Source organism: Choristoneura fumiferana, chromosome 25, assembly GCF_025370935.1.
Source record: "Choristoneura fumiferana chromosome 25, NRCan_CFum_1, whole genome shotgun sequence".
Classification (NCBI taxonomy): Eukaryota; Metazoa; Arthropoda; class Insecta; order Lepidoptera; family Tortricidae; genus Choristoneura; species Choristoneura fumiferana.
In genome coordinates, this window is record NC_133496.1 from 1848954 (window position 1) to 1969049 (window position 120096).

At 42.9% G+C, this 120096-nt stretch overlaps 3 protein-coding genes and 1 long non-coding RNA gene across 6 annotated transcripts; 1 reads left to right on the forward strand and 3 right to left on the reverse strand.

Moving 5' to 3' along the window:
* Positions 1–9767: 9767 nt before the first annotated feature.
* LOC141442294 (uncharacterized) lies at positions 9768–10680 on the reverse strand (the record flags this gene model as incomplete). Its single annotated transcript, XM_074107251.1, is given in 3 exon segments — positions 9768–9825; positions 10282–10479; positions 10627–10680. Coding segments are annotated over 2 exon segments (253 nt in total), but the record flags the coding sequence as incomplete, so codon positions are not given.
* Positions 10681–12923: 2243 nt separating this feature from the next.
* Positions 12924–13528, reverse strand: LOC141442303 (uncharacterized). The gene is made up of 2 exons (XR_012452917.1): positions 13357–13528; positions 12924–13073 (listed from the first exon to the last, which is right to left on the reverse strand). It is a non-coding gene; the product is annotated as an uncharacterized lncRNA (long non-coding RNA).
* Positions 13529–21177: 7649 nt separating this feature from the next.
* Positions 21178–65491, forward strand: LOC141442469 (aminopeptidase N-like). Of its 3 annotated transcripts, none has more exons than XM_074107478.1 (19): positions 21178–21282; positions 36543–36706; positions 40105–40379; positions 41437–41595; positions 42226–42273; positions 42882–43044; positions 44305–44517; positions 45033–45242; positions 46733–46866; positions 47681–47879; positions 48324–48531; positions 49919–50081; positions 51257–51473; positions 53029–53138; positions 55117–55284; positions 57356–57499; positions 59521–59602; positions 60197–60342; positions 63863–65491. In XM_074107478.1, exons 2-19 carry the CDS (start codon positions 36548–36550, stop codon positions 63951–63953), a joined length of 2889 nt encoding a protein of 962 aa, XP_073963579.1. In that variant the 5' UTR covers positions 21178–21282; positions 36543–36547; the 3' UTR covers positions 63954–65491. The 3 variants fall into 3 exon arrangements, with proteins under 3 accessions (XP_073963579.1, XP_073963580.1, XP_073963577.1); XM_074107479.1 differs by lacking the exon at positions 21178–21282 and adding an exon at positions 28582–28661; XM_074107476.1 differs by lacking the exon at positions 21178–21282 and adding an exon at positions 28585–28665.
* Positions 65492–67037: 1546 nt separating this feature from the next.
* LOC141442475 (uncharacterized) lies at positions 67038–94210 on the reverse strand. Its single transcript, XM_074107489.1, has 11 exons — positions 93759–94210; positions 92565–92975; positions 88821–89007; positions 84748–84869; positions 83401–83549; positions 82290–82447; positions 81284–81467; positions 74119–74338; positions 70506–70757; positions 69511–69707; positions 67038–69093 (listed from the first exon to the last, which is right to left on the reverse strand). The coding sequence occupies exons 2-10, from the start codon at positions 92821–92823 to the stop codon at positions 69520–69522; spliced, it is 1719 nt and encodes a 572-aa protein (XP_073963590.1). The 5' UTR covers positions 92824–92975; positions 93759–94210; the 3' UTR covers positions 67038–69093; positions 69511–69519.
* Positions 94211–120096: the final 25886 nt, after the last annotated feature.

Here is a 120096-nt window from a genome sequence, read left to right on the forward strand (position 1 = left end):
CTTCCGCAGGGAGGACCAAGCGGCCCTCCTGGCCATGCTTGAAGGGAATTGCCCCGTGGCCAAGACATTGGTTCCATTTGGGCCACGAGGCGGTCCCCCAGGTGCTTGGGTGGCTACAAGCACCACTTTCCCCGGCACTGCCGTCCTCCGGCCTTTAGACGGCCCGCCGCCCTGATTATTTCCTCACCTGTTATCGGGGGGATGTCAGGGGGCGTCTCGGGCTCCACAGTGGGCGATGCCATCCGCGGTGGCTCGAAGGGCTGGCTAGGGGGAAAGAGGCGCCTTCCACCCACCTCTGGCAGCCAGAAGCCCTGGCTCAAAGTCCTCCGTGGGGGAGACACCTTGAGGGTTGGCCCGTACCGTTGGGTACCGGACGCCCCCACAGGGGTCGTTGTCGAGCGAAGCCAAAAATTCGGATGTGACCGAATCCTTAGCCGCGCGAATGGCCGTCTGGAAGGCGGCTTTCGCCGCCTGAAGCTCAGTGAGGAGCCTCTCTTCTCACCTGCACCGGGCACTTGGTGCGCCGTCTCCAGGCAACCGGGTGAAAGCACGGCGGGCCGGCATCACTGGCGGCGGAAGGCCTAGACGAGGTCCTGTGACCACCAAGTAGAGTACCGCCGGATTGCATCAGTTGTGCGTCGACCGAACTCAGCCTCCGCCAACTCATCCGCCCATTTCACCAAGTAGCCGCCCTTTGCAGCTCTCGGGCGTGGGCAGTTCTTGCGGGGCAAGAGTATCGCCCCGGGCCCTCCTCTCTATCCGGTCCCGGTATGCATCGGCCAGCACCACTGCCTCGATCTCCCAGGGAGGGGTGCCAGCCAAGGTGCCTGCCGCTGCCCAGCCCACCGTGCGGTAGGCGCGGCACATTCTCACCGCCATTACCCTCTGGGGCTTTCGTAGGAGGGCTTTATTGGGCGGCGGTGAGGGCATCTGCCCATATGGGGCCCCATATAGGGCCATGCTTCGGATGCCCCCTGCAAACAGTCGTCTGCAGGGGACATCGGGTCCGCCTATATTTGGCAGGAGCCGGCCCAAGGCTCCCGCCGCACCCACTAGTCGGGGAGCCATCTGTCGGAAGTGCTCCCCGAATTCCCACTTCCCGTCGAGGTGGAGGCCCGGTACTTGATGTGGGCCTTCACCTCGACGGTCTCATTTCCGACACGCAGGTGCGCGTCGCGCGGAACCCTCCATCTCGGCCCTCGGAAGCAGAGGCCTCAGTTTTAGGCAGAGAAACCTTAAGGCCGAGGGCTTCAATGCGACCACTACGAGTTCCGCCCCCACCTCAGCCCTCCGCTTCACCTCCGCATAAGTGGCGCCCCGGACAGCAACCAGCGTATCATCTGCGTAGCAGATGACTGCCATCCGAGGCAGCACCTCTCCACGGATGGCCCAGTCGAATCCTATGTTCCACAGCAGGGGCCCTAGTACAGACCCCTGAGGGACTCCACAGGCCATCCGTCTGCTCAGCATCGCATCCCCCTCCCGGTGTAGAGCACTACCCGATCTATGAGGTAGTGCCCCACAATCCTCCGGAGGTAGAGGGGCACGCCGTGATATCGGAGCGCCTCCTCCAACACTCCGAAGGGAAGGGACCCGAAGGCGTTTGCGATGTCAAGCGACACCCCGCCATGGCCCCTGCCCCCTCCTTGCCGCTTCCTCCGAGAACCCCTTCAGGGTGGATAAGGCATCCAGTGTGGATCGCCCTACCCGAAACCCGAATTGGTTCTCCGAAAGGCCCGGGCCCACCTCCGAAAGATGCTGGGCGATACGGCCAGCAATTACTCGTTCGAGAAGCTTGCCATCTCGTCCAGCATCACCAGCGGCCGATGTCCAGAAGGGGAGTCCACCGGGCGGCCCTCTTTCCGCAATAGGACGAGGCGCCCCTCCTTCCAGCACCTAGGGAAGCTCCCTGCGGCTAGACAATCGTCGAAAAGCGCGCAGAGCCGGTCCCCCAGGTGCTTCAGGGCGATCGGCAGGATCTTGCCGGGAACCCCGTCCGGTCCTGGTGCCTTGCGGTAACCCTTGAGCCGGCTGACCGCCCTGTACAATTCTCCCCCGTTACTGGGGGGCTTCAGGGGGTCCTCTGGCTCCTGCATTGGTGCCGCCATGCGCGGGGGGTCAAAAGGAAGGCTTTCTGGAAACAAGCCTGAAACCACACCGCGCTCAGGACTGCCGGCTCGAAGTCCTCCGTGGCGGGGGCCACTTCAGTTTTGCCCGCACCATTCGGTACGGGCGTCCCAGGGGTAGGCATCCAGAGTACTCAAAAACTCCGTGTACGCGGCGTCCTTGGCCCGAGAGATGGCCGCCGAGAACGCTTTTTTAGCCGCTCGGAGAGCCTCTAGCAGGCGCTCCTCCTCCCCAGGCAGGCGGATCCGCCGTCTGCGGCATCTGGTGAACGCGCGTCGGGCAGCGTCACTGGCGATTCTCAGGTCCGCAAGGTCCTGAGACCACCAGTACACTCCCTCTCTGGGGGCGAACTTTTTCGCCCGGGGCATTCCGGCGTTACAGATTGCCGTCAAGTCTCGGCGGAACTTGACGGCTCTTTCCTCGACTCCCAGAGACTGGGGAGGGTCAGCGGCCCATGCCTGCACCACCGCAGCCTCCTCCGCCCGATCCCGGTCGAGGCGGGACAGCACCCATCTCGGAAATGCCCCGCCTCTTCCATCTGCCACCCGAGCTCGCGACCCAAGGGGCGCTTTGGAGATCCTGCACCTTATGTAGAGGTGATCAGACAGGGTCTCCATTTCCTCCAGAACGCGCCACTGACTGACACGTGCGCCGATAGCAGGGGTTGTGAACGTTAAGTCCACAATCGACCCCCCCTGCTGCCGGACGCAGGTGTCAGCGCGTCCTATATTCTGCAGAACTAGGCCGACCGAAGCGGCCCAGTCCCGCAGAAGTGCCCCTCTCGTGTCTGTGACAGGGGAACCCCAAGCCGCACATTTGGCATTGAAGTCCCCCATCAAGACCACCTGAGACGGTGATGCTCTCCTCACTACCGGCTCCAAGGCCCCCAGGAAACGCTCAAATTCCCTGAAGGGCCTGTTAGGGGAGAAGTAGACACCAATGATGACTACCTCTCCCCAGTTGGCTGCCGTATATCCGGCGCCTCTTTCTCTCAAGGAGAGGCGGTGCAGTCCTGCAGTCGGCACCACCACACCCACAGAGCCCTCCGTGTCCCCGACCCAGTTTGGATGGGAGGGAACGAGGTAGGTCAAGTCGTAGGTCTGCTGAGCACGAGCACGAGTGGTTTGGCATTCGTCTGCAAGAGTTCGTAATGCAGGTGTGCTGGCATTAAGACACCTGCATTACGTTCTCCTCACCGGCCAGCTGGCTGCCACGGTTGGGTAGGGCCCGGGTCGAGGGGGCCTTACTTTTGATCGAGGGGGGCAGCACTTTGGTCCCCCCATCACGTGTGCGTGCGAGCGGCCTGCTTGCGCGCAGACTGCGCATTTCGGCGTGGCTTCGCAGGCCGCCGCCAGATGGCCCTCCTTGCCGCAGCGGAAGCATTTGGCCCCGTGATCCGCTTCTGAGGGGCACAGGGCCCTGGTGTGGCCCAGCGCCATGCACTTGTAACAGCGCATGGGCAGGGCCTCCACCGGCTTTATGGTGGCTGTGGACCACCCCAAGACCACTTTGCCCTCCTTGGCAATGGCCTTGGCGGCCACGGCAGGGCACCGAATGAGGGCAGAGGCTTGCCCCCAGGGGCCTGCCCTTATCGTCCCCACCTTCACCACTTCGGGAGTGCAACGGCCGATTGCCGCCAAGACTCCGGCAATCTCCTCCCGACTCACCGTCTCGTCCATGCCGGAGATTTTTAATTCAGCAAGTTTGGTGGGCCGGGTGACGTCCACAGAGTCGCCCACGGCTGCCTGAAGCTTTTCTGCTAGGCGGTCGGCGCTCGCTTCGGGGTTTTCTCCCCCCACCTCCAGCATTTTGGAGCCAGTCATGGTTGTCCTGACCTTGACCGACTCCAGCCCCACATCAGCTAGTTTGATAGAGGTTCTGGCCTTCACCAGAACCTCAGAATAGCTAATTGTGGCTCCCTCCTTGATCGTGAGCACCACCGCAGCAGTGCGGGGTGTCACAATTTTCAGCGCCTTCGTTGGTGGCGTTTTAAGTGGGGCAGGAGTCTGGGCTTTTCCCTTCACCGCCTTTGCCTTTCGGCCTACCACCTTTGTCCAGGGCGCTTCCGCCCGAAGGTGGTGTTGGGAATCGGCTCTTCCTGTCGGCTTATACCGGCCACCGGCTGACTCTGAGTTTGTGGGCCCCGGATAGGCCCATTTTTAACCCCCATCAGTGTGCCCGCGACTTCCTTTCCTGGCTGGGGCTGGGAGTTGGGGGTAGTTGCCGCGTTTTTGAGCTGATGCCCTGCCTTAGCCCCTGCCGTTGCCTTTTTAGGCATAGGTGAGGTTGCGGCTCCCGCATGGCGCCAGCAGCCAGGTTTGGCTGTGCTCTCGGACGAGCAGGTGGTTCCTGACGCCTGTCAGCTGCGAGCGGAGGTCTCAGGACCGGCTCCGGCGGGAGGCGCGCCTCTAGCTCACCCAGGCGGGCATTGATCATCCCGCCAAGAGAGACCCGAAGATCGCGCCTCAGCTCGTCTATGACCTCTTTGAGGTCAGCACCGCCGTCTCCTTGGCCACCTTAGCAGTACCTGCTCGCGACTTTTCAAAGGCCATTTTAAAGGCCCTTAGTTCCGCGCGGACAATGTCCAGCTCTCTAGCAAGCCGGTCATTATCCGCGCGGAGACGGCGGTGCTCTTCGGCCGGAGTGATCGTGCGCAGCGCCTCGACTGCGTCAATAACTCCGGCGCGCGGCATTGTTAATGGCGCCCCAAGTGGTGCCCTTTATATGACCACTCTTTTTGATTTCGGCCTGGATAGTGGCCACATTCAGGAGTGCCTTTGCTGCCAGGGTCTCCTTAGTTTGCGCCTGGGGTGTGTGTGGCACCTCGTCTCTATTGCTCTCATGAGCCCCTCCTAGGTCGCGGTAGCTCGGGCGGTAGCCCGGCCCTTCGTCCAAGTCCTCGTTGGCAGCGTCAGCGCTTCGCTCCTCGAAAGTGCTTTCAGCTGCAGCCAGAAAGTGGCTGTTCGTTACAGGGCGCTTGTCGCCCTTACGCGAGGTTCCAACTTTGGGCGCGACAGGCCCCACAGACACCGGGCTTGTTGGCCGTTTCCTCGAAAGACTGCCACTTGGGGAGTCCCCGAGGAACACCTCTGGACGGTCCGTCCCAGGCACCGTTCGAGAAGACGATGCTGCGCCCTCCCCCTCCGAGTCGGACGCATCCGACATATGGACAGGCATGGCGGGGCTCTGCTTGTTGCTGTCCTCCCCTCCCAGCCCTTTCGCAGTCCTTGCATTTCCTTTCGAGTGGGAACGAAGAACTGGGAAGTCCAGCCGATAAGTGCCGGCATCTACTGCAAAATTCCCCTTGCGGGAACTACCGCTGGGGGCAGCGCGCTCACCACGCGCAGGGTTAACCAGTGAGCTGGTCTTCCTCCCCCCTTACTCACCCCCCCAAAGACAGGTCCTTCTGGGGGTTGGAGCCAACCCCCTTCCCAGAACTGTCTTTCTCCATAACTACCCCCCCTTTATGGGATTCCAAAAATTGGAACACCCACGGAGCCCTCCCCGGGCTCTTTACCCTCCCCGCCTATAAAAACCCCCCCTTACCAAGTTGGTTTTGCCAGAAGGGCAAAACCTAACTCAAAATGGTCAAGTGCGAACCAGCCAAAATTACCAACTTATCAAAAAGTTGGTACTTTTGGCCAATTTCCCACGAGACTAAGATAGCTAGGAGTTGGTGCGAGGTGCCGTTAGGCGGCGCAAACTACCTCCTATCCAACCCACTAACTATCAAATCCCGGACCGTTGTGGTTTAGACACAATAATTTTTCAAAGTCCCGACAAAACTTATGAAAAATTGTTATTGCGCCTATGGGAAAATAATAGCAATCCACGTTTCACCGAATAACTTCCGAATGGTAAGTTCGAAAATTATTTGGTAAACAACAGTGGATAGTGCTACTATTTTTAAGTATTCCCCAATAAAAAGAATTTACAAAAACTACACCAAAAATTTATTATAGAATTTTGAAAGAAAAATGGCAACTTGTGTTTTCAAAATTACAACCGCAAAACGTGAAGCGTTTTGGGCCCCAATTTCAAAAATTAATTTTGAGTGTTCTAGAGAAGCTAGAGACACGGGAAAAGAACCAAAATGTCGAGTAACTCAAGCAGAAGGCGATGAGCATAAAAGAAGCAGCGAAAACGCACCGGCAAGGACAAAATTCGAGCAAAACCAAGAAGCAAGCCAAAAAGTCAGGTCGAATTTTCCCTCAGTCAGGTCGAATTTTCCCTCAGTCAGGTCGAATTTTCCCTCAGTCAGGTCGAATTTTCCCTCTATTGAGGCCAACCTAACCTAACCTAACCTAACCTAACCTAACCTAACCTAACCTAAAACTTGCTGGCATGACGTGGTTCCCAGAAGTCTTTATTCGCAATAATTGTTCCATATCTTTTAAATATTGCAGAGTCGTCCCGTACAGTGGCTACCATCATTATTATAATATATTATGTCTATGCACTACCAACGTATATATCGAACCCTTTAGTTTAAGAATTTCAAGTCGGACCCTGAAACACGGGTTCCGCATACAGTTAAGAAAACATTCATGTTTGAAAAATTTATTTTAAGGTTTTCGTATCATAAATCATCATCGCCGACAGGCACATCATGGTTGTTCTTTTGTTTACCTATTTATCACCTAATTGTTTTACCTATCTTGACGAAATAAATGAATTTGAATTTTGTTTTTGAATTTTGATAAATAAAAAATCCACACGGTACCCTAATGCTAGCTCATTAGCCGCAAAAACGTGCACAGCATATAAAGCTATAGTTTCCATAAATAACCTGCTGACCTGACCCGCCGAAGGTCGCCCAGGCAGCGCCTGCCGCGCCCGCACCTGCTGACCTGACCCGCCGAAGGTCGCCCAGGCAGCGCCTGCCGCGCCCGCACCTGCTGACCTGACCCCCCGAAGGTCGCCCAGGCAGCGCCTGCCGCGCCCGCACCTGCTGACCTGACCCCCCGAAGGTCGCCCAGGCAGCGCCTGCCGCGCCCGCACCTGCTGACCTGACCCCTGAAGGTCGCCCAGGCAGCGCCTGCCGCGCCCGCACCTGCTGACCTGACCCGCGAAGGTCGCCCAGGCAGCGCCTGCCGCGCCCGCACCTGCTGACCTGACCCCCCGAAGGTCGCCCAGGCAGCGCCTGCCGCGCCCGCACCTGCTGACCTGACCCGCCGAAGGTCGCCCAGGCAGCGCCTGCCGCGCCCGCACCTGCTGACCTGACCCCTGAAGGTCGCCCAGGCAGCGCCTGCCGCGCCCGCACCTGCTGACCTGACCCGCCGAAGGTCGCCCAGGCAGCGCCTGCCGCGCCCCGCACCTGCTGACCTGACCCGCCGAAGGTCGCCCAGGCAGCGCGCCTGCCGCGCCCGCACCTGCTGACCTGACCCGCCGAAGGTCGCCCAGGCAGCGCCTGCCGCGCCCGCACCTGCTGACCTGACCCGCCGAAGGTCGCCCAGGCAGCGCCTGCCGCGCCCGCACCTGCTGACCTGACCCGCCGAAGGTCGCCCAGGCAGCGCCTGCCGCGCCCGCACCTGCTGACCTGACCCGCCGAAGGTCGCCCAGGCAGCGCCTGCCGCGCCCGCACCTGCTGACCTGACCCGCCGAAGGTCGCCCAGGCAGCGCCTGCCGCGCCCGCACCTGCTGACCTGACCCGCCGAAGGTCGCCCAGGCAGCGCCTGCCGCGCCCGCACCTGCTGACTGACCCGCCGAAGGTCGCCCAGGCAGCGCCTGCCGCGCCCGCACCTGCTGACCTGACCCGCCGAAGGTCGCCCAGGCAGCGCCTGCCGCGCCCGCACCTGCTGACCTGACCCCCGAAGGTCGCCCAGGCAGCGCCTGCCGCGCCCGCACCTGCTGACCTGACCCGCCGAAGGTCGCCCAGGCAGCGCCTGCCGCGCCCGCACCTGCTGACCTGACCCCCCGAAGGTCGCCCAGGCAGCGCCTGCCGCGCCCGCACCTGCTGACCTGACCCGCCGAAGGCGAGCCTTTAATTAAAGTGTCGAAAGCACGACGTGGCTCGTGGGCGGCTCTAGCTCTACGCTAAGGCAGTGTTTACTGGTTACAAGCGTGCTCTAAGAAATCAACACGAGAACACAGCATTGTCGAAGATTGAAGGCTTTGAACAAGGCTTCCCTCTCTGCTTGTTTTTATTTGAATTTGCTTATCATGGTGAAAATAATCTGTGGCACACCACTTTTGATTGTTTCACCCATGTTTCAGCAGTAAATTTCCAAAAAACTCTGTTTTAACACACGAAGGTCTAAACTAAACAAGTTGCAGAGTAGATAATAGTACAAGCTCGAGCGAGGTCTGTTTTCTTATACTGTTGGTCTGTTTGCCCATGACATTTGAATAATGTTGCCACTCAAATAATAGCTGGGTTCAACTTTCATTGGCCAAACTATAGGAACGTAACATATCAATACAAGTTGTCGACTCGGATTGTGCATTTCGTTCGAGTCTACCGCAGACCGGTACGAAATTATTAATATAGACTATGAAATATCATTGGTAGTGGTTATATTCTCTTTGCCCACCTGTTAAGAAATGTCTTCGATCCATTCTCCATACAAACGTAGTCCCGGTCTCATTTGAAAAATAGGCAACAGAAGTAGATGAAGTTTTGTAAATATGGACTGTATGGACTAGACGTAATTAACTATGCCTGTGGTTTGTCACTGGTGCGGCTGGACCCGCGTGACCCAAAACCCTACCCCACCCCTGACCCCGTGCGACCCCCCCACCGGGCCACACGAGTGGACTGACGATCCGTGGTGATATACAGAAGTTATATAATTCATGCGTCTTATAATCAGTAAATAGGTAATAATAAGTATACAAGAAATCTCGAATCAAATAATTTTATTACTAGCAAGATTTAAGTAGGTATAGACATAGTTAACTATTGTGAAGGTGCATTTTATGCACCCGCGTTTTGGTATTATTATTATTATTATTACTTACAAAAATATATTTTTTATTAAAAGTAATAAAATCATCATTGTATTAAGTATCACATTTGTTTCTCTTTCACTTCTTTGTCTGAACTCATCGACAGCGACGCGGCGCCAAATTTTCCAAACGGAAGTACACAGTTGGCTGGCAAAATCGAAAATAGAAGTTTGAATCGTACCGTCGCGTCCCTCTCACTCTCGTATTAAATAACATAACCGTAAACGGGACGGCAAGATACGAAGTACGGTGGTCCATTACGCTGCGCGTGCGCGTCCACTGCATCGGAATCGGAGCGGGCGGATTTGTTGCTTTGTATTGCTTTCTATGGTACTGCGTGCACTGGATCGGCATTTCTGCGCCACAAATCTATACAAAGAAAAAAATGCGTCCGCTCCGTACTCTGGTTCCGATGCAGTGGACGCAGCGCGGTGGAGCCGTCAGTCGGCGGCGGCGCGCGCGCGCGGCGAGCGGCGCAGGCGCTTGGGCTCCGGCTCCGGCTCCGGCTCCGGCTCCGGCTCCGGCGCGCCCCCCTCCGTCCCGCTCTCCGCGCTCTCCACCATAAGCTCGTCCCGCAGCCCCGCCCCCGCCGGCGCGCCGCCCTCCGCGCTGATGGCCGTAGCGTCGTCCTTGTCTAGCTCGTCCCGCAGCCCCGCCGCCGCCGGCTCCGGCGGGTCCCCGCGTCCCCCGCGCCCCCGCGCCCGCGCGCTCGCGGAACAGCAGTTGCAGCTTGGAGACGTTGCTTAGTACCTAGATGTGTACAATAATTAATTAATTACACTAAATAGAAATAAATAATTAATAAATATCATGGGACACTTGACACCAATCGACCAAGTCCCAAACTAAGCAAAGTTGTACTATGGATACTAGGCAACGATAAACATATTTAGGTATTTATAGATAAAAACATACTTAAATACATATTAAACACCCAAGACCCGAGAACAAACATTCGTATTATTCATACAAATAGTACCTGCCCCGGCCGGGAATCGAACCCGAGACCTCAAGCTTCGTAGTCAGGTTCTCTAACCACTTGGGCATCCGGACGTCAAAGAAATAATAGTAGATTACTATGGTGGCATAGAAGTAGGCAATTGCTGACCGAGTATGAATATCCGTTTAACTAATAGGTATGTACGAAGCCAGCGAATTTTCAAGTTTTGTTTATTCGTAAAAATAAAACATGAAAAATGTGCTAGCCTGCTGCCTGCCGAGTGGGTCCTGTGAGCGCGGCAGCGGCTGCCCCAGCGCGCGCAGCAGCCCCGCGTCGGGCTCCGCGGACAGCGCCAGCGCGCGCGCCGCCCCCCGCAGCACCAGCAGCTGCGCACGCGCCGGCAGCCCGCGCCACGCGCCGCGCACCAGGGATGCCACCCCCGCCGCCTCCCAACACGCCATCTCCTGCAGATACGCACTCCGTATTTAGACACGTAGTAAATACAGCTCTATCACTCTTTTGAAGACTTATAGCGGCCCTCTGATTCTCGCAGTGCGGCCCCAGCAGCGCGGCGGCGAGGCGGTCCGCCCCCGCGCCCCCCTCCCCCTCACCTCCCCGCGCGGCGGCAGCGCGGCTGTGAGCGCGGCCCCCAGCAGCGCGGCGGCGAGGCGGTCCGCCCCCCGCGCCCCCTCCCCCTCACCTGCCCGCGCGCGGCAGCGCGGCTGTGAGCGCGGCCCCCAGCAGCGCGGCGGCGAGGCGGTCCGCCCCCCGCGCCCCCTCCCCCCTCACCTGCCCGCGCGGCGGCAGCGCGGCTGTGAGCGCGGCCCCCAGCAGCGCGGCGGCGAGGCGGTCCGCCCCCGCGCCCCCTCCCCCCTCACCTGCCCGCGCGGCGGCAGCGCGGCTGTGAGCGCGGCCCCCAGCAGCGCGGCGGCGAGGCGGTCCGCCCCCCGCGCCCCCCTCCCCCCTCACCTGCCCGCGCGGCGGCAGCGCGGCTGTGAGCGCGGCCCCCAGCAGCGCGGCGGCGAGGCGGTCCGCCCCCCGCGCCCCCCTCCCCCTCACCTGCCCGCGCGGCGGCAGCGCGGCTGTGAGCGCGGCCCCCAGCAGCGCGGCGGCGAGGCGGTCCGCCCCCCGCGCCCCTCCCCCCTCACCTGCCCGCGCGGCGGCAGCGCGGCTGTGAGCGCGGCCCCCAGCAGCGCGGCGGCGAGGCGGTCCGCCCCCGCGCCCCCTCCCCCCTCACCTCCCCGCGCGGCGGCAGCGCGGCTGTGAGCGCGGCCCCCAGCAGCGCGGCGGCGAGGCGGTCCGCCCCCCGCGCCCCCCTCCCCCTCACCTGCCCGCGCGGCGGCAGCGCGGCTGTGAGCGCGGCCCCCAGCAGCGCGGCGGCGAGGCGGTCCGCCCCCCGCGCCCCCCTCCCCCTCACCTCCCCGCGCGGCGGCAGCGCGGCTGTGAGCGCGGCCCCCAGCAGCGCGGCGGCGAGGCGGTCCGCCCCCGCGCCCCCCACTGCGCGCCGCGTCGTGCGCCGCCAGTAGCAGCGCCGCGCCCCCCGCCTCCAACAGCGCCGGCGCCGCCACCGACGCCAGTTCGTCTATCTGTAACATTGATATAATCCGCTATAAGGCACATAGTTCTGGATTTATCAATAGGCCGTATAGACCGCGCATTGGCAGTAGAGTGTACTGTCGCGCCACATTGCTTACTGTTTGACTTATTGTTTGTTCGTAGAATTGGCAACCCTCAACGTTATCAGAGCCAACAATAATATATTATATCGTCACTGACCTGGTCGCAAGTCGCGTGCGCGTCTAGCAGCTCGTGCAGCGCGCGTCGCGCGCCCCGCCCCCGCCCGCCCCCGCCGCCGCCCGCGCCCCCCCCCCGCCCCGCCCGCGCCCCCCCCGGTGCAGGCCACGGCCAGCAGCCAGGCGGCCGCCGCCACCGTCCCTTTGGCGTCTCCCGCGCTTTCCAGTCCCAAAATGATGCCCGACAACATCTGCCGATGAAAAATAAACTAGCGTGGATTTCAAACGCTTCTTTAATAAAGCTGTGCAAACACTGATAGCAAATAGTACATTGTGTCTTAAGGGCGATAAACAAGGAATTAAGAACAAGAGTCTATTAGAAGCCCGAAGTCGAAGACTAAAAGCTTTAAGGAGTCCATGTCCGTAATTCTAGTGCCGCCCGTGCGACATATAATGTTTTTCATCACATTTGCGAGTAAATTTTTATATTTGTAAAAGAAAAAATATATATTGGCGATACCTTAGCGCGGCGCGGGTCCGCGGGCCTGCTGCAGCCCGCAGGCCGCAGCGCGCCCCGCACTATCACTATCAGTACGGGCACAGGCAATGACTCATGCGACCGAGTACCGACCAAGGGCTTCATGACAAGCACATTAAGGTCGAGGGTTTTATTTGGGGGGTTGCAACCTAGGTGGCCTGCATGTTACGACACTGTTTACGACCAAGTGTGATGAAAAAAGTTTTACTGTTTATCGTTTAACAACACGTGCTCAAAGACGAAAACACCAAACCACCGTGTTTTACGCTGATAGCGTAAAGTAAAGAGTAGGGGAGGGGGGCCCAAAGTGAGCACCATTAGAGGAACTGAGAAAAAAGTATGAAGAAAATATCAGTATCACTTAACTTTAAATGCTATTTAAAGCTGAATTTATCGTAGTTTAATTATACACACTTCAATATTCTACAAAGTTTAGAAAAACTAATAAAAATACAAATTACGAAAACTTTATTTTTGCTCGCTTTGCCCGAGGCGGAGCCTAAAGCGAGCACTGCTTTTGGGCAAAGCGAGCACAAAGGGGGCAAAATGAGCACCCTTCATTCATGCAATAACTATAAAATATTTATTTGGAGATAAGGACAAAAAATACGTCGATCACGTCAATAAAACTCCAGTGATTTGATGTAGACTTTAATCAGAGTCAAAACATAACTAATTTAACAAAAAATGGTACTTCTTCCAAAACATTGCTTTCCGCCATTGCTTTTGACATTGACTCTTCACCCCAAGCACCTTATTCAGTTTTTCTTTTGTAATTATTGACCATCTAAAACAATTAAGCAATGAAAACAAGCAAGTTAAGCGTTTAAATAACACAAAAACAAATAAATCGCTTTAATATGCCTAACGGTATGTGGGCATATGCTCACTTTGCCCTGCCCGCTTTGCCTTTTCGACCAAATCCACATTGTACTCGAACCTAAACTTCAAATATTTCGCGCACATTCAAGAACATTTTACCAAAACAAAGCTAAATAACTGTCAATACATATTACAATTAACGTTTTTCAACAACGTCCTCACAAATCCGCAAAACACTCGATACATACCTCGTATTTTTCATATCTGGACTGATCAAATCGTAATTTTTGACACTACACGCGCACGGTCGCTAACAGGCGGTGGTGGGCGACTGCGGCAGGTGGATCGGGGCAGGGCGGATATCGCCACGCAGTCACACCGCCATTGTCCTTATATTTTCAAGATGAGCGCCAGTGCTCGCTTTGGGCCCCCTCCCCTAACCTTTGATCAATGGACGTCTACCAGATGAAGTTTTAGGGTTGGTCATTTGCTGATTTTTTAGGGTAGGTAGGTATGTATTTCCAAATCTTCCAAATGAAATATAGGCTTGCAATTTCACTTCATTTATTACTAACAGATTACGAGTACATGTTAGTTTGCGTTGGCGGGTGAGAGACCACTGCGGCCGCATAGCTAGCGGGGGTTAGCCATATCGCAAGCTAAGCAATCCTGTGTCCCGTGTGCAATTTTGACAAGTTTGTGCGACCATTCCTGCTGCAGCACTTGCTGCCCTTATCAAAAACAATCTCGCAGGGTTCTATCGAGTGTTACATACGAACTTGTCAAGGTATAGTTACCCCATCAGTTGTAGAGTGCGCCGTGCGGTGTATAGTTATATATAGTTAAGTTACTATCGTACTCGTAGTACCTGATATAGCAAAGATCATGCAGTGTACCTGTTCGGTGACGGCGGCTGCCACGTCGGGCCCGCGCTGGCAGGCGCGCAGCCAGGCGTCCAGCAGCGCGCCCCCGGCCCGCCCCCGGCCCCGGCCCCGCCCCGGGCGCCGCCCCCAGCCGCGCGCGCAGCTCCCGCAGCAGCCGCGCGCGCGCGCCGCCCCCGCGCCCCCCCCACCCCCCTCGGGGTCCACGCGCAGCTCTAGCCACGCCTTCACAAGCTCTGCCTGCAGCCAACATAACAGTTGCTTAACTTCACACTGTCCCATTGCTGTTGAAATATGTTCCAAACTCAAACTTGTACTGAACTGAAGGGTCCCAAAAATAAGAATGCACTTCTCGTTGCACTGGTCTTTATTAGCAAGGCCTACTTGCTTGCTACTGGATTACTATTGGTTTGCTACGATGGAACATCATCAATCTTAACACTATATACAATCTAAATAAGCGTATCGTTAGCTTGTTGTAGGTGCGGTATAACGACATCTATGGATAACTTTACAAATCAAATAATTTTAGAAAAACATGTATGAATTGGTATTTGAACTATGACACAACATTAAGTTTATTTTAAATAACATAACAAACCTTTTAAACATTAAACAACTCCAAAATTACCTACAAAATATGGTGAAACTAGCCCCATCTGTTATTAGATAGTTGAACCGTAATACTTTGATATGAAAACAATATTATTTTAAAATGTAGGTTTTAGACAATAATTGTTGAGACGTGAACAAGAAGAATTGGGTGTTTGGGTTCCACGCCAATGGCCAGGTCAATTGTTGGCTCTCAGAGCTGCTTCCTTGATCTGGCCCTTGTGTTGTGTAATTATTAAATTACTATGTTACAAGTAAATACAAAAGAATTTCAATATCAGATTTTAATAAAAAATATCTATTTACTATCATACCATTAAACAAACATGAATAATCGAAGCCAAAAGAAGAGAAATAAATAAAACTATTTGTCATGGTTCATTTAGGACCCTAAGCCATGCTTGTATTATTGTCAAATTGTAATGCCACAGATTATGTTATGTACAACCTGAATTTTTCTAGGCAATGGAATGTGGCTGTTTCACTGTGACATCATCCAGCGTATTTTGAAAGAAAGAAAGAAAGTAAATATTTTATTGCCAACAGTACAAACAATACAAGACAACAATATAAACAATACAAGATAGTAGTCTGTCCTGCGGCAAAAGGAGCAAAAAAATATTAAAAATATTAAAAATTCAACTCACCCAAATTCAAAATCAATGAAAATGGTATCTTAAAATATCCTATTCTTTCCAAAAATAAAATAAAAACTATATTTTGTTAGTTCGAGGTGAAATTAATCACTACAAGGAATTTATGCTTTTGGGGTAAAGAAGTAACAAATGCTTCTGATCGTTGATTTAATACCACGCACCAGTATGCTAAACTTTACAATAATGATGTCCAACTGTAGTACTGGTGTAGTCTAGTATGGTACCTATATTAGGCTGCTTTTCCACAGGAGATGTACGAGGATGTGTTGCAAGAAATGTGTTTTTCATGAAACGCTATTTACCTATCCTCGCACAGGAGGAGTTATTATTGGTTAATGAAAAACACATGACGAAACAATCTAAGACGAGGGTATAAAGAGAAGGCGAATGCGATTGGGTGCGCCCGCGTGTTAGGCAATACTGTCTCAGATTGTAACGTGTGTAGTTGAGTGAGGAGTTCAAAAACCTCAGGGCGGTGGTTTGAGCCCGGTACCTCGCCGTCGTCGGCGACCTTGGCGGCGGCGGCGGCGGCGGGGGCCGGGGCGGGGGCGGGGCGGGGGCGGCCGCAGGGGGGGCTCGCGCAGCTCCCGCAGCGCCTGCTCGGCCGCCGCGCGGCGCGCGCGCTCCGACGCGACCTCGGCCGCCGGCGGCATCTCCGTCACGCTCTGGAAAGCGATCAAAACGGATCTCGTTATCCCACTTCCGACGTTACCCGGAAGAAAATCCAGCGGTTTAATCCTAGCTGCAGGCTGCAGCTGTCTTACTTTTTCTCCGGTCGACTGGCTCAACGATATCGACGGCAAGTCTTCGCCTATGTCATCTTCGAAATCGCTCAACATGATGGCTTTGTAATATAACTGTAGAACGAGAAGCCCAAATTTTGATTTCTTATAATAGTTATAATATTTGCATCAGGTAAATGTTTCGTCACGTTCACAAATTTCATCTTTTGTTATGATAAGAATCACAACAAATAAACGGCTGGATCAGCACAATGAACAGACGGAACAGAAAGAAATGTCAATCAAGCGGGTGTAGTATTGTACGACCTGGACAATGCTCGACCGATTTTGTACGACCTGATAATTCAATCACATGTCACTTGAAACACGGGTCGAGCTTTATCACCCTGTACCGATAATGTTCAAGGTGCTATTGGACAACCTGATTTTGTACGACCTAATAATCGGAGCACACTTTTGACAGCAAGCAATCGATTCGCACGATTGATCATGTTTTTCGTGTACACCGAATATTAATAATTTAGTAGAAAATAACTTAATTTAGTCCTGGCGCTTCGCCGGCCGCTGCCGCGGCACGCTCGCTACGCTCGCTCGGCTCGCGCATTGTGGTCACAATTCGACCTAACACAACCTAACACAAATCTATGGTCATTCGATTCGATTGGATTCCGATTATAACGACGTACAATAACAGGTCGAGTATTAACAGGCCGAGCAAAAATTTGGACACCCTAATAATGCACGACCTAATATTGTACGACTTGATAATTCTAATCCAAAATGAGTTCGTATTATCAGGTCGTACAGTGATGGCTGAGCAGTATAGGGTCGAGCATTACTGGTCCCCAATCCAGCTGTCATCTGTCATCTGTCTGTGTGTGTTTTCTTTTTCGGAATTTTTGAGGAAGGCCAATGTAGCTAAGTCCACGCATTTTTTATAAGAATGTTGTTATTAAGATTCTGATGTATGCATGGACTTTTTATTTATCTACATTATAAAGCGAAGATGGTACACAAAAATAATACTTCTAATGTGACTTTTCGGATTTTTCAAATATTCTAAATAAACTTACTTACCTGCGTCGTTAATGTCTCCTTTATCTTTCTTAAAAAATATAATTATATCTATATATAATAATAAATATATATTTATTTCGGGCAACTTGGCCCATACAATAAATACCTTACAGGCCTTATCTATAATCTATGATCTATATCTTCGGGTGACAGTTGGGTGACAGTCTTTACCGGCCCGAACAATACCGATATGGAAATACCGACCCTGTTTTTCGGGTACACGCCATGTATACACGCACATTGGATGCCATGTCACTAAATATCAGCCCGGTATGCATAATACATACCGCGGTGATCATTCTTGACCCGATAAATACCGACCAGATAATTACCGGCATGTCAATACCGACCCTGTTTTTTGTGTACATCGAATATTAATAAATTTTGTAGAAAATAACTTAATTTGGTCCTGGCGCTTCGACGGCCGCTGCCGCTGCCGCTGCCGCGTCGTTCGGCTCGCGCGCATTGTGGTCACAATGGCACCTGACACAAACGGGACGGGAAAAACATCTGTAATTATTGTGGAAGCCAATCATCATGCTGGTATTTCGATTATCAGGTCGGGAATGTTAAAGCGGTATTTAGTCATACCGGGTAGGTAGACATTGCGTGACCGGAATTTTCCGCGCTGTTTTTTCGAAACCATTTTGGGCTACCAAATATCAGGTCGGTATTGCTCGGCCGGTAAAGTCATGCCGGTTTTGAGTGCTCCCCTATATCCTCCACGAGTGACAGTCTTTACCGGCCCGGCCCACAATATAAGCCAAAGAGTATATAATCACTACGTTTTAATAAGCGTCAGCAGCGGGACACGAAGTTCGCATTTTGCACTTCGTAGTATCAGGGCCTGGCCCCTTCGATCAACAATACCCTTTGGTATACCGTGTTCCGGATCAGTACCCGGCTCCGCCTCCAATGTAATGTGTATCTTATAATTTCCTAATTAGAGTCCAATTTTCTTCGGATCCGTCACGGGCCCCCCTAATGTAATTTGAGCCTAAATATTCCTAATTAGAATCCAACTTTCTTCTTTCTTTTTGAATACCTAAAACATACCTACTGCAGCAAAACTAAGAGCCCATGAACACAGAAGGTGCCCGTAGACCCTAGTCAGACCGGCATAAATTAAACAACGTAGAATTTAGTATCACAAAATATTGTTTATTAAACGTTTAAGCCGCACAAAAGGAAAAAAGTATGCAACACGCAACTCACATGTAGCATTGTAATGCTGCACTACCTACTGGATTATTGACATGAATAAATTAAGAAAATAACTGTATAAAAACGTTGCATCTACGTCTAAAAAAAACGAGCCTAACATGGCGAAAAAATGGCCGAATTAAAACCAGTTTGGGAGCGAACCGTCTTGGTATACATTACATCATCGCTGAGATAACCTACGAAAGCACGGATATGGATGAAATCATAGTTATAATGAATTAACCTTTATGGGGTCGATATTGACAGGGCTAGGTGACCAATTGACCACGCAATCAAATAATGAGCGCAGTATTGGCATTTCTTGATCAATAAAGAGATGAGGAGTCTTTCAGAAAGACCACAGCTCTTTCTCTCCTAAGGCTGCGTTTCAACCAGAGCAGAGATGTGCGAGGAAATGTGTTTTTCATGAACCAATAGAAACGCTTCTTACCTACCTCGCCTCGCTCCGCTCAGTTGTTACCACTAGAGATGTGCTGAGCGAGGATAGGTAAATGACGCGTTCCTATTGGTTCACGAAAAACACATCCTCGCACACCTCTGGTGGAAATGGAGCCTTAGTGTTCCATTTTTGCCGACTGAAGTACGGAACATGAAAAGAATCCCTTATGACTTATGAATCGCAAAATAACATAATAGTTGGAGGAAGTAAAAAGTTCGAAACGTTTTTTATTTTATTTGAAGTACTTAGTTAATTGTTTTCCTGCATGGTAGATATGGGAAACAAGATGTATATACTTACCTACTTATCTCGAAAGGAATCGATTTATTCGGTTCAAGTTTTTTTTTCGACGTATTTTGAAATTCAACACGCGCTTTACGGTGAAGGAAAACATCGCGAGGAAACCTGCACAAATCTGCGAAGCAATTCAGTGATGTGTGTGAAATTCCCAATCCGCACTGGGCCCGCGTATGAACTTCCAAGCCCACTCCTTTTGGGAGGAGTGGGACGTATAGGCTGATGATGATGAGTAGGTAAGTCTTCGTTTTACGGTTGTCTATGGGCGGGGAATGATTGCTGAAAATGAAGTTCGTGTCGTTCTGCCTTATGACGCTTATACTGTTTAATATGAGAGTGAGAGGGACAGTACGATACGAACTTCGAATTTCGGAGTAGGCCGTCAGTAGTGTAAGTTTTCGGTTACAAAATACGTCTCGATCGCGTTCGCGTTAAAATCTCAATTTGTATGGAAACACGAAAATCGCAAACGTTTGCGATGCGAGACGTATTTTGTAACCGAAAACTTACACTAAGGGTACAGGAACGAAATGTCAAGCGCAGCATACCTACCTACACACGCGCCAACGACGACGGGTTTAGGAAACGTGCTAGTGGACTTGGTCTCATACTTTTCGATACAAATAATATACACGGTGATTTTTAATCGGTGATCAGAAATAACAATAAGCGATGAGAACGATCATACTGAACAACTTTTCCTATGGGACCAGTACGACAATCGGGGTAAAATAATCAGCTATTTCATAGAAACCTCACCTCACCAGCCTCAATAATAATAAAAAATAAATAATAAAATTCGTTTATTAACTCCACCACAGGATATACAGTTCTTACAGTAACAAGTAATGATAATAATATGCATAGGTACAAAATTGTGCGGTGGAGACTGGTGCCCGAACTAGGGGAGACCTGTATGTCAGGTCACCAGGTCTCCAACCCTCAAACAACTGTAACAACAGATTAGGAGAGCAAAGACAAAATTATAGAAACAACAGTATCCCTACATATCCCATTAAGACTAGCAATACAAAAAAGATATAATCAACTACAGATGTTTATGTACCACGAACATATGTGTGGGCATAGGTGTGTGTGTGTGTGTGTGTGTGTGTGTGTGTGTGTGTGCGTGTGCACTACTAATATATTAAATCAATGATGAAACCAGGGATTTTTTTCCCGGTCTTCGTATTGGTCCCATGGGAAAAGTTATTCAGTATGACCGTCTTTTTGTTATTCCTGATCTCCGATTAAACATCGCCGTATATTTTTGGCTGACACGTTGCTATTACGGTCATGGTATGATACGGAGTAATTAACCCCCGACGCAAAAAAGGGGTGTTATAAGTTTGACCGCTATGTGTGTCTGTCTGTGGCATCGTAGCTCTTAAACGAGTGGACCAATTTGAATGCGGTTTTTTTTATTTGGAAGCAGGTTTTCTAGCGATGGTTCCTAGACATGTTTTATAAAAATCGGTTCAGCCGTTTCAAGATCATCAGTTCTTTTGTTCGCTGCGGTAGGAATCTTAGACGCATAATGGGTATTTACGGGGGACCGCTAAGGTTAATACTTTAAAAAATACAACATATGTACTTTAGTTTCCTGTTTACCTCCTGTTTACCTTATCGGTCCCCCAACACCGACGACGCTTACAAAAAAAAATACTAGGTACTTATACTAAATTAACTTGGCTAAATTTGCGAGAAATCAGCATAGTCCCCGCGGGATAGGGATAAACGAATTCTTCGCAGATAAAGTCGCGGGCAACAGGTAGGTACTTACTGAATAATTATTTTTAGTTGGAGTTTTTAGTGTTTTTGGCGGCGTTTTTTTTTGGCGTTTTTTTTCATGAGTTTTTTTTGTGTGCCAGGGGTTTTTTAATGGGTAGAGAGACCTTAAAAGCCAGTGGTCGTGTCGTCTTCACGTCGTGTCGCGTCGGCGTCGTGTCGCCGTCGTGATATATTAACTGAATACCGCGGACAGTACCCTTAGTGTAAGTTTTCGGTTACAAAATACGTCTCGATCGCGTTCGCGTTAAAATCTCAATTTATATGGAAACACGAACAGCGCCTCTAGCGGATCGTTTGCGATGTTCGTGTTTCCATACAAATTGAGATTTTAACGCGAATGCGATCGAGACGTATTTTGTAACCGAAAACGAACACTAGGGGCACTGCACGAGCGAGACCAAGCCAGTCGGCCAAAGCAGTCGGCGGCCGGTCGTCGCACGAGCAATACTCGCATGTAAGTATTTCACTTTTTACTCGATGTTATGCGATGGATACGAAACGATTTGGATGACGTTTTTAAACGACCTAAAAGGACGGTTCAGTTTTGTACAAGTTTTTATTTTTTGTTTTTGACGATATGTTTGACAGTCGTAAAATATTTTTTTTTCTGTACTTCTTAACTTACTATTTGGTGTTTAATAAAGAGTCATTGTATTGTATTGTACAGTTAGACAAATATCTAAGTAAATTTTTGAACAAATTTCTACTAAATGAACATGTCGCTAAAGTCCAACTTTCAAGTTGTAAAGAAAGAAAGAAAAAAAATATTTAATCAGGCGTTACTTTTTTGCGGAGGTCCATATTAATGAATGAACTAAAACAATTACTTTGCTCACCCGCGACCTTATGATAGCTACGCTTATGCAAGATATCCGTGTTCATGCAGTTCCTCCACCTCCACACTGTATCTATCACCACTGTTTTGAACTCAACCAGAACTCGTCTTCAGAGCAACAGATGATCTATATAGTAGCACGTTGTACGGTTGTGTTGCTCTGAAGATAAGCTCTGGTTGAGTTCGAAACGCGTCAGTTTAGTGCAGTGGTAGCGGTGATAGATGGGTTTGTGAAATTTATGTGTGTTCTTACAGTGAGGAGGTGGAGGAACTGCATGAACACGCATATTTTGCATAAACTTAGCTATCATAAGGTCGCGGTGAGCAAAGTAATTGTTTTAGTTAATTCACACGTTTATTTGCTGATATAGTACTAAGTTAACAACCTATTTTTTGAGGTGGTCCTAATTGTACATTTAAAAAAAAACCACCTTCCAACGGTCTGTGTTTCTGTTTTAAAAGATAAAAGTACCTAATGAAAACTCAGGTTTTATACTTACATAATATTTATTTAGGTTTAAGTCGTATTAAGTAAATTACATTAAATGAAAAAAAATTATAACAAATAATTGAACCTGCTACAAAAAGCCATGAAAATAATTTTCTTCCAGTCTGAAGTCGGTGCCTCAGCACAGCACGAGCACCTACGAGTATAGTCGTCTATCTCACCTACGAGTATATTATTATATTTACTATATATTGGGCTTCTGGCTCGTGCTGAGGTACCGACTTCAGACTGGTAGAAAATTATTTTCATGGTTTTTTTGTAGTCGGTTATTATTTATTTAGCGATAGCTGGGGTGGCCACTGGCCAACTTGATTAGACCAAAGATATAGGTACTGATTACTGACGAAACCCTGCGCGATCTACCAATTGACAATACTTCATTTTTAATTAACACCTGTTACTACAGGAATCGAAAGAGTTTTCCCTCCTGAACATGGGAAAATATTTATTATAATTTATTTCTGCATATTTAAAAAAATACAAAAAAAATAAAAAGTATATCTGAATTTGCCAATACGACCACAGAAAAGATGTTTCCTCTGCCTTTTTCACCAGAAAAAGGAGCCGTCAACATTTTGACAACGTCTACGTCAGATTTACGATTTACGAAATGGCAAAAACGGAACCCTTATAGTTTCACCATGTCTGTCTGTCTTTCTGTCCGTCCGTCCGCGGCTTTAATCAGGGACTATCAATGCTAGAAAGCTGTAATTTTGAACGGATGTATATGTAAACTATGCCGACAAAATGGTACATTAAAAAATTAAAAACAAATTTTTTTTAGGGTACCTCCCATAGACGTAAAGTGGGGGTGTTTTTTTTCATATCCAACTCTATAGTGTGGGGTATCGTTGGCTAGGTCTTTTAAAAACATTAGGGGTTTGCTAAGACGATTTATCGATTCATTAATTTTTTTGCGAAACATTCAACCTTAAAGTGCAAATATTCATTAAAATCGAGCGTCCCCCCCTCTAAAATCTAAACCGGTGGGTGGAAAAATTTGACTTTTTATTTCAGCCTAAGGTATAAATTATACCTAAACTTGGAAGATTCCGTATAAAATACGAAATCCTTAGAAAAATTTTACTTAGTTTTTTTGTAATGGCTACGGAACCCAACTTCGAGCGTGTCCGACACGCTCTTGGCCGGTTTTTTTAAATTGAAACTAGACAAACAAAAGTAATGTATCTATTGTGTGGTAGTTTTGTAGTTATGCCCTTTTAGAATAAGAACATCTTAAAAAAATTTAATAAATAGATTAATAATCGTAGCGAATTTTTTTAAATATCAGCGTCTTTCTCTTTCCAAACAGAATACAGAGAACGAATCAAATTATAGTCTTAGAAATTTATTATTTATTTATTTATTTATTATTTATTTATTTACATTAAATCTAAAATCTAAAAAAAATTAAAAAAAAAAAAAAAAAAAAAAAAAAAATTTAAAATCTTTAATATGAAATCTTGTCAATTACATACTTCTTGAAATCTTAAATGAAACAGCATAGTTGTGTATTTATATTTTTTGCTTTGCCACGATCGACTGGACTACGTAACAGTCGCAATCAACCGATTGCCCCCCACCCCCCTCCACCCCAGGGTCCCCAGGGTCCCCAGGGTGTCCCTAAAATGTAAGTGACAAAAAAAATGCTTTCGATCGATGTTAGCAAAAAAGTAGAGTTACTAATATTAAATTATCAATTTATAAAATACACAAACATATTGCACTACCAAATTGGAACTTATTTTGCGTTATAATGACACTCGATGTTAAATATTCAATATAATTACGAAAACAGTGTTGTTTACATAAAATTAGAGTAGGTATCTAAAGTAGGTTTAACCCTTTTCCAGGCCCCACGAATTTAGACACGCTAGCACAAAATTAATCACAGTTTTAAGTTGTTTGCCTTTGAAGGTTAAATTTAAAAACGTATAATATTTTTAACGACTTCAAGTGATTTTGTACCATATTGTGAATTTAGTAAGGTCGAATATTTGTGCACGTTTATGTGGTCGATATATGCACTATACCTGGAAAAGGGTTAACTTGTGTGATTTATAGCTTATAAACTTACCTCTTAGTCATATAATATAGGTAATCATACGTAATTAAAACCTTTATAAGCAACTTTACGGACAGTCGAAATTATTGTGGCAGTACCGACGATGCGGGTTGGTTTAATTTGTAATTGGTTTTTGGAACTTTTTAATGGTGGTTTACAAATGTTTCCATACATTGATCGATGTTCATAGTGCACCGCGTCAAAGTCGTGACTACGGTTTGCGTCAAAAAATCCGATAAAAAAACCTTTACCCAATAATCTCCTTCAAATAATTTGAAGACACCCTGTATAGTGTGCCTAAAGCTCCCAATCCGCGTTATCCAAACCCTCTGAGGCCCTGGTTTCTCTGACTACCCGCCATCGGCGACCGGCGACGTTCGAATGTTTTGTTCGGGAATGTTTGACGGTATGGTTTCTCTAAAGTCGACGTCGACGTCGTCGGTCGCGGACACGCGTCGGTCACCGGTCGCCCGGGATATTATTTAAAACGAGAGTGAGACGGCACGATACGAACTTCGATTTTCGAATTTCCTCACCCTGTTTTCCTTCTTCAAGAGAGATACGAGCTCTAGGGGGCTATTTCACAATTCGAAAATCGAAGTTCATATCGTATCGTCCCTCTCGTCGTATTAAGAGAATGACAAGATCTCGAAAGCTAAAAGATTTTTACTAAAACTGAAATGTAAAATATACCACATTTTAGTTTTACTGGTTTACTGGTAGGTAATTAGTAGGGCCCGCACCTCTGAGTTTCTCGAAACTCATGTACGAAATTACATTTGAAATTTACCACGAGCTTAAACCTGCACACACCTGTGAAGTAATTCAATGGTATGTGTGAAGTTCCTAATCCGCACTGGGCCCGCGTGGGAACTACGGCCCAAGCCCTCTCATTCTGAGAGGAGGCCTGTGCCCAGCAGTGGGACGTAATAGGCTGGGATGATGATGATGATGATGATGATGAATTAGTAGGTCCATCAGCCCGTGTTATCGTCGGTTTCTGGGACACTGTCTATACATAATAATGTTATGGAGCCCTTAGTGTTTGGACATCGTTACTAAACAAGATACAAGTTGCATGAGGATAAACTCACAATGTCTCCGACACAAAAAAGGTGCGGCAGCGGCAGTGTTATTGACCAGAATATGTTTTGCATATATTATATGTTCGACCAACCGAAGTAACCGAACCCAAATGACCGGTTTGCGTCCAACTGTTTGACGAAATAAATAGCTTACGTGATTCATGCAAACATTATACTAACAATAGCTTACTCTTTTTTACCTAAATCTGTTATATGTTTCACAGTTTTTTAGGTCATAAAATGTCATCTTCAGTTTATTGTTCTTCAGCTACATCTGTTTCTGACTGTTATCCGTTTTTACGGAAACCAAAAAAACGGAACCATTATAGGATCGCTTTGTTGTCCGTCCGTCTGTCTGTCAAGACCCTTTATCTCAGGAACGTGTGAGGTATCGAGTTGAAATGAAAACCATGTGCTAAAATCTACTAATCAAAGCTCACCGACATAGCCAAGCAAATTAGCTCGTTGAAGTGGCAATGGGCAGGCCATATAGCACGGAGAACTGATGGTTAATGGGGCCGAAATGTTCTCGAGTGGAGACCGCGGATCGGTAAGAGCAGCGTAGGACGTCCACCAACAAGATGGACGAATGACCTGGTTAAAGTCGCGGGTTCACGGTGGATGCAGGCCGCTTCCAACTGAGGCACCTGGAGGTCTATGGCCCATAGACTATGCTGGGGAGGCCTATGTCCGACAGTGGACGTCCTATGGCTGATATTATGACTCAAACTCAAATCTACAGTCCCTTGGAGCTGTGAAAAAATCAAACTTCTAAGTCAACGCAATCAAAATATATGTAGTCATTAAAAGAAGGATTTCCTTTCCATACAATTTAACCGAAAAATTTACTGCACAATCAATATTTTTTTTAAATCATAATGTTTTATGTTTGTCTGTTTATGACAATAAACTACCCCAAAAATTACCCTACACCATGTACGTACATTTTGCTTACGAGAGGGGCTCTGCTAACACGGGATATTCATAAATACCAACAAATTTTGTACGGAACCTTCGATGCGCGATTCCGACTCGCACTTGGCCGGTTTTTTATATTTACTTCGCGTCCGAGCGTCTAATAGCGTCAGACATGCATCATTACAAAAACTGGCGACACATTCTTGCTAAAAACCATACCTAATCATTATGTTTTGGTAGGTGTATTACATATTTTATTATCCATTAAGTTGATATTAAAATTGAAAAGGCATATAATAATTCGTCGCACACCTACACACCTTTGCATGCGATAGTTTAGTTTGAAGGCCCGTACCTACCGACTTTACATTATTGTCTTTGAGAAACATTCACAGCCGCCTTAGAGCCGATGGCGATTGACGGATGAGTTAAAAGCGAGGCGAGCGCGCAACGAGTTCGCCGCGAATGCGTAACGATATAGTTCGTCGCGCCTAGGGCTGGCTGGGACGCCATGCCACAGTATAACAAGTTTCCCTACAGTAGTTAATCCGACGGAGACGTCTAGACTAGACAGAGCAATCGTGCGGGGCGTGAGGGGTGAGACGCGGGTGGGAGGAGCCCCAGCTGCATACTTCGCCGTTCTTAGTAGCTTGGGTGGGACAAGTCTTCTAGGGCTATCGCGTTTTTATAACATTTAAATTTATAATTAAATTTATTATGGTGTATACGACATGTACTGTGAGTGCGTGCAAATCTTCATCTCGCATATATAATATTTCATCTTTTTTTTTATTCGATTGGATGGAAAACGAGCAAGTGGGTCTCCTGATGGTTGAACGGTGAACTGTTTAATGTGGATTTTGAGGCACTGGAGTCGGTGAAGCAGTTTAAATTAATTAAAAACTGACCTCTGTCTTGTCTTCGTTTTCTGCTTGTGGATTCGCACCAACTCTGTGATGTAATTCTGAACTGTAGGCGATTCTTGATGATTGTAGACTCGAAGGACCAATGAACGGTGAACTGTTTAATGTGGATTTTGAGGCACTGGAGTCGGTGAAGCAGTTTAAATTAATTAAAAAGGCAGAGATTGATTGCAGCCGTGTATTTCTCCATAGCACGCACGGAAGAAGGGGCGATATTGCCAACAATTTTTAGCTTGTGTTGCTAGCTATAGTTATATCGATAGAATCGATTTAGTACGCAACATTGGTAAGAGATCACCACTGCCCATAAACAACTGCAACACCGGGGGTATTGCAGATGCGTTGCCAACCTAGACGCCTAAGATGGGATACCTCAAGTGCCTTACTTTGACTTTGACATCAGGAGAGAGGAGACTCACATGCTCGTTTGCCATCCAGTCGAATAAAAAATAAAAAAGTCGCTACACGTTACTTGACAGAGTGGTCGTAGTCGGTTGTGCTTCAGTCACTATTGATCCTGAACCTTCAACCTTCATGGCGATTTTCTTAGTAACATAGGGAGATGATTTCCCTTTTCCTTCTACCCCGCAGTGCTGGAGTCCGGACTAGTCCCGCCGGAGTTCGTATCTGGCAATATCTCTATTATTATTCTGCTCTCGCACTGGCTGCCCACTCGCACTTCAGTTCCCTTAGTCGTCTTGTACGACACGACACCCACGGGAAGATATAGTTCCGTCCTATTTCTACGGCACGGACTAAAATAACATAATAATGGGTTAAAAATAAACTAGTTCTAGCTTTTGCCAGTGGCTTCGTCCGCCTAGTATTCGGTTATCGCGCGCTGTTCCCTCGGGAACTGTGCATTTTTCCGGGATAAAAAGTAGCCTATGTCACTCTCTGGCACATAAACTATCTTTATGTCAAAAATCACGTCGATCCGTCGCTCCATTACGGCGTGAAAGACGGACAAACATACACGCAAACACACACACTTTCGCATTTATAATATTAGTATGGATGGATTAGTATGGATTACGTATCTGACCTGTGCAAAGAGTATAAGTACCTATGTAGGACCTGTGACTGACAACAACAGTATACAATTTTGTATGAAAAAATGGGAAAATCTAAAGACTCCATTATTTTTAAAAGTCGCTGAACTAATGTTGTTCAGTTTGACGAGTACCTACGATCTATGTTTTAATTATTGGGTCGTGTTACAGGCCACACCCTTACGTATAAAACTTAGGTATAAAACCTACGTTCATTTCATACCCTACGTAAATGGTAAATCCTTTTCTAAAATAGTGTTGCCGGTTGAAAAATTTTTAGGTACCTATGACAGTTTGACTGTTGATATATTTTGACTGCGATGTTTGTTTTGAAAAATATCAGCCTACCTGATTCATTTGATGATATATTTCTTACGTATTTACGTACAGTTCGTAATTTATATCAATTATAATGTTTTTACGCCTTTCCAATACTTCCATTTGAGGGTAGGTGAGTCCTTTGACCTGCAATAAGTTTGTGTATTAATTGGAGAATCTAATTGGTGTGAGAATTTCTTGTGTAATATAAGGTGAATGGGACATGTATGTACAATTTATACAAACTTAATTTAATAGCCAACTAAAGCAAAGCTTGTTTGTATAACAGGTTCACACATAATGGGGTCATTTTTTTTCGGTTCACTCCACTTCTTTGTTTTCTTCGGGAAATTGGTCGTTAATTAATGATTTTTAGATTATATAGCACCTAGTATGCTCGTGTCTTCGCCCCGTTGATGCATCAAAAATATGCGTCCCCTGTTCCGTGGGAATTTGGAAAATCTCTCTTAGTGTAACTCGTGATACTCAAGGTATGTTTGTCAAATTTCGAGTTTTAAGCGTCACTGGTGTAGGTTCTGCGTTTGTTAGACACGGATCTATTTTATAGGTATCTAAGTAGGTATAGATCATCAAACGAGTCCTCATTCACTGCCATTAGGATTTTCTTTTCTGGTTTTTCCAATTTACCAAGACAAAGTGCTTTTAAAAGGCGAGGTGTACCTACCTACTGTCCCTTTGGTGCTGTAGGTACCTATCCATGTGCGCGATCACTTACCGCCAGATGAATCGCATGCTCGTTTGACGGCTTTGATATAAAAAAACTGGCCAAGAGCGTGTCGGACACGCCCAGGATAGGGTTTCGTAGCCGTTACGAAGAAATCCTTGCATACTTTTTATTACTTATGTTTACCTACTCATCATGATTTTTTTCGCAAACGCATTTTATTTTACCATTTTCTAAGCTAAACCGCGGCCGGACGGACAGACAGTCCATGATGAAACTATAAGGGCGGAACCCTTACATATTTTTGCCATTTTGCCTACGGAATCCTAAAAAACGCTAAAAATCTCCATTGATAATACCATAACAAAACAGTTTTTGATCTCCTGATTATTTTAATAACTTCGATTCAAGTGTCCGGTTAAAACAGTTTAAGATCATACCTATTGTCGGAAACCGAAGAGAAAGCGAATAAGTGAACGTAACGTAATATTAAAGTGAATGCAGCATGTCGCTCGGGCATAATCGTTCAGTATTATATCTTATACAATTACTTGGCAATCGGAGTAATTACCTAGACAAACTGGTCTTCTGAACATATGGCGAGTAATCTTGAGTCATAGAGGAATATTTAACCAATAGAATAGAATAGAATTATAAAACTTGAGAAACCTCTGACATTATCTTTTCAAAGTTCAATATCTCAAAAACGAATTAACCAATTTTAATAAAACATAACTCAAAATCATTGAGAAACTCTCTTTCACGAAAAAAACCGCATAAAACCAGTCCATCCGTTTGAGAGCTACGGTGCCGTAGGCAGATAGACGGACATACATTGGGAAAATGTCCACTGTTGGACAAAGGATTCCCACTTATAGTACGTCACAATGCACGACAACATGCCACTTGCAACTCTTGCGATGTCGTCAGTCATCTAGTCTGGCCTAGGTGTCTTTGCTTTAATATTTTGTAAAGGTCCTATCTAAAAATTATGTTCAGTAAATTTCACGAGTATCTGTTGAGAAATGCGGTGTGTACTGTGGGGAATGTAACTTGGTAAGAGCTTCTATAGGTACATTGGATCTACGCGCGTGACTTTAAACTGTTGAATAAATAACATTGTTTTTCAATTATTTAGATTTATTGTGGAACTTATAAATACATTTACATAGGATGGCACCAGCCGCTTAGGCTATCGGGAGCAATCTGCGCTCCCCGGCATGTATATCGCTGTCAATCTTTTTTAAAGATAAATTCTAGAAACATACAATATAAAAAATCCTATCCTTAAACAAAACAACGTCAATCTAACCTGCCAGGTGGTCAGTTTTACCACCTGCCAGCGGTATACAGCCTAGTTCCTACAGTACCTAGAATAGAATAGAATAGATTGATTTATTTGGTGTTAAAAAAGTTTGTACATAAAATCTTAATCTAAATATAACAGTAGTTAACAAAGCACCAAAATGGATGCCACTCAGCAAATGCCGATGTCTGAATTTATTCAGTCATGGCGCTGGTTTTCAGGGCAACCAAGGATACAACAGAATAATTATAAAGCTAGGCTAGACTAAACATGTGGAGAGAGATGTCGCAGGTAAATTAAAAGCGCAACAAAATAGTAGCAACTAGATATTATCAATTCAGTCAAATCAATAAGGGCTCCAACGTCACGCAACGTCATGCAAAGTGCATACCTACAGGAGAACAATCGGATATCCAGACAAACATAAGTAATTTAGATAGTTTAAATAATTTATTGAATCAGGCGTTACTTTGCGGAGGTCCATATCAATGAACTAAAACCATTATTTTGCTCACCCGCGACTTTATGAAGCTACGTTTATGCAATATATACGTGTTCAAGCAGTTCCTCCGCCTCCACACTGTAAGAACACACACAAATCACAAAAACCCATCTATTACCACCACACTACACTGAAGCGTTTCGAAATCAACCAGCGCTCAACAGTACACCATGCTACATACCAGTGTTAGATGTTGAGTCTAAGGTAGCATGGTTTAGTTTATTAGATAGTTTATGTCACAACTCTAACGGTTGATGCCTCTATGGCTTGAGTTAATTGATCTGTCATCAACTGATGTGCTTGAGTGTGTGTTGTTGTTGCTTGTTGTTTTTTTTAGAAAAATATGGCTCTGTCCATTGGAGGACAATTTTGCCAGTGTCTAGTAAGTTTTGCCGTTGTACGGTAAAAAAAAACTAGAAAACAAAATATGAGAGGTAATAGTGGATGAACGTTGACAGCGTGAATCTGTGTGTGTGTTATTTGTGTACTTGTTGACATCACATCAGTGACAGTGACCATACCGACACCTCCTAAGTATACTGGTACAAGTGCATAATCATAAATTTACAGGAGAGCTGTTCAAAGGTTCCAAAACCTGTAACTTTCTCATTTGATGACATAACTTTTCAAAATTTTGCATTGGTTCCAAAGAAAATATTTGCTTTCTACCTGTATTCATGGAATTTTGAATTTTTTTATAGTTTTTGAGAAAATTGCAGATACACTACTATACGCGTATTTTACATCTTGTAGTTGTGCGGTATACTGAGCTAATTACCACTTGCTCCAGTATACGGCGTAATGCGTAGATTACTGATCTAACGATATTTTTATATTGTATATGAATTTTTAGATGAAATACTTATATGGCTTGCAATGAACAATAAAACAGATGCTCTTTTACCTTCATCTATTGATTTATAAACGTTTTTATCACTTGCATCAATATACGCTAACATTAGCATGCCACTTGTACCAATATACCGCTAGTAATGTTTTAAACGTGCTATACAAAATACCGAAATATACCTTTATAAAAAACCTCACTTGAAATATAAATGGTTTTATTAAGAAAAGTAATTGTATTAAGTGCTTTAAATTAATGGAAGCACATTCAATGGATTCGTATTCCTGTTCAAATGTGTACTCGTATTTTATTGTGAAGGGTTCCTCATGTGATACATATATCGCATCGCACCCATTTGTATCCACATAACGGTTTAGCTTTTTGTGCCTCTTCAGGGTTCCGTACCCAAAGGGTATAAACGGAAACCCTACTACTTTATACTACTTCGCTGTCCATCCGTCTGTCACCAGGCTGTATCTCATGAACCATGATAGTTAGACAGTTGAAATTTTCACAGATTATGTATAACTGTAGTCGATATAATATATATAACAAAAAATAGATCTGAATAAATAGTTAAGGGGGCCACCATACAACAAATGTATTTTTATGCCATTTTTTTGCTAATCCTAATGAAGTTGTATAGATGGTACGGAATAATTCGTGCGCGAGTCTGATTGGCACTTTGCTTAAGACAAGCTTTGACATGAAATATTGAGTCAAAGTCAAAATATCTTTATTCAATTTAGATTGTAACAAGCACTTATGAATGTCAAAAATTTACCACCGGTTCGTAAAAACCTCTGTTGAGAAGAGTCTGGCAATAAACCTAGGTATATTTTGTAAACAGATTAACAGTCATATTTTAGTGATATCTATACATCACAAGTATTTAACACAAGTATTTACAGGTGGTAGGACCTTGTGCAAGGTCCGCCCGGATTGCTACCACCATCTTGCTCGCTAATCCTGCCGTGAAGCAGCAGTGCTTGCACTGTTGTGTTTCGGCGTGGAGAGTAAGACAGCCGGCGAAATAACTGGCACTTGAGGTATTCCATCTTAGGCCTCTAGGTTGGCAACACATCTGCAATACCCTGGTGTTGCAGTTGTCTATGGGCGGTGGTGATCTCTTACCATCAGGAGATCCACTTGCTCGTTTGCCATCCCGTCGAATAAACAAAAAAAAAAAAAAAAACAACTACATATTTAAAAGTTCTTAATTCGCTATTTGGAGTAAGCACTCGCCAATGCGGATCGGAATTATTTCCAAATTTCCCTATCCATGATATAATCATTAATTTTAATAATACGCCTTATATATTAATGTCTTCTTGACAATAGATTTAAATTTTGTGTCTGTTTCTGAGTCTTGGGAAACTTCTATAACTTCATACGGTTTACCCGTTTTCGCCATATACATAGCCAGGTACCATTTCTTAGGTGTGTATAAAAAAATGTGTATAGGGTGTTATTAAAAACCTGTACTATACTTTAAACCACATTAGGGCTACTAATTACTAATATGATACAAGTAGAAAAATACTGTGAGTCGAAAAAAAAAAGTTTTGTATGGAAGTGGAGTCGCAAGAAGACTTTCTAATTTCGATGTTTTCCCACTTATATCGTATTAGTAATCAGTAGCCCTAATATGGGTTACAGTATAGTACAGGATTTTTTTATCAACCTGTAGGTATATTGAAATTTACTGTTCTCATTTTAATTAAAGCATGCATGCCTTCGCCTTCTTTTTGGGGATGCTCAACTACCAGAATGCAATGTAATACTGCAATGTTATATTTCTAGCACGCGTACATGTAGGTATAGCGAGGAAACTGAATCACGTACTGGTACTGGGGTGGAACCGTTGTACTACCAATATTATGTTGACATCCCATACATTTGCCAAAGAAATCATAGCGAAATAGATCACGAAAAGGTTTCACATTGGATTTAGTTTCCATGACTGTCTATGAGAAATACGGCTATTGTGGTCTTGCCAAACCAAAACATGTTTTTTTTAATATATACTATCAAATTATGTGCTCGTAGAACAGTTTAAACGGTCCGCACGCAGCGACGGCTAGCGCGTACACTGAGGCAACTGCCAGTTACACTCGACTTCCCCGGCCCGCGACAATATCGGTGCCGCGTATAGTGGTGCATGTCGGTTGCCTCAGTATACGTTGTACCGATTAGCAAAACGGTGTTAGATGCATTCATATAAGTCACTTTATTTCCAAAACTAATAGGAATATCCGTCCAAATTTTTTGTGGTAGGTAAATAAGGAAACATTAATCACAAAATTGCAAAAAACTAAAAATCAGAAATTTGTCACTTGTACCAGTATACGTAGGAGGTATCGATACAGGCATACCTACAGACAGACACAGACAGAGCTGGTTACCAGATTGGGTCAAAGTAAAGGTGAAATATTTAGGTGCGATATTTTAAGTGTTGAACTTAAGGAAAACAGTATCTGGCCGACTTTTTTGTTAGATCGTATTTTTGGAGAAGGTACGTATTTAAATAAGCTTAAAAGTAAAAGGTAAATTAAAAAAAATATATATAAAAAAAACTTTTAAAAACTAAGTCGCGTTCGATGTAGATTCAAACTCCATAACTCCAGTTTACAAGTTCAACACTATGAATAACACTATGCATAGTAGAGTATTTAATATCATCAAATAATAAAATATTTTCCAATCATAATTTCAATAATTCGGCAATTCGCCTATCAATATAGATAGGTAAGAGCACTACAACCTTTCCTTTAAGACACTGAAGGTAAAGCACACAGTTTTACCTCAATTCATCTTGGTTCCTGTTGACCTTAACACATATACACTACACATACTTAAATGTTAAACATACCACATCTTTGTAAATAAATGCAAAAGGCATCTAGAAACTCAAATCATTATGTATAGCGTCCATTTACCCGTATGGCATGGCTTATATATCGCTTATTTACATACAATGTTTATTTACTTGTTATTTAAGACAAGTGACCGTGACCTGGCTGCGCTCGGCCGAGGCTGACAATGCCGGTGGCCTTTGACGCGAAATAATGACACTGTTTGTTAACCGACTTCAAAAAAGGAGGAGGTTCTACATAGAACCAATGTTTTTGTTTTTTTTTATGTATGTTCACCGATTATTCAGTCAATTGTGGGCCGATTTTCAAAATTCTTTTTTTGTTCGAAAGAGTACCTACTCTTCTGAGTTGGTCCCATTGTCACCAAGTCAAAATCTGTTGATGGGATCCTAGGGAAATCGAGGGCAAACCTCAAATTTCATAGGCACACCTATGGTGATTTTGGCATTTTTAGCATTAAGATAAGTATTTGCATTCAGAAAGTATCATTTGGTAAACTGGATCTGATGAAGATGACCGTAGATTACCAATAGAACTCGTCAAAGGTAAGTAATACTCGCTCGTCTATAAACGATCATGATTAATATATCTAGATAAGCACTAAGCAGAAGCTTTAAGTTAATGATTTTTTCGAACTGATCTGATGCTGAAGCCGGAATGTAGGCAACGGAACTTTGTTATAAAACAACGTAGGTAACTAAGCCAAAACGGCCTAATGGAATCGTTGTGAGACGTGCTTTGGCTACGAATCACTAAAAAGTGACTCAGCATGATCCAGCAGGAGGGATTGAAATCCATAGTACCTATGTACTTAGGTGAGGTAGACGACTATTGTTCCACTCCTGCTGGCTCGTGCTGAGTCACTGACTTTGAGCTAGTAGATATTTAACACCCAGGCCTAGAACACCATAGAAAAATATTTTCAATGGTTTTGTAGTCGGTTCCATTTTTTGTTATTTTTATGTTTTTTAAAGTCGTTTTTTTTGTCATTACGTGGAGATATCGAACAAGATCATCATCATTATATCAGCCATAGGACGTCTACTGTTTGACATAGGCCTCCCTTATACATCTCCAGTTGCTTTGGTTGGAAGCGGCTTGCATCCACCGTGAACCCGCGACTTTAACCAAGTCATCCGTCCATTCGTTGGTGGAGGTCCTACGCTGGGTTTTTGTCGCAAGGACTTTTCAGCTCCAACGGCCACCTGTTCTCCATGCTCTAAGTATGGCCTGTGGGCCTGCCCAGTGCCACTTAGGGCTCAATCTTTTCCTAAAATAATATAACTACAGCTAGTTTACAATAATTTTGGTCTTATCAATTAGAGTTCTGAAATTAACGTGCTCTAAATGGAATCAGGCATTTGACGTTATAACAATACATCGATCGACGCATGGTACCATTGTCGATTAAAACCGCTGAATAGAATTGATATGACAGTAGGTACCTAAATTACCATCCAACTTATAAAGTTGAAAAACCTCTAACATTGTCATCTCAAAAAACGCTGAACTGATTTTTATCAAACGTAGCTAAAAACCACTGCAAGAAAACTCGGTTTTACGTAAAAAAAACGTGCACTCATCAATCATGCACTCGTTTGAAAGCTAGATGTCACAGACGGACAGACAGTGGCGTCAAATTATAACACCCCTTTTTTGCGTGTCGTAAAAAACAATACTTTTTTTACATAAAACTGACCGTGAGTGACCCCTACCTATCTACCTGATGTTAAGTGCAGAAGAAGCCAAAGGTGTATCTCACTGGTTCAGTAACATTGTATGTATGTCTTCCAGCCACAATGCTCCGGCTATCCTGCCTGCTGGTGGCGTTGCAGCTCGCGTGCTGCGCCGAGTACCTCCTGCCGGGAGACGTGGTGCCGCACCACTATGACCTGAGTCTGCTCTATGATGTCGACCCAGCCACCAACTACAGCTTCTTCGCTAGCGTTGACATACTGGTGAGTTTTATAGTTTTGATAAGGCGTTCGGCTTGCCCATTGCTTTCGGGGTGTACCGGTAACCATCATCCATGGCATATCACCTGATACTTAAAGTAGTGTCGCCATTACTACCTCTCCCTGCTCTATGATATCAATCCAGCCACCAACTACAGCTTCTTCCCTAGCGTTGACATACTGGTGAGTTTCACTGTTTTAATAAGGCATTCGGCTTGCCCATTGTTTTTGGGGCTAGCCGTAGAACTATATATAACACATCACCTAGAGGATGTAGTGTCGCCCCACTATGACCTGTCCCTGCTGTATGATATAGACCCAGCCTATAACTACAGCTTCTTCGCTAGCGTCGACATACTGGTGAGTTTCATAGTTTTGATAAGGTTTGCTCATTGTTTTCCTGCCTGGGCTTGCCGGAAAACCACCACAATACTAAAGGGTTTACCTGTGTCGCTCCACTATAACCCAGGGTTTCCCAAACTGTGCGTCGCGACGCCCTCGAGCGTCGTGACATTGTCCCAGGGACGTCGCATTGATTTCGTTCTTATTTTCTAATAAAAATTATAATTGTCCAAATAGTGTTTTTCTGATAACCTGTTACTAAGCTAGTACTAAAATTGTTAAATATTCTTGGGGGATAGGTTGACGGGTGTCCTAAAAAATAAAAAAGTCCCAACTACGTCACAGTACAAATACGTTTGGGAAGCCCTGATGTACTGTAACCTATCCCTGCTCTATGATGTCAATCCAGCCGCCAACTACAGCTTCTTCCCTAGCGTCGATATACTGGTGAGTTTCAATTGTTTTAATAGGGCGTTCTGCTTACCCATTGAATTCGGGGCTTGCTGGCGAACTATGGCACATCATCTGATAGTAAAGTATGTAGGTGTCGCTCCACTATGACCTATCACTGCTCTACTATGCGCATAAAATTGTCTGTCAGTTAGTCAAGTGACTCTTTCTAACAATACGTTATATAATATCTGAAATCAAATTCGTTTATCGCTATCCCGCAGGAACTATGTAATTTTCTGGGATAAAAACTATCATATGTGCTTCTCAGGGTCTTAAACTATCCTCATACCAGATTTCATCCAAATAGGCTCGGTGGTTTCAGTGTAAGGAGGTGAAAGACAGACAGAGGTACTTATAAGGATGTTAACCAGGACCATGATTATTTTCTTGTATGGATTACATTGGCATTGTATGTGACCGTCACTTAGTGATTGCAAAGTTGAAGCAAAAGGAAAACCGTGCGCTTGTCAGCAAGTCGATGGTGACTAGCATACGTAAATAGACCGGCGAGGACGCCATGTTTGGTATGGGAGCTATGTTTATGTCTATAATGCCGGTCCTGTCGACCTATCCTGCCTGGTTCACTAATATCTAACCAAAACATGTTTTACAAATGTTTCGTTTCACAGTTTCATTTGGCCAAAAGTATTTTCACTGAAGCTTTTGCATTTGGGAGTTTTATAAAAGTAACCCAACCTTTAGGGCTCTTCACAATGGTCTTGTAATATATCCTGATATGAATAATTCATAGTTTCGGAATAAAATGTTTTAGGCCAAATGAAACGTTAAGTAGTCTTTGGCGAAATGAAAAGATTTTGGAGGAGAATTTTATCAAATTTGAGTTTTGTTCAACAAAAACCTACCAAGAGTGTGTCGGACACGCCCGAAATAAGGTTCCGTAGGAATTACGAAAAAATTAAGTAATATTTTTCTAAGGATTTCGTATTTTATACGGAATCTTCCATAGCTTAGGTATATTTTATACCTTAGGCTGCTATTTACTGTTAGGGACTGTTTCACCATCCATTGATTAGTGTTAACTGGCGGTTAGGTGTGATGCCGTATTTGTTTCGTTTCACAGTTTCATTTGGCCAGAAGCATTTTATTCTGAAGCTGCAAATATTTTGGGAGTTTTATAAAAGTAACCTAACCTTTAGGGCTCTTCACAGTGGTCTTATCATCCCCACTTTATGTCTATGGGAGGTAACTAAAAAAATTTTTTTTTAATTTTTTTATTGTACCATTTTGTCGGCATAATTTACATATATATCCGTGCAAAATTACAGCTTTCTAGCATTGATAGTCCCTGAGCAAAGCCGCGGACGGACAGACAGACAGACATGGCGAAACTATAAGGGTTCCGTTTTTGCCATTTTGGCTGCGGAACCCTAAAAACGATGTTGTGGAGTTTGCGTGATTGACAGAGTGGTCGTGTTCGTCCGTTGAAGATCAGAGGGGCTACTACGAAACTCAAAAATCCAAGTTCGTATCGCACCGTCCCTTTCAGTCGCGTACGCGTATTCAAGGACATAAGCGTCAGCGGGACGGCAACATACGAAGTTCTTTTATTGCATGCCCTCCACATCGCAGCTTGAAATACGCAAACGAACCGCAAACGGTGCGGACTTTACCGCTTGCTCTCCACCAAACGTCGTGAGGTTTACGGCACGTCACTGGGATTCCACACCGCTGCTCAAAATACGCAGACGGTAAAAACGGTGCGCATACGATGCGTCACTGCGATTCCGTACCGTCACCATTTTCAGGGCTCCGTACGGGACCCTATTACTAGATTCCATCTGTCTGTCCATCAGTCACCAGGCTGTATCTCATAAACCGTGATAGTTGATATTTTCACAGAATATGTATTTCTTGTTTTTTTGCAGTTTTTTGCTAATATCTATGAATGTGTATGGTACGGACGGAACCCTTTGTGCGCGAGTCCGACTCGCACTTGGCTGGTTTTTTTATTATTATTATTATAAAGCCACACTCCGACCTCGTTATGGTTTAACGACAAAGGACCAAAATCAATTGGAAAGCAACCTACATACGCGACACCAGACACTACATTGTGTTGAAGTGAAACGATCGATACGGCGGTACAAAAACACTGGCATTGTGCGAGAGATCTAGCCAAGGTTGTATAAATGCAATAGTTAGTACCTAAAAAATGTGATGATTGCTTTTCCAACTGTGAGCAACTTAGCACCTTGCTGTTTAAACAGCGAGTAATGCCAGTATTCAAGCCGATAATAAGTGAGATAGAAATGATAATCGTATGTTCCTTCAAGAATCGAAGTCTTTCTCGCTTTCTGCGTTTTAAAAAACTCACGGGAATTAAAATCCCCGACGCTTAAAGGGGGATATTATAATATAAGATTGACGCCAATGTCTGTCAGTCTATCTGTCTGTGGTATCGTAGGTAGCTCTCAAACGGATGGACCGATTTCGATGCGGTTTTTTATGTGAAAACAATTTCTCTCCTTTCAAAATCGGTTCAGCCGAGACTTTTGATCTTTGAAATGACAATATAGGGAGTATTTCAAGTTTTCCAAGATGGTAGGAACCTTTTCACATAATTAACCTCCTCAATGTTTCCGCAGCTAACAGCAAAGAAGGCAACATCCAAAATAGTCCTCCACGCGCAAGACTTCAGCATTGCGAGCGATAAGGTCCTACTGACCAGCGATGCCAACACCTACAGCGTACCAGATGTTCGAATCAACGATACATACAACTTTCTCACTCTTACACTCTCGCAGCCTCTGGAAGAGGGGGAGAACTACACGCTGACCATCCCGTTCTATGGGAATCTGAAGCCTGGGTTGGATGGGGTGTATATCAGCAACTATGTTAATAAGAAGACCAAGGAGAAAGAGTAAGTTATACATATTTGACATAGATCGAGGAATTACCGGCCTTTAGTGGCTAGGCAGGGCACATTGCTCGAAGATCCATTGCCCGTTGAATCTAATTTACCTATTCCACGTACACCAGCACCAATATCTGACACAACAAGCGTGCATAAATATCTGATACGACTTTATTTCTAGGGCCGGTAAGACATGTTGGATATTTTTGCATGCTCCGCTGTGGTAGATATTAATGCAGATGACTGTACCGCAAGATGTCCCGCCACAAGGTGAACTGATGGCATGTTAAAGGTCACAAAAGTCTGTTGGATGTGGTCAGCGCAAGACCGGCCCTTGTGACGATCAAAAATATAATATATTTTTGGTAAAATTTCATTTTTATTAAAGCTTTTTTTTGCTGAATGTACTTTTTGTTGACTGTACTTGCATTGTCACCCGAACTACATTTGCGTACCAAATTTCAAGTCGATGCAATTAACCGTTGAAGTTCCGTCCTGTGGGGACGATTCTGGCCGGATGTCACTACCAGATTATTGTATTGTCACGCAATTTACATAAGTATTGCTTGCATTGTGTTACTTACCTTAGAAAATCTCTATGTAACAGTGGCGTGGCGTCAGATATTTCCGTGATAAAGCCGAAACAAAGATCACTTCCATCTTTCACAAATCGTGTACTTATGTCATGTTGTCCTATTTTGTAAATATTGGGCAAGCCGATGGGAATAGGGTTCTATGAACGCTTCGCCACCGCTATGTACTTATATACCTGTGTTTTCTGTACTGCTTACTGTGTTGGTGTGCAATAAAGAGTTGTTATTGTATCGTATTGTATTGTATGCCAAATTTCGAGAAAATCCGAAACTACGGCACAAAGCAATGCTCGTAACATCTTGCTCGTCGAAGTTAAACAACTGAAGTTTCGACATAAACATGTTCATGGACAAATATGCTCCACAATCAGCACGTGCACTATTTGAACTCCGCACAAAATGTTCAAGAACAGTGTGCAGGAAACTTTAGTGAAATCCCACCTAAACCTTAACAATATTATGGCTTGCAGACATCTGGTGACGACCCAGTTCGAAGCCATCTCCGCCCGAAAAGGCTTCCCGTGCTTCGACGAGCCCATGTACAAAGCGACCTTCCGCATCTCCATCGGGCACCACCGCGCTTTCACCGCCATCGCCAACATGCCTGTTCAGAACTCCTCGGAAGTCAAGTAATAAAACCAATTAACCTGTCCTTTGTAACGACGACAATGATTCCTTTACTTATGAATCTTAGATCCCACTACTATCTTTAGTTTTAGTTAAAGCTTCCAATCGCCACTGTCTTATCACACTAATATGCTGTTGGGAGATGAGGGGTTACAATTTGTTGATTCTAACTATTACCACAGCCGGGTCTTAACACGCTAACAAAGAGTAATAATTACCTCGACGTTTCAGCCACATTGCGGTGGCCGTTGTCACAAGTACCTACTTAGACTGACTCTTCTACTCGTGACCATGACTACTGCAATGTGACTGAAACGTCGAGATACCTAATTATTACACGTTGTTAGTGTGATAAGTCTAGACGTCTCGTGTGTGATATAGTTATGGGTGAAAAATCACGATAATTTGTTGATTGATTTCCAATTTCTAATGTACTCGTAATGAAGCAGCAATCGATCGTCGTGGAACTCTTTGGGTGAGGCCTTTGTTCAGCAGTGGACGTTTTACGGCTGATATATATAACACACAAAGAACAATAATTTTGGTGATAGAAACCCTCCAAAAGTTAGAATTGATGATTTACTTTTAAAAAAATGTAACCGCAGTTACTTTTAATGTACCTTTTCTTTCAGCGCCTTGGAAAGCTTATGGCCATGGACAACAATTACTAAAAAAATAAAGTAAGTAAAGCAAAAACACCCTCAACCTAACCTAAAAATATAAATGTGAAATAGATTTTGTTTCTCAATGCGTATTGTTACAACCAAATCGTTAATTAATCTTGATACACTTACCTAATTTGATACAAATATGGTATAATATGTACCTCTTATTATTTAGGTCACCTAAGACATGTAAGTGGAATGAGCTTTTCTTGTCTACGAACATAGTAATATCGTTGGATATTTCAAAAACATTATAGGTTCGCTCAGACTTTTTTTTAAAGTAAGTAATGCAATTTTTTAGAATCTAGTGTCCCCTCCTCCCTATCAAGCTAACTATTGGCTACAAAAATCTGAAAAAAAAAACCGTAGACGTGGTGCAGTCAACGTATAAATAAGTCATCACTTTTGTACCTTGTCGCTTTTAGTTGGTACGTCGGTATAAAATTTCGTATGCCTTTTCAAACATGACTTTAAAATGACAAGGCACAAAGGAGATCACTTATTTATGACGTGGACTGTACTTATCTCTTTACTTTATGTCGATCAAAATTTAATATTGAATATTTACGGTAGCGATATGTTTGCCTATTCGCTACTTCCTCTAACTTCACCTGTTCCTCCAGGAAGCCGCAGCAGGACTTCGTCTGGGACCACTACAGTAACTCTGTGCCGATGTCCACGTACCTGGTGGCGTGGGTGGTCTCCAAATTCGCGGCCCTCGAGAGTCCCCCGGCACTCTCTGACACCAAGTTCAAGATCTGGGCGAGAGCTGATGCCATCGATCAGGTGAGCGTTTGGATAAACTATTTCATAGAGTTCTGTAGCTAATAGTACCTAATAATAATATGTAGTAGTTTACGTGAGTGTTACATAATAAGACACATTAGAGACGAGTATGTGTATCTAGTTAGTGGCATAATGCTGAGTCAGCGCCTTATCTTCATTACATAACATGGCTCCCTGTATTACAATGTGGTTTCTCTATATCTGTTTTGTGTTCTCTGTATGATTGTTAACCTGGTTTTGTCTTCTTAATGTTTATTCCTTTGTTTTTATCAAAAACGTGTATAGAGCCATGTTATTTTGTTATGACGATTAAAGTTTCTATCTATCTATCTATCTATCTATCATAATGTATGTCATACACTACGGTCATACTTATTGTAACGTTTGTCAGAATTTTTGTTAGACATAATTTTTTTCCCGCCTTAACCGTATTTATAAAAATACGGTTAAGGCGGCACGTTTTAAATGGTCATCCTATGGAAAACTGTAGGTTAGGTTAGTTTTGTCTTATAACGATTCTGAACAATTAATGGATTCAGAGAAAAAAGAGTTATGACAAACAACATTTATGATTATGGCAAACATTTTGTTACGCTTCAAAATTCAAATTCAAAAATTCAAATGATTTATTCAGTAAATAGGCCGCAATGGGCACTTTTACACGTCATTTTTTAAACTCCCAGCGCTTTCGGAAAGACCATCATTGCCAAGAAGAATTCGCCGCAAGAAGCTTTCGCTTTCAATGGACACCTGTCTGAATCGAAAATACAAACTGAGACATGGATGCACAGAAAAATCAGAAAAAGAGACAAGCGCTGGGAATCGAACCCATGCAGGTCCTCAGCATTTCATGCTGCGTGCCATACCCTCACACTACCACTGGACAGGAGTACAGACACGAATTTCTCCTTTGCACACATATCTCAGGTTGCTTATTATCTATCTGAATATCGAAAATTGAAATATCGACGGTCAAAATATTGAACCTAACCTAACCTACTTTCGATATTTTGACCGTCGATATTTTAACTGTAGATATATTAATTTTCAATATTCAGATACGTCCCCCTTTCAACAATTTATGCGAGCCGATATGGAACCCTTATAGTTTAGGTATTATTTATTGCTTTCTTTTTTTAGTTTTTTTAAGGCGCACACACTTAAGTCGGTTTACATCAACGTACTATTTAAATAACTATCAAAAACTGGCTGAAACCACCATTTTTAAGACACTACTAATTTACTTAATCACTTTTCCAGGCTGAATACGCTTCGACCACCGGTCCGAAAGTACTCTCGTACTTCGAAAAATGGTTCGGCGTGAAGTTCCCCCTGCCGAAACAGGACATGGTTGCCATTCCCGACTTCGGCGCTGGCGCCATGGAGAACTGGGGTCTCATCACTTACAGGGAGACAGCTCTGCTCTATGACAAGGAACAGTCTTCGTTCTTGAACAAGGAGCGAGTTGCTGAGGTAAGGACAAAGTGGACTGAGTGCGTTGAAGCAACGGTCAGCAGATATGACAGTATCATTGGTGTTTATGTCGAAGCCATTATCTTCTAACGTGGAGGTGCTCGCATTCGCATACATCATCTCTTTCTACCTTCATCTTATACGGATTGTCGTACTGTTTAATGTCAGGCGTGCTTGTCATTCCAATAAAGCTGCAGGTATTGCAGGTGGTAGGACCTTGTGCAAGGTCCGCCCGGATTGCTACCACCATCTTGCTCGCTAATCCTGCCGTGAAGCAGCAGTGCTTGCGCTGTTGTGTTTCGGCGTGGAGAGTAAGACAGCCGGTGAAATTACTGGCACTTGAGGTATCCCATCTTAGGCCTCTAGGTTGGCAACGCATCTGCAATACCCCTGGTGTTGCAGATGTTTATGGGCGGTGGTGATCTCTTACCATCAGGAGACCCACTTGCTCTTAAGCTGTTCGTCGGACCGAATGTGAACCAGCTCTTGATCCGTACCTCACTCTTCCTCTCCAGGTGATAGCCCACGAGCTAGCCCACCAGTGGTTCGGCAACCTGGTGACGATGAAGTGGTGGTCCGATCTGTGGCTGAACGAAGGGTTCGCCACGTTCGCGGCGTCCGTGGGCGTCGCCGCCGTGGAGCCCGACTGGCGCGCCGAGGAGGGCTCTGCCGTCGACAATATACTGTCCGTGCTGAGTTTGGACGCGCTGGAGTCTTCGCATCCGGTGAGTGCTTTACACACACACACACACAAACATCACGCCTGTATTCCCAAATGGGGTAGGCAGAGTACACGAGACGTTACCGCTTCGGAGCCACTTTTAGCAATTTTAGGTTTAGAGTAGCTATGATAACAAAAAAAAACCGGCCAAGAGCGTGTCGGATAGTTTCGCAGCCATTACGAAAAAATCAAGTAATATTTTTTGAAGAATTTTGTATGGAATTTTTCAAGTAGGTTTATTTTGCTAGGCTAACTATTTACACGTAAACTAGGATAAGAACTAGAATTAGCATAGACAGACAGACATAGCGAAACTACATAATAAGCGTTCCGTTATCGCCGTATTGGATACGGAACCCTAAAAACAGTTTTAGCCCTCAAAACCATATAAAGCAAGGTTTATTCATTTATTTATTCATTGTAATGTCATGTTACATATATAAGGTGTTACAATGTTATTATAAGTCAATCCATGACGCCCTGTTAGGGCATACAATAATTCAAGTAGAACGCATAACTACCCACACCCAAAATCAAAACAATTACTAAAACTAATAAAAACAATAAAACAATGTCAATGAACATGTCAATCTAGGATTCGAACAAATAAATTAAGTATAGAATAGAGCATTAGACATTATGGTGCTACACTTATTCAAACATTGTAATTTATAATAGTCTCGTCATTTAAAAAATTATCCACCGAGTAGTAACACTTTTCTATTAGTAAGGCCTTTAATTTATAGTTTAGTTTAGATGATGCTAATATTGCTGGCGCCAGTCAGCAGACAAGCCAGTGCTGTCCTGGTCCGTTCTGTTTCGATGAGGCCATCTGGATTCATGTACCTATAATTCCTGATTATGGCTTGAGGGTCACTGGCTTGAAAATTTGGTCGGCGCTCTGTTCCCACCAGTGCTGGCTTGTCTTGAAAAACTGATTATATGATTGGTTTTTTGGAGTCTTTTTGTATTTTTTATTTCAACTCCAAATTTGTTACTTTTACGGGTATCCCGTGAAACCATATCGAAAATACAAACTGAGACATGGATGCACAGAAAAACCAGAAAAAGAGACCAGCGCTGGGAATCGAACCCAGGTCCTCAGCAATCCGTGCTGCGTGCTATAACCCACACACCACCGCTGGTCAGGAATCTAGACAAGAATTTTTCCTATGCATACATATCTCAGGTTGCTTATTTCTACTACGCTACTTATGCAGCAGCACTAGCGACATCTATGTTCCGCTCTCATCGAGAGACGTCACACTCTTTCGGAACCAACCGCTCACCCAGACAAGAGATGTCGCTACTAAGCAATCAAATAATATGATTATATGAGGCCAATAACAAGCCAGTGACTTCGTCTGAACCTAGCTTTAGGTAATTTTCGACAGGGTAGTTGAAACTATAAAATATAACTCGCGACTCTAATAAAAAAAAGTTGTTTAGCATTATTTCGATGGTCTTTTTTTCACCCGTCTCCCTCTTTCCCAGGTGTCCGTCCCTATCGACGACCCGAAGCGCATCTCTGAGATCTTCGACGAGATCTCGTACCGCAAGGGTTCCGCGCTCATCCGCATGATGACCATGTTCCTGGGCGAAGACGTCTTCAGAAAGGCCATAAACAAGTAAGTTAACTAACTCACTTATCCTTACTTCCTTATTACTCGTACAAGTACAACTAGTAAGTTAGGCTGCGTTTTCACCAGAGATGTGCGAGTGAGGAATGTGTTCGCTACATTTACCTATTCTCGCACAGCACCGCTCTGGTGGAAACAGCTGAACGGAGCGAGACGAGGTAAATGAAGCGTTCCTATTGGTTCATGAAATACACATTCCTCGCGACACATCCTCGCACATCTCTGGTGGAAACGGTGCCTTAATGAGGTTCGGGACTCGTCGGTTTTCTTCGTTTACCTAAAGACTCAAATGAAAATAAGTTTTTGGTAATAATTTCATTTTTAATACAAGCTTTTTTTGATGACTATACTTTTGTCGACTTTACTTCCTCAAACTACGTTTGCATACCAAATTTTAAGTCGATGCCATTAACCGTTGAAGAGTTCCATCCTGCGGAGACGATCCTGGCCGGAATACCAGGATGTCACTACCAGATTTTATTGTATTTTCACGCAATTTACATAGTATGCCTAATTTTGTATTTTCACGCAATTTACATAGTATGCCTAATTTTAAGTCAATCCGACTACCTACTGGAATTTGGTCTAATTTACAAGATTTGACTACAGACAGGCAGACAACCGGGACAGGTGAAACTAAATAAAAATTTTGTTTAAAAACCGATCATTTATTTCGAGCTCTGAAAAATTAGCAAATTAACTAAGTGTGTGACAATGCTCTTGTACTCTTCTATCGTTAGCTCTTTTCGTTTAATTGATGAATTCCTGTCTCAACTAGAACTCATTCCTATATTTTTTCCAGTTACCTTATAAAGCACTCCTACCACAACGCAGAGCAAGACGACTTGTGGCACGAACTGACTCTGGTCAACCAGCAGCACGGCGGCTTGACCAGGAACGTCACTGTCAAGACTGTCATGGACACCTGGACTAAACAGACGGGGTACCCGCTGCTCACTGTGACGAGGGACTACAGTGGGAAGACGCTCACTATTACTCAGGTGAGTTGAACGTGGTGTTGATAGTCAACCAGCAGTAAAGTGGCTTGACCAGAAACGTCACTGTCAAGACTCGTGGATTTCACATTTATAATATACTTAAGTCACGATAAGGAATATATAGCCGTGGTTGACTAGTGGTTTGACCTATGGCTTCTAAAGCAGAGGATCGTGGGTACAAAACCGGGGGTGCACCTCTGACTTTTTCAAAATTGATGTGCAAATTACATTTAAAATTTACCAGGAGCTTTTGCAGTATAGAAAAATCGAGGGAACTTGCACATACCTGCATAGCAATTCAATGGTGCGTGTGAAGTTCCCAATCAGCACTGGGCTTGCGTGGGAACTACGGCTCAAATCCTCTTATTTTGAGAGGCCTGTGCCCAGCAGTGGGACGTATATTGGCTGGGACGATGATGATGATTAATTTTCGAGTGTTCCCTCCAGAAACGGTACCTCAACGAGGGCGCCCAGGCCACGTCCTCCCCGTCGTGGTGGGTGCCTCTGAACGTGCTGTGCGCGAACGAGGCCGAAACCGGCCGGCAGCCCGAGCCGGTGCAGTGGCTCGCGGCCGACGAAGGCGTCCTCACCGAACATAAGTACGCGCACGGCTCCGGTCCTGATGAGTGGGTGCTGTTCAACGGAGACATGATCGGTGAGTGATTTTACGTTTAATTTAAATATCATAAATAATAAATATCATGGGACAGACCTAGACCCAAACTAAGCAAAGCCTGTACTGTAGGTATAGGTAGTGCCACGAGAGTTGAAGTGAATGATCACAGACACCTTTCAAATTGGTGTACCTAATGCGTAAAGGGACATTGTCGCGTTATGTGACTAGTTATAGTGGGAAGTAGAAATATAGATATGTAGTTAGACCTATATAACCTGTGTGGTGTCGGGTTAGAATTACACCTCTCCATTTCTTCCGTGGATGTCGTAAGAGGCGACTGAGGATATAGGTTAAGGTATACCGTAGGCGACAGGCTAGCAACGTCACTATTGTACCGTTTTTGTCAAACTTTAAACCTAAAATTGCTAAAAGTGGCTCCGAAGCGGTAACGTTTCGTGTGCTCTACCTACCCCATTTGGGAATACAGGCGTGATGTTTATGTGTATGTATGATAGACCTACATGCGGGCAAAGCCGTGGGTTAACGCATTCACTGCCACCGACGCATATATGCGTCACCGTGACTTTCACCCAGTGCCGCTGTCATAATTATTCATACATTTTGAACGCCCAGTTGCGTCGGTGGCACCTGTGGTCAGTCAAGTCAAGTCGGCAGTGAATGCGTTAAAGCTAGTCAATAAGAAATATCATGGGCTGTGTGAGCTGGATCTTTCGAAGAACCAATAACCGCTGGATTAAACGAGTTCTTGAGTACCTAGAGACCGCGTCTCGGTAAACTTAATGTAGGACGTCCTCCGTCCAGGTGGAGTGGCGATCTGCGAAAAGCTGGTGGTTGAAGATGGATGCGTTGAGCCGAGGACAGGGCAGCGCTCAATGGGGGATGATAGGCTGATGATGATGATGAAATATCATGGGACAAAGCAAAGCTTACTGTATATAGATTACCTAATGCATACTCAAATGCATATCAAACGTCCAAGACCCGAGTACAAAGATTCGTATTATTCGTACAAATAGCTGCACCACTCCTATCTGCATCTGTTTAATTTCTGCCATTGGCTAGGTTTACATGCTTTTAAGTATTTAGTTTCACCCGTCCCGTTGTCTGTCTGTAGTCAAATCTTGCAAGTTAAATTCGACCAACTTCCAGTAGTCGGATTGACTTGATATTTGGTATACTTATGTAAATTGCGTGACAATACAATAATCTGGTAGTGACACCCTGGTAGTCCGGCCAGGATCGTCTCCGCAGGACGGAACTAACGCATCGACTTAAAATTTGGTATGCAAATGTAGTTTGGATGACAATGCAAATAATATTATCACAAAAGTACAGTCAGCAAAAAAAGCTTGCATTAAAAATGAATATGTAATCAAGTTACGTACTATGTGTTTGCCTTGGCCAGCGCCGTACCGCGTGAACTACGACGCGCGCAACTGGCGCCTCCTGGCGGAGACTGTGAACAGCGCGCGCTACACGCGCATCCCCCCCCTCAGCCGCGTGCAGCTGCTCAGCGATGCGCTCGCGCTCGCCTGGACCAACAAGCTGGATTACGGACACGCGCTGCAGTCAGTACCACGTACAGTTACAGACCACTACAAACAGAAACAAACAACACTCACTAACACAGAAGACACACATATACAACTAAATTTACACAAATAAGCAAAAAGAATTACAGAAAAACACACACATGAAAATAGTATCTAAATATCTAAATACATATATACCCAATTTCCTGTGTCACCGCGAAGGTGAAACGGCCGCTGACTCAGCAGAAGCGTTAGACGCCTGCAGCGCTGATATTCTGCCAGAACCGTCTGTGACTCACGGAACAATAGGTATACAAATATACTAAATAAACCACTTCACTATACATACGTAAATAAAATAAGAAATAAAAAATTGAACTATAAGAAACCAAGAAATAAATAAATTACAACACACAATAAGTAAAAAGAAAGGAAAAACAGACTAAGCCAGGGCTTCCCAAACTTATTTGTACTGTGACGCCCTCGGGACATTGCCATTTTTTTACGACGCCCCTCAACCCAACCCAAAAAGCCAGCAGCAGCGGCCGCCGTATTCGAGCTTCCCGCGACGGTCTGTCTCGACGCAGTCATATCGACGCACAGTTTGGAAAGCCCTGGCTAACCCCCTGCTTCACTACTTACAGATAAATTTTACATAACACATACATTTAAATTTGTGATGCCATCTCTGTTTGTATTGTCCGAATAAACAGAGACAGCCGTTATATTGGCCATAGATCCAGTGGCAGACTAACAGTGGGTCGGAATAAGTAGCGCGCTCCAAGCCTCCCAGTTCCAGACTCCTCTAATTTGCTTTGATTTTACCACGGGGTTTACGGTAAAGGAAAACATCGTGTTAAAAGTCAACGCACGCAAAAAGACCTCTGGGTGGCTAGTGGAGGGGATACGTTTGCGCATCTGTCAACTAACAAGCCAATGGCGTGACGGCCGCGCGCGCTCCTACGCCCGCTCCCGCGTCCCCCTCCCCCGCTGCTCCGCCGCCAATTTGGTCCGTATTTCGCTCACTGCGCAGGTATAGCGCCAGGAACTCTGTTTACGTGCGTTGATTTGTACAACTTGCACACACCGGCGAAGTTTTTTCTTAGCCTTTGGTGTCCCTCTGTTTGGCAAAGGGTCCCCTCCCCTCTTGACCTCCACATCACCCTATCCAGAGCTACAAGCAAGGCCATTAGTCTTTCTTCTTATTTCAGGATCGTGAACTACCTGAGCCGCGAAACAGAGCACCTGCCTCTGTCCACGGGGCTCTCGGGCCTCGCCAGGATAGAGACCGTCCTCAAGCGCAGCCCTGAGTACGGCGCGTTCCAGAAATTCGTACGGAACCTCATAGCTGACACCTATCAGCGCGTGGGGGGGCTGGCGCAGAAGAGGATCATCAATGGGGAGGATCTGAACAGCGTTAAGATGCAGGTGGGTTTTGATTGATGACAACTAGACAGTGGCGTGGAGTAAATAATTTCGTTAGGCAACCCGGGAAGTGAGAGAAGTATGAGTAAAGGCCGCCTTACGCATGCTTGTTACTAGCATGCTAAATGGCAATTGGGATGTCCGGATTTTTGACAACGTATAATAAATCGAAAACCGTTTGGAGAAATAGGCTTTGTGAAGCGTTTTCAGAAATCAGATTCCAAAAATATGATAAACTGAATTAAGTAAAAAAAAATAAGTAATGACCTTCATTTGACCCCTGCAGTGTCCCGTCACAAAGGCAGTTCTAAAGCAGGTCTACACTCTAAAGCAAATTGACAGTTTGAAATGCTGTCCTGCTTATAATAGCAAAGAGTGACAGAGACAACTCGAATCACATGATGCGCACCCGGCTTTAAACAGTTGTCATTTATCTTAATTATCATAAAGTCCGAAATGTATACGAGTATTTCCTATGTATTTTTACAAATTAAAATATTAAATTACTACGTTACAAGTAAATATAAAAGAATTTAAATATCAGATTTTAATAAAAAAATATCTATTTACTATCACACCATTAAACAAACGTGAATAATCGAAGCCAAAAGAAGAGAAATAAATAAAACTATTTGTCATGGTTCATTTAGGACCCTAAGCCGTGCTTGTATTATTGTCAAATTGTAATGCCACAGATTATGTTACGTACGACCTGGAACGTTGCTGTCTCACCGTGACGTCATCCAGCATATTTCGTAAAAAAATATAAAAAGTTAAACACTCATCCAAATTCAAAATCGATGAAAATGGTATCTTAAAATATCCTATTCTTCCCAAAAATAAAATAAAAGCTATAGGTATTTTTTTTTGGTGCATCCCAATTCTTATTTAGCATCCTAGTACCTGAAGTATCAGTATGCCACTGAACAGCATGCTTAATAGTAGCACGAGTCCTATACACACATGCTAGTAGGTAGTATTTGCTCAATAGTAGCATGCTTTCGTGCTAGCAACTAGCAGTATAACAGTAGCTTTTGATTTGTCTTTGCAATTCTTCGGAGTTCGTATACCCACACGTAAGCTGTCATTCGTGTCATGCCTCATGAATTAAATTTAGGCAAGCCGGTGGGAATCGAGTTGTTGCTACGCCATTGATCTACATGGTGCCTCTGACCAGTTAAGGCAACGTTGCATTTTTGTTAGTTTTTCTCGATTATTCCATAAAAATTGATTGATAGACTTTTATTTTCTTTAAAAACTTATATATAAGAAATGTTCTATCGGATCACATTTTTAATTTTCATTCAATTTTTATGGAATGATCGAGAAAAACTAACAAAAGCGCAAAGTTGCCAGCTCAACAGGTATAAACGCTCTTAATTAGTAAAAATCCACACTGTTGAATTAGGATAGGATACAATAGACCTGTAATGACAGTTGTTTGTATGTAATAAATAAAAATGACCGCCATGCGAGCCCTGACATTCCGGAACTCCCTAAGTTCATGTCTCAGGGCTAAGTCCGCTCAAGCCGCAGTGTAAGCCCCCCCCCCCTCCAGGTGCTGACGAGCAGCTGGGCGTGCCGCATGAAGGTGCCGGGCTGCGAGGAGAACGCCATCGAGCTGTTCCAGCGCTGGATGGACTCCGACTCGCCGGATGAGGACAACCCGTGAGTTATTTACATTTCTTTACGAAACAGCTTAGAAAACGTGCATCTGGTGACCCTAGTGTTCAAAGATAAAATACTTGAGTCTTTTAACTCTTTTTTTGTGGGACTCGCCTCGGTTCTTGACGCCTAGAGCACTAAAAGCTCTCAAACCTAGTTCTATTATATACACTTCGAGCTAGTAGTATTATTATAAGTCTACCTATAAATTTACTTTTAAATAACTTTAGGGGGCTGTTTCACCATCCATTGATTAGTGTTAACCGATAGTTAAATGTGAAATTCTGAAGCCTAGTTCTGTTCGAGAGCCTAGACTTTCCAAGCTAGTATTCTTATTAAAAGCCTACCAATATAATATATTGGTATAGGTAATATAGTGGGCTGTTTCACCATCCATTGATTAGTGTTAACTGGCGGTTAGGTGTGATGCCGTCTCTATTTGTTTTGTTGGAATAGACGGAGACGGCATCACATTTAACCGTCGGTTAACGCTAATCAATGGATGTTGAAACAGCCCCTTAGTCTTTTAGGCGGCAAGAATCGGGACGAGCCCAAAACAAAGCTAAAAGACTGGAGTCTTTTGGAACACCGGGTGACTCAGTTGGTACGGCTCTTCACATCGACATCACAGCGCACGCCAATCAGGGTTTCTTGTCAGGCGAAATAATCGCTAGATGGCGTTAGTATCGAAAGGACGTTAGTCTTGCTTGCGATTGGCTCATTTAGTTACCTATTTAACCAATCACAAGCTTGACGCACATGTCTGTTGTCACGGAAACCCGTTTTTATTTTACTTTCTTTTTTTGTATGCTGGCCAACGCCAAACCGCCCCCCCTGCCGCCGCCCCCCCCTCCCTTAGTCCGCCACTGCTTATCATTTAATTTACTAGCTATTAGCGACTTCACGTACTATATTTACTACACGTAATATTATATTATTATGTCGGCATTGTCCGTGCCGGTAAATAGTGTCACCCCTCTTTACTACCTTCGTGGTAAAGTCGTGTGTAGATAATTTCGCACGGTAACCGCTAATCCACTTCTGCTGTTGACTGTACAAATTAGTATAGAGTTAAAAATTAAGTAAAATTACGGCTTTCTAGCTCTGATAGTCTCTGAGCAAGACCGCGGACGAACGGACAGACATGGCGAATCTATATGGGTTCAGTTTTTTCTATATTTTTTTAATATAAGAGGGAGAAAACGAGCATGAGGGTCATCTGATGGGAAGCAATCACCGCCGCCCATGGACATCTATTAAACACGAGGGGTATCACAGGTGCGTTGCCGGCCCTTTGAGAGACTGATAGGCTCGTTTTTTAAGGATTCCTAAGTTGTTCGCTCCGGAAAATCTGTTCCAGGAAACATTTTCGCTGCGGAACCCTGAAAAAGGCTGTTTAGGTGTCTTGGATGAACGGCAGGGCTACTAAGAAACTCGAAACTCGAAGTTCGTATCGTACCGTCCCTATCGCTCTCGTATTAAATAGTATAAGGGGCTGTTTCGCCATCCATTGATTAGTATAAACTGACGGTTAAGTGTGGTGCCGTCTCCGTCTCTTCGAACAAAACGGTTTGCTAATGTATCGGCGAATAACGTTTGGCAACCTGTTTCATTTCGAAACTTTTCATTTCCCAACTGTTTAATATTTCTGAAACTGTAAATATTTCAGGATTTTTATAATACTAACCTAACCTAACCTAAAGGGTTCTACACGATGGCTAAATCCTGAAATTTTTAGAGTTTGCGAAATGAAAAGTTGCGAAATGAAACAGGTTGCCAAACGTTACGTTGCGAAAAGGCAGTACTCGAAACAAAACAAATAGACAGCATTACATTTAACCCTCAGTTAACACTAATCAATGGATGCTGAAACAGCCCCTAAGTGTCAGAGGACCGCACGACACGATCTTCGTGTTTCGAGTGTGGTAGTACCTAGCCCTGCGGAGTTGTTTTATTATCGTGATGGCGATGGCGCCCCCAGCATCCCGCTGGACCTGCGGCGCACGGTGTACTGCGTGGCGGTGTCCCGCGGCAGCGTGGCCGAGTGGCGCTTCCTGCTGTCGCGCAAGCAGCGCGCCAACGTGGCCGCCGCCTCCGACACCATCCTTCGCGCGCTCGCCTGCACCCGCGAGGTCTGGATACTCAACCAGTGAGTGCCGACTAAACTTCGTTTTTTTTAGCATTAGAAAGAAGGTAAGCGATCTTGAAAGAAAAAAAAAGAAAGAAAATACATTTTCACACCTCTCCTTCAGAAAAATAACTTTTCTTCCCTGACGAGAGGGGGCAAAGTGCAACTTTTCTGTTCAAGGCTTTTCTAAGTGTTTTATTGCAAATGCCATTTTTGAAGTTGATAATTGTAAAGCCACGCCATTTTCTATGCTGGTTGTTCTTTAATAATATTTAGAATTTGTTTTTTTCTAGTTTCACCATGCTCGGTGTGAAAAGTTGTATATACACTTGAATCCCTCATTACGCTCAGAATTCTACTTTAGAATCCCTCGCTACGTTCAAGGATTCTATTGTAGAATCCTTCGCTACATTCTGGATTCAATGTACGCCCTCGCCGTAAATACACCATTTTGCTCCCTTGTGACACAAATAACTATTATTCACAGCACAAGACAACGATATTATTAGGTACAAAAAAAACAACACAAAGGTATGTGTCATTGCGGTTGTGAATCGGACACTGGCTCAGCATAATGCTGAAGCGTTAAAAACACCCCAGCGAGTAGGTAGGTAGGTGGGTAGGTAGCTATTTTTATTGAAAAACACTTTTGAAACGAAAATACAAACTGAAACATGGATGCACAGAAAAAACTTGAAAAAAGAGACCAGCGCTGGGAATCGAACCCGGGTCCTCAGCATTCCGTGCTGAGTGCTAAACCCCTGCAGCGTCAGTGGACAGGAGTCTAGACACAAATTTCTCCCATGCACCACACATTTCAGCCTGCTTTTTTTCCCTTTCTTAGCCACTTAAGCAGCGACACTAGCGACATCTATGTTTTAGCTCTCATCGAGAAACATCAACACTCCTTCGGAATTAACCGCTCACCCGGACAAGAAACAAAGAGGAAACAAAAGAAAACAAAAACAAAAGTAACAAATTTGGAGTTGAAATAAAAAATACAAAAAGACTCCCAAAAACCAATCTTACTTTTGTGAAATAAGTCACAGCAAATCTGTAACTAGCAATTAGCAAGAACACAATTTAGCAATTAGAGAAGAAGAGATTTGAAATAAAGACTTGTCAAGATTGTTTACCCTTTTTCTAATAAAGTATACACATTAACAATGACACATTCAAAAATGCACATTTTAAGGCTATGTTTCCACCAAAAATGTACGAGAATGTGTTGCGAGAAATGTGTTTTGCATAAACCAATAGAAACGTTTCATATACCCATCCTTGCAAGCACATCTCTAGTGGAAATAGCTGAGAGGAGCGAGACGAGGTAAATGAAGCGTTCCTATTGGTTGATGAATAGTAGATTGATAACCAAGGTTGGAAAGTGACCCATTTCACCAGAGATATTTCTGGCGCTCGAACGAAGTGATAGCGCCAATAGTTCGAGGGGAAATGGGTAATTTCACCCGATTTAGACACTACTTTTCTGTGAGGAAAGTAAAATACTACAAAAAATGAGAATAATAATAAATTGAATTAACTTTTATCCAACCTCCAACGGTACCTTTTTGAATGGCCACTTGCCACGGCCGACTATAAAAAAAAATCGAGTTGGTCACGACCAAGGAGCTTATATACAAAACTGGAGGTTGAACGCCGAACGAAGAAGTTTGACCTTTATTACTTATTTATATATTCCATCTCTTTCTTAACATAACTAAAGATAGAGATGGAATATGTTCGTGATGTAATAAAGATCAAATTTCTTGTTTCAAACGGATGTTCGGCATTCAACCTCCACTGTTGTATATAAGCTCCTTGGTCACGACGTGCATCTAGATGGCCATGCCGAAACGTGAAAAAACGGTGTCATTGACGTAACTCAATTATCGTCGACTCCGTGGCTAATCGAAAAATTAAAAAAAAAATACTTTCCACCCTAGAGATGAAAACGCAATTTTCCACCCGGCTATCTACCCACGAAAATTAAACTTTCCGAACAGGAGAGATTGAAAAACACATTCCTCGCAGCACATCCGTGGTGAAAACGGCCAGACTATATATCTGTCTGTCCTTACTCCTTACTCCGCAGATACCTGGAGTGGTCCATCACGGAGGGCTCTGAGGTGCGGCTGCAGGACGCGGCGGCGGTGGTCGGCGCCGTCACGCGCTCCACCGTCGGCTTCTACGTGGCCCGGGACTTCATCTACAACCGCATCGATGACATAAACACCGCGTGAGTTTCTGATGGACACAGCCCGAAATATTAGCGGCATTTTCGATCTGTCATAGTGATTTCTCACTTATCGACTCTACCTAAAGAAATGATATCGATAATGACATTATCGTAAAATAATAATCGTAATCCATACTATATTTTAATATTATAAATGCGAAAGTAGCTCTGTCTGTCTGTCTGTTACGCTTTCACGTCGAAACCGCTGAACCGATTTTGATGAAATTTGGTTTTATTCCAGTAGAGGGCGCCACTGCGCGATAACCTAGGGCCGCGCAGACGAAGTCGCGGGCATAAGCTAGTATCTTTCATAAAGACACTCAGTAATGGAACACTTGTTTGCACTAAAACAGACTTTGAATATGAAATTGAATTATTAAATTAAAAATTGTTAACTATACATATTTGTCTATTTCACAATTTCGGCTGTTCAGAACTTAATTGAAAGAGATCGATAAAGCCGTCTATTGTTGATCTCTACTTTTAATCTTTTTAACATGCTGCGTATCGATATTATCGATATTGAATATCGGAAGTCGATAAGCGAGAAGTCACTATGACAGATCAAAAATGCAGTGAAAATTCCTCTGCTGATGGTTCATCACCTTGGCCCATATGTATACACCCCACTGCAGGGTTTGCAGGGCACATGCCTCCTAACAGATTGGGAGGACTCGAGCCGTGGCTACCAACTCTCGGCGGCACCTACTGCTACGACACGCTAGCCTATAAAATTAAAGCAGGGGCCAAGGAGCGCCCCCCCCCCCCCTTAGAGATTCGAAACAGTAGCCAAATGTATAGTAACCAAACCCATGTTATTACAATCGCCGTAGATGTAAGGCTCGTACGACAAGAGAAAAGCTTCATGTTTACCTACAATTTATACTTTTCTCATTCTCCATATTAACTTACCCCCTCATGGGCCACCGACTGGCGACGCCCTTGAATTAAACTGAGTTTGTTGGGCTTGGTCCTTAGGCTGCGTTTCCACCAGAGATGTGTCATTTGTTGCGAGAAATGTGCTTCTCATGAACCAATAGAAACGCTTCATTTACCTATCCTCGCTCAGCGCAGCTCTAGTGGAACAGCTGAGCGGAGCGAGATCAGGTAAATGAAGCCTATTCATAACAAACGCACCGCATCCTTGCATATCTCTGGTGGGAACGCAGCCTTATTCATCATCATATCAGCTGTAGGAGGTCCACGTTACATAGTCCTCGCCAATAGACCTTTAGTTGATCATGATCGAGAGGCAGGGGTTGCCAATACTTGCCAAGAAGACGCTGCTGCCCATCCTACTTCCTACTTATATTATAAATGCGAAATTTTGTGTGTATGTGTGTGTGTGTGTGTGTGTGTGTGTGTGTGTGTGTGTGTGTGTATATGTATGTTTGTTACTCCTTCACGCTAAAACGCTAATTTGGATGAAATTTGATATGTAGATAGCTGAACGTCAGGAATAACACATAGGCTACTTTTTATCCTGATATTCCCAAGGGATAGGGATAAAATCTCGAAATAATAACCGCTGGGTTTAGAATCATGAAATTTGGTATGTAGGTAGCTGGACGTCTGGAATAATACATAAGCTACTTTTTATCCCGATATTCCCCCGGTATAGGGATAAAATCTTGAAATATCAACCGCTGGGTTTAGAGTAATGAAATTTTAGGTACTTAGTTGTTCTAAACTCTAACACCCTCTTAACTCTTAACTTAACAACCTCAATGAATACCACGATTTAAATTTTGGTAATTCCCGAAATTTCAATTGGAACTATCAGATCGAATAGCTTAAGCATGCGAAGCCGCGGGCAAACTGTAGTACTAAATTAATTTGGAAAACTCAGCCCAGGGCCTCCCAGCAGGGGGGGGGTCATATTTATTCCGTCTCGTGAATTGCTCTTGATACGTTGCACTGCTGGATAAAGAGAGACACTTAGAGGGCTGGCGCTGTGGTTTCCATTCCCACGCGAGCCTAGTGTGGTTTGGGAACTTCACAAACAATCGACGATGTTGCAGATTCCAAGGCCAGACTCGCCGTATCGGGCATATCGTGAAGAGTCTGCTGGACCAGTTCACCACGCAGCAGGAGCTCGATGAGGTAAAGAACAAATAGCTATTTGGGTCTATCAACTTTTTCTTGTACCTCGTTGCCATGGTTACGCCCCCTGGACAACTCTTTAAAACCACGAGTTTCTATATGTTTTCTGTGGTTAACATTCATTGAGTATAAATTAATGTCATGGTTACAAGCTCATTATTTTATAGACTATCTCCAAAGCATATTAGTCGCATTTATCAAAGCAGTTTTTTTAAGAAACTCTGTCACTGTTGTCTCTTGGTCAACGCGACAGAATAACAAACAAGAAAAAATTTATTGCCCCTTTTGCACTTTTTATTTAGTTTTCTGCCCCGGTATCTTAGTGTCTAATCAAATATTCTACATCGTCATCGCCGATATGTGCCACTGCTGGGCACAGGTCTCCTGTCAGAATGAAAGGGCTTAAGCCGTAGTTCCCACGCGGGCCCAGTGCGGATTGAGAACTTCACACACCATTGAATTGCGTCGCAGGTTGTGCAGGTTTCCCCACGATGTTTTCCTTCGCCGTAAAGCTCATGGTAATCAAAAAAGGTTTTATTTTTTATTCTGTAGCCGTGTACCTACTATCCTACTCACTTACATTACGTTTTACAGTTCAAAAGATGGCGGGAGAGTAACAACAAGTACTTAGAGGAGTCGCAATTGGCGGTGAACCAAGCCATAGAGAAGGCGCAGTACAATATCGACTGGTTAAAGAAGAATAAGAAGGTCGTCGTGGCCAAAATGAGGGAGTTCTCCACGTAAGAACTGGCCAAATACTCGGAAGCTTGACACGCTCAAATTAAAAAATAAACATTTTTAATTTGGGCTTGTAATTGTAATTGTAACCATTGCAGTAGAGGATCGAACGCTAGCACGCTGTCAAAAGTTTTTTTTTAATTCGTTTAACCTACACGCAGTGATGTTGAGCCATAATCTCCAAAAAAGGTAAATGTCGCATTTGAAAGCTGTCATTTCGGAATTTCACTTTTTTAGGTTAGAACCAAGATTACAAATTAGTACAAAACCTGAATCAAATGCATGTCAAAAAGGTCATAAACGAAGTAAAATGAGTTTCGCGAAACTCTACCAATCACATACCAGTAGGGTATTTGTACACAACTGGTCAGATGATGGTAATGTTCTACTTATAGAAGGTCGACATACTGTCCTCAACGCGCAAAACTTCTTAACTCAGGTTTTCAATTTTGAGGGCAGTGATACGTTAATAGTGGGTATGTAGCAGCTGGCAGTCACAAATTGTCTTAAGTGGCTTCACGAACGTTTTGTTTCTAATTAGCGCGGTATAGATGGTTAGAAATTGTTTGGAAATGACAGGTGTCAAACACGACATTTAATTTAAGTTAAAGGCGGTAGAGTGCGCAGTTGAACTACTTTGACGGTATGTACACAACTGGTAATTTTGAAGTTAAATGATTTAACACTTATGTTTACTTATAGTTTCTTTGGGCAGTGTGCTAGTGCTAGTGATGTAAGTACATGGCTGGAACCATAGAGGGCTTATGATCGCTGTTAAAGTAGATGGGTCAAAAATGGAGCGGTTTTTTTTTTAGATTAGCTTTACAGAGTTGCTCTGCGCGCCCTAGTTAGTATATAGATCTTGCTACGCTTTAGGCTGTCAGATTATTTGTCAGAGGATGTTTCAAAAGGTAGCAACGAGGAGAGATTAAAGTGCCCGCTAGAAAACGTAATTTTTAGAACATTTTTTTTTATATTTCCTCTAACGAATATTGAATTATTTAGTCCAGTGAAAATGTATGTAGAAAAAGCTATTTATACAGTGAACATCATCGGGAATATAACCAATTGAAGTAGTAAATAAAACTAGGTATCCAAAAGTAAACATTGACTATCGATATTAAAAATGTACCTACTTGCCCAACCTAGTGTCATATTTGACCTTAGCCGGCCAAACAGGAGGGCTACTACGAAGTTTGAAGTTCGTATCATACCGTGCCGTTCACTCTTAGTTATACTATTAGCGTGAAACGAAACAACACATTTATTTGAATCTCGTAGTATGAGCCAGAGTGCAGAATGAGGGCTATCGTTTTTTATCTCACTAGATGGCGCACTGTTGCGTGAGGTTTTTAAGTGTGGCTTTCAGAGTCTGTTATTACGGGCGTTAAAACAAAGTTTAGATTAAAATCATATTTAAAACACCTTAAAACCGTACCATAAAAATATCCAGCAACCACAGTGTTGCTTAGTCCCGTTTTGTTCGGAAAAAAGGGAGGACAAAAGTTTCCGAAAGACAAAACTGTCTCAAAAGACAGACATTCATTACCCCGTAACGCATAATTGCCATAATTAATTTCAGGTAATGCAAAATATTCACAAAAATTTTCTAATTATAAATAAACCCGCGTAGCTCACCCAAAAACTATGAGATTTGACATTTCAGAGACCTCACGCTACACTAGCGCCTCTAGCGGCGAATTCATTCGCGATAGCCCTCATTCACCGCAGCATTTTCTTTTTCAATAAAGTTAAATGACGTTTCTACTTCTTTGGTTATAATTCTCGGTGCCAGAGATTAAAATGAAATAAAATAAAATTTAATCTGTCCGACAGGACCAAACGTGCTTTTAGAGTTGAGTAGTATAGACTTAGATGTCCGCATTGTATTTTAGTTCTTATTATTATTATTTTTGATTCTCCTGGGAATTAATACCGTATGCAGTGCATTATAATTTAGGTTAGCTGGAAGAGATCCCTTCTTAGGGATTTGCTCGCCTTTGTTCTCCTCTCTGTGTATTTGTATTTTTATTTTTATGTGCAATAAAGAGTTTACATACATACATAATTACCTTCTAAGAGGGGAGAGTCTGAAATAATAATCAAATTGTTCACTAGTTTAACGCTGGTCTAGAAAAGTTAACTAAAGGTCGTCCTTAGAGTTGCTAAAAGTCCTATCTTTGTAGATTAAACTTTGTCTTTGGCTTAAGTTTGACTAAAAATGTAGGATTTTTAAAAGCTTCATTTTATTAGCTCATAAAGGTTCTCAATTGTATTTTTTATTTTTTTTAATCAGCTCATTTGATGTGCAGATGAATTACAAGGAGAAGCCTAACTTCATGAATTTAATATATTCTATACATAACATATCGAGCGCTAGACTAAAATCTATTTTTATATAACTAATACATCTCTACCTGCCGTGTGTAACTAAAGCTCTGTGTGTAACGATAATTTTCTGGGATATAAATAAATTATATATAAACAATAAAACACTGAAGATTAGATAAAAAAATCAATTATTCGAAGGTATTTTGAAATGTTACCATCCTTTAGTTTTACCTGTGGTAGTAGGTATTTGATTCCCGCTCAGTTTCAATCGCTTTTTTTTTGTTTCAGCCGAATTGGCGAAATATTTTGCAAAAGTAGCTACTTACCTATATTTTTTTGTGAATTTTGGTATTTAAAGGTAGGTACATATTTTTTTAAATATGCTTATAGCTTATACAGATGTATGTCTTTATATCCCCGTTAATTATAGTAGGTACAGGGTTTTCTTTACACGTTGTAGGTTATGTGATTTTATTAAAATATATACTACCTAGGTATGTTTTGCGAATAATGTCAGTATTTATTTCTATTGTTTTTTATTGAATTGTAATTGATTGATAATAGAACAAGTAAAGCTCAATTTTATGTAAGTTTTTTTAACGGTATAACAAGTTTTTTTATATGTATTGTCAGTACAATTGTTATTGTTTTAATTATGTAGATGTACTTATTGTGATGTACTTACAGTGTTAAGGTCCGTCCAGTATTTTAAAGCACTTGTTAAATGACATGAAATAAAGAAATGTTTAATTATTTTTGTTTTTTTTACATAAGTACCTACCTAGGTATCAGCTTGACGAATGATTTTGGGAGACAAAGAACAGATAGATACCATCCCAAATAAAAAGGATAAAAAAACTGGGATAGTTAAGTTGAAAAAAAAAATGCAGCTACCGGTACTTTATTATCGCATTCACTGGCACCGACGCGTATATGCGTTTTCGGAGCTTCACCCAGTGCCGCTGTCATAATTATTCATACGTCTTGAACGCACATGTGCGTCGGTGGCACCTGTGGCAGTCAGGTGCCGGCAGTGAATGTGTTATTTAGTAATTCAAAGCTTTCAGAACAGTGGCAGTAAAACGCTCGGTAAATTAGAAAAGGGGACAACCCCCGACATTGTCATTTCAATTATCAAAATAACGAATAACGGCTGAACCGGTTTTTATGAATTGAACACTTTTTTCACAGAGAAAGCGATTTGTCGCGGAACCGAGGTGACGTGCGCGGAGTGCTGTTGAACTCCGTAATAATGTGTGTTTTTACGAAAATTATCCTATGAGGTTATTTAATTGAAGAAATTGTCCAGAAAACATACTTTTTTATTAAGTCACTTGAACTACTAAACGAAGGTAAGGAGTAGGTACCTACGTATCTGTATCGATATTTTAATTGGCTCAAATTCATATACCTAAAGATTAGTGCTACAAGATGACAGTGTAAGTCGAGGTCAGAGATATCTTAACTCTTTAGTACCATATCACTGTATGCCTTCTGAAAAATTTATACAAAAGTTGACAGTGACAAGGTGTTACAAAAATAGACCTAAAACGGAAAGGGGCAAATGTTCGCTTGTAAAGAGTTTATTGTTAACTGAAAACCATAGTCGGACTCTATAGGTCAAAGCTCATTAGAGTCACCCGGCACCCGACCAGCACCGCCTCGACTTTCGGCGTCCACTCGTCGACGGGTGGTCCACGCGTGGACGGCGCGTTAACAACGAGTGGACCTCGCGTGGTCAACGGATTTCCTAGTAGTCACTATGCCGGCGAGCAACGAGCTGTCACGGACTGGTCCATTCGCCGTCCGCGCGTGGCCTCGCGAGTGAGGCGATCCGGTGACGCTGCGGAGTTGATGCAGTGAGCGACACCCACACAAATACATATGAAGAATACTGACCGCTCGAGCGAGGCGGTGCTGGTCGGGTGCCGGGTGACTCTAATGAGCTTTGACCTTACGGCTTACCAAAAAAAGTACTAAAAACAATACTTATCGTTGATGGGCGTTTTAAAACTGGAAGTACAACCGAACAAATTGAATCATGCATGACCCAGGGTTGAAACCTTTATGCTACTAATGTCATGTTGGTTGAACAGCTGATTTCGACTTAAACTCCTTCACACATAAAATAGAAAATAGCTGTGTGATTTCTGCAGACTTAACCCCTTTTTCACTAGGGTCCCAGAATTGATTGTTAAAAGGTTCCACCCTGGATCACGATTCAATTTGTTAGACCGTAGGTAAGCAACACAGAAAGCCTGTTTGCATTCTTTTTTAACCGACTTCAAAAAAGGAGGTTATCAAGTCGGTTGTATTTTTTGATATACCCGGAGTGTTAAAAAGCATTTGACATCACCAATCGGTTGATTTATTTTTTGTAAGCTGTGAAAACGTGATTCCCCCATAGATTTTATGGCGATATTAGAGGTCCGGTTGACGTGCTTAATGGTTGATTAAATTATTTAACCAATCACAAAGGTCAAAGTTGTTAATCGGACCTCAAGACCGCTGTTTACTAATGTCAAAACAGGCAAAAATCTCTTTTTGTAGTTGATCGAAAAATAATCTTATCGGATATGTAAACGTGTTTTTTTATTTTATTAGAATTTATATAGATAGTATTGGTTCACTGGTTAATGACATCAACTACCCAAAAGCCAGGTTACATTGATATCACAAATTTCTAGTCAGTCATAGTAATCAATAATCATAATGTCAGTGTATTTTAAAAGATACTGTAAATAAAATATACTGTTTTCATTGTTACATCATTTAATTCAATAAAAATTCAAAAAATCTTACTCATAAACAGTAATAATACTTTAAACTTGTTTTATTTCAAAATAATGGCACCGAAGGTAACTCATACTCATACATTTGTAAAAGACATCAAAAAATTTGGAAATATTTCTCTATCTATAAGTTGATAACATTTAAAATCTTATAATACATTTACTATCCATATCTCAATAGAGCCACTACACTAATCTAAGGCCGTAGACTGGACGCAAGCGGGTAGCGGAGCGGCGAGCGTATTCAGTTCATCGCGCGGCCGAAACGCTCGCACACTGGTCACTGGTAGCAAACTCAATGAATACAGAAAACGCTCGGTGCGCCGCTGCCCGCCGACGTACAGTTCATGACCTAACCGCATCTCTTGGCCATACGCGCCGAGTGCTACAGTCGAGTTCTTTAATTTTTGAGCAAAAACGTAATATTTTTTTTTATATTTTATAATAATAATTTTTATCAAACAGACATTTTTGTTGCAAAAGGTCCTAATAATAGATGGCACTAAATAAATGGATATATACAGAGTATTTTGTTATTAATATAGTAATTCTCAATATTTGCATAACTTATAAAGTTTTAATGTATGAAACTCATAAAACATTGAACATCATGTAATGTACTACATTAAAAGCAAATAAATAAATTTCATTTCATTTCAAAAAAATATGTGAGCACGACTCTATTGCTGACGGCGTAGAAGAGTGTTTAGATATTTTTGATTGAATTTTTACTCAGAAGTATAGGAACTCGATTGTACCACTAGCGCCACGCAGGCTCCGATCAACCAGTCGGAAAAATTTTGATCATTTGCAAACGACAATTTTATTTATGATTTGATTGATATTATCGTGTGGCTGCACCATTATACTAAACAAAGGTGTACTTAACAGCGTCTATAAAATCTAACACCACAAGTTATAAAATAGAGTATTTCAGATCAATATGTCACTTATAAAATATTTAAGTATCCATTTTGGAAAAATGCGTGAGCATCGTTTTTAATATCCAAATTATTAGAATGGCTAGCAATAATAACAGCGACTTGCTTTATCGCTATATCAGCTCTTTACAACAACAAGTCACACTGGGCAATATAAGCGATATAGTACTTGAACGACTAAGGCCGTGGACTGAACGCTAGCGGGTACCCGAGCGGAGACAGTCGAAACGCTCGCCGCTCGTGACCTGGCAGCACACGCAATAAACAGAGAAAACGCTTGTCGCGCCGCTGCCCGCTGGCGATCAGTCCACGGCCTCAATCTCTATTTCTAATTTATTGCAAAGGTACCTATCTACTTATACTTTTAGTACTCATATCGTAGTACAGTCGGTTCTTTAACACAAGTACCCACTCTTTTAAGTAACTAGTATGAAAAACAACTTAAAAAGTTAAAAATCTCCCGCCATTGTCATTACAAAGTTCAATAATCTCAAAAACGTTTAGTCCGATTATAATAAACTTAACTAAGAACCATCTCGATGAAATTAGCTTTCAATTAAAAAAAAAACTCATAAATCTGTTTTGCGAGCTACGCAGCTACGAATACGATACTAGAGTAATAGACATTGGCGTCAGACTTATAACACCGCCCTCTTTTTGCGTCGGGGGTTAAAATTTGGATACATATTATAGTACCGACTGTAGGGTAAATCGAGAATACTGGCCACCTTATACTAAAAAATAATTCTATATAAAGGTAACCAGAACTCATTTTATTATAAGGTGGCCAGTGATTGAAGGGTGGCCAGTAATTGACACCTTATTTATACTAAAAATGAACTGTTTAATAGGTGTCTAGAATTCATTTTTAGTGTAAGGTGGCCAGTTATTGACGATTCACCCTATACATTTTAATTTTGGTGATGAAGCAAACACATGTTTTATTTGCGTGGATGTTGTCGTTTGTCGTCATCGTAACAAACTAAATTACTTAAATAAATCTTGTCTTGAATTTTTTACACAATAGTAACAGTTATAAATAATTTATAAATAAATGTCACAAAAATAGTTTAGGAATATTTAGATAATTTCAAACTTATGCTATGCTACTTTATGGTAAGGAAAGTATATAAAATGCAAGCTAAATGTAACTTTAACGAAAAGCATTAAAGTTCAGAATGTTGTACAACCGACATATCGGTTAAATGCGTAATTCAAATGTCTTAACAGTCCAAAAGTTTAAAATATTCAGACTAAAATTAATAAAAAGTCAAAGTCTATCAAAAATTGGAATAAATACGGTTTATCCTAATGGCAACACTCATACTGGCAGCATTTTGGCACACCATTTGACTTTAGACAAGGTGCTACGTCTTTACCTCAACTGTACAAATCGGATATCGTCTCTACTCAAAAAACCGTTAAAAAAAAACTCGAATCTCAAATCAATAAATCATTCCGAAATCTTTTTGTATTTCCTTTTTGTAAACAAACAAACAATACATCAGCAAAATTGCCCCTTGAAATACAGTAAATGTTCACTCAGAAAAATGATAGATTGAGGTAGGAGTTTTTATAAAAATAGTGATGATATGAGAACGTTTCCAACGTATTCTATATTATTTTGATGGAAAGTAAAAACTGCACAATCATCGCCTTATTTATTAAAGGTCAGCTGAACCAAGTGCAATAATATTTTATTTTAGCTGAGGTGAGGGTCTAATAATTTATTATCAATCATCGATGATTTACCAATAATGATCGTCCAATTCAAGCATATAACGAGTATTTCAAGTGACATTTATCTACGAAGAAAGTGATGCCCTCCTTTTGTTTCCACTTCATAGTCACACTCAAGTCATATCTAATATAAATATCTACTATATGTATAAAGTTTGTCATTTGTTGGTAGTTAAATAAATAAAACTAATAGTTCAATCATACCTTTCTTAGTTGTGACAAAATGAGCTGGTAAACTCAAAACATTACAATAATCAAATCATGCTTAAGCAAAGCCAACAAGACGAGATAAATTATCTCATGATGTCTCATGTCTCTTTCTTTCTTTCTTTGATGTGTCTTTCTGTCGAAAGGGAGCGAAATAGTAATAATGGCGAATCAGACAAAGATGAAGTATATCTCGTCTCGTTGGCTTCGCTTTAGATTATTTTAATAAGGTAATAGATATTTTCATAATTTCATATTTATATGCCTTAAATACGTCACAATAAAAACTAGTAAATATCGCTCCAACGATTTTTTTTTCTTTAAACTATGCTTTTTGCAAAAGATGTCCGTATTCCTCGTCTTTATGGTAACGAAACTTCTGAGCAGCATTCCGGCTAAGTCCATGGTCAAGACGTTGATAAACCAGTCAATAAATTAGGACTTTTTTTTAATATAAAGAGTACTTTGTCAATTTCTTTTTCATATCTATCGTGAAAATGGGTGTTGCAATATAGTCAAAAACGTCGAAGTATTTGAAACAATACGCAAGAGCGGGACAAAGTCAAATTGGTGTATAAATATTTTGAACCACTTTGGCTTCATCGCTGACTGTACTATGGTCTAGTCATGGCTAATATTATAACAATATGTGTAGTAATTGACAAGCAGTGGTGTCTGGAAGACTTTAGGCTATGGTTATGCTAGGTAACATTAATTAATAATAACAACTTCTTTCGCTTTCCTGTAACAAAATTAAATAAATCAGATACAATTCATGACTATTTATTGGACACAATATAAAAAACAGACAGAAAACAGGAACATGGAGAAAATATATAAGGTAAGAAATAAGCCTTATCGCTTCAGAGTGATCTCTTCCAGGCAACCTTTTACAACTTTACCACTTTAACGGTGTGGTTAATACAATATTACTCGAGCAAAATTACTTATCTTTCTAGCACTAGCAGTCTCTAAGCTACACCGGGGCGTCGCGACGTAGTTTGAGAACTACAGAATATTGGAGTCGTCAACATCTCCGCAAAGGCTTATCAAGACGGGCACGACCATCAGCGACGTGTCAGTTTGACGAACTGAAAGACTAAACATACACACACACTTTCGCATTTATAATATTAGTATGTATATTTGAAACCCTCACCTCGCTCGGTCACGCGTCGTCGGTGACACTCGGCCTGGCGGGCCGGCGCTTGCGCAGCGTGCCGAGTATCGCGAGCATCTCCTTGACCGCCTCCGGTTGTTCGTCCTTGGGTTTCTTCTCGAGGAAGTTCTGCTCTCGCGGCTTGAGGTGGAACTTGCCGCCTTTTATTTGGTCTACTATCGCGTCTATGGCGCCTCCTGAAAAAACAATGTCGTCATCATCATCATCATCATCATCTCAGCCGTAGGACATCCACTGTCGTGTCGGACATAGGCCTCCCCTATAGACCTCCAGTTGCTTCAGTTGGAAGCGGCCTGCATCCACCGTGAACCCGCGACTTTAACCAGGCCATCCGTCCATCTTGTTGGTGGACCTCCTACGTTGATATTGGTAGCCGGAACACAATGACATCCTACTTTAATGTTATATTATATTATGAGAAAGAGATATGTAAAAGGGCTTTATTACAAGCCTCTTGTTTTTGTACTAGTTGCGATTTCGAAAAGCGCATCATTGCCAAGAATAAGGCCACCGACGCATATATGCGTTTTCGTAACTTCACCCAGTGCCGCTGTCATAATTATTCATTAATCTTGAACGCATATGTGCGTCGGTGGCACCTGTGGAAGTAGTGGCAGTGAATACTAACACGTGCCGCAAAAACTTGACAGGAAGTATTTTTTTTGCAAAACCATAAATCATAAAAAAACATGTATAAAGACACATTATATAGTTATACATATACACGTTTCTTCAGGATTACATATAGTTCTTACAGATACAGGATTCTATTTTGTAGTAACCTCTAGTGTCTCTCTGCTAGGCAAAGGCCTCCCGCTCTTGACCTCCACAACTCCCGTCAGAAAAAAATTAAAAAATTTCAATCTCAAACAAAAAAGACAATTATGCCAATCGTTTCATAAATAACGGAGTTCCGAGGTAACAAACATTAAAAACTGCTTCTTTAAAGCTATTTAACGAAATATTGCACTCACCGCCATTCTGCTTTGTTTTCTTCAACGTCCCTTGCTTATTTGCGAGCATATTGGCCATGTCTTCAACCGCACACCCAGTGAACACCGGCGGAGGCGGCGGCGGAGGCGGGGGCGGGGGCGGAGGCGGGGGCGGCAGCGCGGGCGGCGGCGGGGCGCGGGGGGGAGGGGGCGGCCGGCGACGGCGGAGGGGGGGAGGGCGGCGGGGATGACACACGCGGAGGGGGGGCGGGGATGGGGGTGCTTCTGCTGGTTCTGGAATGAAACAATGACGTTAATTGCTTACAGCCTTATTCATAAAAAATCCTTAATTGAGGTTTGATCGGTCTGTTACTTAGCAGACTGATTAAGCTTGTTAGACGGTTGTCAAGAAGTATGATTCATAAACGCTTGCTAGCAGTCTGCTAGTTGTTGAGCTGCTGATAGACGGATTAGACGCGTTATGTTGGCCACCTTGACAAATCAAAGACAAAAAAATGGCCTCATCGATAATTTAAAAAAAAATTGACAGCAGTGACAGCAAATTAGCAGGAAAAAAAAGCGAGATGTTTGTTTTCCCGCCATTTCCGATCCACATGTTTATGTTTAAGTGCAAAAAGCCGTAATTATGTTAATCATCCTAATTTTATTTTTCTCATATTTATTGTTAGTAAAGTAGTAAAGTAGCAGTAATTTTAGAGGATTTTTAAATACAAATTCCTGAAAATAAATTTTCCTGGTTTTTTTTTCAATCTTTGCGTAACTTCACCCTTCACTAAAAATATCTTCGGTATGGTTTTTTGCTTTTGTCAAAGTCAGCTGTTCAAACTTGTGGCGGCCATTTTGTGACTTAGCAGGGAGATAAAGGAGGGTCTACGGTCCTCTAACTTTAGCAGAGCCTTGATCGACTGATTAGCGCTAACAGACGTTTATGAATCATGTTTTTTAGCATCGGGCCTTCAAGGAGCCTTCAAGGAGGCTCTAACTTTTTATGAATAAGGCTGTTAGTCTGTCGTAGGACATCCACTGTTGGACATGCCTCCCCCATAGACCTCCAGTTGCTTCGGTTGAAAACGGCCTGTATCTGTATCTAACAGAACCCGCGGCTTTAACCAGAGGCCGTGTTGCCTATCGTTTCTGACACTCGCGAATCAAATGACAGTGTTTGTATGCGAAATCTGTCATTTGTTTTTTTTTTATTAGACTGGATGGGGTATGTATTATAAGACCGACAAATCATAATACCTACAGTTGAAATGTCGACGCATAACACATCGAAATTCAGAATACCGAATGTGCAAAATACCGACAACCGATACACCGAAGGTCGAAATATCTATTTTTAAATGACCGAAAGTACAAAATCCCGAAAATGGGGTATGTATTATAATACCGAAAAATCATATTACCTACAGTCGAAATATCGACACTTAACAAATCGAAATTCAGAATATCGAAAGTACAAAATACCGAAAGTACAAAAACCCGAAAGTAAAAAAAGTTTGATATGTGCGAGCGAGCGAAGCGAGCGAGCAAGACGGTTCGAGGCAAAAGCGATTTGGATAGGTTAGGTTCAGAAGGCCAAGGCGGGAGCGAAGCGGAGCGTAGCTCCCGCCTTAGCCTTCGATGTTGGGTTTTTTTTATAGCAGCCCGGATAATATTGCTTCACAAATGATCTTTGCTGTTGAATCTTATCCAACTTACTTTCTTAGTGGCAGTTAAGTATCTTGCCTGCTATAAAAAAACCTAACATCGAAGGCTAAGGCGGGAACTACGCTTCGCTCCGCTCCGCTTCGTTCCCGCCTTAGCTTTCTGAACCTAACCTATCCGAGTCGCTTCTGCTGCGAACCGTCTTGCTCGCTCGCTTCGCTCGCTTCGCTCGCTTGCACAAATCTTTTCCTGCTATATTTGTTTCGTCTTTGGTATAACGGCAGTTTCGGTATTTTGATTTTCGATATATTGATTGTCGATTATTTTACTTGTAGTGATTATGACTGTTCGGCATTATGAGTTTTCGACCTTTCGAGTGTAGGTATTTTGATCTTCGGGATTGTAGTCTTCGGGTTTTAGGCTGCCGGTCAAATGTACTTTCGGGATTTCAAACTTTCGGTCATTTATCCATTCGACGTTTTAATATTCGGCCTTCCGTCCATAGGTCTTGTGAAATTCGGTCTTTCGTTTATCGGTATTATAATACATACCCAGTGGATGGCAAACGAGCATGTGGCTCTCCTGATGGTAAGAGATCACCACGGCCCATAAACATCTACAACACCAGGGGTAATGCAGATGCGTTGCCAACCTAGAGGTCTAAGATGGGATACCTCAGGTGCCAGTAATTTCACCGGCTGTCTTACTCTCCACGCCGAAACACAGTGCAAGCACTGCTGCTTCACGGCAGGATTAGCGAGCAAGATGGTGGTAGCAATCCGGGCGGACCTTGCACAAGGTCCTACCACCTACACAATTGCGATTGCGACCGCAAGCGTCAGAAACGTTAGGATATACGGCCTCTTGTCCTCTGCCCATCTTATTGGTGCACGTCCGTGAATGAGGGTTTTCCGACAGGTGATATACCGCTAGATGGCGTTAGTATCGTGACGGCCGTTTGACATTAGCGTCGCGCTCGTGATTGGATAAATAACTAAAGGTGGGGCCGATTGTATTTGTAGCATTCGAACATGGCGGATGTAGACAATATCCAATTTTGCTATTTCTGTTTCTTTGGCTAGTTGAAGTATAATTTTGATAGTGTTTTATGCGGCGATTAACCTTAACAGTGAACAGTGATCACAAAATTCTGTATTGCTCTCGTGTCTGACAATTTTTTAATGCGCAAGTTGTCTCCGCGTGGTTTCTGGAATTTTACTATCAAGTTGCAAAAACTACAATCACCGTACAACGTCCCTCTCAGAGAGTTTACCTTGACACTGGCGAAGTTGTCCTATTAATTAGGACAGAAAAGCGATATTTTAAAAGAGAAGAAGAAAGGTGGGGCCATATGCAGTCGCTCGACGCTTGTTTCTAATCCAACGTCAAATATGGTCACGTGACATTCAGCGATAAAGCTGAAAATGTTGAGCTTTATCGCCGGAAAAAAAAACCTCTTCAATTTCAACAAAAACACTGTCGTTTTTTTTTCATTCACTTCAATTTCTTTTATTTGTACCACTACTGCCATGACTGCTACTAAATGAGATTAAGAAATCAGCTTCCAAACCCTCATTGAGTAAAAATTAATGCTTATCAAAATCAAAACTTTTTTTCTGCAAGTCGTTTATGCCGCAAACGGCTCTTTCACATGTCACTTCTTTACACAACCAGCGCTTTCGGAAATACCATCATTGTCGAGAAGAACACGCCTCAAAATATTTCGTAATTTACTTTCTTTTGCTAGATTTCACACCTAAGAGACTTGTAATATATTTTAAATATGTTTTGAAAAAATATCTTTGTGCCAAATTTCTTGAGGCGCATTCTTCTCGGCAATGATTTATTATTTTCGAAAACCCTGGTAGTATAAAAAAATGATATGTTATAGAAACTTTCGCGACCCAATTACAGAATAAACCTTTTAATCTTTTTTAATTTTCGACGAAGCAAAGCGCTATTTGCGAATAACAAAAACAGAGCTTACCAACAACATCAACAATCTTCTTCTCCTTGACCTCCCCCCCATTCTCGAAGTAGCTGATCCTGGACATGAGGGTCCCCCTCTTCTGCGGCCTCCTATCTTCTAGAAGCTTCTCGGCTCTTTCTGCCCGGGCTATCGCCTTCTGCGCATCTTCCTCCGCCAGCCTTATCTTCTCTTCCCATAGGAGTATGTCTGTGTCTTCATGTTTTTCTGCTAGTTTCAACTGCAAACAATCATCATTTTATTACGAACTCTTATTTTATTTATTTGGAGCATCATCAGCAATACAGTACATTATAATAGGACTTAGGTACTAAACAGAAAGCCAATAACAGATCGAAAATACAAACTTGAGACATGGATTCACAGAAAAACCAGAAAAAGAGGCCAGCACTGGGAATCGAACCCAGGTCCTCAGCAATCCGTGCTGCGTGCTATAACCCCTACACCACTGCTGGACAGGAATTTAGACAAGAGTTTTTCCTATGCATACATATCTCAGATTGCTTATTTCTACTATGCTACTTAAGCAGCAGCACTAGCGACATCTATGTTTCGTCGACAGACGTCACACTCTTTCGGAACTAACCGCTCACCCAGACATGAGACGTCGCTACAAAGCTCTCAAATTATGATTAGTTTTTTGGAGTCTTTTGTATTGTTTACTACAACTCCAAATTTCCCGGTATCCCGTGAAACTTTACCGAATAACAGATGTCCACAGAAATACAGTTAGCGAATCATACTTAAAACTAACACAGACACAACAAATATTGTTGTCTTTCATAATCTTTAGTCTATATTAATTCGAATAACGTAATAATTCTCAATTAAAATTGGCGTAACGTTATTTCGCTCTCGATAATTCGTCTAACACGAATTCGCATAAATGCATACCCATAATGTTAAGTGGCATAACGATGATTTGACATAAATTTACTAAGCAGAGCGTTACTTTGCATGTGAATTAATAAATAATTATAAATGTTGGTTGTTTCTATTGTTTTATTTATTTAATTAGATCTGAAAACTGAACTACTATGTGTAAATGCTGCTGTTACATAAAAAACCTAACAACTTAACCTAACAGAGTCGTTTTTGACTCGTCCATCTTATTCCCTCACTTGATAAAATTATGTTAATTTATTGTATGATATTTAAAGTTATAGTTAATCATGTTATGCTCATTTAAATTATACATATTCATTATTATGCTAAACAAGTGTTATGGTTTTTTATTATTATGACAGTTCAATGTTTGGCGAATTCATATTAATGCAATGCGAAAAAAGGGGCACCTTCAATCCTCGCCTATATACGTCCCACAAAATAAATATCATGGGACACTTGACACCAATTGACCTAGTCCCAAACTAAGCAAGGCTTGTACTATGGATACTAGGCAACGGATAAACATACTAATATAGATAAATACATACTTAAATACATATTAAACATCCAAGACCCGAGAACAAACATTCGTATTATTCATACTAATCTGCCCTGGCCGGGTATCGAATCCGGGACCTCAAGCTTCGTAGTCAGGGTTCTCTAACCACTTGGCCATTCGGCTGTCAATCAATTCGGAACATGTAATGTCGTCAAGTGCGTCTGTGTGTACCTGTAGGTCCTCAACAGTGTCCCTGTGTCTGGCCTCCTGCTGGTCCAAGGCGTCCCTCAGACTGTCCAGTTCGGCCAGCAGCAGCGCCAGCCGCTTGTCTGTGTTACCTGTAGGTCCTCAACAGTGTCCCTGTGTCTGGCCTCCTGCTGACCCAAGGCGTCCCTCAGACTGTCCAGTTCGGCCAGCAGCAGCGCCAGCCGCTTGTCTGTGTTACCTGTAGGTCCTCAACAGTGTCCCTGTGTCTGGCCTCCTGCTGGTCCAAGGCGTCCCTCAGACTGTCCAGTTCGGCCAGCAGCAGCGCCCGCCGCTCGTCTGTGTTTACCTGTAGGTCCTCAACAGTGTCCCTGTGTCTGGCCTCCTGCTGGTCCAAGGCGTCCCTCAGACTGTCCAGTTCCCCCAGCAGCAGCGCCAGCCGCTTGTCTGTGTTACCTGTAGGTCCTCAACAGTGTCCCTGTGTCTGGACTCCTGCTGGTCCAAGGCGTCCCTCAGACTGTCCAGTTCCCCAGCAGCAGCGCCAGCCGCTTGTCTGTGTTACCTGTAGGTCCTCAACAGTGTCCCTGTGTCTGGCCTCCTGCTGGTCCAAGGCGTCCCTCAGACTGTCCAGTTCGGCCAGCAGCAGCGCCAGCCGCTTGTCTGTGTTACCTGTAGGTCCTCAACAGTGTCCCTGTGTCTGGCCTCCTGCTGACCCAAGGCGTCCCTCAGACTGTCCAGTTCGGCCAGCAGCAGCGCCAGCCGCTTGTCTGTGTTACCTGTAGGTCCTCAACAGTGTCCCTGTGTCTGGACTCCTGCTGGTCCAAGGCGTCCCTCAGACTGTCCAGTTCCCCAGCAGCAGCGCCAGCCGCTTGTCTGTGTTACCTGTAGGTCCTCAACAGTGTCCCTGTGTCTGGCCTCCTGCTGGTCCAAGGCGTCCCTCAGACTGTCCAGTTCCCCCAGCAGCAGCGCCAGCCGCTTGTCTGTGTTACCTGTAGGTCCTCAACAGTGTCCCTGTGTCTGGCCTCCTGCTGACCCAAGGCGTCCCTCAGACTGTCCAGTTCGGCCAGCAGCAGCGCCAGCCGCTTGTCTGTGTTACCTGTAGGTCCTCAACAGTGTCCCTGTGTCTGGCCTCCTGCTGACCCAAGGCGTCCCTCAGACTGTCCAGTTCGGCCAGCAGCAGCGCCAGCCGCTTGTCTGTGTTACCTGTAGGTCCTCAACAGTGTCCCTGTGTCTGGCCTCCTGCTGGTCCAAGGCGTCCCTCAGACTGTCCAGTTCGGCCAGCAGCAGCGCCAGCCGCTTGTCTGTGTTACCTGTAGGTCCTCAACAGTGTCCCTGTGTCTGGCCTCCTGCTGACCCAAGGCGTCCCTCAGACTGTCCAGTTCGGCCAGCAGCAGCGCCAGCCGCTTGTCTGTGTTACCTGTAGGTCCTCAACAGTGTCCCTGTGTCTGGCCTCCTGCTGACCCAAGGCGTCCCTCAGACTGTCCAGTTCGGCCAGCAGCAGCGCCAGCCGCTTGTCTGTGTTACCTGTAGGTCCTCAACAGTGTCCCTGTGTCTGGCCTCCTGCTGACCCAAGGCGTCCCTCAGACTGTCCAGTTCGGCCAGCAGCAGCGCCAGCCGCTTGTCTGTGTTACCTGTAGGTCCTCAACAGTGTCCCTGTGTCTGGACTCCTGCTGGTCCAAGGCGTCCCTCAGACTGTCCAGTTCCCCCAGCAGCAGCGCCAGCCGCTTGTCTGTGTTACCTGTAGGTCCTCAACAGTGTCCCTGTGTCTGGCCTCCTGCTGGTCCAAGGCGTCCCTCAGACTGTCCAGTTCCCCCAGCAGCAGCGCCAGCCGCTTGTCTGTGTTACCTGTAGGTCCTCAACAGTGTCCCTGTGTCTGGCCTCCTGCTGACCCAAGGCGTCCCTCAGACTGTCCAGTTCGGCCAGCAGCAGCGCCAGCCGCTTGTCTGTGTTACCTGTAGGTCCTCAACAGTGTCCCTGTGTCTGGCCTCCTGCTGGTCCAAGGCGTCCCTCAGACTGTCCAGTTCGGCCAGCAGCAGCGCCAGCCGCTTGTCTGTGTTACCTGTAGGTCCTCAACAGTGTCCCTGTGTCTGGCCTCCTGCTGGTCCAAGGCGTCCCTCAGACTGTCCAGTTCCCAGCAGCAGCGCCAGCCGCTTGTCTGTGTTACCTGTAGGTCCTCAACAGTGTCCCTGTGTCTGGCCTCCTGCTGGTCCAAGGCGTCCCTCAGACTGTCCAGTTCCCCCAGCAGCAGCGCCAGCCGCTTGTCTGTGTTACCTGTAGGTCCTCAACAGTGTCCCTGTGTCTGGCCTCCTGCTGGTCCAAGGCGTCCCTCAGACTGTCCAGTTCCCCCAGCAGCAGCGCCAGCCGCTTGTCTGTGTTACCTGTAGGTCCTCAACAGTGTCCCTGTGTCTGGCCTCCTGCTGGTCCAAGGCGTCCCTCAGACTGTCCAGTTCCCCAGCAGCAGCGCCAGCCGCTTGTCTGTGTTACCTGTAGGTCCTCAACAGTGTCCCTGTGTCTGGCCTCCTGCTGGTCCAAGGCGTCCCTCAGACTGTCCAGTTCCCCAGCAGCAGCGCCAGCCGCTTGTCTGTGTTACCTGTAGGTCCTCAACAGTGTCCCTGTGTCTGGCCTCCTGCTGGTCCAAGGCGTCCCTCAGACTGTCCAGTTCCCCCAGCAGCAGCGCCAGCCGCTTGTCTGTGTTACCTGTAGGTCCTCAACAGTGTCCCTGTGTCTGGCCTCCTGCTGGTCCAAGGCGTCCCTCAGACTGTCCAGTTCCCCAGCAGCAGCGCCAGCCGCTTGTCTGTGTTACCTGTAGGTCCTCAACAGTGTCCCTGTGTCTGGCCTCCTGCTGGTCCAAGGCGTCCCTCAGACTGTCCAGTTCCCCAGCAGCAGCGCCAGCCGCTTGTCTGTGTTACCTGTAGGTCCTCAACAGTGTCCCTGTGTCTGGCCTCCTGCTGGTCCAAGGCGTCCCTCAGACTGTCCAGTTCCCCAGCAGCAGCGCCAGCCGCTTGTCTGTGTTACCTGTAGGTCCTCAACAGTGTCCCTGTGTCTGGCCTCCTGCTGGTCCAAGGCGTCCCTCAGACTGTCCAGTTCCCCCAGCAGCAGCGCCAGCCGCTTGTCTGTGTTACCTGTAGGTCCTCAACAGTGTCCCTGTGTCTGGCCTCCTGCTGGTCCAAGGCGTCCCTCAGACTGTCCAGTTCCCCCAGCAGCAGCGCCAGCCGCTTGTCTGTGTTACCTGTAGGTCCTCAACAGTGTCCCTGTGTCTGGCCTCCTGCTGGTCCAAGGCGTCCCTCAGACTGTCCAGTTCGGCCAGCAGCAGCGCCAGCCGCTTGTCTGTGTTACCTGTAGGTCCTCAACAGTGTCCCTGTGTCTGGCCTCCTGCTGACCCAAGGCGTCCCTCAGACTGTCCAGTTCGGCCAGCAGCAGCGCCAGCCGCTTGTCTGTGTTACCTGTAGGTCCTCAACAGTGTCCCTGTGTCTGGCCTCCTGCTGGTCCAAGGCGTCCCTCAGACTGTCCAGTTCCCCAGCAGCAGCGCCAGCCGCTTGTCTGTGTTACCTGTAGGTCCTCAACAGTGTCCCTGTGTCTGGCCTCCTGCTGGTCCAAGGCGTCCCTCAGACTGTCCAGTTCGGCCAGCAGCAGCGCCAGCCGCTTGTCTGTGTTACCTGTAGGTCCTCAACAGTGTCCCTGTGTCTGGCCTCCTGCTGGTCCAAGGCGTCCCTCAGACTGTCCAGTTCGGCCAGCAGCAGCGCCAGCCGCTTGTCTGTGTTACCTGTAGGTCCTCAACAGTGTCCCTGTGTCTGGCCTCCTGCTGGTCCAAGGCGTCCCTCAGACTGTCCAGTTCGGCCAGCAGCAGCGCCAGCCGCTTGTCTGTGTTACCTGTAGGTCCTCAACAGTGTCCCTGTGTCTGGCCTCCTGCTGGTCCAAGGCGTCCCTCAGACTGTCCAGTTCCCCCAGCAGCAGCGCCAGCCGCTTGTCTGTGTTACCTGTAGGTCCTCAACAGTGTCCCTGTGTCTGGCCTCCTGCTGGTCCAAGGCGTCCCTCAGACTGTCCAGTTCCCCCAGCAGCAGCGCCCGCCGCTCGTCTGTTACCTGTAGGTCCTCAACAGTGTCCCTGTGTCTGGCCTCCTGCTGGTCCAAGGCGTCCCTCAGACTGTCCAGTTCGGCCAGCAGCAGCGCCAGCCGCTTGTCTGTGTTACCTGTAGGTCCTCAACAGTGTCCCTGTGTCTGGCCTCCTGCTGGTCCAAGGCGTCCCTCAGACTGTCCAGTTCGGCCAGCAGCAGCGCCCGCCGCTCGTCTGTGTTACCTGTAGGTCCTCAACAGTGTCCCTGTGTCTGGCCTCCTGCTGGTCCAAGGCGTCCCTCAGACTGTCCAGTTCCCCCAGCAGCAGCGCCAGCCGCTTGTCTGTGTTACCTGTAGGTCCTCAACAGTGTCCCTGTGTCTGGCCTCCTGCTGGTCCAAGGCGTCCCTCAGACTGTCCAGTTCCCCAGCAGCAGCGCCAGCCGCTTGTCTGTGTTACCTGTAGGTCCTCAACAGTGTCCCTGTGTCTGGCCTCCTGCTGGTCCAAGGCGTCCCTCAGACTGTCCAGTTCCCAGCAGCAGCGCCAGCCGCTTGTCTGTGTTACCTGTAGGTCCTCAATAGTGTCCCTGTGTCTGGCCTCCTGCTGGTCCAAGGCGTCCCTCAGACTGTCCAGTTCCCCCAGCAGCAGCGCCAGCCGCTTGTCTGTGTTACCTGTAGGTCCTCAACAGTGTCCCTGTGTCTGGCCTCCTGCTGGTCCAAGGCGTCCCTCAGACTGTCCAGTTCCCCCAGCAGCAGCGCCAGCCGCTTGTCTGTGTTACCTGTAGGTCCTCAACAGTGTCCCTGTGTCTGGCCTCCTGCTGGTCCAAGGCGTCCCTCAGACTGTCCAGTTCCCCCAGCAGCAGCGCCAGCCGCTTGTCTGTGTTACCTGTAGGTCCTCAACAGTGTCCCTGTGTCTGGCCTCCTGCTGGTCCAAGGCGTCCCTCAGACTGTCCAGTTCCCAGCAGCAGCGCCAGCCGCTTGTCTGTGTTACCTGTAGGTCCTCAACAGTGTCCCTGTGTCTGGCCTCCTGCTGGTCCAAGGCGTCCCTCAGACTGTCCAGTTCCCCCAGCAGCAGCGCCAGCCGCTTGTCTGTGTTACCTGTAGGTCCTCAACAGTGTCCCTGTGTCTGGCCTCCTGCTGGTCCAAGGCGTCCCTCAGACTGTCCAGTTCGGCCAGCAGCAGCGCCCGCCGCTTGTCTGTGTTACCTGTAGGTCCTCAACAGTGTCCCTGTGTCTGGCCTCCTGCTGGTCCAAGGCGTCCCTCAGACTGTCCAGTTCGGCCAGCAGCAGCGCCCGCCGCTCGTCTGTTACCTGTAGGTCCTCAACAGTGTCCCTGTGTCTGGCCTCCTGCTGGTCCAAGGCGTCCCTCAGACTGTCCAGTTCCCCAGCAGCAGCGCCCGCCGCTCGTCTGTGTTTACCTGTAGGTCCTCAACAGTGTCCCTGTGTCTGGCCTCCTGCTGGTCCAAGGCGTCCCTCAGACTGTCCAGTTCGGCCAGCAGCAGCGCCCGCCGCTCGTCTGTGTTTACCTGTAGGTCCTCAACAGTGTCCCTGTGTCTGGCCTCCTGCTGGTCCAAGGCGTCCCTCAGACTGTCCAGTTCGGCCAGCAGCAGCGCCAGCCGCTCGTCCAGCTCCAGCTCGCCCATCAGCAGAGTGCTCTGGTGTGTCAGCACCTTTACGCGCTTCTTTGCATCCCGCGCCTCAGACTTGTAACTGGAATTTTGATGAAATTAAATTATAATAATATTAAAAAATATAAGTAGGTGGGCCAATCAACTATTTCACCGACACTTTGGGCGTCTCCTGCGTTACCAAAATTGTCTCTGGCGTTACCAAAAAATCGTACTTCCAACAAGATATTTCACGGTCTAATAGGTTGAACTTACGTAAGATGGCATGTATTCATGTACACCATCTATTAAATTATGGTAAAAACACAAACTTACACTTACACTTACAAAAATGTCGCGGACTGATTAGTGTCGGTAAAAAAGTTGATCGGCCCAGGTACGTAATATGTTTCTGTCTGTTTGTTTGTTACTTCTTGACGTCCAAATTGCTGAAGCGATTTAGATGAAATTCGGTATACAATAAGTTTGAGTCCCGGGGATGGACATAGGATAGTTTTTATCCCGGAAAATTGCAGTTCCCGCAGGATAGCGACAAACGAAGACAACGCGGACGGAGTCGCGGGTAACTGTCTAGCAATTAATAAATTCAAATCTATTGTCAATAACATAACACATTAATATCTAATATAAAGAGTATTATAAAATTAATGAATACATCATAAGTCTCTTTCCAAATACCTAGAGAATCTCTAAAAAAAACTCATTGAGTTTCCTGCTAGGCAATATATTTTTTTTTACATTCATACGAGCTTATAGCCTAAATTGAATAAAGATATACCTCAGTGGAAAAAAAATGGCATTTTATAGAGGTACATACAAAATAACCTATTGTATACATTTGAGGGCCAGATTTTTTGCCGCTCCGTCTATTATGACTTTGAAAGTTAGAGCGAGTCAGACTCACGTCTCGGCCATCTCCCTGTCCCTGTCGGCGTGGTGTTTGAGCGCCGTCAGCTCGTCCATGAGCAGTTTGGACACGCGCGTGTGTCGCTCCGTGTTGCTCTTCAACTCCTGGAGTTCTTTCTCCAAGGCTGCTGTCTTCTCCCTCTCTACATCTAACTCCTGTAAAGCAAAAGCAAATATACGGAATAAGAAATACTGTAAAAAAGTAGTATAATTTACATTAAATGCATGAATAAGTAGGCTAGATTCCTATAATTATATAATTAGTCCGTCAGTTAGATTAAAACTTTTTAACAAAAAAAATTAAATCGCCGAAAAAACTGAAAAGCAAAAAATAATAAACCCCCATTTATTGGAGCATACTACCATAGAATAAAAGCAGCTACCTGACAAAGAATATTTTCAAAGCTAGTCGTATATTCAATAATTACAATGAAAATTGTGCCGTATAATGAATTTAATAAGGTTCAGTTTCCAACTCAATGCAAGTGGTCGCTAAATCGCCACCCTTGATTTAGTTTTCCAAATTTATATAATATCAATTTGAAGCACTACCTACCTACGCAAACGACTTCAATGAAATTTTTGACTTTAAACTTGCATATTTCGCAAACAGGTCACTGAATCGAAAAAACGTCTTCACATCCCCGCGATTTTTAAAAGACCTGTCCAACGATACCCCACACCATAAGGTTTCATGAGAAAACAGATAGACAGACATGAAGAAACTATTTATAAGGGTTCGGTTTTTGCCATTTTGGCTACGAAACCCTAAAAATATCATACACGTAGTTTTTCTCTTGCCAATTAAATAAAAACTTTATGAAGATACAGCCAGTAAAAATTCCGCGCGATGTCACACCGTGCGATACTATTTAGCAAGGCGTGACGTCATCATTCGACAAAAGAAAAAATACGTGTCCAATATTTGTAATAATCAAACTGACATACCAAATAAAACAATATATTTTTTACCCAAGAAACCACCTGATTTCTTAACGGGAAACCCATAAAATTAAATACAAAAATCCAGAATACAATTTTTCTGAACTTCAATACTGAACATAAGGGGCAGGCCCTATAATGGTCCCTAGCGGAGCCCCAAAGCCGACCTGTGCGCGCGTGGCGCAGGCCTCGTGCGCCTCGAACTCCTGGAGCCGGGCGGCGCTGAGCTCGGTCTGCAGAGCCGCCACCTGCCGGCTCAGTTCGCCGACTGTCTGCTTCAGGAATTCCACCTCCTCGTTGGTGCTCGCGTCTGATGCTGGAAGAAGATTCACATAAATGTCAATGAAAAGGTTAAGTTTCAAGCTTTTTGAACTTGCACCGTTCGTATGTAAGTTTGTTTGTTATGGTTTAAGGACGCGCCGAGCTTTTAGCGCATTTATTGCATTAACTAGTTTTTACCTGCGACTTCGTCCGCGTGGAATTAGGTTATCGCGCGCTGTTCCCTCGGGAACTGTGCATTTTTCCGGGATAAAAAGTAGACTATGTCACTCTCTGGCCCATAAACTATCTCTATGAAAAAAATCACTTCAATCCGTCGCTCCGTTCCGACGTGAAAGACTGACAAACATACAAAGATTCAAACACACACTTTCACATTTATAATATTAAGTAAGGATTCTATCCCTAGCTGTATAATTTAATTAATTACTAGTAAAGCTTTAGTTTTTAAACTCGTATGTAAGATACTTGAAGCTTTACTCAATAAATCATACACTGTAGAAAATACTTATAATTCATTCGATAAAAAAAAACATAAGCTGTCTCTAAAAAACAAAAAAACCCTTAGTATGGCGTAAATATTGCGCGGCAGATCATGAGTTTTTGAATGATAAGTAAACTAGATGTTTCCTATCGCGTATACAAGTTGCATTTTTAAAATAATATATTTGAGTAATACGAAGAAAATACCTGAAAACGGGCGTTCTAACCAACCTATCTTGAGCCGCAGCGCTTCGCCCTTATCCTCTTTTCACCCCCTTTCCCAGTATTCACGTTGATTAGCGCTACAAAGTCGGTAGCTCCTCAAAATTTTTGCGAACAATTTTTCGGCCAGTTAATAGTCTAAGATCCGAATTAGAGAGGATTTACACCCATCTGTTTCACGGATGGAAAGTCTACATCAAATTTAGTTATAAATAAGTTTCTGTTAAAAAAAAACATTTTTAATAAAAGCTTTTTTGCTGACTGTACTTTTTGTTGACTGTGCATTGTTATCTAAACTGCATGTCCGTACCAAATTTCAAGTTGGTACTAATAACCATTGAGGAGTTCCCTCCTGCGGAGACGATCCTGGCAGGACCACCAGATTATTATATTCTCACCAAATTCACATAAGTACGCCAAATTTCAAGTCAATCGGACCGCGGGAAGTGGGTCAAATTTAGCTTCCAAGATTTGGCCCAAACAAATAAATAAACAGGGTAAGCTGAAGGAAAATCTTGTAAATAAGGTACCTGAGTCATTAGAGTCTGTGAGGTCGATGTCTGTGACGGTAGGCAAGGCGTGCAGTATGGCGGCGCTGCGCCGTTTCAGCTGCTTGTTCTGCTTGTACCACTCGCCAGCCTGCTGCATCACCCTATAAACAAGATTAGTCGTTCTATTATCCATGGCATTCTCTATGGGGGATTCTTTGTTCAATCCAGATAACCAACTTACATAACTACTTAACTAGGAGGCAAACATTCCCTCTTTCTTCACTTTGTTCTCCGTACATAACCTTACATAACCAGCACTGGCATATTATATCCTGAATTAATTGGATCCTGGCGCTTTGCCGGCCACCGCTTCTCGCTCGTAATTTGCTTATAGAGTTACTACTTACATTTTGAATAGGAAATAAGTAATCCTACAGCAATAAAACACAAACAATATTGTTGCGTAATTTCCCGCCAAATTTACAATACACGCGCCATTTTCTTTCCACTTTTTTTTAAATTTCGCAAAGGCACACGCGTTGACATGTCAGCCAGGCGACATTCGCACTGCGAATTTTAGACGGAAGTGAAATTCAATTTAGAATTATAATTTTTCGCATAATCTATAACGTTGTGTCATATGGCTTTCTAGCGTTTGGTTAATTTCATGCAAAGGGGCTGAGATTTGAATTTAAATGGTATTAACAAATCGATTAAACTTATTTTACCCACATAATGTGAATGACCGATGACTTTTGGGTTTAATATTAGTTTAATGGTGCTGTAATAATATTTATTCGATTTTTTTTTTTTATATTTGGGTGAAGTCATCAGAATCAGTTGTACTTATTTAAATAACTTCCCCAGATCTATTTGAAAACAAGTTTTTAAATGCCATTAATCAACAATTTCGCAATTAAATAAGTTCATTTGTTTAAGTGGAAAGTTGCTGACAGACAGAGTGGAACCGGTTCCGAAAGAGACATTAGAAACTTAATTCATGTATTTATATCGACGATATTATACAGGTGTCTCTGAGCATGGGGGCTTTAAATTCAAGGTTCGATTCTACTCACGAAACTAAGCTACTTTTGTTTTGTAATATTTTCAAAAAACTTAAAATTAAATCAATTATTGATCCTCAAAGTTTAATTGTTAAATCAGTGTATAGGTATCTTGGTACCTACGCGGGGGCCTTAATATAATTTTTGAGATTTATTTGACATCTCTAAGATAAACATTTTTAATGTGCCGTCTAAAAAAAAAATTAACAGTGGTCATATTTTTAAAAAGAAGCAGAACAAAAATAGCTCAGTTATGTGACTAAGACCCCTGTAGAAGCTAGACTTCTAAGTTCGGAATATTTTAGACGCTTGACTCGAGATTTGTGTCCAACAGAAGCTAGTCTGGGGGGTTACTATGAAAATCGAAAATCAAAGTTCGTGTCGTTCCGTCCCTCTCACTCTCGTATGAAATAATAAAGCATCTGCGGAACGGCAAGATATGAACTTCGTATTTTGCACTTAGCTTCATTCGAAAGGGTGATTCCAGTATGCATTTTTTAAACAGGCGTTCATGTTTGTCCTTGTAAATATTTTTTTGTGTATCGGTCCTAGTTACGACGAATCACCAGACCCATTCGTCTAAAATGTGTGACGTAATCTAAGTACCCATCCTTTAAGCCTAGACAGTACCTACTAACTTGTGCATGACCCCGGCAATGCCCGGCATCCACCTAAGGGTGCGTTTCCACCAGAGATGTGCGAGGATGTGTTGCGAGGAATATGTTTTTAACCCCTGACGCAAAAAGAGGGGTGTTACAAGTTTGACCGCTGTGTGTCTGTCTGTGCCACCGTAGCTCTTAAACGGTTGAATCGATTTGAATGCGGTTTTTTACTTGAAAACAGGTTTTCTAGCGATAGTTTTTTCAATCTTTTCTAATTTTTATCAAAATAGGTTCAGCCGTTTTAGAGATATTGAACTTGGAAGTGACAATGTTGGCGGTTTTCCAACTTTTTGTTGGTTAGGTTATTCATGAACCAATAGAAACGCTTCATTTACCTATCCTCACACAGCACCGCTCTGGTGGAAACAGCTGAGCGAGGCGAGGTGAATGGATCGTTTCTATTGGTTTATGAAAAAAAAACATTCCTCGTATAATTATCTCTGGTTGAAACGCGCCTTCTGCTGGTTCCCTATGGCGTGTATTGAATAGACAGGAGGATAGGCATCGCTGGGGCTGGTGGCTGCTGCACAGCAAACTACCAGCTGCCAACCCTGGAATCGTCTGAATGCACGCCAATGCGGTTCCTGAGCTTCGGATACTGTTCCAGCAGGGCAACTACTTCGTGCCGTCCCTCTCGCTCTCGTATTAAATAGTATAAGTGACAGAGGGACGGCACGATACGAACTCGATCACGCGAAGCTTGGATGACGCATTTACACTCGTGTATGAATCGCGAGACGAGGCCCGAGGCGAGGTAAGAGATGAGTGTGACCACAGCGCTCGCGTCCGGACCGGTTTTTGGGTACAAGTTTTTAGCGGTTTTTGACTCCAAGAGGTCCTTTGGGACCTCGCGACGATCGCGACACTCCGGTACTCCAGGATGATATTGTGACAATGCTGAAGTCCAAACCTTACCCCCTTTGGCACACTTTTTAGTAGTCTTTCATCTCCCGAATAGAAACCAAATCAAATGTAACGGCCCGGTTCTATTTTGGGCACATTTTCTAGTTAGGTTTTTTTTAGCACACTTTTAAGGTATTTCTTGGGGCGCGAATCACCAGACCCACTTTGTTTGCAAACACTCGGGTTGCGTATGGAGACCCATAACATAAGTTGAATTACGGGCGCGTTGCTGGCTGTTTGATAAAATAATAGTCTGGTTTTTTGAAGATCCCTAAGTTGTACCAGTCGGAAATGGCGGAAATACTGGCGCTACAAGCTGATTCGAAAGTTTAAACATGCGCATGCGCCAAAAGTTCCGCAAGAAAGGAACTCGTACGAGTAGGCTGCTAGAGAGGGTTCTGGAGGGAGTTGAGCATGCAAAATGTGAGGAACGCATTCTGTGAATAGTTTTGAACTCGGAAAAGCTTGCAAATTATGATCCTGAATGTTGCCAGGAGGTCCGGTGGTCCATTTTTTTAGGCCCCTAAGACCCCGAAGAATTGCGAAACTAAAGTGGCAGTGGGCGGGGCACATTGCTCGCAGGACGGATGGCCGATGGGGCCAGAAGGTTCTCGAATGGCGTCCGCGGACCGGGAGACGAGCTGTCGGTAGGCCTCCAACAAGATGGAGCGACGACTTGGTTAAGATCGCGGGATCGCGGTGGATGCGGAAAGCACAAGACCGGTCTGAGTGGAGAGCCTTGGGGGAGGCCTACGTCCAGCAGTGGATGTCTTTCGGCTGACATGATGATGATGATGATGATGAACCCCTAAGACATCACCCTCTATCTATTCCTTTCTTCTCACTGTGCATAGATTACTGTTCGCCTATCTTTAAGTTTTCCTTTCCTGTTTAGGTTAGCTTGAAAAGATCCCTTTTAGGGATAAGTTCGCCTTTGTACTCTTTTGTTTTGTTGTTTTCTTTTTGTATTATTTTTCTGTTTTATGTACAATAAAGTATTTACATACATACATACATACATCATGTAAATGTACTGAAAAAATGCCGGATCTCCTCACAACATTCAGAATCATAATTGCAAGCCTTTATGAGTTCAAAACTATTCACACAACGCGGTCCACATATTTTGCATACTCAACTTCCCATGGCGTCTGCCCTATGCCAGCTATTGTTTGAAATGTGTAACATGATCTAGGTATTGTTTAAGCATGGATGGCACTAACTTGTGCCTAGCCCCAGCATCCACTCCTTGCTGGTTCCTGAGCTGCTCATACTCCTGGACGGGACGGCAAAGCGGAATGAGCCCCATTTTGAGAACCTGATCAAGAGATCTTGTAGCCCCTTCCGCCCCACTTTTAGTCCGCCGCCACTGCCACCCGGCCTCCCATAGCACACTTTTAAGATGTCTCTTGAGTCCCCAATCACCAGACCCCCTATCTAAAATGTGTGACGTAAAGAGCCTTCAAGCATGGATGGTACTAACTTGTGCATGACCCCGGCGTCCACTTCATGCTGGTTCCTGAGCTGCTGGTACTCCTGGAACAGCTTCTCTGAGACGGCACGAAGCTTGGACAGCTCCCTCTCTCGCTCTGACAGCTCGCTCTGGAGGAGGATCCTCTCTTCCAGCACGATGTTGTGGCGACGCTGGAGCTCGTCATGTTCACGCTTGGCTGAAAACATACGCCAGTTGAGTATGGTAACTTGACAAGTGGTAATTTGAACTACTACCTGTAACCCGCAATTCCGTACGCGTATCCCGCGGGAACTATGCAATTTTCCGGGATAGAAACTATCCTAGGTCCTTTCCCGTTATCCCAGGACTCAAACTATCTGTATATGTATAATCAAACGAATTTCATCTACATAAATCAGTTCAGCGGTTTAGAAGTAAAAAGGCTACAAACAAACAGACTTACAAACTTTCGCATTTATAATATTTGTGGGATAAACAATTACTTTGCTCACTCGCGACCTTACGATAATGTCTATGCAAAAAATTCATGCAGTGCAGTCCCTTCACCTCCACACTGCAAGAATACACACAATTCACACAAACCCAACTATTACCACCAACACCCTACACTGACGCGTTTCGAACTCAACCAGAAATCATCCTCAGAGCAACACAACCATTCATCATGCTACCAGATGTTAAACTATGATTATGATTAATAATATTTTATTTTGCAATATATTATTATATTTTTTTTAGTATGTGTTTGATAAAATAAAAGAAACAGCCCCTAAATCAAAACAGAACTGTTGCAGCACAATCTACCTCTCCTCGCATGTCTTGTAAAAAACTTCCTTATAAATGTCATTATCTTGTTGATGGTGTATAACAATCATAAAAGTTCTCACTAATAACACTGCACTAAATTTTGGACTTAAGAGTCATGACTACACGTTTCATTTTTGAGTGACACCAAAAAAACTGGCAATTAAAACCTATTACGGCTATTACATATAATAAATGGCACAAAAGTAGGACACAAAATCATATCACTCTCTTGCTTACTTTTGTCTCAAACGAGCAAGAAAGAAATATGATTTTAGGTCCTAATGTCTCTTATAACATAAATTTTCTAGCGTGTCCTTAAGTCCAATCACTACAACTGCATCATCTCAACTACCCCAGACATCAATGCTAGAAACCTAATGACAATGACAAACGTAAGAAAACAATGAAGGTGTGTCATTGTGGTTTTTTTTAATTTGGATTTTACAGTGATTCTGGGCCATAGTTATTAGTAATAGAAGCTTTGGTTACATGAAACTGACAACCGAATAGCGCAGTGGTTAGGGAATCTGACTATGAAGTTTGAGGTCCCAGGTTCGATTCCTGGTTGGGGCAGATATTTGTATGAAAAATATAAATGTTTGTTCTTCAGTCTTGGGTGTCTAATCTAATACCGTTAAACAAGCAATTCTTGTATATGTGTTTGTGTGTATATAAATATATATTTTGGAGATCTCAGAAATGGCTCTAACAATTTCAACAAAATTTGGTATGTGGGTTTTTTGGGATGAGAAATCAATCTAGCTTGGTCTTATCTCTGGGAAAAATGCTTATTATAGAGTTTTATCCTGAGCAAAGCTTGGTCGCCTAGGTACTATATATTTACCTAAGTATGTTCATCTGTTATCTAGTACGCCTATATACGTCCCACTGCTTCCTCTCATTAGTTAGTGCGGATTGGGAGTCTGCTTCGCAGGTTCTAGTACCCTACCCATAGCAAAATCTTTGCTTACTTTGGGACTAGGTCAACTGGTGTCAGTTACTGATTTAATTTCATTCACAAATACTGCAATGAAATGGACTTTAAATAAAGCAATTGTACTTGAAATTTCTTTCATTTAGGGGCTGTTTCACCATCCATTGATTAGTGTTAACTGACGGTTAAATGTGATGCAGTCTCTATTTGTTTTGTTCGAATAGACAGAGACGGCATCACATTTAACTGTCAGTTAACACTAATCAATGGATGGTGAAACAGCCCCTTAATCTACTTACCATTATAGCATCAAGAACATTTAATACTTACTAACAGTAAGTATTCATTTAGTCAGTTAATCCAAAATCAATGATTTATTATTATTGACGTTGATTTTGACTTACTTCTAGAGGTGACTGACTTGAAACGAAGTACCTATCAAAATGTTAATGTTGCTTGGGATGGGGCTCTTCGGTATTCTTCATTTGCTGAAGATTCAAATTGACGGTTGAAACGAGAAATTGACTAAGTAACATTTTTGTTAAAGTTTGGAGACAGCTCAAACGACAGAGAAAAATATACTGATTCCAAACATGTATATAACTCACTATCTTAAAAAATGTTGCTTAGTCAACTTCTTTCAACCAGTCCTGGATTTGTCAATAGGCCGTATAGGCCGCGGCTTAGGGGCGGCAGCGGCCTAGGGGCGGCAGATTTCGAGAAAATTATTATTTTAGAACATTACATAGGGCGGCGGATATAAAGTGGCCTACACTCCTAAAAAACATAAATCCACCACTGCTTTCAACCGTCAAAATGAGGAAGAAAAAGAAAACTAATATTTTGTTTCGAGTTCCGAATAACATTAGCAAACTAGTAAAAAGTTAGGTAAAATTGTTATGTTACTAGCCAAATAATAATGGTCTCAAGGGATAAGTTAGTAAGAAAAATGGTCCTTGGTAATAAATAATAAATTGCCATAATAACAAATCCTTAACCCAAATAAAGTTAACGAGGAAAACTTAACATGAACCTAAAGTATCCTCATAAACATAAATTTAACACGCAACGCCATTTTAAAGTCGTAAAGCAGACATAAGTCGCACCTTGGTCTTTAAAAAAGTGGGTCAAAAGAACTTAACGGAGTGATACTGTTTTAAAACTGGTAAGTAAAAGTGGGCTCGATAATGAAGCAGTAATTGTCCTTAAACGCACTACTAGAGATTACCGCGTGATAAAAATTCCATTAGGTATTCCGCCAGCTTCGTCGATATCACGAGTATCGAGTATCGTGATAAACATGAAAAGAAAAGGTAGGTAGCAAATTAACTTACGTGTTAAAAAGAGTCAATGCTGTGGTTTGATTTATGTCAAATGCATTAAATAACGAGTATTCATTTAATAATTACGGATTATTCATAATATCTCAATACAAAGTCACTTCTTTGTTTATTGTCAAACGTGTCAAACAAAATTTTTGATTTATTTGACAATTTGTTTGACAGTATTTCGTTAAATTTTGGCATTAAAAAAATCAAAATAGAGATGCGCTAACTTATCGTTCTAGATTCTATATCGATAGTTAAGTGCTTAAAAAATATATCTCGTTATTAAATTAACCAGTTTTTAACAACAATTGCATTCTAACCCATATAATACAGGTTGGTTCAAGTCATGCTAGAAAGGTTTGCGAAGTGATTCATTGTTAATGTATTGCGCAGTTTCTTGAATAACTGACAAAAGAAAAGACAGATCAATAAAATAATAAGTAAATCTACGAGTTTCGATGTAAGTGTCAAAAGTGATTCTTTGTTTAAAAGTGCAAACTTAAAACGAACATAACCGTGTAACTTAGAATACGTAATGCATATGCAACAGGTTATCATCTGATTCACTGTCATAATCCGACAAATACGCGAATAGGATTTCCACTCATGTTTTCTTTTTTACAGACCTGTCAAAGTTGGGCATGCGCGGTGATGTCGTAACTAAGTAATAAACACAAAACTCACCTTTTTCTGCTTTTAGTAGACAGGATTTGTGTTTCCGTTCAGCTTCCTCGTATCGGTTCTTCCACTTTTCGACGTAAGTTGAGGCCGCGATATTGGCCTCCTTGGTGTTGTGTGTGTCCGACGGTGCCATCCTGGCCGCTGTCGGAGTCGCGCGCGGGATCCGCGTGCCGCCGCCCCCCGGCCAGAGCGAGACGGCGCGCCCCGCACACGGGCTGTTGCTTGCGATCGCAAATACATTATCACCGTTCCTTTTAATCATTTTTGCATCGGATTTTTAACGCGAACGAACGCCCGCATCGTCCTCCTCACGTATGCATTCACGTGGCCCGATCAACAGGCTGACCTTTCAGCGTCACTTGTATTTCTTTGTTCCCGGAAAATAACGCGATAACGTCATTCGCTGACAATAGGCTGTAACGAGAGAAATTGTAAAAGCGTAGATCGGTGGCGAGTGTCAGAGTGCAACTAAAGTTAACGTGTGGATGTGATATGATAATGAAACATCGGCTTTGTGAGTCACAGCGTTTACGTTTGTTGTTTACGTTAGGCGCTTGCCTCATATGTGGTGCCTAGAGCCTTCGTAGAATCTCTTAGAATTGTCATGTAGATAGAAATTAGATGCTTGTTGGTGTTATCATTCTTATCTTTACGCCTATTAGACATTATGTCACACGATATGGCTAAAACGAATTTAATTTTTGATTCATTGAATTCTAGAAATATCTAGTTTCCTTGAGTTACCTACTTCCTGTAAATGTTTAGTGGATAGTTACATGTTCAATGTTTTTATTTCTATTTTTTTCTATACTTTAGGTTTACTACTTTACTACTTACTACTTGTACTTTGGTGTACTTTAGGTGAAACTTTAAACCTAAAACTACTCAAAGTGACTCCGAAGCGGTAACATTTCGTGTGCTCAGCCTAACTCATTTGGGAATACAGGCGTGATGTTTGTGTTTAGGTGTAGCAGGAGAACTGGATAAAGCGTATTTTTTTTATATAAAACTTTCCTTATTACTCAAATGTCCTGCAAGAAAATATTGAAGTAACTAAAATTAAATAACGTGATCTATTTTTTTTTTAAGTAAAACTTTTATGAAAATCCTTCCAATGCTTAATTTAACACAATTAATAATTCTTTAAATGAAGTAAAGTGGAAATGTCAACACCATTTATCAAAATTTTTAAAATACCTTTTCCAATTGCATGTAAACACACACTTATAATTGCATTTACAACACATAGACTTTGGTAACAAACAATATAAAACTGCACCCAATCACAAAAAAAAAACAACAAAACACTGCTGTCAATGTCCACGGCAAAAACGCACTGAAAGCATTTCATCCAAGTATGGCTGACGACGGGAATTCTAAATTTAAACTATTTCCAATGAACGACGCACAACGACTGTTCTGTACGACAGCGAAACGTGTGGGACGAGGCGGCTTGTAAAGTGATTTAATTGCTAAGACTTGACAATACTGGACTTGATTAAGTCTTTGAATGTAAAATGCCTCAAATGCTAAAAGGTCGATAAACTACCTAAGATAAATAAAGATCACCAAGGAATCCTAAATAATATAAAAGACAGGGTCGCTTCATTGTTCAAATAAACTACCTAAGATAAATAAAGATCACCAAGGAATCCTAAACAATATAAAAGACAGGGTCGCTTCATTGTTCAAAGTCAATGTAATGTAAATAATGATCACAAAATCACAAAATGTTAACCTTATTAGAATCTTAAAACATGACATAATAATGTCACTATATAGCTTACAGCTGCACTTAATATTAAACAGGTCATTTCTTGAAACAAAATACAAGACTGGCAAATAAAAAGAAATAATGAATAAACTTTACACGCCAAACTTATTTGGTTATCCTTTCAAACTCAAGTTTGCAAAGTAAACGAGCCATTGCAAACTCAGACAATAATCAAACAAAAAAGCCAAGGTTCTGGTACAAACAAGCAGCGTTTACATACAACAACTTGCTCGGGCAAGCCTTACAAAACTTTTCTATATTTGGAAAATGGTGTCAGTATGAGTTGAGGACTCTGGCAGCCAAGGCAATCCGATTACGACCTCGCAATGTGACGTATTTTCATTAAATCCACTTCAAATCCTTGGAATTGGCTTTGGAACTGTCCAGCAACTAAATGACATTGAATTACGGGATTAAAAATAAACGAGAAACTGCAGCAAATGGGAAGCTGGCGCAGCGCAAATGGTGGAGAATGTGGTTGTTGTGTTATTAAATCAGAAAGACAATTTGGAAGATTTTGAGACAACATGTTGTGACCAAATTAATGAGGCAAATGTCTAAAATAATTTAAGCATTGTGTAGCAATAACAAATTTTAACGAGATAATTCTAACTTCATTATCTAGATTAACATTGACTGCTTTACTGTGAGGAAAAGATTTGATGATATGAGCTACTTATAAATATAAGTATACTTCTTGTAATGTACTTACCAGGCTTATCAGTTAGTAATTTTGGAAACCATTAAGTATCATCATATCAGCGTGAAGGCTTCAGCTGCTGGACATTAGGTCGCTCCCAATTATTTCCACGGGAATGGGTTTTGTTTCATTCGACAGCCAACAACTACTTAAGTTGAATTCCGTCAACAATGGATTTGTACTGAGTTTGTTACTACTTATTATTCCGAAAAATATAAAGTTATCTAACACAATCTCGTAATATAGAAACAAAGCTGGCAAAGCTACCATAAAACTAAACAACGCATGATAGCACCCGCAGCTGCAAATTTTATCTCGAACATCATTAACAGCAATTATCAACGACCCAGAATTCCTGTTTGAAAACTCACACGTGCACTCGTTATTCCTTCATCTCAGTCGTCTGTTATTTTATTTTTATGAGTGAATAGTGAATAAAGTCGGCTCATTCACCCCGTGAATTATTTCTGCTCTTGTTACTCCTTCCACCATTAAAACAACTGGAGACGTCCTTTAGTCAATTAATCATTTATTTCTCGATCATGTTGCTGTGTGTAGATATACGCTGACAGTTTAGTTGTCAAACACTACATTGAGCTTCACATGAACAACCACTGAATCAAATGTATGGTATGGCTGCGTTAGTCATCTACTTTTTGGAGAAGAAAGCCCCTTGTTAGATTCTCCGGTTGCATTAAAGCTTTAAGCTTTACATATATCAACATTAACACGCGCTGGATAAGGCGTTGTGGACAAAAATGGCACTTATGTTTTGGGAGTCAAGCTTTCCAAATTTATTGCGGTCGTAAATATGTTTGATGTCAAAACACACATACGAGGGCAGTGAATGAAGTAAGCTGACTGCTCTTTTAATTTAATTCCAGTAAATATATCCCAACCTAACAGGCTAACAGCATCTTTGAAATTACGGGTTTTATTCAAGAAATGTTAAGATCATACGATCGCGAATTTGACTCCCACAACAACTAGTTAAATGCTGTGGACGCTAATGACCTAAATTGTCCAATTGTTTAATTCTAGCCAGTTTTTGTCCAATTACAAATGTTAATAGTGACTATTCGTTTTCATCCGTATTCTGTACATAAATGTGCCACTTGACGCGTGGGTGATTGTCTACGAGCAGCAGTTTATTACGACAGTTTTATTGGCCTGTCTAGTGTGGGTGGTGCTTGCTAATACAATGTACTGCAATCAGACCCCAGATCCAGACAAGCAGAATAGTGACATTTGAATTGTCACAATATCCACATGGAAGCGAACATGGTAGTCATGGTACAAGATATACTGAGAAAACTAATGACTGTGTCTACTCTTGTTTCTGTTGTCCTTTCAATCGTTCAAAGTTTAACTGGAAGAGATCCCTTTAAGGGATAAGTTCACATTTGTACATCTCTTTCTCTTGTTAATTGTAATTTTCATATGTTTTATGTACAATAAAGAGTTTTAACAACAACAACAACAACTGTTGGTTGGTTCAGTCACAGTATATATAAGCTTTAGCTTGAACCAACCAACAGTCATTAGTTTTCTCAGTATGTCTTGTACCATGACTACCATGTTCGCTTCCATGTGGCATAAGCTAAAGCTTATATATATACTGTGGTTCAGTCTTAACATGACTGACAAGATTATGAATATTTATAAGAAGTTAATGAATAATGTGTTTCTTCAAGTATCTTGGTTAAACAACTTGTGCTAGGCATAATTACTTATATGGTTTAAGATATTTATTTTCTCAAAAGATTTACAAAAAATCACTTATAGAGAAAAACAATATTAATTTAACTTAAATCTAGGTAAGAGAGGGTACCACACAAACATGGTGAACAAAAATCTATGAACTAAAGCGGGTAGGTGGTAATGTCGAGAGCAACACAAGTTTTTAACTAAATAACTTGCTAACTGGAGGCCAGTTAAACCAATCTTTATATCGTTAGTTAATTATCGGTTACTTGTGAGTAGTTTAAACTATTATTACAAATTATTATTTATTTTGCTCGTTTTGAGGAGCATATATCATTATTTTCTTGATTGGCTACCAATTTAACTTTTAACACCTAACAACAAGCAAGACGCGCCTTTTTTACGCCTGATACTGAACTCAAGCGTCGCGGAGTCATTAGAAATAAGAAAATTGACGTCGTAATCATAACGAAATTTTGAAATAAAATTGCTGACTTCAATTATGATGGAACTTTCGTGACTCGAACTCAAATTTCACCTTTCAGGTCAATGAAACACTATATCCGAAGATGATATGTGCTGATTTATAAGCCATATGTGGAACATGAAAGAATCGCAGCGTTACAAATCGATCGTCTCTACAAGGTCGCCCATTATTCTCCGGCCTTGCGCGTTCTCCGATTTATACGTGGATTACCTTTAACAATACATACGGACAAAACATTCACTCCATTGTGTTAGGTTTAAGGATTAGGAGCGTCAAAGCAATGCTAAGTATGAAGACAACAGTCGTGTGTGGAAGGTTTTTGGATGGTAATGGTAGCCCTAGTGCCCTGTCCATAGATAGTAAAGTAACCATAGTAAAAAAGAAACCCCTCTCTTCTCATCATTATAAATATTATAATTAGCATTTCTACATGATATTTATGACAAAACCAAGTGAATCTCATCATGCTTAGTTGCTAATGGCTACATGGATAAAATAATTGGCAAATGGTTAGATACTTACCTGCTCGTTTTTAAAATAAGGGAATACAATATTCATCATCAACATCATCATCATCATCCCAGCCTATATACGTCCCACTGCTAGGCACAGGGCTCCTCTTAAAGACTCAGAAAATAGGGCCACAATATTGCAATACAATATTGGCATCGTTAAGAGCATTTATACCTGCTGAGCTGGCAACGTTGCATTTTTGTTCGTTTTTCTCGATTATTCCATAAAAATTGAATGAAAATTAAAAATGTGATCTAATAGAACTGTTTTTAATATTTAAGTTAATGTGTCTACTGCAAAAAATATTCGAGATAGACTTTTTTCCTTTAAAAACCAATAATAAAGTTGGTTTTTTCATCCAATTTTTATGGAATAATCGAGAAAAACTAACAAAAATATAAACGCTCTTTAATGTTTTAATATGTCCATGTGGTCAGACTCATACTGTACGAGTAGGTATAAAATAAGTGCATGTAGTAAAATAACTGACCTCCAGTACACAACACAAGCACCGGTATAACACAGCGAACCGCTCCCCACTATTATTATTCAATAAATCACTTATTTATAACTGTACATTAAAGTTACACAACGCATAACGGTTGTCAGTAACTCGCGGAATAATAAACGCAATATTGACCCAGACTCTCCCGCCAAACACGGGTCTACACATGAGTTCCGTTGTCATTTTCTTTATCACAGAGAATAGTTTCATATCCAGACTTGTATGTAAGTGGGTGAGGTCTGTCTTCTATCTTGCGTATCAAAATTATACTTTCAGATATTACCTTTTTAAAACTGAAGTTTGCCTTAATTAATCTCTTTTGTAAAGATGCCCTGCAGGCGGCACTTTTAACAAAAGTGAAATTTGTGGATGAATGCTATAAATTTGACAGCCCTATTCTCATATACTGCTGTACTTGGGTCATCTACTTCTCTATAAATTCGTATTAATTACCTATAAAATTACGTGCTTCCTTAGTCATAAGTTCGACAATGTGGCAGTTTGATTGATTATTTTATTAAACAATACTTAGTATAATTGTGGTGCATAAAGGTAAGTAAAGTTTCTAGTTAAAATAAGACTAACTATTAATCCCACTTGCCTAAGCTAGTTTCGGTCTCATAAGCTCTTGCATTTTTCAATTTGTAGGTACCTTTTTTTTTATTCTTATTCTTATTACTATAGTCATTTAGTTCATTTCTTCTTTTCGCGCTTGTCAATTTCCAGCTAAATCCTAAATTCAATATTTAAGAAGCAGATAGCTATGCAATATTAAACGATTCTTCTGTTAAAGGAACCCTAAAATCCGATTGATTAATAAGGCTGCACGATAAGCTTAATAGCGGCTTAAGCATACTTTCCATTTGCAGAAGTAATTAATATTATGCCGGATTTGTTTTATGACGTTGACAGAATACACTCCATTGATGTAGATAGCGAGAGGCTCATTTATTAACTAGGGTATTATGTTATGATAGACTTCATAGACGAAGTACGTTTCCGCAACAAGTAGACACTTGAGGACACTTGTGATCTCATAGTTTAGTTCTCCCTGACCAAATTAATGTATTTAAGGGTGGCGTTTCGTTGCAGAAATTAGTAAGATTAGTGTAGTGTAGTGGACTAGCATCATTCCAGTAACGTTATTTAAAAACGAAAATGTGAATGTTTCACGTTAATATATGGTGGTAGCGACATGCGTTTTTTTTTATTGTCTTTTGTTTGATCGGAATCATTCTGTTTTTTTTAAATAACAAATGAAATTCTTTCTTTTTGATATATTTTAATTAGATATTTGTAATGAAACAAGTAAACTGTTAATAACAACCACCAGTAAAACTACCCATCACTTTGATAAAAACACCCATTATCTTTTAGCTGACCCTATACCACGAAGTACAAAACTCGAACTTCGTATGTTGCCGTCCCGCTGACGCTTATGTCATTTAATACGCGAGTGAAAAGGACGGTGCAATACGAACTTCGATTTGTGAGTTTCGCAGTAGCCCCTCTAGTGTTTGAATATTAAGTTCTAGGTTTCAGCCCGACAGTAATACAAATTTACTACACGCGATGGCAAAAACTGAAACTAAAAATATCACATACTAAATGTGAGCAAATCTTTAAGAGAGCCCCACTTTCAACGGTAAATATAAGTATGTGCTCTAATTTGATGAGAGCCTGAGCATTACGATCATTGGGCTAGGTTTGGTTTCCAATTACCGTATATTGCTATATGATACGTTTGCGAAACTGATCGTTTCGGTAGCGAAAATATTTTAATAACCGAAAATATTATTTTATAAATAATTTTGCCTTTTATGACTAAAAATGTTTTTCTTGTATGTTAAGATGGTTTTTATTAGGTACTCACATCATGTCTGTAAACAAAGGCTAAATAAATCAAAATATAATCAAAAGCTACACTTTACCATTACCATCGCATTTATTTCCTTCTGCACTGCGCTCTATAATTTATTAATTATTAGGTTTTTACTGTACCCAATTAAAGTCAATTGATCACTTTTTTGTTGTTTTAATCCTATTGTCAAACAATTAATAGTGCGGAATAGAACCTCCTCCTTTTTTGAAGTCGGTTAAAAAGTACAAAATATAATCGCTAAAGTATGTTTCTTAACAAGCATGGTGAATGTCATATTTTCATGTGTGATAGATAATTGTATCGTAGTGAAAATCGTTGAGGATCCGTTCATCTACGGCCATTACTCCCTAGCCGATACTCACTATTCTTAATATTATTTAAAACTAATTATATGAATATAACAATGACCAAACAACTTTACATTCGGGTGGATACATCGTTTTAGAATCACAATAAATTATATTTTGACTCTTGGTGTAAGTGTAGTGTAGTGTAACCTTATTACACAACATTGAATGTCACTGTGTGTGTGTTGTTGAATTTCACTGAGTATTATTGTTTCTAAGAATGAACATTATCATCAAACAGCTCTGTTATTTGTTATCTGTTGGTTGAACGGGGTATGAGTATATTGTTGTTTTGTTTTCCTTAGCGCACTGTTTTTAAAATCCGATTACACGATAAAAAAAATTGTTTTGTTTTTATTTCTTGTTACCCATTAAATAGTTTTAAGAGCTGAGCTGACCGTTCGTGCGTAAATGTTTTATTTTAAGTCAGCCACTATTTTTCAAAGAAACCACCAGTTACCATACCAGATAGATTTCTGTGTATTACATTTAAAACGCAAGCACGTTACGCGGCCACTATTTAGATGACTCAAACGCCGAAGAAACAAACAAGGGAACATGTGTCACATAATGATGTGACACATGAATGAACACAAAACCTAACTGTCTGTGATTATTTTACATATTTTACAGGAAAATGAATCAATATGTTTGCATCTAACCGCTTAAAATAATAATGACTGCAGTACTTCAGAATCAGTGGTTTCCTGACTTGAATTTAATCTAAACTTAACTACATTAAATTAGACGTTTGATTGAACGTGCAAAGGTCATATAATAATATGACAAATATTTTTTTTGGTTGGCAACCAGAGGCCTAAGATGGGATACCTCAAGTGCCAGTAATTTCACCGGCTTTCTTACTCTCCACGCCGAAATACAACAGTGCAAGCACTGCTGCTTCACGACAGGATTAGCGAGCAAGATGGTGGTAGTAATCTGGACGGACCTTGCACAAGGTCCTACCACCTGCAAAGGAGGTCCCTCACCTGCGGCGGTCCATATCAATGAAGTATAAACAATTATTTTGCTCACCCGTGACCTTACGATAGCTTCGTCTATGCAAAAACTGTGTGATCATGCAGCTCCTCCACCACCACTGTAAGGGTCTCGTCAAACCTATCGAAGCGATCAAAAAACTCTTTGTGTCCACACACTAAGAGCGAAAATTATTTTGATGGGCTCGGCCGACGCGAAACGACGTTTAGCGGCTGGAGGCGTCTTTTAAAGCATTTTTTGGTCGGCTTAAACAGATTCCGCGTCGATAGGTGTGAGAAGACCCTAACCCAAACCCGAATATCATCATCACCACACTATGCAAACTCGTTTCGAATTCAACCAGAGTCCATCCTTAAAGCAACACAACTGTTCACCGTGCCACCAGAAGTTAGACCTTGTGTACGTACATTATAAGAATATTACTTGAATTTTTCCCTCAAAATCAAGCAGAATTGTGCGTATTTTACCTTTTTTTCCCTATTGTACCGTACTGTATCTACATTAGATTAGGTACAAGTTATTATTTTAATTTAATGTTTGTAAGTTGATGAACTTTATCCACTTCTTGTGATCGGATTTATTTAACATTTGGTACGAATAATATGAAAGCGCGCTCGTGCACGCTATGTGCGCTCTGGGACGTCGCGACGCACAATCTGGGAACTCCTGATATACATACGTAGTTAAACAAAATCAAACTATTGCTGACGAGAAATACGTATACTTACTTAACAAATCATGCATAGTTGTGTGAAATGACTAGTCAATTAAAACTAATTATCTGACTTATTTGGACGATTGATGACTCATAGGCGTCGGTCACCCCGAGACCCAGCTGATAATACAGTATGACTGTTAACAAACAAATAACGAAGTGTATAATTAGCCATCAGTACCTAATACTATTTTTAATGCTCATTTATTTGAGATTAGAATAAAAAAAACTGCTGGAATATGCCGATTGCCGATAGTAAGGTCATATTTCTAACTTACGCTATTAAGACAATGATAAAATTCTGACATGCTTTAAGTTTTGTACTAAAACAATTAATTTGAATTTATTGACAGTTTGCATTGATTTAAAGAACCTGTATTTACCTGTATTTTTATGTAAAATTAGTTACTGTTCATAAAACACGCATGGTAATAGTTAAAGAAGTTTAAAGAAAGTAAAATTTACTAAATTAACGAGCAGTTAATACCTAATATTGTTTTCAATGACCACGTTAACAACGGTTAACTATTCTATCGATATTTTAACGTGCCTATTTTCAAAACGGGCCCACTCTATTAACTTTAAAATTTCGTCGTAAAGTTAATGCATGATAAATGTGTATGCTTGCTTAACAATATCAAGTGAAGTTTTTATTTTAATTACATTTACTAAAGTTTAAATATATTCATGTCAAAATTGTGTTATTTAATATGAATACTGTTTGAATTCGTAATTTTCCGATCTTATGGTTTAGTCGCTACAAGTACTGCCCTCTAGCGACGATTCTGAAAACTTCTTCGGAAACTATTGTAGTGAGTTCAAAACTCAAAGCTCGAGAGTGCTTGTTTAATTAAAATGTTTGTAGATGGCGCTACTAGCATCAAAACAACCCGGTTCAACGGAAGTTTTGTTTTATCCGTTTATTGGCGTCAGCAGGGCTATTACGAAACTCGAAACTGGAAGTTCGTATCGTGTGGTCCCTCTGACACGTATACTATTTAATACGAGAGCGAGAGGGACGGGACGACACGAACTTCGAGTTTCGAGTTTCGTAGTAGCCCTGCAGAGTGCCTACTCCGAAATTCGAAAATCGAAGTTCGTATCGTACCGTCGCTCTCACTCGTATTAAAGAGTACGTAAAAGTGTCAGAGGGATGGAACGAGACGAACTTCGATTTTCGAATTTCGTAGTAGCCCCGCTGATTTTCCATCACTCACTTCACTTCACTACTGGTTTTTTTTTTTTTTTTAAACTGTTTATTATGGAACTTTGATCAAACGATAATGAACATCACTACTGGTTGACGAATATTATTACTATCGATCGATGCATGGAGTTAGAGCATTTCTTTAGTTTTTCTGAATTGATATTCAGTATGTATTATTTAGGGCTCCGTAGTCAATTAGGAACCCTTTTATAGTTATAGTTTCGCCATGTCTTTCCATCTGTCTGTCTGTCTGTCTTTCCGCGGCTAAGCTCATAGACCGTTAATACTAGAAAGCTGTAATTTGGCATGAATATACATACATGTCACGCCGACAGTGGTAAAATAAAATAAAATATTTTTTTAGGGAACCACCCATAGACGAAAAGTGGGGGTGATTTTTTTCTCGACTAACCCTGTAATGTGGGATATCGTTGGATAGGTCTTTTAAAACCACTGGGGGTTGCTAAGACGATTCCTCGATTTAGCGATCTGATCTGTTTGCGAAATATTCAACTTTAAAATGCAACGACCCCCTCCCCCCTCCAAAAAGGAACTGTTGGGTGGAAAAATTAAAAAAAAGGATGGTACTTAAGTAAACATGTAAGTATATCAAATTTCCAAGATTGCCTGAGAATTATTTATTAGTAGTTTAAGAGTAAGTAAATAGCAGCCTAAGGTAAAAAATATATTTACCTACCTAAACTTGCAAGATTCCATACACAAAACGAAATCCTTAGAAAAATATTACTTGTTTTTTTTTTTCGTAATGGCTACGGAACCCTATCTTGCGTTTGCTATTGAATATTTGTCGCCAAAATAGCAAGTTACTCACCTACTAAATCTCAATCGTTATAAAGATCGCAAAACATACAAAACATCCATCCATACTAATATTATAAATGCGAGTGTGTATGTTTGTATGTTTGTCCGTCTTTCACGTCGAAACGGAGCGACGGATCGACGTGATTTTTGGCATACAGATAGTTAAGGGCCTGAGAGTGACATAGGTCACTTTTAATCCCGGAAAAATGCACAGTTCCCGAGGGAACAGCGCGCGGTAACCGAATCATACACGGGCGAAGCCGCGGGCAAAAGCTAGTAAAAAATATATATGTAGGTAGGTCGTAGTGGAACATAAGAAAATGAAGAAAGTTTTGTAGCGATACTAAGCAATAAGTACCTATAACTATTAATTTAGCAAGTATAATAATTAGTTTGACCCAAGTGCCTCTGATCAAATAAAAAACCGGATTTATAAAGTGTGAGTCGAACTCACGTGGAGCGGAACGTCGTGGAGGGGTCCGTGTATATATCGTCCCATGCGACGAAAAGGTTGTATGATAATAAATGACTAAATTGATTTTATTGTTTTGTTTTATTAAGCTATTCTCCAGCTTCATTTCTGTATATCAATTATTTCTCAATTCCAAGTACTTTTTGAGATTTCAACCCCTAAAAAAGTTCCATGTGATATGAGCTCGACGTAGAAAGTTATACATCTCGATAGAACTTTACACGCCGGTCGCCTCGCCCCGCGGAGGGGCGCGTGTGGGGTTCTATCGTCAGTCGTCACCGATCTTCGCGGGAGATGACACGCTTTATTACTTTATGTTATTTTGGCACGTTTTCTTTGGTGTGGATTTCTTTATAATTTTATGTTAATTTTGTGGGGCATGAATTTAACTCCTAATAAAACGAATCGTCGCTCGAGACGACTTATAAACTTGGCACTAGACCAACAAATCAACGAAGTACAAGTGAAATTAATGATTTAATTACAAATGGTCCAACAGAGGATAGTCATCATGGTTCAGAAAGACGTAATTAGCTATTTCTTCTATTTAAAAAATAATAGTGAGTGTGTTTTTATGTTTTTACGGTTTAAGTGCTTCTGCCGTTAGATTCCGGAGTAAAAGGTAGCATATTACCTCTTAGAACTTTATTTATAGTAAATCAATATAAACCGGAAAAAAATATTCGTAACGTATTATGATCTTAGCAACAAAAGTTTTATATAGATTTCACTATCAGAAAAAGTTTTAATAAGCACGATGTATATAGTTATGTACCATTAATCGATGGAAACTAGATAGAATTTCAGAGTTGTAAGAGCATTTGTAACCATTTACGCCGGAACAGACACGCGTTGTCGAGTTCACTTGTGCATATGTCACCTTCTTCTACGGAACTCATTTAAGTTAACACCGTTTACGTCTCAAATTTTATTTTCTATTTATTTTTATGGAATAAAATATCATACATACATACATATACGTGACGCTTTATTCCCTGTATGGTAGGCAGAGACAATAGAGCGCCATACGCTTCTATTCTGACATAGTTCTCTCGCTTCATCCACATTCATCACTCCTCATACATGCTCGACGCTTTCGGGTACTTCTAACCTATATAGCCTCTCTTCAATATGCCGCCGATCTGGTCGGTGTACGTTTTACGAGGATAATATAATAAACTAATGCCCCAGTCATATCTTCCGCAAATGTAGAAACATCACACAGTACGGAATCATGTTTGTATGTATGTAAACTCTTTATTGACATAAAAATAAAAATACAAATACACAGAGAAGAGAAAAAAGGCGAGCTATTGATCTAGAGCGTGATGCGATGTAAAATCTAGGTAAAGAAAGTAGTGTCGCCGTTCAACCCGTCACTTTCTGTAGGCACATCGCCAATATTGGAACCATCGCCTACAAAGGAACTGACGCCTATAAATGAAATTTCTGATACCGAAACGGTTACTCTAACTCTAATTATGTCGCAAGTATCGTCTCGAACGCAGGCTCGATGACTTCCAGACAACTGAACAAGCCGGGTTCCAAAAAGGCTTATAGTACCGTAGACTGCATACATACGCTGCGGCAAGTCATACAGAATACCAAAGAGTATAACTTGCCACTATGTCTAGCGTTTGTGGATTACGAGAAAGCCTTTAATTCGGTCGAAACGTGAGCGGTGCTTGAGTTTCTTCAGCGATACCGTTGACTATTGGTATATCGAAGTGCTAAAGTATTTGTATAACAACGCCACTATGTCGGTCCGAGTACACGAACAGAATTCGAATGCGATTCCTTTGAAAACAGGCGTAAGATACGTAGATGTCATATCTCTGAAACTGTTTACTGCCACTTTCGAAGACGCCTTCAAGCTTCTGGAATGGAAAGGACTAGGCATCTCATCGGCGAATATATCACTCAGCTTCGGTTTGCCGACGATATCGTGGTTATGGCAAAGTCGATGGAAGAACTCAGTACGCTACTCGAAAACCTCAATCGAGTGTCAAGAAGAGTGTCGAGTGTCGTGTGTCTACTCCTATTTTGGTTGAGAATTCGGTTCTTGAAGTTGTTGACGCATATATGTATACATAGGAAAAACCGTCAAATTAGGTAAGTTCAACTTCGAGAAGATTGACCAATCGTCGAATCCAACACAGATGGGCACCGTTTGGAAAACTCAGCAATGTCTTTTCGTTCAAAATTCCTCAGTGCCTTAAGACGAAAGTCTTTTTAAACCAATGTGTGTTGCCAGTGATGGATCGGAGACGTGGTGCTTCACTATAGCCCTTATAAATAGGCTCAGAGTTGCTCAGCGAGCTATGGAGAGAGCTATGCTCGGGATTTCTCTACGAGATCGAATTAGAAATGAGGAGATATGTAGAAGAACAAGGGTCACCATTATCGACATGGCCAAACAAATTAGCTCGTTGAAGTCGTGGCAATAGGCAGGCCATATAGGATGGAGAACGTATGGCTGTTGGGGCCGAAAAGTTCCAACGAGATGGAAGGATGACCTAGTTAAAGCGGCGGGTTCGCGGTGGATGCAACTAGAGGGCTATGGGGGAGGCCTATGTCCAAGAGTGGACATCCTGCGGATGTGATGATCACGATGATGATGAAATACATTACTTTTAAAACTTTTTATATAATTTTCATGTGCGATCATAACAAACAAGCACAAGGAACAAGTGTCATATTGTGAGTACCTAATGGGCAATGTCGTTTGTAATAAGCATTAATTATTATTTATTTCGTCAATGCGAATAATCACGTACAGTCGAGTTCATAAACATGTGAGCAAAAATTTGATAAAAAATATCTGAACATGACTCTATTGCTAACGGCGTAGAAGATAGATAGATAGATAGTCACATGTTGTTGAAAAAATTATCAAAATATCCGAGGAATAAAGTTTCATATGCCTATAGACCTCGGTTCACAAAGTCAAACTCCGACAAAGATAGTTCTAGATTCTCTTAACACCGAATTTTTGGCTGTGCGTTCCCACGAAAACAATTACATATTACTTTAAGACCCAGAATTCCTTGAAAGCCTTAACATTTAAAAAGATTGCTACTAAAAAGTAATCCTGACAACTCTAGTAAAAACTATACTTAATTGCATTGACGAATTCCTATTACTTACAAAGCTATAATCAAATTAAACTAAGCGAAAATTCAAATGCCCCTAGTGAAAAGTAACAATTTTGCAGAAGTGACTTTATTCGTCGGATGGGACGATATATATGTCGAAATATCGAAATATATTATCCATCTTCATCTCGGCCTAGATATACGTCCCACTGCTGAGCACAGGCCTCCTCTCAGAACAAGAGGGCTTGGGCCATAGTTCCCACGCGGGCCCAGTGCGGATTGGGAACTTCACACGCACCATTGAATTGCTTCGCAGGTTTGTGCAGGTTTCCTCACGATGTTTTCCTTCACCGCAAAGCTCGTGGTAAATTTCAAGTGTAATTCTGCACATGAATTTCGAAAAACTCAGAGGTGCGAGCCGGGGTTTGAACCCACGACCCTTCTGTATATATTCGAAATATATATTGTAATAAATATATTTGCATGAATAATATGTAGATATTTGTATATATACAAATATCGTATTATAAATAATCGATATAAATATCGTATATTCGTATTATATATATATATACCTAATACGAATCGAAAATGCAAACTGAGACATGGACACATGGATGCACAGAAAAACCAGAAAAAGAGACCAGCGCTGGGAATCGAACCCAGGTCATCAGCATTCCGTGCCGCGTGCCATACCCCTACACCACCACTCGACAGATATACAAAATGACTCCAAATAACCAATCATAATAATACGAATGTTTGTTCGCGGCTCTTGGATAATTATCCATAATGGATATAAGACGACCGGATGGCCAAGTGGTTAGAGAACCTAACTACGAAGCTTGAGGTTCCGGGTTCGATTCCCGGCCGGGGCAGATATTTGTATGAATAATACGAATGTTTGTTCTCGGGCCTTGGATGTTCAATATGTATTTAAGTACGTATTTATCTATATAAGTATGTTTATCCGTTGCCTAGAATCCATTAGTACAAGCTTTGCTTAGTTTGGGACTAGGCCAATTGGTGTGAAGTGTCCCATGATATTTATTTGAGATATAAGTAGGTATGTATTATCTTTATCCTAGTATGCAAAGCTTTGCTTAGCATGGCTCTAGAAGAGGTCAATACGGTATTTGAATTTTTTTTATACGTTTTATAAATTATAACTTCACCATTCCTGTTATCGAATAGAGAAACAATTTTTAAGCTACCTTTACAAATAAGAAAGTTATAAGGTTTGTAATTCAAGATTAGACGGAGAAAGACATACTTGCATGTGACGTCATACGCAAGTAGCGCCATACTTGCTGCATAGAGAAAAGCGTTTGAGAAAGAGACAGGTATATCGATTTTTCAAAAAAATATTATAAATTCAATTTTCAATCGAATTAAGTTTTCTCTACACTAAACGCTGTCTGTAGGTATTATCTATGTTTTCATAATAATATATACTTATAAGACATGGTAAATTCAGCAGCTGTCAAAAAAGATTGGTGTCAATTGTGTGTTTGTATGTTTGTCCGTCTTTCACGTCGAAATGGAGCGACTGATCAACGTGATTTTTGGCATAGAGATAGTTTATGAGCCAGAGAGTGACATAGACTACTTTTTATAACAGCGCGCGATAGCGGAATTCTATGCGGACGAAGCCGCGGGCAAAAGCTAGTATTATTATAAAAGAGCTTATTACACTTGACTAAATTTAGGATCCTAAGGGGCTGTTTCACCATCCATTGATTAGTGTTAACTGACGGTTAAATGTGATGCCATCTCCGTATATTCGAACAAAACAAATAGAGACGGCATCACACTTAACTGTCAGTTAACACTAATCAATGGTTGGTGAAACAGCCCCTAATGTTAACTGACTGTTAAATGTGATGCCGTCTCCGTATATTCGGACAAAACAAATAGAGACGGCATCACACTTAACCGTCAGTTAACACTAATCAATGGTTGGTGAAACATCCCCTAAATGATTTAGAAACCTTATTTAGGATCCTAAATTTATTCAAGTGTAATAAGCCCTTTATATATATATATATTATTGTAGACGTGAATCAATGAAAGGCCGGATAAGTAAGAGTCACAAGCTTTATTTGCTGGCATTCACTCTACACACTTTCACAATATATCAAACACGTTTTTAACATGAGACGGAATAATTCAACGCCCAAACACAAGACATAAAAGAAATGAATAACGCAATGCGCGCGGAGCGAGCTCGGTCCCGTGGCGAGGCGACGCGCTAACTGACATTTTGGCGGGCGGCTAATTTGAAAATCGGCCGGGCGCGCGACGGCGGCGAGTGGATCGGCGGGAAGACGAAAGGTTTACGATATGCTCCCCCTCTAGACTGGGAGGGCGCCCTCGCTCCTGGTCTAGTACCTCAATAACCTTAGCTGGACGTCCACGGTTCCTTTTTGGAACGAGAGGTTTGGGATGAGGGCCGTCATTACCTTGGTAGCGGGTAAGATCCTGAGAATGATATCGCCCTAAAACTTTGTCAGGTTCGTCAGTGCTGACGATGGTGTATGACGTGGGACTAATCTTCTCCGCAATCCGGTATGGGCCATCACGACGTGGGAAAAATTTGGCAGTTTGGTCTTTAGAGGCATTACTTAGCAGGTGGGACTTTACCAGTACTAAATCCCCTTCCTGGAACTCCTCGGCGGGACGGCGAGAAGCATCAGCATACTGCTTGGCTCTATCCTGCTGGATCTCCACCCGTTCACGAACACCGGACAGTGACTCCAGGAATTGTCTTAGATATGGAGTTATCTGTGGGATAAAGTTATCCTTATCCAAGATGGCGCGATGGTCATGGACGACTTCCGCAGGTGACCGCATTTCCCTACCAAAAGTCAGATACGCTGGTGACTTGCCTGTTGTGCGACATTGTAAACTGTTCAAGGCAAAACGGATCAGAGGTAACTTCTTTGGCCATGAAGTGTGGTCTCCTTCTACCAACTGTGCTAGCATAGCCTTCATATCACGGTTCTTGCGTTCCGCAGGATTTGCTTCTGGGTGATATAATGGGACAAAATTTTGCTTTACACCCAGGAGAGACATGCACTGGCGCATCACTGCAGACACAAATTGGACTCCATTGTCTGATACAATCCTACGAGGCAGCCCATAACGCATAAAGTATTCTTCGATGAGTACCACTGCGCATGTTTCAGCTGTGGCTTCTTTCAAAGCAAAAACTTCTATCCAACGAGTAGCCGTGTCTTCAATAAGGAAGATCCATCTTTCTCCTTGGTCTCCTGCTGGCAAAGGACCGAACAAATCCATAGCCAACACTTCAGTACGTTGGTTCATAAGTGGTGTTTGCAGAAGACCTGGTGGCTTGGCATTCGTAGCTTTGTAGCGCTGGCATTGTATGCAGGCTTTGACATAATCCATGATTATTCTCCGCATACCTGTAAAATAGTATAGCTGAGCTACCTTTTGGTAGGTACGATCGATGCCAGGGTGTCCTGCCATTGGTGAGTCGTGACATTCTTGCAGAATTTCTGCCCTGAGACTAATGGGAATGACGAGCTGGGGAGTCTCACTATCTGAATCCGGATTATATCGGAAGAGTACTCCCTGGTCCATCAGGTAACCACGCTCTGTCCATCGTCGAGTTGCCACTTCATCAGTACCTTCAATTTCTTTGATAATCTTTTCCACCTCTGGGTCAGCAAGCTGTTCTTGTCGTAGTTCTGAAGGATCTTTCTTAGGCAGGTCCACAATCACTGAACATATACCGCAGTTTTCACGAAATTCCTCGGAACAGATTGGCCTGCTCAGGGTGTCAGCTACTACGTTAGCTTTTCCGGGGGTATATTGAAATTTTATGTCAAATGATTGGAGTCTTAATGCCCACCTAACCAGTCGACCTGTAGGTGACTTTAGCGTCAACAGCCAACGGAGCGGTTGGTGGTCGCTGCCGACGATTACTGGGTGTCCATCCAAGTAGCATCTGAATCGCTCGACAGCCCATACTACGGCGAGTGCCTCTCGCTCCGTAGTTGAGTAATTTCTCTCAGCAGAATTCAATAAACGGCTAGCGTATTCAATAGGCCGCTCTTCCGTACCCTCCCCCTGCAGAAGAACTGCCCCAAGAGCGTAGTTGCTCGCGTCGGTTCGTAGAACGAAGGGTCGGGAAAAGTCCGCTTGGACCAAGATTGGCGTGGTGGTCAATAACTTCTTCAGCTCCTTAAACGCAGATGTCTGAGCTGGACCCCAAGTCCAAGTCTGGTTTTTTCTGGTTAGACGGGTGAGGGGCTCTGACACCTGTGAGAACCCAGGAATAAACTTCCTAAACCAAGAACAGGTTTGCAGAAAAGTGCGAAGATGCTTCAAGTTATTGGGTTCTTTCATCTGTAACACTGCCTGTACTTTCTCTGGGTCCGGTGAGACGCCTTGTTGGGTAACGATGTGTCCCAGGTACTTTACACTCTCTCTGGCGAAGACACACTTATCTCGGTTAACGCAAAGGTTGTACTCTCGAAGGCGGCTGAATACAGCTTGCAGGTCCAACAGGTGTTGCTCGAATTCTTCGGATATGATAAGAAGATCATCAAGATATGCGAGAAGAGTTACGTTGGCCAGGGATGAGCAAGAACGTAAGCGGTCTATCAAGCGCTGAAAAGTCGCTGGGGCGTTCTTCAAGCCAAAGGGCATACGCTTGAAACGGTATGTTCCGAAGGGACTAATAAATGCTGTTTTGTCTCGATCTTGCTCACGAACACTCACTTGCCAATAACCTGATCTGAGATCCAAGGTGCTCATATAGCAGTTACGCTTCGTGGATTGCAGCAACTCATCAATAAGAGGCATTGGATAGTGGTCCGACTTGGTTATGGCGTTAAGACGTCTGTAGTCTACACAAAACCTCACGTCTCCATTCGGTTTCGGTATCAGAAGTGCCGGCGAGCACCAAGCGGACTCACACTCCTCGATGACATCTTCTTTGAGCATCTTATCAATTTCTTGACGCATAAGCTCTTTCCTAGCGGGAGTCATGCGGTATGGCGGGACGGACACTGGCTGATTGTCGCCTGTATCGATACAATGCTCTGCGAATGGTGTAGGTGCTCCCCCTGGACGAAAAACATCTGTATTTTCTACTAAGACTTTCGCGAGAATTTCCCGATCGTGTGGATTTAGTAGCGAGCCTTCATCGCCCCTAAGGACATCAGCGGCGGCACAAGAAAGTCCACGCCCCTTCTGCTCACATCGCAAAAGGCGTTCTTGATCACCAGTACCATCGACGAAATGCCATGACCTACGTGAAAAGTCAATGGCGACTTGAGCGGCTACTAAGAAATCGATCCCGAGTAACGTCTCGTTTTCTCGTGCGTCCGGAAATACTAAAAATTGAGTGCTTATCACTTTACCTTCCAAACAAACGTCAAGAGTGGTAATGAGCACGTCTATCTCGCGCGGGTGGCCGTCAGCGAGCTTTATTAGCCGTCGCGCAGGTTCAAGAGGGTGACCCTTACGGAGGAGGAGCATATGCAAAGTGTGACCCGCGATACATTGTTTGGCACCGGTATCAATTAGCGCTGTGCCCCGCGAACCCAAAATTTCAATGTCAAATATTGGTCGTAATATATGATTTTGAAAATGACTCGAGCTCGGACCGGTAGCATGCGCGGTACAAACATTTTCGACACGACAACATGAATCATTTTTTTGACGTAAACAATTTAACCGTGTGGATTCTATACTATCCGAATTTTTACAATAAAAATTATTTTGCTGTGTGGATTCTATACTATCCGAACTTATACAATAAACATTGTTATTTTGACATGTGGATTCTAGACTATCCGAATTTTTACAATAAAAATTATTTTGCTGTGTGGATTCTGTACTATCCGAACTTATACAAACATTGTTATTTTGACATGTGGATTCTAGACTATCCGAATTTTTACAATAAAAATTATTATTTTGTCTCTTGGTCACTATATTATCATCGGGACTAGTATACGAATAATTACAATGAAAATACTCATTTTGTCTCGTGGATAGTGAACTATCTACGGTGGCAGTTGACGAAGTATGACAATAATGATTGTTATTTGGTCCCATGGACGACATAGACCTGCCATTGGGCGTGGGCAATTTATTATAGTCATAGCTAAGATTATTAGCATTGTTACTTAAATCGTTTGGCATGTCTAAACTATAAAAACACTGGTTTTCGTTACACTTCGAACAGTTTTCGCGACTTACGTTTATAGAACCGCATTGATAACACGATAAAGGCACTGAGTTGATATTATTAATGTTTGTGGACTCACCCCGTTCCGCTAACTTACTGCACTGGTCGCGCAGATGTCCATACCGTTTGCAGTACACGCAATAGGGGCGCTGCCGGCTGGGCGCGCCTTCGTAGTACTCGTAGGTCGGTGTTGGTGGTGGTGGTGGGAACGCGGGCGCGTGGCGCGCGAGCGGCGGCGCGGCGGCCGGCGGCGGAGGCGCGCGTGCGGTTGGCGCGGCGCGCTCGGGCTGCGGCGGCGGCGCCCCGTGCGCGTGCAGTGCGCGCGCAGTAGATGTATTTGCAAATAGGCGCGCGCGCGAACTCGCAGGGCTGCGCGTTGATACAAGTTGCGCGGAGTCGTGCGTTGCACGCGGTATGACGCCGTTAGTCCTGGACGCGCTCGCGCTCCATTCGCCATGTGGCACGGCGCGCGCAGGCTTCTGGGATAACACTGCGCTGCCCGGGGCGGCGCGCGAGGTGGTTTCGTCGCTGGCCCGATTAGAGCTTTCCGTCCTCACATCCTCGATCTCTCTACTTTTTTTCAGTAAGGTGTCAAAGGAGTCTAATTCTTGTCGCCGAAGCTTTTCGCGAATTCTAATGTCGAGAAGGCCATAAATCATATCCAATTGTACCTTTTCTGCGAGATCGCCTCTGGGTAAGCGGGCTAGAAGAGCTCGAGAACGAGCTACAAACAGTTCAGTATTTTCATTGGCTTGAGGCGACGAGAATAACTCCTTATAAATTCGATGCGGAGGTCGGTGGTCGCCGAAGGCACTGCGCAGGTGTTGGAGCGCGGCATCCCATGTAGTCACGTCCTCCTTGACGCCTTGCCACCACGTAGCCGCGTCGTGCGTCAGGAGCATGGAGAGGCCGCGAAGAGCGTTATCCTCGCTAACATTCGCGCAGTCCTTGAATGCTTCGACACCGTCGATGAAGCCGTCTAGGGACTCCTCAGTAGCGCCGCTGTAACGAGCCTTGCACATTGTGAAGTTACCAGGTGCGAGCGGAGCGGGCGTCGGCGATCGAGGCACGGGCGAGGGAGGCGACAACCGTTGGCTTTCGAGCACCCTGGTGAGGAGGCGTTCGTATGCCTCAGCTTGAGAGGCCATCAGCGCGGCGATGTCGCCGGCGGTAATGGATGGCGGCGGCATAAAAGCCGCATAAGCCGAAGCTGCGGGAGCCGGCGGCGGAGCCGCGGGCGTCGGGGCCGCGTAAGCAGGCGCTGCGAGGGCCGGCGGCGGAGCCGTGGGCGTCGGGGCCGCGTAAGTAGGCACTGCGGGCGCCAGCGGCTGAACCGCGGGCGTCGGGGCCGCGTGGGCTGGCATTGCGGGCGCCGGCGGCAGGGCCGCGGGCGTCTGGGCCACGTAAGCAGGCACTGCGGGAGCCGGCGGGGGAGCCGCGGGCGTCGGAATCTCGTGCATGGGGGCTGCGGGCGCCGGCGGCAAGGCCGTGGGCATCGGGTCCTCGGGCGCTTGCGCCAGATCGTCTAGCGTAGCGGGCGCGGGGACGCAGCGTCACAAGACTCCGTTTCCGTTTCCACTTCTGTTTCGTCAGCCGAAACCTGACGACGATTTCTCGTGATGGGCATTGTAACGTGAGTATCTTGTCTTGTCCTTGTAGTCCGTACAACACTAGCACTTCACTATAATTTTTAGTGTTCACGCAAGTGTTTCACACAAGGCACCGCTGTTGGGCAGCCATTTATTGTAGACGTGAATCAATGAAAGGCCGGATAAGTAAGAGTCACAAGCTTTATTTGCTGGCATTCACTCTACACACTTTCACAATATATCAAACACGTTTTTAACATGAGACGGAATAATTAAATGCCCAAACACAAGACATAAAAGAAATGAATAACGCAATGCGCGCGGAGCGAGCTCGGTCCCGTGGCGAGGCGACGCGCTAACTGACATTTTGGCGGGCGGCTAATTTGAAAATCGGCCGGGCGCGCGACGGCGGCGAGTGGATCGGCGGGAAGACGAAAGGTTTACGATAATATATATATATATATATATATATAGTTTCGTTGGGTAGTCGGGCATTTTCGCGAGAGAGATTCACTCAAAATTTGGCCTGTCCCACACATTCAAAAAATAAATTTCGAAAAAGAGGGCAAAATTTTGGAGTTATGTGTGTGCAGTTTTGTTCCATTTTTCATATAATTTTATAAAAGAATAGATTAAAAGTAGAGCTTCTTAGGATTTTTTGTATAAATTTATATTTTTTTGGTGCGACTACCCCTAGTTTTCGACATGTCCTACCCTGATCGACGATATTTCGAACACCGTTTTAAGGTTGTTTCAACAACTTTATCCTCTTTATATTGTAATACAGAGGTGTGTTTCTTAATGAAGTATAAATTAAAATTGTATTGCATTAAATAATACTTTTCATATATATTAAAATAATGCATTTTATCGCGTCCCATGATTTTAAGGTGAAGTGGAAAATCCATTTTGTAACCATTATTTTTTCAAAAAGTAAAACAAAAATCTCCGCAAACTAGTTTAAAGCATTACATTCTGGCAACACTAGCATTAGACGCCATTAAAACTTCACAGGTCAGCCATTTTAAAATTTCTCTCAATCGAGGTTCAAACGTGAAGAGAGTACCACGCAAAAACAAGTGTCTACTTTGTAACTGGTGATTTAAGAAGGCAAGTTTGTTTAGCTGTTAGATTTAATTTGTTTTCAATATTTAATAGGTTGTTTATCGATTGCATTGTTCAGCGCAGAGAAAATTTTTTCACTGACAAAAATATTAAAAGTTTTAGATCATGAACCATGGATGCGTTACTTCCACTTTGTTCGGTTACATATATATGGAACGCTAATAGTTACGAAGTGGAAATATAAAGGCGACTGCACCAGGTGATTTTGAGGGCCGAATAAAAGTAATTTAATTTAGCATGATTTTAATAATATTGGTGTGATGTTGTGCCGATATGTAAATTACAGCTATATAAATTAACAATTTAATGTTGTTCAAACAATTAATGATTATTAAAGATTAAAGTTGACTTGGATTTTTTTTTTTCGTATTTGTGAATTTGCCTTTATGCTTTCCATTTTGTAATTGCAGCGTTAAGTTTTGTAACTGTCCTATTTTGATTTGTTGCGAAATGTATTTTTTCTTAATTTTATATGTAGAATAATGATGCATAATAAAACTGATTTATATTTAATGACCTTAACTTAAATAAATTAATTAAAATTACCATACAAATAACTACCCTAGATGAAAGACGCTAAAATTTTCTAACGAAAAGGACTAAAAATTAACAAAGTGGAGATTTTTCCCTTGGAATAAATATAAAGGACATAATATTGGGATATTCTTCAGTTGTAATGTATACCATAAAACTGTTCTTAAACGGAATACATAAACACAAATAACATACAAACACTGTATAATAAATAAATTTTACTTTTAAAAAGTTACAAAGTGGAGTCCTGATCTGCAGAGTGGTCACCAATAAATATTTTTCTCATTTATATGTTGTTTGTGTATTTATTTTATGACATTATGCAAATATAGAGTCTAAGTAATTAATAAAATTAATATTTAAATAACTGATGAAAATAAAATCCTTTCGACTCCACTTTGGTTAACTGTGACTCTTCTCGCGAAAATGCCCAGTCGCGCGAGCATAGAGCATAGAGCAGAGCGCAGAGCGCAGAGCGGGTGCGGCGCGCAGTGCGCGTGCGCGTGTTGCAGCAGCCGCCCGCCGAGTCGCGTTGCTTGCTCCTAGAGGAAGGGCTTCGGATTAGCCCGAAACATGACGAGCTAAACTCGATTTAAGACGTGAGTTATCCGGCTAATATCATTTTATAACTAACTATTCGAAACGTATGAGTGGACTGTAATCAATAATTAAAAAGCAAACGATGAAATAATATGACAAAATGAGATATATTTGAAAACACAAACCACACAACACAAGCAATAATGACAAGTAACCAATAAAAGAAATATACAAAAAAAGAACTTTACAAAAAATTCACCAAAAAGTACAAAACTCCAAGGAGTTTTGCTACACTATCCCTCTACAATGTTCCCGGAGTTTGAATCGACCTAAAAATATAAATCAAATTAATTGATTTCCTTTATTTTTAATTTCTGCCCTTATTTTATGTAATTTTATACAAAAATTCAAAAGGCTTTAAATTAAGGAAGAGGAAACATAGACAATGTTTTATTCCTTCCGTTTGGCAGTCGGTAAAAGCGGGGAGCAAAATACAAATTTCCCTTAAGTCGTCCCCTCGCGCGACCGTGGGGTGAATGTAACGGAGATGATTTTTATATTAAAATTCCAGTTTATAGACAAGTGTTAGAGTCTATCCCAGTCTATACAACGACCCACTCCTGGGCACAGGCATCCTCTCCCTCCCAGTGCGGATTGGGAACTTCACACACCTTGTTGAATTGCTTCGCAGGTTTTGCGCAGGTTTCCTCACGATGTTTTCTTTCACCGTTTCATAGTGTGATGTAATTTCGTACATACATTTCAAAAACTCAGAGATGCGAGTCCGGGTTTGAACCCACGATGTTTTGCTTGAGAAGCCATAGGTTACTATGGGTCTAAAACTATTATAGGCCATCATGGTGCCTATACACCTGTAGAGTACAGTCACCGCATTAATACTGCCACAGCGGAGCGTGCGAAAATATCCGACACGTCCTACGGGCCCTAGAAATAGAGTCTTATCAGATATTTATGGCAGGCTTGTTGTGTCAGATATTGGNGACCCGCGCCCGCTGTTGCCCTTTAGAGATAGTGTAGGTACGTTGTTGTTGTAACTCTTTATCTACTAATATATAAATGTGAAAGTTTGTGAGTGAGTGAGTGAGTGAGTATGTTGTTACTTTTTCACGCTTAAACGGCTGGACGGATTTGATGAAATTTGGCGGAAAGTTAGTTATAACCTGGATTAAAGCATAGGATACTTTTCCCGATATTCCCACGGGATAGGGATAAAATCTCGAAATAAACAACCGCTAGGCTTAGAGTCATGAAATTTGGTATTTAGGTAGTTGGACGTCTGGAATAAACATAGGTGACTTTTTGACCCGATATTCCCACGGGATACCTAGGGATAAAATCTTGAAATAACAACCGCTGGGCTTTGAGCCATGAAATTTAGTATGTAGGTAGCTGGACCTCTGGAATAACACATAGGCTACTTTTTATTCCGATATTCCCACGGGATAGGGATAAAATCTCGAAATAACAACCGCTGGTTTAGAGTCATGAAATTTGCATGTAGGTAGTTGGATGTCTGAAATAACACATAGGCAACTTTTTGACTCGATATTCCCACGGGATACCTAGGGATAAAATCTTGAAATAACAACCGCTGGGCTTAGAGCCATGAAATTTAGTGTGTAGGTAGCTGAACCTCTGAAATAACACATAGGCTACTATTTATTCCGATATTCCCACGGATAGGGATAAAATCTCGAAATAATAACCGCTGGGCTTAGAGTCATGAAATTGGTATGTAGGTAACTGGACATCTGGAATAACACTTAAGTGACTTTTTGACCCGATATTCCACGGGATAACTAGGGATAAAATCTCCAAATAACAACCACTGGCTTAGAGCCATGAAATTTGGTATGTAGGTAGCCGGACGTCTGGAATAACACATACGCTACTTTTTATCCCGATATTTCCACGGGATAGTTTTGTAACTAAGGGACCCCATACATCCGTGTATTATTGTTATTATTATTTTGTATTTTTTTCTTAATTGTATACTTACTGTAGTTTTTAAGTATTTATTTGTACTTATTTTATTTTGAAAAAAATGAATTTCTGCCAAGTTTCTTGCGGCGCATTCTTCTTGGCAATGATGGTCTTTCCGAAAGTGCTGGTATTTAAAAAAATGACGTGTAAAAGTGCCCATTGCGGCCTATTTACTGAATAAATGATATGAATTTGAATTTGGATAGGGAAATTTTGAAATTTTAGCACTGGGTTTAGAGTCTTGAATTTGTACAGTTATTCACTACACAACCTCAATGAAGACCACGATAAAAAT

Excerpts from the sequence above, each read along its gene's own strand:
- LOC141442469 (XM_074107478.1), top strand. The coding sequence starts at position 36,548 with ATGCTCCGGCTATCCTGCCTGCTGGTGGCGTTGCAGCTCGCGTGCTGC. Across the intron at positions 48,532-49,918 it reads GTTCAACGGAGACATGATCG|CGCCGTACCGCGTGAACTAC; the intron begins GTGAGTGATTTT and ends TGCCTTGGCCAG. Across the intron at positions 53,139-55,116 it reads TCGCCGGATGAGGACAACCC|CATCCCGCTGGACCTGCGGC; the intron begins GTGAGTTATTTA and ends TGGCGCCCCCAG.
- LOC141442475 (XM_074107489.1), bottom strand. The coding sequence starts at position 92,823 with ATGATTAAAAGGAACGGTGATAATGTATTTGCGATCGCAAGCAACAGC. Across the intron at positions 89,008-92,564 it reads TCTACTAAAAGCAGAAAAAG|CCAAGCGTGAACATGACGAG; the intron begins GTGAGTTTTGTG and ends GTATGTTTTCAG. Across the intron at positions 69,708-70,505 it reads GAAAACAAAGCAGAATGGCG|GAGGCGCCATAGACGCGATA; the intron begins GTGAGTGCAATA and ends TTGTTTTTTCAG.